Below are 129,577 nucleotides of genomic sequence, written 5' to 3' on the forward strand. Positions count from 1 at the left end.
ATGTATTATTCTACTTTGTGGTTTTATATACAGTACAGTGATCCCTCAACTTACAATGGCCTCAGGTTACAATACGGTTTTCTGAACCATTGTAACTTAAATCCATAATCAACATACAATACTACAGACAGTCCAGATCTGCGAAACAAATCAATGTCTGGAAGAACTGAACAATCGAAATGGCCATGCTACTTCTAAAACCCCTGAACTACTGAAGTGTATGCACTGACTGACTGTCTGGTAGCGCCCCCTACAGTACAGGGAGATATTACATGTTCTGTACTCTTTACCTGTATTACTGAAGTGCATGCACTGACTGCTGTCTGGTAGCGCCCCCTACAGTACAGGGAGATATTACATGTTCTGTACTCTTTACCTGTATTACTGAAGTATATGTACTGACTGGTGTCTGGTAGCGCCCCCTACAGTACAGGGAGGTATTACATGTTCTGTACACTTTACCTGTACCAGGGTTACCTGCTCCTTTAGACACCAGGTGAGGGCGGCTCCATGTTACTTTTTTAGGACACTGTGTACTGTACTGGACCCTGAAGAAGCTCCTGTCCTCTACATAGACAGTGATTACAGCTCCCAGCAGATCTTTCTTACTTTTATATGGAAGGATTTGCTTTATCTGGATTAGTTATCATTTTATTTTTCTTGAATCCTCACTTTTCCAACTTTTGGGTGACATTTTGGGGCTTCAGAATTTAAACAAACAATGGTTTCAACTTACAATGGTCATCATTTTAGACAGGTTTAGGCTATAGACTGCTACTAAAATAGAAGTGTCAATAGTTTTTTTTTTAGCAAGTAACACATTGCAAAGTGAATGGACATTGGTGGGTGGAGAAGGAACCTGTGGGGGGTTAAGAGCAGTGGATAAGGAGATCCTTGTGATCCCAACCAGCAGTGAAATCAACTGTACCCGTGATAATTGAATAAATTATATTACTGATAATAAATATGTAAAACTAGATGTCAACTTAAAGTGTATGTTAACAAGTTAAGCAAGTAAAATGGGGGAAGTTGTGGCCTTGATACTGGAGGAACTCATTGTAATTGGTGTCACTAAGACATGGCCGACTCCTCACATGACTGGACTATCAATCTGCAGGAATTTTCGAAAAGGACAGGGTGAGCTGAAAAGGAGGAGTATGTCTGCATTTTAGAAGTGGTGTGAAAGTGAATGTAAAATATGCAGTAGTGGACGATGATTGTTAGGATATGGAATCCTAGTGGGCAGAATTACAAATGTAGGTAAATACTGAACAAAATATTATTGGAGATGTTCAGCTGCATACACAAATAAAGAGGGCTAACCGGGCGGGTACATTGATACTTATAGGAGAAATAACTATCCAGATATGAATTGGGATCATGATTAATGGGCCATTTTTCCTCCAAACATGGCATGTATTATGACATCCAAACAGTTCCATTTGGCTCTCATGCAACCACAGTATATTGTCCCTGTATGTCACTGGCTTTATCAAATGTTATCCAACGAACTTTTCACCATGCTTTTTATTTAGCAATGGAGTCTTACGTAGTGAGTGTGCGTACAGGTCTTGGCGGCTGAGTGCAAGTGTCCTTGGCTCTTGGACAACTCTTGTGATCATTCTTCTCATTCCTTTGTCAGAAATCTTGTGAGGAGCACCTGGTCGAGGCAAATTTATGGTGAAATGATTGTCTTTCCACTTCCGTATTATGGCACCAACAGTGCTTACTGGAATATTTAGAGGCTTAAAATGTGCCTGTAACCAATGCCATTGTTATGTTTTGTAACAATTAGGCTGTGAAGGTCTTGAGACAGCTCTTTGCTTTTACCCATCCTGAAATGTGTCTTGTTTGACATCTTGGCATAGAGGCCTTTTCATCAGTTGGGACTGAATCGATTGATATTAATTTGCACTGACAAGAGGCTGCATTTATTTTTAATTACTGATAGATTTCAGCAGTTGTCTTGTCTTTCCATGACTTTTTGCACCTCCCTTTCTTCATGTGTTTAAAGGAGATATCCAACCAAAAGGGGTAAAAAAAAACTACTTAAATAAGTTATATATATATATATATATATATATATATATATATATATATATATAAGCTCACCATGACTCTCCAGGGCATCCCAGCTTAGCCCCCATAAACAGCCTTTGAAAATCCTGCTGAGCCAACAAAAAACTACACACACTGGGCTTGTTTTCTGTGTGTGCTGCAGGGAGGGGGGGATGTTGCCCTCCAGCCAATCAGGGACTCTCAAACACGGCAAACTGAAGCTTTCAGTTCTCTGAGCTTAGGAGAAGGGAGTGTGAAGTGTCGTCTACCATAGACGCTAGTCATCAGTGTGGTAAGATATGCTGGACTTCCTGCCTGGAGAGACACAGGGTATGTGCTCAGCAAAGATTACACTTCACATTGCAAAGTTATATAACTTTCTCATGTGCAGCTATATAAAGGTAATTTCCTTTGTCTGGAGTTCTCCTTTAATACTTTTTCCTTGTGCCATTAAACATTATAACATATAACTTAATTTCTGAGCTTATTTGTTTTGGTTTCTTTGTATGTATGGATTCCTTTGGTTGTCACCAACACCTGGTGAAAATTTCATGTCAATAACACCTTCAGAAATATATTTAGTGAGGAAAACTGTGACGTGTTCAATACTTATTTCACCCACTTTAACAAGAACTTTAACCTTTGAATAATTGATATTTTCATCTTGACTACAACCACAATTAAGAAGTTGTAAAACGAAAAAAAATTTTATATGTTATATATATATATATATTTTTTCTTTTCTTTAACATTCAATAAAACATATCTGTGAATGTAACTGTGTGTGATAATCTCTGTAACAGTTCAGCTTAAAATGTACAAAACAAAGACACGTTGGGAGGACAAAAACATTTCATTGTGAAAATGCCAATTTCCTTGGGATAAGGGCTGCACTCCAGGACATAGACTGGGAGGATTCGTTCTATTATTTGAAGTACAATAGTGTTTCTCCCTTTCATTAAATATTTATTTCCTTTATTGATTTTTGTGCATGTGGGACTGGCAGCTTTCTAAGGGGGGGGGGGGGGGGATTGTAAAATCCATAATGTCTTATCTTACCTTATTTGAGACTGTACACCTTTACAAGGGACCTACACTTATAGGTGTTTGGATAGTATTGCAACTTTACTTTCCATAATAGACTGTGTTATATCTACTATATCTATCATTTTTGTATCCTGTTTTATTCTAGTTAGATAGTACACATCTAGTGAGATAGTTATCACCTGCCTTAGTGCTACATGGCCATACAGGAGTGTTAGGGGTTACAGTGCAGGACCACCCTTTTTAGGGTAACCACCCCACCTAGGTTTACGGTAGGCTTAAGGTATAATAACAGGGTTACCTAAGGCTCCATAGGCCCACACTATACTCCTTGTCATTTACCCTCGTAGGATATCTCCCATTTCCATACTCTCCTCTGTCATCCTTTTATGAATATTTGATATGTGGTTGTGGTGGTATTACCCATTTTCTTAAAGGGTACCTCTCATCAAAAAAACTTTTGATATATTATAGATTAATGTATGTAGAATAACTTTACAATTGCATGTTATTAAAAAATATGCTTCTTTCTATTTAATTTTCCACTTTGAAGAAATGACCACTAGGGGTCTCTCTACCAGCCCTGGCAGCAAGCATTTCAGACTCATGCTGGAGTCCTAAACACTGCGAGCTGCCAGTCTGCTTTGTTCACAAAGGAGAACACTCAGAGCTGCCAGCCTGCTTTGTTCACAGCCTGTTTGGCTGTGAACAAAGCAGGCTGGCAGCTCTGAGTGTTTAGGACTCCAGCATGAGTCAGAAATGCTTGCTGACAGGACTGATCGGGAAAAATACAATAGAAAGAAGCATATTTTTCATTAACATGCTATTGGAAAGTTATTCAACATTCATTAATCTAAAATATATCAAAAGTTTATTTGATGAGAGGTACCCTTTAATCATTTGGGTACTTTGGCTTGAGTGCATGCTCTTGGTGCAAGGTGGACTATCTTTGTACAGAGCATATTGTGCCTCAGGGACATTCAGTATTGCCTTGGTGGTTAATTTAGGTGTTGTTACTGTCATGAGAAACAACTTTTGACATGTTGCTCAAACCTGTCAGAAAGGTCTCACTCCTGAGCCGGGGAAGAGGGGGGTATTGTGCTCCACTCTCCAGCCGGCCACTTGGTCAGATTTTTTTCTCTGAATATACAGTACTTCTGTGCAGAAAAAAGGTCGGATCCTTCAGTCAGCTGGCAAATAGACTACAATACCACCCTATTCCCCGGCTCAGTGGTGAGACCCTTCTGACAGGTTTGAGCAACATGTCAAAAGTTGTTTATTATAACAGTTATGCTGTAAAGATATTTTATAAACAATTTTAAGCATCGTTTTTGAAAAAAAGTTTAGAACATTTTAAACTAGTAAATTGTAGAAAAACAATCTAAATTTGGTGTTATATTAATCATACTGACCTCAAGAATCAAGATAATTTGTCAATTTCACCGCTTAGTTAACACAGAAAAGTAGTCATTGGTTTCTTGTAAAAATTCACATACAGCAATAAGTCCCACTTGCAGCACGCGGTATAACAGAAACGTCAGAGATTCTTTACATAAAGATGAACTTCTGAGCTTCTCACCAGGAAGACTGGTAAGGGTTGAGGGAAAGCTGAATGAAGCATAGTACAGAGATATTCTTAATGAAAACCTAATCCAGAGTGCTTTGGACCTCAAATTGGGCTGAAGGTTCACCTTCCAACAAGACAATGACCTTAAAAGGGGTACTCCGGCCCTAAGATATCTTATCCCCCTATCCAAAGGATGTCTGATCATGGGGGTCCTGACCGTCACGCCACGTGTGGGTGGCACATGGTGTTTTTTGCACACCTTTCCTTTTCCTAGAACTTAAAAAAAAATTGGGGTCCATATATTTTATCCTAAGAAAAGTTTAGTTTTAGCTAATGCATATCCTTAATACTAACTTGTGGTCTGATGCGGAGGAATTTCTGTAACGGGGGAGCAGCACCTTAAATATGTTTAGCACTATCCATATTTGTGAAGTGTTGGTGTGGCACCATGGCCAATCTACTCTGATGCATCAGGCATTGGTGCATGGAAATCCTGGCTGATCCATGCCTGATTCATCTTCACAAAGGTCAGTCTCTCCACATTTTTCATGGACAGACGAGTTCTCCTTGGGGATACTATGGCCCCCGTCGCACTAAACACCCGCTCTGATGGCACACTACTGGCCGGGAAGGACAGCTTTTCCAGGTCAAACTCTGCTAGTTGCGGCCATAAATCAAGTTTGGTTGTCCCGAAGTCCAGCGGATCTTCAATGTTTGTTGGCATGGTCATGTCAAGGTATGCCACCACCTGCTGGTTCAGGTCCTGCTCCAGGTCTACCTGCTGCTGATGAGTTGCTTCCCTATGCGGGTAAAGAAAGCTACTCATCAGCGACTGTAGACTCAGGCTGCTGCTGATGGAGCTGATACTGCTCCTGCCACCCCACCCTTCCCCAGCAGCCACGGCAGTGGAAGGTAAGCGCAGAGGGCCCCCCTGAGTCAGACCTGTGAGAGGATGAACGATGGCACCGATAGGCATCGGCCAACCGACTATGTAGGATTTCTCTGTAGTAGGTCAGTTTGTCCTCCGTCTCCATGGGTGTAAAAAAGGCCCCCATTTTGTGTCGGTAGCGAAGGTCATATAAGGTGGAGAGACAGGAGTCATCCTGCTACCGAATGGTGACAATTCGGCGGTCACTAAGCAAGCAAGTGAGCATGCATTGTGCATTTTGTGCAAGTGACTTGGAGGACTCCATGCCTCCATCTCCACTGCATACTGCCACGGTGTTTTTGGGTCCTCTGTCTCTTCTTCCTCATCACCCTCTGGCTGCTCCACCTCTCCTGTCAGATGACTATAAAAACCACCCATTTCGTGAAACCTAAACTGTGCTCCACTGTCTCCCTCATCTTTCAATTCTTCCCCAAGAGGGCTAATGTGGCTGTGAGGTGTAGACGCCACGTCTCCAATGCCCTGACCAGCCATCGTTTTCAACACGTGTCGTAGGAAATGAAGCAGTGGAATGGCGTTGTTCATCACGTAATCCTGGCAACTGACTAATAAGGTGGCTTCCTCAAAGGGCCTGAGCAAATGGCAGGTGTCAGGTATGAGCTGCCACTGGTTAAAGGGGTATTCCAGGCCAAACCTTTTTTTTTATATATCAACTGGCTCCGGAAAGTTAAACAGATTTGTAAATTACTTCTATTAAAAAATCTTAATCCTTCCAATAGTTATTAGCTTCTGAAGTTGAGTTGTTGTTTTCTCTCTAACTGCTCTCTGATGACTCACGTCCTGGGAGCTGTGCAGTTCCTATGGGGATATTCTCCCATCATGCACAGCTCCCGGGACGTGACATCATCATTGAGCAGTTAGACAGAAAACTTCAGAAGCTAATAACTATTGGAAGGATTAAGATTTTTTAATAGAAGTAATTTACAAATCTGTTTAACTTTCCGGAGCCAGTTGATATATATATAAAAATAGGTTTTGCCTGGAATACTCCTTTAACATTGAAGTTACACAGGGGAGTCCCCCTATCTTTTTGGATCATCAAGAAATCGGTGATGGCTTATCTCTGTTCGTATAGTCGGTCTAACATATGGAGGGGGGAATTCCAACGTGGGGAAACTTCACAAATCAGACTATGGTGGGGGATGCTGTTCTGACGCTGCAGCTCAAGGAGGGTGTTCTTTGCGGTATACGAGTGGCTGAAGTGCATGCAAAGATTCCTTCCCATTGCTAGGATGTCTTGCAGATGGGGGTAACACTTCGGGAACCACTTGACAAACAGATTGAACGTGTGCCAATGCCGGGCGCATGGCTCAGCTTTCCTTGTCGCAGCGCAGACAAGATGTTCTTCCCATTGTCTGTCACCATGGTTCTCCTCTTTAGTTTTCATGGAGTAAGCCATGATTCGATTTCTTAATGAATGACTTTTAGCAGTTCCTCCCCTGTGTGACTCCGTTCGCCAAGGCAAACCATGTGAAGAACAGCATTACACCGCCATGCCCTGCACACATGGTATGCTGGAGGGGCACTGAGACTTGTCCGTGCAGTGGAGGCTGAGGACATAGTGGAGGATGAGGAGGCGGAGTCGCACACTGTCACAGGACCAACGGCCTGACAGTGTGGAGGCGGAAGCAGCGTGACCTGTCCAAGTTGCTGTTGTGGCTGTGCAGGAACCACATTTTCCCAGTGGGCCATGAATACCTGTATTGTCCCTGACTGTAGTTACAGCTCCACACGTCGGCGCTGCCGTGCATTTTGGTACACACCGACAGGCTCAAGGACTGGCCCACCTTCTGTTCCCCAAAATTGTGCAGGGCTGGTGCTGCCTTTTTCACAAAGGCAGTACCAGCCCTGCACCTAGGGTCAGCACAAGCCATCAGTTCTCTGAAAGGTGCAGAGTCCACCACTTGAAAAGGGAGGGAGTGCAGCACCAGCAACTTGGACAGGAGCACATTTAGCTTCTGCGCCGTTGGATGAGTGGGTGCATACTGTTGTCTCTTGGACATAGCTTTCCCGATGTATCTGGAGCAACAGAAGGAGGGTATGACACACAGCTCCCTTCGGCTGAGTTGGTGGAGCCTTGGCTGGCTGAAACAGGGAGCGTCGTGCCACTGAATGATGCAGCTGGCTGGACCACTACATCGGAGCCACGGTTCTCCCAGGCCGCTTTATGGTGACACTGCATATCTTGATGCAGGGCCGTGGTGCCTACATTGCATCTTGCATGTGGCAAGGTTAACATCCTACGGATGCTTTATGATAAACTGCCACACCCTCGAGTAGCTGATTTTCCCACCAACAGTCCGCACTGATTGACTGCTACTGCTGCCGACTCCAGGAACCCCTGTTCCACTACCTCCCGGGAAGGTACGCTGCCGCAAAGCAGATGGTCTACCCCGGACACGTTTGGCTCCAGACTTTCCACTTCTGCCACCATGCTGACTGCCAACCATGCTACCATCTTGCTGGCTCAGCTGCTGCCTCATGGGCAACCTGCAACCCTCTTCTCCTGATGATGATGAAGCACCTTCTGCACCCCAAGTGCGATATGCTTCATCATCATCATCATCATCATCATCATCATCAAGTTGTATCTGCACATCACTGATGTCCTCCTCAGGTTCCTCAACAGTGTCTGCTTCAGGAGCCTGAACGCTCGCAACACCACCTCCCACGACACTCTTCTCATCACTACTTGACCGCCTAAAAAGCATAGGATGCTCATATATATGGAAGAAAAAAAGAGAGACAATGCGACCAACCTTGTGCCGTTACCCAGGTTAAAAAGTGGTATGCAAAAAAAGGCTCTTATTTTTGCACTCACCTGGGGGCGTTATGCTAAGGGCACAACACCTGCGAGGACATATGGGCCCAACTGATGTGGGTCAGGCGTGGAAGTGCTGCCAGGATCTGCCCGAACGGGATGGAATCGCCGCCGGTCTTGTGCAGTGAAGAGGAGTAGAGGAAAGGATCCTTTATGGCGCTCTTCATAGAAGAATGAAATTACGGCCGTATTAGCAGCATTAAGTAATAAAACTGGTTTATTGGAGTGCTCGTGGACAACGCGTTTCAAAGGGTAGCCCCCTTCTTCAACAGGTCCAGAGATGACTGGACCTGATGAAGAAGGGGGCTACCCTTTGAATTGCATTGTCCACGAGTGCTCCATTAAACCAGTTTTATTACTTAATGCTGCTAATACGGCCATAATTTCATTCTTCTATGAACAGCACCATAAAGGATCCTTTCCTCTACTCCTCTTCACTAAACAGCATAGGACAGATGCAATGGGGGGGGGGGACAGGGACTGCTCTAAGGCCATGCCAACTGAGGGTTGTGTCTGACAAACCCACCAACTGTTGACTGGGTTGTCGGATGTTACTTGTGATGAAGTGGATGACCGAGTTAACCAATCGATGATGGCAGATGGGTTGCTGGTCAAGACACGACCGCTAGCTGATACCAGGAGCTCAGGCCTCTCGCTGCGACTCCTGCTGCCACTTCACCCCTAGTCTGCTGTGACTTCTGCCTGATGAATTTAGACCTCTGCCACTTCTCTAGGCACGTCCTGGCACTTCTCTGCCTGACATAGTTATACACCAGCTAAGTAACTATATGTTACACTTATGAGAGGAGGATAATACGCTCCACTACCCTTAAAACTATATTGGACTACAGAAACAAGTGTGTAGCTTTGGTTGGCCTTTTACAGTAACTAGGCCCAAATTAGTTTAAAAGGAAAATATATAAAGGACACCATGTAGGTGTACGCACAGTTTAAACTTTTGAGAGGAGAACTATGCGCTCCACTACAAACTGTATAAGGCTACAGAAACAAGTGGGTAGCTTTGGCTGGCCTTTCACAGTAACTGGGCAGAGTCTAAGGTGCCGCTGGTCTTCACCAGAGCCCGCCCCAAGGCAGGCGACACCCAGGTAGCTACCCCCAACATGGCTCGACCACACAGGTAGCTGGGCAAGGCGAGGTACTGAAGGACAAGGCAGTAGCGTAGTCAAATGTAGCAGAAGGTCAAGGCAGGTGGCAAAGGTGTAGAGCCTAATAACGTAGCGGAAGGTCTGGATACACGGGAAAGGCTAACAGGCTATAAGGGTCGCTTAAGCTCAGGCTTGGGGACTGAAGATCCGGCAGGGAAGTGTGAGAGGTGCAGGGACTTTATAAGATAGTGTCAGGTGCAAACAGTAATTATGGGCGTACTGGCCCTTTAAATTTCAGAGCTTCGGTGCACGTGCATCCTAGGAGACGGGGACACACGTGCCCGAGCTGAGACGCAGAAGAGAAGGCGACAGCGGAACATGGTAAGTGAAAGGCTGGGATTCTTGCGGCCGGAGCGCATAGTGTAACAAGCACGTAGGTGTACGTACAGTTTACAACTATGAGATCTGGACAATACTCTCAGGAGGATAATACGCTCCACTCAAAACTGTATAAGGCTTCAGAAACAAGGGTGTAGCTTTGGCTGGCCTTTCACAGTAACTAGGCCAAAATTAGTTTTTCGGGGAAAAAAAAACGTACACCACCTATGTACGCACAGTTTACACTTATGAGAGGACAATAAGCTCTGCTACGCAACCTGCATTGGGCCCTGTAATCAGGTGACTATGGCTTTTTGTGCTCACCCTAACTGGCCCCTGTTAGCTTTACAGTTGTTGTACACCCAACTGCAGCAGTACAGAATCGCTGTGTAGTAGAGCCCAGTACAGTATTATTAGGCACTAATAGCAGGTGACAATGGCTTTTACTGCTCTGCCTAACTGGCCCCTATAAGCTTTAGAGTTGCTGTACATTGCTGCAGCAGTGGAGTCCCTGTGTATTACACCCAAAAGTGTACTTTCAGTCTCTCTGTCAGTGCTTTTATGCAGTGATTTGGGTTTGTGGTGAATCGCTGCCGTGAAGCTGTGCATGTGATTCAGGGTCATCCCGCCTACCCACCTTGCCGCCTTCCCAGAGTCCTCACATATGGACCCGCCATTTTAGATGCCCTGGAGCCTGGACCGCACTAAATGGAGTTCATTGAATCGATTTGTGTGATCGAATTGTGGCGATATTCGTATTCGTTGCGAAGCAAATTTGGCCTGATTTGTCAGAATTGATTCGCTCATCCCTAGTTACAGCGCATTTGTTTGTAGAGAAACATAAGCTAATGTAATTCTGTCCTGCTGAATCCTATCCAAGCAAAAGTAGTGATTTGTTGGCAGAACATTCTGTTATTTATGGGAGAGCTTCTTATGTCAAGTAGTCTGAAAAATGAAGAGCTTGCATTGATGACATCAGAACAGTGCACTGGTCTTCTAGATCAGTGGTCTCCAACATGCGGACCTCCAGATGTTGCAAAACTACAACTCCCAGTATGCCCGGACAGCCAACGGCTGTCCGGGCATACTGGGAGTTGTAGTTTTGCAACATCTGGAGGTCCGCAGGTTGAAGACCATTGTCCTCTCAAAGAACAGGATGAAACTGAAAATCTCTCACAGAAAATGTGGTTTAAATAAAGACCGTGCATGCTGGGAGTTGTAGTTTTGACACAGCTGGAGGCACACTGGTGGGGAAACAATGAGTCAGGTAACATACTCAGTGTTTCCCAACCAGTGTGCCTTTAGCTGTTGCAAAACTACAACTCCCAGCATGCACTGACATACCATGTATGCTGGGTGCTGTAGTTTAGCAACAGCTGGCTGGAGGCACACTGGAGGGAAAACAACTTATCCCCTAGCTGATCGTTTGCCCCCCCTCCCCCCCCTCCCTGCAATCACCAGGACGGGACCCAGCGCTCAGTGAGGAGCGCATGCTTCAGCTGGAGCGCGCTCCATTAATTCCTATGGGGGCACCGAAGAGACCCCAGTACAGGTAGATGACATGCGCTCCTCAATGAGAGAGCCCGTCCTGGAGATCGTGGGGCGGGGGGGGGGGGGGGTTTGGCAGCAGTTGAACCCCTCGATCAGCTACTTATCCCCTATCCTGGGGATAAGTTATTTTTCACCAAAATGCTCCTTTATGGCCAAAATGGGCTGAGTCCTTAAGGGGTTAAAAAAAAGTTTTTCTAAAAAAAAAAGTTTTTTTTTTGCTGTCTACACTTCCTTTATTTAAAGAATGGGGATGATATAAATTTTTATCAGGGGGAAATTTTTTTATATTTAAAAAAAAAAAAAAAAAAAAAAAGGGTTGGGGTTAGGTTATGGGTTAGGGTTGGGGCTAGGAATTGAGTTAGGGTTCGATTTAGGAGGGTCAATGGTTAGGGTTAGGTTTAGGGAAGGAATAGGGGTTAGGATTAGACGGTAATGGTTAGTGTTATGGTGTTAGAGTAAGGTTATGTTCACACTCCAGAATTTTTGCATGGAATTCTGCATTGAATTCCCCAATAATGCATAATTCCTGGCGAATGCTGGGTGCAGGCATAATGCGAATGCTGGGCGCAGGCTGCAGGAGGTTGTGACGTTACGGCCATGCCACCTCAATGCAAGTCTATAGGATTTGCAGCGAGGGGACATTGCATAATGTCACAAGGTCGTGGCCGTGACATCACGACCCCCACAGCCTGCACCCAGCATTCGGAACAAAACATTCCGAACGCTGGGACAGTGGAGTACCCCTTTAATATTTGCAAGTAACCTAGAAGGGATCATTAATTCTTATTTCTTCTTTTTGTCTTATCTTTTCTCCTTTTTTATTAAGATCTTTGCTCTATTTCTTATATGTGATAACATGAATAAAAAACTTTGATGAACCCTGTGTGACGTCAGATAAGAACTCTGATCACCTCTATCCCCATTGTTGGCTCTTGTACAATGTACATGCACTCTGAGGTAATGGTAGGTTTAGGATGGTTAGCTGATGATCAGAAGAGTGAATCCAAAAACAAGATGTTCCCCTAATGTGAACTGGTCTTTTCATTCTACTTTTATGGCTTGAGGTCAAATTGAACATTAAAGGGGTACTCCTAACAAAGTTAAACATATTTGAAAATTACGTCTATTTAAAAATCTTATCAGCTGCTGTATACTAGAGCGGAAGTTCTTTTCTTTTTGAATTTCCTTTCTGCCTGACCACAGTGCTCTCTGCTGACACCTCTGTCCATGTCAGGAACTGTCCAGAGCAGGAGAAAATCCCCATGTTCTGGACAGTTCCTGATATGGACAGAGGTGTCAGCAGAGAGCACTGATGGTCAGACAGAAAGGAAATTTAAAAAGAAAAGAACTTCCTCTCTAGTATACAGCAGCTGATAAGTACCGGAAGGATTAAGATTTTTAAATAGAAGTAATTTACAAATCTGTTTTTTTTTTTTAACATTCTGGCATCAGTACCCCTTTAACTTTAATTTCTAGACACATTATAATGTTGTATATAACACTAAGATGATCAAGAAGTATAAACAAAGCAAATATATCAGACGACAGGGAAAGAAGAAATAGGAGAGATGCGGTAGATAGATGATAGAAGATTTTAACATTTACAGCATACACAGAAAACCATATGAGAAAGACAAATAGATATATAGATAGTCTCCTAAAAACTATACAACACAATTAAATAGAAATATGTGTTACGATCTGCGTTCCGGCCGCAAGCACGGGCCGTGAGCGCAGAGTCTCCGTGTCCTTGTCGTCCTTGTGAATCCCGGCCCGTCACTTACCATGTACCACTGCAGCCTCCTCTCCTGTGTCTCAGCTCGGCTCAGCTCTGAAATTTAAAGGGCCCGTACGCCCATAATTACTGTTTGCACCTGACACTACCTTATAAAGTCCCTGCACCTCCCACACTTCCCTACTGGATCTTCAGTGCCCCTAGCCTGAGATTAAGCATTCCTTATTGACTTTTTGCTTTTCCCGTGTATCCAGACCTTCCGCTATGTTATTAGACTCTGCACATAGCCACCTGCCTTGACCTACTGCTACGTTTGACTATGGTACTGCCTTGTCCTTCGGTACCTCGCCTTGCTTAGCTACCTGTGTGGTCGAGCCGTGTTGGGGGTAGCAACCTGGGTGTCACCTGCCGCAGCAAATCCATCCTGCCTTGCGGCGGGCTCTGGTAAAACCAGCGGCACCTTAGACGCCGCTCCCCGATACGGTCCTAGTCATAAGCCACACAGGTTAGAGGATCCACATCCAGCTCCGTTATCGCAAGATCCGGCCATGGATCCCTCTTTGGTTCCTCTGCCTGATAGTCCGGATCTCGCTTCCATCATGGCGCTCCAGTCCCAGCAGTTGGTTCAGCAGGCACAGCAGTTGAGCCAGTTATCTGCCATGATGCAGCAGTTGCTAACCGCTCAGCAACCACCGCCACAACCACAGCCTCCTCCTGCTCCTGTGGTACCTCCCGCTCCTGCAGTCGTCTTCGGATCAAGACTCTGCCTGTCTCTTCCCAAGAAATATGAAGGGGATTCCAAGTCCTGTCGTGGTTTCGTGACTCAATGCTCCATGCACATTGAACTCATGGTGGATCAGTTCCCTACGGAATGAGCAAAGGTGGCCTTCATCCTCAGTCTTTTAACTGGAAGGGCTTTGGCCTTGGCAACTCCGCTTTGGGATTGTGGTGATGCTCGCTCTACCAATTTCTTGGCATTCCTGATGGAATTTCGCACAGTCTTCGAAGAACCTGCTCAAGCTTCCTCCGCTGAAACGGCATTGCTGAGTCTTACTCAGGGCAATTCCTTTGTGGGCGAGTATGCCATTCAATTTTGTATCCTGACATTGGAGTTAGCTTGGAATGATGAAGCTCTTTGTGCCATCTTCAAGAGAGGACTGTCAAGTCAAATCAAGGATGTCCTCACAGCCCGGGAATTGCCATCTAATCTGAATGACCTTATACAGCTGACCTCCTGGATTGACATCCGTTTCTCAGAGCGACATGAGGAACTACGCCAAGAAAGGGAGTCTGCTCGACCTCGGCTCTTTCCTCGTCTGGCACCCATCTTCAAGCAACCAACGCAACCTTCTCCCTTGCCTCCCAAAGTGGAGGCTATGCAGGTGGATCGGTCTCGCCTGACCCCGCAGGAAAGGACTCGCCAACGAACTGAGAATCTATGTCTATACTGCGCCAGTGCGGATCACTTCCTAAAATACTGTCCTCTGCGTCCTCAGTCACAGGGAAACGCTCCCACCTAGGGTTTGTGGGAGAGGCCTCCCTAGATGTGAATATCACCTCTCCACGCTTAAATATGATGGTCCAGCTTTTCCTGCCCTCCAAAGAAATCATCTCCTTTCTTGCCTTTTTGGACTCTGGCTCCGCAGGAAATTTTATTGATGCTTCCTTTGTACATAGGCATTGTCTGCCGGTGTCCCGACTGGTAAAGCCTCTGTACATCTCTACGCTCAATGATGAAAGACTGTACTGTACTGTGCTAGATCGCACAGAACCATTGTCTATGCAGGTTGGAGTCTTGCATAGGGAGAACTTGTCATTCTATTTTTTACCACATTATACTTCTCGTCTCTTGCTTGGCCTACCATGGTTACAACTCCATGCTCCGCAGCTGGATTGGAAGACTGAAGTTCTTCGCTGGGGTCCGCATTGCAACAACCATTGTATCCACATGCGAGTATCAAAATTGGAACCATCATCTCGTCCACTGCCCATTTTACCTTCCTTTCTTCAGGACTATGCGGATATCTTCAGTGAAAAGCAAGCCGAAGTGTTACCACCGCATCATCCACACGATTGTCCAATTGACTTGCTACCCGTCACCATAGACCCCAGGGACAGAATCTACCCTTTGTCGGTTCCTGAAACTTTGGCCATGTCTAATTACATCAAGGAGAACCTTCAGAAGGGATTTATCAGGAAGTCCTTTTCCCCTGCCGGAACCGGCTTCTTCTTCGTGGAAAAAAAAGACGGGTCATTGCGACCATGCATAGACTACCGAGGTTTGAATAAAATTACTGTAAAGAACCGCTACCCACATCCTTTAATCTGGGAGTTATTTGAATGTCTGCGAGGAGTCAAGATTTTCTCTAAACTAGATCTTCGTGGGGCCTATAATCTGATTCGTATACATGAAATGGAAGGCTGCGTTTAATACTTGTGACGGACATTTCAAATATTTAGTGATGCCATTCGGACTCTGCAATGCTCCAGCAGTCTTCCAGGCATTTGTTAATGATATTTTCCACGACCTCCTGTACTCCTGTGTCATTGTCTATTTGGATGACATACTCATTTACTCGCCTTATGTCCACTCTCATCGCTCTCATCTCCATCAAGTGTTACAGGGTCTCCGCAAAAATCATCTCAACGCTAAACTGGAGAAGTGTACTTTTGAAAAGACTTGCCTCCCTTTTCTGGGCTACATTGTTACCAGTCAAGGTCTTCAAATGGATCCCAACAAGTCATCCGCAATTCTGGACTGGCCACAGCCTATATCCACTCCAGTCCAGTGGAAAAGAATTTATGAACGGACACCCTTTCCAGGTCTTCAGATGTGCATGACCATGAAACTCTTCCGCAGCACATTATTTCACCTGAACATCTCATCTCTGTAGCTCCTGCAAGTCTTCAGCATCAGCCTCCCGGAAAGACTTACGTTTCTCCCCGTATGAAGCTTCGAGTCTTCAAATAGGGACATTCTTCTCTCCTGGCTGGCTATCCCGGAATTCGTAAATCCTTACAGTTCATCTCCAGACAATACTGGTGGCCTACCTTAGAACGGGATGTTGTTGACTTTGTCCTGTCCTGTTCAGTTTGTGCTCGGGACAAGACCCCTCGTTCCAAGCCAGCGGGACTTCTTTAGCCCTTGCCAGTTCCAGAGCTTCCCTGGACCAATATTTCCATGGACTTTCATTACCGACCTTCCATCTTCCCATGGTAATACAGTAATATGGGTGGTAGTGGATCAATTTTCTAAAATGGCTCATTTTGTACCGTTACCCAGACTTCCTTCAGCACCACAGCTTGCTAAGCTTTTTGTTCAAAATATCTTCGCTTACACGGACTTCCTACCAATATAGTATCTGACCGTGGTGTCCAATTTGTTTCTAAGTTCTAGCGGGCCCCCTCTGAAGCCTCCAAGTTAAGCTGGATTTTTCCTTGGCCTACCACCCTAAATCTAATGGACAGGTTGAGAGGGTGAATCAGATCTTGGGTGTCTATCTGCGCCATTACATTTCTGCACATCAAGATGACTGGGTTGATCTGCTTCCCTGGGCTGAGTTCTCCTACAATCATAGGGATTCTGATTCCACTGGTGCTTCACCCTTCTATGTGGTCTATGGACTTCACTCTCGTCCTCCTCAACCCTTATCTTCTTCCTCTGGAGTTCCTGCTGTTGATGAACAACTGCAGAATTTTTCTTCCATCTGGCAGAAGACACATCGCTCTCTTCTACATGCTACTTCTAGCATGAAATTCCAAACAGACACATCGTCCTCCTCCTGAATTTTCTCTGGGTGACAAAGTCTGGTTATCTTTTAAATATATCCGGTTCAAGATAGCCAGTTATAAACTAGGTCTTCGCTATTTGGGTCCCTTTAAAGTCAAGAAGAGACTTAACCCTGTGGCCTATTCTCTATATCTGCCCTCCTCCCTCTGGATCCCGAATTCCTTCCATGTTTCCCTCTTGAAACCAGTCATCTACAGCCATTTTTCTCAAAAGGACATCTCACCTTCTCCTATCCCTGGCACCTCTGATGTTTTTGTTGTGAAGGAGAGCTTGGACTCCAAATTTGTCAGAGGAAAGAGTTTTTTTTCAGGTTGTATGGGAAGGATTTGGTCCGGAGGAGAGGTCTTGGGAGCCGCAGGACCCCAACCAGGACCTTTTCAGGAAATTCCTGAACCGCAAAATGAGAGGGAGACCAAAGGGGGGGTTACTGTTATGCTCTGCGCTCTGGCCGCAAGCACCGGCCATGAGCACAGAGTCTCCGTGCCCCCTTCTGTTGGCGGGGCTGGGATTCGCATCACAGGACGTGCCTGCATGAGAATCCCGGCCCGTCACTTACCTTCTCCTTGGGGGCACGTGACGAAGCTCTGAAATTTAAAGGGCCAGTATGCCCATAATTACTGTTTGCACCTGACACTACCTTATAAAGTCCCTGCACCTCCCACACTTCCCTGCCGGATCTTCAGTGTCCCTAGCCTGGGATTAAGCATTCCTTATTGCCTGTTTGCCTTTTCCATGTATCCAGACCTTCCGCTATGTTATTAAACTCTGCACCTTAGCCACCTGCCTTGACCTTCTGCAATGTTTGACTACGCTACTGCCTTGCCCAGCTACCTGTGTGGTCGAGCCGTGTCTGGGGTAGCAACCTGGGTGTCACCTACTGCAGCAAGCCCATCCTGCCTTGCGACGAGCTCTGGTGAAGACCAGCGGCACCTTAGACTCCGCTCCCCGATACGGTCCGAGTAATCAGCCACACAGGTTAGAGGATCCACATCCAGCTTCGTTACAATATGAATGAAAATAGTTGATATCAAAAAGATAAATAATGAAATCAAAACTTTTTAAAATTTATACATCTTGGCAAAACATTAACCTTTCTATTATATTTCATAAAAAATTGTATCTTCTTTTTAGAGAAATCACCACGAGGGGTCCTCATACCATCCAGAACATAATCCAGTCTGATTGCAGTATCATCTTTGTCCCAGCTGAAGCACAGGCTGAGTCAAAGCTCAAGAAGTGAGGGTGGGACTAGCACTTCTCTGTGCTCCCTCCTGTTCTGTCAGACTGCAGCATGAAAACAGAGAGGAAAGGGTTACAGAGCAGCCTGCAATGATTGGATGAAGAGACCCAGCACAGCAGACTCAGGAAGGAAGAAAATGCATGGTGAGTGAGGGCGGCCTCAGTACTTGTCTATAGAGATGTCGCAAATTGTTCGCCGGCGAACTGTTCCCTGCGAATTTAGCATGTTCGCGAACATATGTGAAGTTCGATCAGCCCCCTATACTTTAACATTGCAGTAAACTTTGACCCTGTGAGTCAGAGTCAGCAGACACATTACAGCCAATCAGCAGCAGTCCCTCCCTTCCAGACCCTCCTACCTCTTGCACGGACGCCATTTTAGCCTCATTCAGCATGCTGCAGGCTTAGGAAGTGGTGGGACAGAGAAGCTGCTCCTGCTGTATAGGGAAAGCGATAGCTAGGTTGCTGCTAGGTGGTGTATTCAGGGTCCAGTTTACTTCTAAAGCACTAGTGTAATATCTGCTTTAAGGACAGCACTCAAAAAAGCCTTTTTTAGGGCTGAAAGATATCGGTCCTGGTTGGGAGGGAACCGCTGGTTAAAAGGGGTACTCCAGAATCAAACTTAAGTTCCTTCAAGCAAATAACTTCTACAGTATTCAAAGGGCTGAAAGATATCAGTCCGTGTGTCTTGCAACAGCTGGAGGCTGAAGTTTTTTTTTCTATATAATGTGCCGCTGCAATCTTTGTGTTTGTATACTTTGCATTTGCCACAGCAGCATGCACCCGTGTATTAGGAAGTTGTGCTGGCTATTTGTGTTTTTTGTTTTATGCAACTTTGAGGGAATGGCACCCTCTCTATCTATGCACCCCTCCCCCTTTTCCCAGGAGGGATTTTAAATTGATAATGGATCTAGCATATCACCCAGACAAGAGGCTTTATGCACAGCAGAGGTGAGAGTTGTGAGTATTAGACTCATAATGTATGTTAGGGACCCATCCGAAAATGGCCACCTCCATGTGGTGGATGGGGGGACACGTTTTGATCAAAAAGTGCACTGAGAGCCTTAAAAAAAATTCTGATAAAAAGAATTCTGACATAAAAAAATTCTGCGAAAATTTTTATTTATTTTTTTTTTTTTATATAATGTCCCGCTGTAATCTTTGTGTTTGTAACAGCTGGAGGCACCCTGGTTAGGTGGGAACCGCTGGTTAAAAGGGGTACTCCAGAATCAAACTTAAGTTCCTTCAAGCAACTAACTACTACAGTATTCAAAGGGCTGAAATATATCAGTCCGTGTGTTTTGCAACAGCTGGAGGCAAACACTTACATTGATGTGATCTAAGGTGATACAAGGTGCTCAACTCCAAGTGCAGTTGTGCACCTACGTTGGAGTGGAGGACCTGCACCTATGGATCACAATGTGGTTTCACAACTGTGGTTAATGTAAACAATGACATTAGCTAACCCTCAAAACTGATGTAAAATTGAGACATTAGCCAGTATATCCTTATATGAGGGACACACTTGAGCCCGCACACCAACGCCAAGGTTTCTCAAATGGTGCGGGTCCTATCAACTTACCTACCTGGCCAGATGAATAAAACCAGGAACCAAATTACGGCAGCCATAGGCCCTCAGTCACCTCCAGTGTGAACATACAATGGGAGGGGGAGACAAGCTACAAGCCCCACCCTGGTTGGTTCATTTATAGCAGGCCTCACAGGTGAAACCCTAATGCTACCCAGCAAGATAAAAGGGTGCATTAGTATAAGGTCTAAGCAAAGACATAACGGCTTATATTTGCATGAACATGGTTATAGCAGGAAAACCCAACCCCAAGTGCAGTTGTGCACCTTTGCTGGGGCAGAGGTCCTGCACTTGTAAACCGTTGCTGGAGACACCCTGGTTGGGGACCACTGCATAAAAGGGGAACTCTGCTGGCAAGCTTTTTTTCTTTAAAGCAACTAACTACTACAGTATTCAAAGGGCTGAAATATATCAGTCCGTGTGTTTTGCAACAGCTGGAGGCACCCTGGTTGGGGACCACTGCTTAAAAGGGGAACTCCGCTGGCAAGCTTTTTTGCTCATTGTCACACTTGTGCAAATCACATTTGGTGTGACAGTTGTGCAAATAAAAAAAAAAAAAAACTTTTTTGGCTGTTAAATAAAATCAGTTGTCACTGTCAGTTCACGTCACAGTTGCCTGTTTTTTTTTTTTGCCTGCAGGGCAAATTGTGTCACCCTAGTGCAAATCACATTAGGTGTGACAGTTGTGCAAATTTAAAAAAAAAAAACTTTTTTGGCTATTAAATAAAACCAGTCGTCACTGTCAGTTCACGTCACAGTTGCCAGTTTTCTTGCCTGCAGGGCAAATTGTGTCACCCTAGTGCAAATCACATTTGGTGTGACACTTGTGCAAATTTAACCAAAAAAAATGACAGGCAGAGGAAGGCCACCCCGCAGGGGCCGTCGTGGTGCTGGGATTCCCTTTAGCTCTATAATGGCCAGTGTTCAGAGGCCACGTACCCTGAACCCCCAAAGTTCTGAGGACACCCAATCTACTACAGCTTCCGCTCGGAACCTTGACACACTGTCCTTCTCCTCCTCTAGCTTAGCTTCGGGCACCTCTCATGCTACCTCTTGCCCGCCTGCCGCCACCACCAACACTAGCATCATAGCAGCTTTACTCGATCCGTCAGAGGAGTTATTTACACATCAGTTTGAAGACATGAGTGATGCACAACCATTATTGCCAGAGGATGTAGTTAACAGGGATATGTCTCAGTCAGGCAGCATTACACACATGGACGTACGGTGTGATGATGATGTTGTACCCGCTGCTGCTTCCTTTCTTGAGGTGTCAGATAGCGGTGAAGGTGTTGATGATGACGATGTGTCCGTGGATGCCACGTGGGTGCCCGCTAGAAGAGAAGAAGAGGGGGAAAGTTCAGATGGGGAGACAGAGAGGAGGAGGAGACGAGTTGGAAGCAGGGGGAGGTCATCGCAAGGAGCTAGTGGCACAGTCAGACAGCATGCATCGGCACCCGGGGTCAGCCAGACGGGATGCCAATCAACGCATGCTGTTGCCACCACCAGATTGCCGTCATCGCAGAGCTCACCAGTGTGGCATTTTTTTTGTGTGTCTGCCTCTGACAACAGCGAGGCCATTTGCAACCTGTGCCAGAAGAAACTGATTCGTGTGAAGTCCAACACCCACCTAGGCACAACTGCTTTGCGAAGGCACATGACAAACGCCTATGGGATCAACACGTCAGTACAAGCAGCACACAAAGTCAAAGCTGCCATCCTCCTCCTGGTCCAGCATCTTCAGCCAGGTCAACCACTTCTGCCCTCCTTGCCCCCTCTCAACCATCCGCCTCTCCGTCTCTCGCCTTGAGCAGTTCCTGCTCATCTGCCCACAGTCAGGTGTCTGTCAAGGAGATGTTTGAGCGCAAGAAGACAATGTCTCAAAGTCACCCTCTAGCCCGGTGTCTGACAGCTGGCTTGTCGGAACTGCTAGCCCGCCAACTTTTACCATACAAGCTGGTGGAGTCTGAGGCCTTTAAAAAAATTTTAGCCATTGGGACAACGCAGTGGAAGGTACCCGGCCGAAATTTTTTTGCACAAAAGGCAATCCCCAACCTTTACTTCATTGTGCAAAAGGAAATTATGGCATGTCTGGCACACATTGTAGGGGCAAGGGTCCATCTGACCACTGATACCTGGTCTGCAAAGCATGGTCAGGGCAGGTATATCACCTACACTGCGCATTGGTTAAACCTGGTAACGGCTGCCAAGCATGGAATGCGTGGCTCTGCAGAGGAGTTGGTGACACCGCCACGACTTGCAGGCAGGCCTGCTGCCACCTCCTCTACTCCTCCTACTCCATCCTCTTCCATAACATCCTCGGCCGAGTCCTCTTCCACTGCTGCGTCTTTCTCCACATTACCGGCACCCCCCCCCCCCAGCTCCCCAGGTGATATTCCACATCCCGGATACGGCAGTGTCACGCAATCTTGGGGTTGACTTGCCTCAAAGGGGAGAGTCACACAGCGCCAGCGCTCCTGTCGGCCCTGAACGCACAGGTGGACCAGTGGCTAACTCCGCACCAACTGGAGATCGACAAGGTGGTTTGTGACAAGGGAACAAATTTGTTGCCGGCATTAAGGTTGGGCAAGTTGACACATGTGCCGTGCATGGCACATGTGTATAATCTGATTGTACAACGCTTTGTGCTCAAGTACCCAGGCTTACAGGATGTCCTGAAGCAGTCCAGGAAGGTGTGTGGCTTGTCAGATATCCAGCGGCGAAACGGCATGCCAGTGAGGCGCTTGATTTGCGATAGTCCGACATGTTGGAATTCAACACTCTTAATGTTCGACCGCCTGCTACAACAAGAAAAAGCCGTCAAGGAATATTTGTAAGACCGTGGTGCTAGGACATCATCTGCGGAGCTGGGAATTTTTTTGCCACGTTACTGGAGGCTCATGCGCAATGCCTGTAGGCTCATGCGTCCTTTTGAGGAGGTGACAAACCTGGTCAGTCGCACCGAAGGCACCATCAGCGACATCATTCCGTTTGTTTTCTTTAGGCAGTAGATGAGCGTGAAGAGGAAGAGTTGTGGACACCATCACCACCAGAAACAGCCTTATCAGCATCGCTTGCTGGACTTGCGGCAACGCTGGAAGAGGATTGTGAGGAAAAGGAGTCAAAGGAGGAATGGGGCTTTGAAGAGGAGGAGGAAGACCAACCACAGCAGGCATCCCAGGATGCTCCTTGTCACCTATCTGGTTCCCGTGGTGTTGTACGTGGCTGGGGGGGGAAGAAGATTATACCTTCCCTGACATCACTGAGAACGAGGAACGGAACATGAGTAGCTCGGCATCCGTCCTTGTGCAAATGGGGTCTTGTATAAAAAGGATGAAGGAGAACGATCTGTACTGGGTGTCCACGCTACTAGACCCCCGGTATAAACATAAAATGCCTGACATGTTACCACATTACAGCAAGGCGGAAAGGATTCAGCAGGTCCAAAATAAATTAAGAAGTATGCTGTACACAGCATATAAGGGTCATGTCACAGCACAACAGGGATGTAACAGGGGAAGAGGTGAAAGTAATCCTCCTCCTCCTCCTCCCACGAACACGCCACAAGGACAGGAAGCTGTACAGACATGCTGTTGATGGAGGACATGCGGAGCTTTTTAAGTCGTAGGCATTGCCACAACCCTTCGGGGTCCACCATCAGAGAATGACTTGACCGACAGGTAGCAGACTACCTGGCCTTAACCACAGATATCGACAATCTGAGGAGCGATGAACCCCTTCACTACTGGGTGTGCCGGCTTGACCTGTGGCCTGAGCTATCCCAATTTGCGCTCGAACTTCTGGCCTGTCCCGCTTCAAGTGTCCTGTCAGAAAGGACCTTCAGTGCAGCAGGAGGTATTGTCACTGAGAAGAGGAGTGGCCTTGGTCAAAAAAGTCTGGATTATCTCACCTTTCTTAAAATGAATGAGGGATGGATCCCGAAGGGACTGACAGTGGGCGATACATTTGACTGAACAGGCCTGATCAGATGAGCTGCCTTGGCCTAAAAATGGTCCACACGCTGCTGTATTTGATCTCTGAATGCCGGATGACTTGCGTGACTTACGCCACCAACTAGGGTTCAAGCCGCAATGTTTTAGGGCACTTTCTGCCTGGCAAAACAAACAGAAATGTTTCAGGCCGCTGCGACAATACCAAATTTTCCAGCCAGGTGTACATGCCTAATTTTTCTGGGCTCTGCTGCTGCACTTGTTATGGTGCTGCAATTTTTCTGGCCGCTGCTACAGAAGCGGCTGCAACAATATCAAATTTTTCAGGCATGCGTACATGCCTAATTTTTCTGGTACTCTCTGCTGACATCTCTGTCCATTTTTGCAACCGTGGATATTAGATGTATGCTAAGGGTAGCATGGTGGCTCAGAGGTTAGCACTGTTACCTTGCAACGCTGGGGCCTTGGGTTCAAGTCCCACTATGTGCTGCCTCAAGGGGTGCTCTAACCATGTGCTGCCTAATATGCGGGAATCTTACGCGCTGCCCAAAGGGGAGCTCTAATTATATGCTGCCTAACATGGGGGAATCTATGTGCTGCCTAAAGGCAAGCTCTAACTATGTGCTGCCTAACATGGGGGAATCTATGTGCTGTCTAAAGGGGGGACTCTAACTATGTGATGCCTAAAGGGGGGCTCTATGTGCTGCCCAAAGGGGGCTAAAGCACATTATTCCACACCGTTTAGGAATAAAAGGGGATTTATGCCCTTTATGGATTAAAACCAGAGTTTTGCCATGGATCCCATTCCGGCACGCCACAGTCCAGGTGTTAGTCCCCTTGAAACAACTTTTAAATCACTATTGTGGCCAGAAAGAGTCCCTGTCCGTTTTAAAATTCGCCTGCCCATTGAAGTCAATGGCGGTTCGCCCGGTTCGCCGATTCGCAAACTTTTGCGGAAGTGTTTATGTTCGCGACATCACTACTTGTCTATGACATGTCCCTTCCTGTGCAGTGGATGTCAGAGTGAGTGAACAGCAGAACAGAGGAATTTATGAGCCAAATACAGAAGCTAGACATATAAAAAAGATATGAAAAGAATCTGCATGACATAGTAACATATAAGCATTCTTTTATATGTGATAAGAAAGGTATGCTTTAAAGGGGTACTCCACTGGCCAGCCTTCTGGCTGCCTTTGGAACTAATGTTACGAATGCTGTGCACATGCTGTGGGGGTTGGTCACACCCTCTTGTGACGTCAGGCCACGCACCCTCAATACAAGTCTATGGTAGAGGGTGTGGCGGCCGTTACGCCCCTTCCCATAGACTTGTATGGAGGGGGCGTGGCCTGATGTCACGAGGGGCCGTGACCGACTTCCGCAGCGCGCGCACAGCCTGCGGAACTAAATGTTCCGAATTAAGCCGGAAGGCTGGCCAGTGGAGCACCCCTTTCAATAAACTAATATTTTGACACTGGTTAATTGCACTCTTTATATTTTTGATATCAGCTATTTTCATATCTACGATCTTTTTCATATTTATAATCAATTGTGTTGTATACCCTTCCGGAGTGGCCACTTTGTTTATTATTAATAATAAAAGACAATAAAAAGACACGTCCATTGAGTTTAACTAAGGAGTCCAAGGGAAGGGATACGGGTGGATGAAGGGGTGGGGGATGTGAATCTATATTTCTGCGTATGCATTAGTGTTATTTTTGTTCTAAGAATGTAGATAACCCTGTTTTGAAGCCTTAAACTGCTCCTGGTCTGACCAATTACTGAGGCAGACCCTTCCATAAATTCACAGTTCTTTTGGTACAGAAGAATTGTCCCCTCTGGAGACTAAATCTTTTTTTCTCCAGATGGAGGGTGTGCCCCCGTGTCTTTTACGGGGGTTTTAGTTGAAACAGTTTTACCCCATATTTTTGTATGGACCTATTAAATACTTAAATACATTGATCATGGAGATAGATCGATACAGAGATAGATAGGTACATATGAGATAGATAGGTAGATAGATAGATATGAGATAGATATAGATAGTAGACATGTGCAATTCGGTTCGGCACGAATGTCTAAATTAACTAATTTTACCGTTTTCGTGCATTCGGACCGAACCGAATGCACGAAAACATATTTTGAACATTCCCGAATAGCCACGATAATACGAATAGCAAAGTAACGAATACATTCGTTATTTCCCAACCATAATGCTGTAAATAACGAATGCATTCGTTATCTGTAAACGAACGTGAAGAATTCATTCTGATAACAAATATAATAAAAAGGATATAGATAGTTTGATTTTTCGGATACATTCGGTATTCGGGTACATTCGGTAAATCTTTTTATTCTTTTTTTTGGACTTTAGCGATCCTAAAAGATTATGGAGATACCTTTTTTATAAAAATTTCGTAGGGTATCATAAAAAAATCATAATAAAAAAGATACAGTGGTGATGGAAAAAATTGTATCTAATGAAATGTATCATTTTTATTGTGAAATGTTTATTCATTTTTAAACAGGGATCAATTTATGTGAGCGGGTAAAGCACTAAAAATGTAGCCGACAATAATGAAAATGTAGTGTGTGCGTGTTTTTCACTTTTTTAAAAAACATTTTTTAGGTAGTACTACTACTCCCAGCATGGAACACACTCTTCCATGATGGGAGTGGTAGTTACCTGTACTAATTGACAGTTCACAGGGGTCCCTTGCGATCCTCTTGTATAATGTATAGATGCGGCGGCTGCTCTTCTATGGTCCCCTGCACTCACGTATATGTACACATATTCATATTTCCCGCAGAGCTGTGATTGGCCAGATGGTTCCAGCCAATCACAGCTCTCTGTGAGAAATAGGAATATGTGTATATATACGGCTGTGCAGGGGTCCATAGGAGAGCGGCCGCCGCATTCATACATTATACTGGAGGATCGCAGCGGCTGTCAGGAGTGATACCCGCAGTGATCTTTCCTTTACTACAAGTACTACCACTCCCAACATGGAGCACACTCTGCTCCATGCTGGGAACTGTAGTACCTGTATTAATAGACAGATCGCAGCGGTTACACTCGCTGCCATATGTCTATTAATGCAGGTACTACAGCTCCCAGCATGGAGCAGAGTGTGCTCCATGTTGGGAGTATTAGTACCTGCAGTAAGGGACAGATCCCAGGGATGTCACTCCCCCTGACACCCGCTGCGATCCTCCTGATGTGAATGTTGGGATCAGCTGTTCTCAGGGCTTCAGAGCCAGGAGAACAGCTGACGCTGAGCCGTAGGTATACATCGTATATCTACTGCCCAGCAAGAACTTACAGTGAGCTTGCAATGTGTATACAGTATACACATTGCTGGCTCACTTAACCCCTTGCTGAGCTGTGCGCTATGCGCAAGCCCAGCAAGGGAAGGGTTAACTTACACTGCTGGACAGTGTAGGTTAACCCTTTGGGCGGTACACACTATAGACAGCTATCTATAGATAGCTGTATACAGTGTATACAGAAGACGAAGTCCAGCTTACTTCCCTCGAGTCCCGGGCGGGGTTCGTGTAGATCCGCCCCCTAGTGATGACGTCATTAGGGGGCGGAGCTACAGAAGGGAACAAGGCTAATTAATCTGAAGTTCTGTTCACATTGTACGTTTTGTATAATGTGAACAGACCCTTCTGGCAGTGTCCACCCAGACAGGGAGACTCCAGCTGTTGCTAAACTACAACTCCCAGCATGCCCAGACAGCCAAAGGCTGTCTGGGCATGCTGGAAGTTATAGTTTTGCACCAATTGGTGGCTCCCTGTTTGGGTAGACATTGCATCATGGGTGCTCTCCCCAGCGGACAGCGCCAAAAATGTCATAACCAATTTTTTGTGTTTTTCTTTTCTCGTTTCAGATCCGTGTATGCAGAGGATTACTGCGGATTCGATGGATTACGGCGGATTATTTATTTTTTCCTTTAATAAAATGGTTAACGAGGGCTGTGGGGGAGTGTTTTTTTAAATAAAATAATTTTTCCAATGTGTTGTGTTTTTTTTTTTTTATTGAATTTTCAAGGTTAGTAGTGGACGCTGTCTTATTGACGGAATCCATTACTAGGCTAGGGCTTAGTGCTAGCCCCAAAAACAGCTAGCGCTAACCCCCAATTATTACCCCGGTACCCACCGCCACAGGGGTGCCGGGAAGAGCCGGTACAAACAGGCCCGGAGCGTCAAAATGGCGCTCCTGGGCCTAGGTGGTAACAGGCTGGCGTTATTTAGGCTGGGGAGGGCCAGTAACAATGGTCCTCGCCCACCCTGGTAACGTCAGGCTGTTGCTGTTTGGTTGGTATCTGGCTGAGAATGAAAATACGGGGAACCCTATGCGTTTTTTTTATTAATTTTTTTATTTAAATTTAAAAAAAAAAACGCATAGGGTTCCCCGTATTTTCATTCTCAGCACAATACCAACCAAACAGCAACAGCCTGACGTTACCAGGGTGGGTGAGGACCATTGTTACTGGCCCTCCCCAGCCTAAATAACGCCAGCCTGTTACCGCCTAGGTCCAGGAGCGCCATTTTTGACGCTCCGGGCCTGTTGGTACCGGCTCTTCCCGGCACCCCTGTGGCGGTGGGTACCGGGGTAATAATTGGGGGTTAGCGCTAGCTGTTTTTGGGGCTAGCACTAAGCCCTGGCCTAGTAATGGATTCCGTCAATAAGACAGCTTCCGCTACTAACCCTGAAAATTCAATAAAAATAAAAAAAAAACACAACACATTGGAAAAAAATTTTTATTTAAAAAAACACTCCCCCACAGCCCTCGTTAACCATTTTATTAAAGGGAAAAAAAATAATCCGCCGTAATCCATCGAATCCGCAGTAATCCTCTGCATACACGGATCTGAAACGAGAAGAAAAAAAAACACAAAAAATTGGTTATGACATTTTTGGCGCTGTCCGCTGGGGAGAGCACCCATGATGCAATGTCTACCAAAACAGGGAGCCACCAATTGGTGCAAAACTACAACTCCCAGCATGCCCAGACAGCCTTTGGCTGTCTGGGCATGCTGGGAGTTGTAGTTTAGCAACAGCTGGAGTCTCCCTGTCTGGGTAGACACTGCCAGAAGGGTCTGTTCACATTATACAAAACGTACAATGTGAACAGAGCTTCAGATAAACTAGCCTTGTTCCCTTCTGTAGCTACGCCCCCTAATGACGTCATCACTAGGGGCGGAGCTACACGAACCCGGCCCGGGACTCGAGGGAAGTAAGCTGGACTTCGTCTTCTTTATACACTGTATACAGCTATCTATAGATAGCTGTATATAGTGTGTACCGCCCAAAGGGTTAACCTACACTGTCCAGCAGTGTAAGTTAACTCTTCCCTTGCTGGGCTTGCGCATAGCGCACAGCTCAGCAAGGGGTTAAGTGAGCCAGCAATGTGTATACTGTATACACATTGCAGGCTCACTGTAAGTTCTTGCTGGGCAGTAGATATACGATGTATACCTAAGGCTCAGCGTCAGCTGTTCTCCTGGCTCTGTAGCCCTGAGAACAGCTGATCCCGACATTCACATAAGGACGATCGCAGCGGTGTCAGGAGGAGTGACATCCCTGGGATCTGTCCCTTACTGCAGGTACTAATACCCCCAACATGGAGCACACTCTGCTCCATGCTGGGAGCTGTAGTACCTGCATTAATAGACATATGGCAGCGAGTGTAACTTCTGACACCCGCTGCGATCTGTCTATTAATACAGGTACTACAGCTCCCAGCATGGAGCAGAGTGTACTCCATGTTGGGAGTGGTAGTACTTGTAGTAAAGGGAAGATCACTGCGGGTATCACTCCTGACACCCGCTGCGATCCTCCAGTATAATGTATGAATGCGGCGGCCGCTCTCCTATGGTCCCCTGCACGGCCGTATATATACACATATTTCTATTTCTCACAGAGAGCTGTGATTGGCTGGAACCATCTGGCCAATCACAGCTCTGCGGGAAATATGAATATGTGTACATATACGTGAGTGCAGGGGACCATAGAAGAGCAGCCGGCGCATCTATACATTATACAAGATGATCGCAAGGGACCCCTGCGATCTGTCAATTAGTACAGGTAACTACCACTCCCATCATGGAAGAGTGTGTTCCATGCTGGGAGTAGTAGTACTACCTAAAAAATGTTTTTAAAAAAAGTGAAAAACATGCACACACTACATTTTCATTATTGTCTGCTACATTTTTAGTGTTTTACCCGCTCACATAAATTGATCCCTGTTTAAAAATGAATAAACATTTCATAATAAAAAAGATACATTTCGTTAGATACAATTTTTTTCATCACCACTGTATCTTTTTTATTATGATTTTTTTATGATACCCTGCGACATTTTAATAAAAAAGGTATCTCCATTATTTATTAGGATCGCTAAAGTCCAAAAAAAGACTAAAAAGATTTACCGAATGTACCCGAATACCGAATGTATCCGAAAAAAACAACACGAATACCCGAATACCGAATGTATCCGAAAAATCTAAACCGAAAATATTGCCGAAGCGAAATTTTTTTCCAAAACGAAAAAACGAAACGAAATTAAACGAAAATTTTTCTAGTGCACAAGTCTAATAGATAGATACATAGAGACAGTTAGATAGATAATTATGAGATAGATGGATAGATAGATAGATATGAGATAGATATAGATAGATACATAGAGACAGTTAGATAGATAATTATGAGATAGATGGATAGATAGATATGAGATAGAAATGAGATAGATGATAGATATGAGATAGATACATAGAGATAGATATGAGATAGATAAATAGATAGATAGTCAGAGATGGATGGATAATATGTATGTATTAGGTATAATGAATTGTCTGGATTTCAATTTGTATTTCATAACCAGAAGGTCAGCATTGTGCCTGTGAATTAAGTTCATTATGGAGTCAAAATCAAGATTTAGCAGACAGGTTGTCCCTTAGCATGGACTCAGTAGTGTTGAGCGGCATAGGCCATATTCGAATTTGCGATATTTCACGAATATATGGAGAAATATTCCTCATATATTCGCTAAATTCACATATTCGTAATATGCGCATTTTATGTTCGCATATGCGAAAATTCATATATATACGAAAATTCGCATATGCGAAAATTAACATATTCAAAAAATTTGCATATGCGAAAATTGGCTCGCACGCCAGTCTCATACAGTAGTATTAGAGCCTTCTTTACACCACACAAGCTGGAAGCAGAGAGGGGTGATCACTGTGATGTGTACTGTAAAAAAACTAAAATGATTATTCGTATAGTACATACAGTGCTATATTCGCGAATTCGCAAATATTGCATATTTGCGAATAAAATTTGCATTGCAAATATTCGCAAGCAACACTAGGACTCAGTTTCCCTACTCAACTTTTATAATTTCTTAGTAGCCAGCCAGTACCCTTCCCTGTACTGAAGAAGGGAAAGAACCATGGAGCAGCTGTTTATATAGGGGGACTCATCCTTCTGGGAGAGATTTTGGCTTTGCCATTTATCCCCAGTTGGGTGAAAAGGGCTCTTATAGTAGTGGGGCATCAACCTGCAGGGATGCTCCCTCTAATAAGTGGCACCAGAGACCAAGTTCTCTTGCTTCTGAATATTTTTTCACAGTGGAACATGCACAGTCTATTAGACTCCACATGCCTTTTGGGCGTATCCTCAAAGAGAAAACTTTCCCCCTGCAGTCCCTTAAAGAAGTACTTTGCCCCCAGACATCTTATCCCCTATCCAAAGGGAACCCCCGTGATCTTGGCTTACGGACCCCAGACATCCGGTGCACAAAGCGAACTTCACTCTGTGTGATGAGCGGTGATGCAGGGCGGAGGCTCGTGACATCATGGCTATGCCCTGCTGGTGACGCCTCGCTCATGCCCCCTCAATGTCTATGGGAGGGGGTGTGATGGCCGTCATGCCCCCTCCCATAGACTTGCATTGAGGGGGTGTAGCCGTGATGTCATGAGCCTCTGGCACTGCACCCGACTCTCTAAACGAATGCTGGGTGCAGAAGGGAGATCGCGGGGTCCCCAGCGGTGGGACCCCCGCAATCAGACATCTTATTCCCTATCCTTTGGATAAGATGTCTAGGGGCTGAGTACCCATTTCAACTCAACACTGTCGTAGAGTTAATTTCCCCGCTCTGCCCACCGATCGAAGTCGGGGCAGAACGGGGGGGGGGGGGGGGGCTTACCCGGACCTTCCGAGGTGGCGGAGGCGGCATCCCGGAGCAGCGGCTGCAGCAGGAGGAGCGGCGGACGGAAAGTGCGTCAGAGAAGGCTGCAGTGAAGATCGCAATAAGTGATCTTCACTGTGGCCTTCTAAAAGCTGCAAAACTGCAACTTCCAGCATGCCCACACAGCCAAAGGCTGTCTGGGCATACTGGGAGTTGTAGTTTTGCAACATCTGGAGGGTCACAGTTTGGAGACCACTGTGTAGTGGTCTCTAAACTGTGGTCCACCAGATGTTGCAAAACTACAACTTTCAGCATGCACTATTGCAGAACTACTACAGATATTGCAGAACTACGTACCCAGCATCCCTGACTGTCTGGGCATGCTGGGAGTTGTAGTTTTGCAACATCTGAAGTGGCACAGTTTGGAGACCACTATATGGTGGTCTCCAAACTGCAGTCCTCCAAATGTTGCAAAACTACAATTCCCAGCACGGCCAGACAGTCAGGGATGCTGGGCACGTAGTTCTGCAATATCTGGCCCTTCAGATGTTGAAGAACTACAACTCCCAGCATGCCTGGACAGTCTGGGCATGCTTGGAGTTGTAGTTTTGCAACATCTGGAGGGCTACAGTTTGGAGGCCACTACTTAGCGGTCTCCAAACTGTTCTTCCCCAGTTGTTGCATAACTACAACTCCTAGCATGCCCAGACTGTCCAGGCATGCTGGGAGTTGTAGTCCTGCAACATCTGAAGGGCCAGATATTGCAGAACTACACGCCCAGCATCCCTGCCTGTCTGGCCATGCTTGGAATTGTAGTTTTGCAACAGCTGTAGGCACACTGGTTGGGAAACACTGAGCTAGAGCCTGTTTCCTAACTCAGTGATTCCAACCTGTGTGCCTCCAGCTGTTGCAAAACTACAACTGCCAGAGTGCACTGACAGACCGTACATGCTGGGAGTTGTAGTCTTGCAACAGCTGGAGGCACATGGGTTGGAATCAATGAGCTAGAGTCTGTTTTCTAACTCAGTGGTTCCCCACCAGTGTGCCTACAGCTGTTGTAAAACTACAACTCCCAGCATGTACGGTCTGTCAGTGCATTCTGGGAGTTGTCATTTTGCCACAGCTGAAGGATTGGGGCGCCCCCCCCCCATGTGAATGCACAGAGTACATTGACATGGGCGGGTTTACAGTGGGTTCCCTTCAAGGAAACTTACTGTGAACCCCTGTATGTGTGAATGTACCCTAGAAACACTACACTACACTAACAAATAATAAAAAGTAAAACACTACACATACACCCCCTTACACGTCGCCTCCCCCCCCCCCCAACAAACAGGAAAAACGTCTCATACGGCAGTGTTTCCTAAACGGCTCCTCCAGCTGTTGCAAAACCACAACTCCCAGTGTTGCCGGACAGCCATAGACTGTCCTGGCAGGCTGTGAGTCTTGCAACAGCTGGAGGCACCCTGTTTGGGAAACACTGCTGTAGGGTGGAGACAAGTGGAGACAAGCCCCATCCTTGTAACCGGGTCCACCCCTATTGCAAATTCCTTATTTAAGCCTCAAATGCGCATGGCGCTCTCTCACTTCAGAGCCCTGTCGTATTTCAAGGCAACAGTTTAGGGCCACATATGGGGTATCTCCGTACTCGGGAGAAATTGCGTTACAAATTTTGTGGGGATTTTTCTCCCATTACCCTTTGTAGAAATGGTAAATTTGGGAAAAAAAACAGCACTTTAGTGAAAACTTTTTTTTTTTCATTTACACATCCGAATTTAACGAAAAGTCGTCAAACACCTGTGAGGTGTTAAGGCTCACCAGACCCCTTGTTACGTGCCTTGAGGGGTGTAGTTTCCAAATTAGTATGCCATGTGTTTTTTTCTGCTGTTCTGGCACCATAGGGGCTTCCTAAATGCAACATGCCCCCAAAAACCATTTCAGCAAAATTCCCTCTCCAAAATCCCATTGTTGCTCCTTCCCTTCTGAGCCCTCTACTGCGCCCGCCGAACACTTGACATACACATATGAGGTATTTCCTTACTTGAGAGAAATTGGGTTACAAATTTTGGTGGGCTTTTTCTCCAATTACCCCTTGTAAAATTTCAAAAACTGGGTCTACAAGAACATGCGAGTGTAAAAAATAAAGATTTTGAATTTTCTCCTTCACTTTGCTGCTATTCCTGTGAAACACCTAAAGAGTTAACAAACTTACTGAATGTCATTTTGAATACTTTGAGGGGAGCAGTTTTTATGATGGGGTCATTTGTGGGGTATTTCTAATATGAAGGCCCTTCAAATCCACTTCAAAACTGAACTGGTCCCTGAAAAATTCTGATTCTGAAAATTTTGTGAAAAATTGCAAAATTGCTTCGGAACTTTTAAGCTCCCTGATGTCTTCCAAAAGTAAAAACATCTCAACTTTATGATGCAAACATAAAGTACACATATTGTATTTGTGAATCAGTATATAATTTATTTGGAATGTCTGTTTTCCTTACGAGCAGAGAGTTTCAAAGTTAGAATAATGCTAAATTTTCTATTTTTACACCAGGTACACCAGTCTTTAGGTTGTTATGAGCATTGATTGCCGTCATATAAGAGAAAAACATTACAAGATATCAAATTATTATATTAGTGCACTTATTCATTACAGATAATATCATAGGGAATATTTCAAGGGGTTCTCCGTCAATTATAAGCTTCCCCCCTCTCCTCAGGATAGGTAATAACTGTCTAATCCAATCAGTGAAACCCCAACAAGCTCAAGAACAGGAACCCAAGTCTCTATGGAAGCCACTTCTAACATAAAGAAGTGACACACATGCGAATCCCGCTGCTCCATTCTCATGGGAGACTTGAGTCCCCTTTCTTGAGATTGTGGAGGTCCCAATGGTTGACCCCCCCTGCAATAAGAGAGGAAAATTACTATCATTTGGATAGGTAGGGAATAACTTGTTATTTTGGGAAAACCCTTTCAAGGCAATTATAATGGAATAAAAAAGCTACTTTTTATTGTCGAGGCATGAAGATAACTTTGTGAGATGGTGGTATGCTTTCTAAGCCACTTTCAGTTGGAGAGATGTCCAGATCCTGAGGGTCTACTTCTGATTTCAGGTCGAACTTTTGAAGGATAGTGGTGAAAAAGATAAAAATTTCCATGCGGACCAAACTTTCACCGATACACACTCTCTTTCCTGAAGAAAATATAATTTCACAATATAACCACTATGATGAAATAATGTAATAATTAAAAAAAATAATATAGATAAAGTTCTTTGCAAAAAATATTCACACAACTAAAAAAAACAGTTATGACTGAATAGCAAATGACACACACACTCCAGTCTTTTAAAGGGAAACTGACAGGCTGTTCACCTGCACTAAACCCATTGCACACCATGGTCCTTATATTAATCCTTGGTGTAGTATCAGAGTTATGCCCATTTATCCATCTATTGCTATTGCACTGCTGTGTGCAATGGAAGGGGGGAGCCGGCTAGCTGGGCTCCCCTGCCTCCTCAATATTCACCACTCTGCCTGCCCTGTGGTGAATATTCAAATTTGCCACGCCTGCTGGCGCGTGAGCGCTCTGCTCTCTGAAATGAGCGCAGGTGCCGGTGCCTCTCTTGCCTCTTAGAGACATGAAAGAAATATGAATATTCATTATGGGGGTGGGCAGGGTGGTGAAAAGTGAGGCGGCATAGGAAACTTGGCAAGCCGGCTCCCCGCATCCATTGCACACAGCAACGCAATAGCAATGGATGGATAAATGGACATACTGATTCTAAACCAAGGATTAAAGTAAGTGACGGCTATGCCATCAAATTCTAACAATACTATTACAATGCTTTTTTTTTACCTGCTGCAAATGGCATGAATCCATTATTTTTCTTAAACTTCCCGTTGTCATCCAAAAAGTGCTTAATGTTAAATTTTTCAGGTGTTTCAAATTGGACTGGATCATGTAAGACGGTGGTCAACACTGGCAAGACATCCATACCCTGAAAACATAAAATAGGGTCATGCTTTGTTCATTCTCAGGTATGCTAAAGTGAACTGAACTGCTGGGGCTCATGCGCATATTAAGTCACAAAATAAAATATGACTCATTCAATTAGATATCATATAATGGAGATCTTTGCCCATAGATGTATTGATTTTGTAATATAGTGCCATTTGGAGGAACTTGGAGTGAACTCATAGGGACTACATTTACACCCCTACAGGGACCTGTATGGGGCCTTATGAGGGAGTAATGACATTTAATGGGGTACTCAGCCCCCAGACATCTCATCCCCTATCCAAAGGATAGGGGATTAAATGTCTGATTGCAGGGGGTCCCGCCTCTGGGGAGCCCCGCGATCTTAGCTGCGGCACCCCAGACATCCAGTGCTCGGACTGGCAATGCGGGGTGGAGGCTCATGACGTCACGCCCCGCTTATTACATCACGGCCATGCCCCCTCAATGCAAGTCCCGCTCCCTCACATAGAATTGCATTGAGGGGGCGTGGCAGTGACGTCACGAGCCTCCGGCACTGCAACCGTCGCTCTAAACGAATGCCGGGTGCAGCAGGGAGATTCCGGGGGTCCACAGTGGGGGGACCCCCACGATCAGACATTTCATTCCCTATCCTTTGGATAGGGGATAAGATGTCTAGGGGCCGAGTAGCCCTTTATGGCTGGCCTTAATTTTGTTAAGGCTCTGTGTAGGGTTTATTTGGGTGCCCCCAAGCCTTCCACAACTACCAAAGGAGGGATAAAATGTAATGCTATGTCTCCCTGTGCAACCATATTACCAATGCAGTTAAAATAAAAACTAAGCAATTTTGCAAATAGCTTTTCCTATGTTCTATAGGTTTTCTGTACAGCTCATATACACGGTAGCATACTATAGAATGTAAAGTCTAATACTATAATTAGAGATGAGCGAAGTTACAGTGATTCGATTCGTCACGAACTTCCCGGCTTGACGGTTGCTGACTTTAGCCGGCATAAATGAGTTAAGCTTTCAGGTGCTCCGGAGGCTGGAGACTCTCTCCTAGGACTGTATCCACCTTTTCTAACCCACCAAAGCACCTGAAAGCTGAACTCATTTATGCAGGATAAAGTCAGCAAACGCCGAGCCAGGAAGTTGGTCACGAATCGAATTACTGGAAGTTCGCTCATCTCTAACTATAATATAAAGTCTATATTTTTCTCACTTTACTGTCCCCTTCTTCTTGCTAACCTACTAAATAAGAATGTTTGCTTAAAATTTTTAAGGTTTTGCTGTATCGGACCCTGCTTATCTGTAAATTGACTTTTTGTATCTGATCCTATTTTTCTGTAAATTAACTTTTTATAAATTGTCCACCGTCTGGTTTCCATCTGTGCTTGATATCTTCTATGCAACACTGTTCCCAACCCAGATTAGGGTGCATTCACACCACGTTTTAATCCTACGGCTGCCGGATCCGGTGGGGATATTTGAAAACCGGATGCCCACATATCCCTGACCCGCGCAGCTCCTTATTCATTTGAATGAGACAACCGGAGGTTGTCTCATTTAAATGAATGAGGAGCTGCGCGGGTCAGGGATATGTGAGCATACGGTCTTCAAATATCCCCACCGGATCCGGCAGCCGTAGGATTAAAACGTGGTGTGAATGCACCCTTAGTGACCCAGAACCTGTACCGCCTTCCTTGACCTCCTTGCCTGTTGCCAACTCTACCTCTGCCCCTACCTGCGTACACTTCCATTATCTATGTAGGCTATCTATGCCTACTTGCCTAAACCCCCCTCCCTTGCAAATACAGTGAAGGATTTTAGATAATCATGGGATAGGCATAAGGCTATCATAGTATTCAGAATATTGGGAAGACTAGATGGGCAAAGTGGTTCTTATCTGCCGACACATTCTATGTTTCAGGTGGAGCGCACCCTCACAGCAGGCAAATTGCTTACCTTGGGAATTTTGTATCCCTGGAGGGTCACATCTTTGGTAGCACAGCGGATACAACCCAAAGGAAGGACATCACTTATTCTCTGGATTTCATGGATTACAGCATTCATGTATGGCATCTGGGTTCTGTCCTCTAATCTTGGCTCCCGAGTCCTTCCAATCACCTGATCAATTTCCTCATGTAGTTTATCTGAAATAAAAATTGACATATATAGGAATAAGTCACTCACTGTACCTTATATATTTGAACTTTACATTGTGAGATAAGAGTTTTTTTTACATCGATTGTTATGAGTAAATGGAGGATTTTATGATAGGTTTCACTTAAAGGGGTCTAGCCCTAGACATGTTATCCTCTATCCAAAGGATAGGCGATGACATGTCTGATCACGGGAGTTTCAGCTGCTGGAGATCGCAGGGGTCACGGACCCCTGTGATCAGACATGTCACCCCCCATCCTTTGGATAGAGGATAACATGTCTAGGGGTGGAGTACCCCTCTAAGTATTGAATAATTTGGTTTTACAATGGCCCCTTTCAGTGTTCTTACCTTGAATCTCTGGATACTTGATGAAATGCAAAATACCAAAATTGAGTGTAACTGAGGTAGTCTCTGCTCCACCAAGGAACATGTCAAATACTGTTGCTATCAAGTTTGCTTTATCGAAACAGGTTTTGGAGTCTAAATTTTCCTGTGAAGACAAAACTTAACTCATGATCGCTTAGAATATTTTGCAATACTAACTTTTCACAGTATTTCTGCCCTGACTGAGACCATTCAGAAATACAAAGTTGCCTCATTGATGTTTGATGCAGTGATTTTGTAGTGTAAAGCTACACATCCCATAATGTCATGGTCAATAAAGCTCCAAGACCTATTGTTGTCCACTGAGATTCTACAGGAAGTGAATGTGAAAAGAGAGTACTAATATAGGTAGAAAGAAAGTATAGGCAGAATAGTATAAGTGCCCTAATGTTCTACTATTCTTTTCCAGGAAATAAGATGGTTGTGGACAGTTGTAGCCACTTATTCAACAGGGATTAAAGAAACAAACTTATTCATTGTTAAAGGGGTACTCCGGCGCTAAGACATCTTATGCCCTATCCATAGGATAGGGGATAAGATGCCTGATCACAGGAGTCCCGCCACTTGGGACCCCCGTGATCTTGCACGCAGCACCCCGTTACAATCAGTCCCCGCTGCACGTTCGCTCTGGGTCTGATTACTGGCGATCACTGGGGCCGGAGCATTGTGACGTCACAGTCCCGCCCCCGTGTGACGTCACGGCCCTGCCCTCTCAATGCAAGCCTATGGGAGGGGGCATGACAGCTGTCATGCCCCCTCCCATAGGCTTGCATTGAGGGGCAGAGCGTGACGTAACACGGGCGCGGGGACGTGACATCTCAATGCTCCGGTACCTTATTATACCAGTATTTATGGTACCTTATTACACCAGTAATGGTTATTATGTATCTAAGAAGGACTATAGGGGGAAATTTATCAAAACCTGTTCAGAGGAAAAGTTGCTGAGTTGCCCATAGCAACCAATCAGATCGCTTCTTTCATTTCTGAAAAGGCCTCTGAATAATGAAAGAAGGGATCCCCCATAGTGTACACCTTTACCTGTTTCATCCTGATAAGGAAGCAATCAATGTAATCTCGGGGACTTGAAGGATCCAAGGTGTCCTCATGATTTTTTATCTCTTTCTTCACAATTTCCTTTAGCTCTTTAAGAAGCTCAAACATTTTTTTGTGTGGTCCAGGTAAATACTGCATGACATTTGGAAACATGTCATACATCTACAAAACATACAAACATACATTAATGGTAGATCTATCTGAGCAGGCAGCCACGACACTGATGGAAGACAACTTTCTCTTTGCAGCCAGGTTAAACCTATCGGACTCTGTTTTGTAGGTGTTGCACTGGCTTGAGAAGCATAGGCAATAGCGCCTTTACACAGACTTGATGTACCCTTCACCAACCAAAGTCAATGGGCCTCATTTCCTAAGGCTTTTACGAGTAGATTTTGTAGGGATGTTTGTGTTGCATGTGTCGCGTCTCCCAAAACCCCTACACAGGGGCGGACTGACCGGCCGGTCCGATCGGACGCTGTCCGAGGGCTGGCTGGTTAAGGGCCCACCGCTGCTACTGAGGGTCCAGGACACTTGTCCCGGATCCCTAGCAGACAGCACTGCCTTTACCTGTATGTGCGATAAACGCACATACAGGAGAAGGCGTCCCCTCTGCGCCTACACAGAGAAGACGTGACCTTCGCCCCCACTGTGCAGTACAGGCGCCAATGACGTCACTCATCAGCGCCTGCACTGAGGAGGAAGGAAGACGCGGGCCATTGCCGAGCTCCGGAGGAGAATATCTTTGCGTGGGACATCAGTTGAGCATAATTTTTTTTTCAACCTTGGATTCAACTATGATCCTGCCTAGCTAATATGGGAACAAACTACCAAACTAATAGGAGGGCTACCTACTACCTACATAGGGGGTTTTCATACAGGGGCAGCTATCTGGGGGATTTACCCACAGGGGGCATAACTACCTACCTGGGGGACATTAACTACTTGGGGGCATGATCTACTAGGGGCCACTACCTCCTGGGGACATTACCTACCTGTAACTTCCGTAGGCAACACCTTATTTTCTGTCCGCTAACACAAAATACTCTGATAGTGCTCCTCCCAAGACTAGACTCTGGATCCGCCACTGAGAGGAGGGGGGTGCTGACTACATACTTGACTAACTACCTGGCTACCTAACTTTATACCTGGATGCCTAATTACTTACCTACATACCTGGCTATCTAACTACCTACATACCTAAAACATAAAAACAGGGCGCTCCATGGCGTAGTAAATTCATTCAAGATGATAATTAGCAGGGAGGCAAGCAACAACAATTGCGCTTACCCCACAAGGTTGTTTACCCCATACACAACCATGGACAGAGCTTAAATAAATAGGTGTCCTGCAGCCTTTCTACCAGAATAACCAACGACGTATAGAGAAAGCTTGCTTCAAAAAACGAGATGGATCAACACGGCGCTGGACACAATCTCCTACCTCCTGATTGTGTCCAGCGCTGTGTTGATCCATCTCGTTTTTGTAGCAAGCTTTTTCCATACCTACATACCTGGCTGCCTAACTACCTAACTACATATCTTGCTACCTACCTATATACCTGACTACCTAGCTATGTACATACCTGGCCTTTATACATGGCTGCCTAAGTACCTACCTACATATCTGGCTTTCTGATCTACCTACCTAATTACCTATTTACCTGGCTTCCTACCTACCTTCCCTTTTACTGTGCAGTACACCAAGGAGGGCATTATTATAGTTTGTGGGCCTATAGATGGGAAAATTGTGTAGAGGAGGGGAGGGCACTGAAAAAATGCAGAGTCTGACATGTTTGTCCTGCAGATGAGATCGACATGGCGGTCTGACCTAGATGGAGAAGAAAAAGAAAGAGGATGCTGCTGATCAGAAAATACATAATTGTGAGTCCCTTTCTGTAACTGTTATCACTTCTATGGTATACACATCCTGTGGACAGCTGATATCGACCGCCATATGGTCCTGTATATAATCACTTATATAGTATACAGACCCTGTAAAGTATACTGGTCTGTGTATAGTGGTTTTATTCAGTATAGTATGGCGGTATTATCCAGTTATTGTGTGGTGGTATATATTTACTCATTGTATACTGGTATTATTGGTCATGGAAAATTATTTTACCTACGTTAAAGTGTTTCTTATATATAACATTTAGTTTATTTTGTGTGATAGGGTGGTGGAGGGATTTGGGGGAATAGTGGCAGAAGTGTGACCAGCGGCGGAGCATTGCAGAGGGCCCTTGCTTTTTTTGGTCCGGGGGCCCTGAGTGTTGTCAGTCCGCATTTTATGAAAGAAATCTACAAATTAACTAACATATCCACATAAAATGTGATGGATGTGAGCTCTGTGAACCCTGTAAGAGAGCAAAACGTAGCGAAAATCGCCAAATACAAGATACAATAGTAAATAACATGGTAAAATACCTGTCAGTAACAAAAACCCACAAAAAAAATAAAATAAACTCCACTCTTAGTAAATGAGGCCCAATATGTCTTAGGGTCTATTCCCATGGCAGAATTTCCGCCTCAAATTAAAGCCCATAGATTTCTATGGGATTCCACAAGGGGAAATTCAGAAGTGTGAATGGGAGTGCAGAATCCCATAGAAGTCTATGGGCTTTAATTTGAGGCGGAATGCCACAAGCGGAATTCCGCTTGTGGAAATTTGCCCATGTGAATAGACCCTTTGGGGAAGATTTATCAAAACCTGCGCAAAGGAAAAGTTGCCCAGTTGCCCATCGCAACCAATCAGAGTGCTTCTTTCATTTTGCAGAGGCCTTGTTAAAAATGAAAGAAGCGAGCTGATTGGTTGCTATGGGCAACTGGGCAACTTTTTCTCCAAACAGGTTTTGACAAATCTCCCCCATTGTGTCTGTGTTTAGCACTCAGCGGGTGGATTGATGATCCATATAACAGAGACATAACTACTTGTCAACCCAAGGACCAGCCAATCTGCTCCTCGGCTTGGTTCATGTCAGGAGTTATGCAAAGTAAAAATGGAAACTTTAGAGAATGAGGAAATGAGTTATAAATGACTATAATATATAATTACCTGGCCCCATGGATTAGAAATGATTTCAAATGAATCCCGCATGTCTTGGAGGATTTTCATCCACTTTTCATCGGTGTATTCATAACGTACTCCCATCAGTATAGTAGCAATGATATTGGAAGCAGCGCAGCTTAGGGTTGTGCTGGGGTTTATAGGTTTTCCTGAGGGGAAATAATCAAATGATCAGCTCAAAGGCAACATGTCATACCACCTCTACAATGCCATGGGTGTCTCCATAGTAAAAAAAAAGACTCCTACATACATATGTGTAAGAGCTACAGTACTATTGCTACTTATATACTACACTAAACTGTGTAGTTGACTGAAATACTTACTGTTGGAATGTCTAAAGTAATCCACAAGATGTTGGGCTTCTTCCTGTATTGGTTCTTCCAAACTTTTTTTACCCATTCCAAAGTCTTTGAGGGTCAGGAGAGAAAACTGCCTCATTTGCCTCCAGTAGTCTCCATTAAGAAGTGTCAACCCTTACAATACAAATATTGGTAGAAGTAGAAGTAGAATTTTTCTTTTTTATGATTTAAGGAGGACAAGGTTTGTATTTACACTTTACATAATTAAAAAACATAATGGAAAAAGTGGGCTGTACAAATAATAAAAATTCACAGAAATCTTTATGGCCAGAGCTACATGGTCATTTTGGGCACCTCAGTGAGCGGTCGCATAATGAAACATCACTCTATAGATTGTGCTGCATCACACCTTTAAACAAGTAAATGGGGTCAAACTATGACCAACAGGTGTCCGCAGACTCCATCTGTCATGTGCAAAAAAATCTAGATCTTGCAATTGGTTGTGGTAGTAGCTATTGAGTTTTCAGCCATTTTGATTCCTATTTTCTCACTGATATAGATTCCTAATGTTGCCTACATTTTCCAAGGCATTGCAGAGAGAGGGGGTGGAGTTTCATCACTGCAGTTTATGTAATGATACCAACTATAGGCTGCTGGCTGCTAGAATCCAGCCAGGTGAACTGTTGAGATTCCTAAAGGGAATCTGATGCATTTTATAGAAAAATATTACCATGAGGAGAAAAAAGATTTGACTTTTAATTACAACTGATGCATTTTATAAAGATTTAAAATCTACATGCTGTGTTTCTACAACATTTCGGATGTGCTTTTTGCTGAGGTTTATCTCAAGTTACGACAAGTTCTGCAATTGCAGTATAATAACATGATTTTTGTTGTGAAAATCATGGCAAAAACAAGAAGATATATATATATATATATATCTTAATTTATATATTTTGTACTGTACATGCCAAAGGGAGGCCTCAGATGGCACCGTGCCCATGACTTGGTAATAAGGAGAACTTTTCACCTGTTGACGCTTCATGGCCCTCATCCAATAACAGATTGAAGATCAGTACATTATATATGGTAATGCAAAGCTTGGGTGAAGGATAAAGATAGTGATGTCTACTTACCACTCTTGTTATAAAACCGCTCAAATACAGGAATGGCTCCTCTTCCTTGGAAAATGTCTCCAAGGTCTATTAGCACTTCCTTTACCGCCTGACATCCAACAACAATGACTGTGGGCCGGGAGCCGAAGTGTATTGTATAAATTGGGCCATATTGTTCTGCCATCTATGAAAATATAAGACACAGGAGCTTTTATGTACACTTTACTCAATAATAAATAACAGTGCATAGTAATGTACGTGGAATATTTTATTTGTTTTAAGGTTGGTAGAGAAGCTTTTGCTAACTAATCACCATTCACCACCATTATTTGTGCATTGCTATTTTCCAGCTCAGCTGTTTCCATGCATTTTATGTGACCACTATTCAGACAACCAGAAAAGGACATGCTCTAATGTGTAGGCATGATGTCAGTCTCTCCAGTGTGACGGACTTACTGTGAACGTCACCTACCAGATCCCTCTTGGAAGCTCTCAAACCCATCCTTTTCCCAACAAACTATGTCTGTATCCCCCCCCCATGCCCCAAATGCTGCTAAATATAATATTTCTTCCCTGCCTAAGGGACCGGTACTGCAGTGATACAGTAGGTGAATCCACATACTGATTAACTGCAGAGTTATACAACTTCCTTCACTCACACAGATTTTTTCTTCTGTCAGCAGATTCTTTAGTATGTCCTGTGAGATGTAGCTTGACACTGCTCTTCTGCATGTAAGAGGTGACAGGGCGAAACATATCACTTAGATAGGACTCAGAGCAAATGCAGTGAAGAGACTCCACAGCTCTTCCTCTGCAAAGCTAGATTCATCATGGGAAATGTAGGCTGCATTAGGACAGCTGTATCATAGGTTAAATAGACATCATCATGACAGATAAGTTATACAATCCACGTTACCTAAAAGAAAGATTGCAGCTATGTAGAGACCATTGGCATTATTACAAGGGTAGCAGACATAGGCACTACTTGTACCTCTATTACTAAAGGGGTACTCCACTGCCCCGGCATCTGCAACATTTTGTTATGAACGCTGGGTGTGGGCTGTGGGGTTGTGATGTCACGGCCACGCCCCCTCAATGCAAGTCTATGGGAGGGGGCATGGCAGCCGCCACGCCACCTCCCATAGACTTGAATTGAGGGGGTGAGGTGTGAGGTCACGAGGGAAGTGACCGTGGCGTCACAACCCTGCAGCCCACACCCAGCATTTGGAACAAAATGTTCTGGATGCTGGGGCAGTGGTGTACCCCTTTAAGGGTTATCAGAGGTGATGGCATGAGAAATAAATAGATTGGAAATGCTAGATATGAAAAGAGACAACAGAAGAAAAAGCAAGATGATTTTCCATAGTCATGGAGGTCCTTTAGGGTCCTCTTCCCAGTTAGACTCTGTTCACATTTGTGTTGGAAGAAACAATTCCATAATATTTTAAGAAAAGAATGGCACAGCATGCAGCACTATTCTGCCAGTCAAACTATCATTATGTAGGGACCATGATGGACCACATTAAAAAGTATAAAGGTTCATCAGGCGCTATTCATGTTTGTCACATGACATCAAGAGATTGAGTTCTGTTATTCTGCACCCATGACAGAACAGAGAAACAGATTTGACAACCATGGGGGAGATTTATCAAAACCTGTGCAGAGGAAAACTTGCCCATTTGCCCATAGCAACCAATCAGATCGCTTCTTTCATTTTTCACAGGCCTTCATAAAAATGAAAGCAGGAAGCTGATTGGTTGCTATGGGCAACTGGGCAAGTTTTCCTCTGCACAGGTTTTGATAAATCTCCCCCCATGTTGTTAAAGGGTAGCTCCCACCATCCTATTTATTTTTTTTTGCTAGCCCGTTATCCCCCCCTCCCCACCCGGTACGGCACTAGCCGGTTCCCTCCTCCTCCCCCCCCCCCCCGCATACCCCGTTCCCTCATTACACTTGCGGTTACTGCAGAGTCCGGCAGCGGGCGTGCAGGGACAGCGGCAGCAACGAGGCGGCGGCGGCGATGTGCGGGAGGAGTGGCCTCCCAGCCAGTGGCCGGGGAGCCAATGCGCTCGCTCCCGCCTGTCTGATTGACAGACAGGGAGCGAGTGCAGCCTAACTGAAAAAGGACTGATTACCACTCCAAAATAAGTCCTCTTTCAGTGGCCGTTTAATGAAAAAAAAATATATATATAAAAGTATATTAGAGATATGTTGTAGTACATAAGTTCTACAACATATCAAAAAAAAAAATTTGGTGACAGTGCCCATTTAACTCAGCCTTACTTGATACACTATTATGAAGGGGACAACCATTGATACCACAAAGTGCTACATATCTGCGAGTAGTCACCAATACAGCAAATCAATGAGTTGTATGTATTTAGCCAAGTTCGTAGCTGTAACAAAAACAATTGACTATAACCACAGCCATAAGATTTCGAGCCCAGAAATATATTCAAAAGAGATTCCATCACTTACCTTTTTCAAACCTGGTAATACTCCTTTAGATATAAGATGCACAGCGTTCCCTAAAATGGGCATTGGGAATGGTCCAGGGGGTAACTTCTTCCGTCTCCATATTAATCTGGCATAAGAAAAGGCTATGATAATGGTGACAAAGCCCACCAGGCCCACAGTTAGAGAGTTCAGCTCAGTCATGTCTCTATCATCTCCTGGTACTGAAATGCATTTGTGTAGGAAACTTTCTATACATTAAATCAGAAAGTAGAGGGGGAGGGGATGAACTCTGGAGAGGAAACTTGGCACAGGACTTAGGATTCTGTTTACATAGAATTCTTTCTGCTCTCCACAGGGTTTTCATCGATCAATTTTTTCATGTGCAAAGTCTACAATCCTATGTTCTATTCCTAGATAAAAGCTATAAAAAAAAAGCATAGCAAGTGGCATATTAGTATCTCTATATGACACTCCTTAGTACATGTTCCTAAATGTATAAAGGCTTTACATGCTGAATATATACTGCATTATATTCAAAGTACATCTGTCACGTGATCTTCAGTCATCAAACAGGCCAAACAGTGTAGTAGGGGTTAACTAACTAATGCCAGGCATACTTTTTTTTGTTTCTTTGTTGCTTTTCTTCATAAAAAATCAAATCGCTTTATATCCCATCCCGAAATTTCAGAGAGGTAGAGAAACACTAGTAGACTCACCGCGCGTCCATAAGACACACTGAAAGCACATGCGCGGGCACACTACAAAGGACCACTGCCGAAAGTTAAAGGGTAGCTCCCACCATCCTCTTTTTTTCTTTTTTCTGTCCCTGCCTATTGCCCATCTATCCCTAACCCCCTCCCTGCCTTTATTTTATTTTTTTATTATCTTAAAAATGGCATTTTGTCTGCCTGGTAGTGTGCTCACTACCAGGCAGACTTCCCCAGCAGGCACCACGTCACTGATGCCTGCTAGGGGCCTACTTCCGCCCTTAGTTCTCCTGACAGGGTGCCTCCAGCTGTTTCACCCCTACAACTCCCAGCATGCCCTGACATCTATTTGCTGTCAGGGCATGCTGGGAGTTGTAGTGGTGAAACAACTGGAGGCACCCTGTGTTGGAAGACACCCAGCCCCGACCAATATCGCCCCCCCCTCACCTGTGCCGGACCATGAGCGGGGGTCCGTAGCAAGCAACAAGCGTGTGCCCGGCTTCCTGTCATGCCCGTACACTCTGGAAACTTTCTGTATGTTTCTGGAGGATTGAAAGTCCTCCAGAACCATAGAGAGAGTTACCAGAGTGTAGGACCATGACAGGAAGACGGGCACACGCTTGTTGCTCAGTGTGTGATGGGCCCTCCTGTAAATGGCACCCCCCTCTCCGTACAACGTGCCCCCCCCGGTAATGACAGGACACAGCTGTGAGGAGGCGGCGTATCCCCACTGGGGCCGCGGCTGTAAGGAGAGGTAAGAGCCATGTTCCTCCCTGCTGCAGGGAGAATATGCAGCAGGGAGGCGGCCAGTATGTGAGTCCAGGGAGCCAATGCGCAGCCCTGGATTTCACTGTGCTCGCTCTCGCCTGTCTTATTGAGCACCGCAGTGACTAGAATTTCGACTTATTTGCCAGGCTCAAATGAGACGAAATTCTGTAGTGACGTCACTGCCGAATGCATTCGGCCACTAGGACCGCGACCCCTAGTGGCCGAATTTAAAAGTGATTTTAAACTGGTTTAAAATAACTTTTTTAAATTAAACTATATTAGAGATATGTTGTAGTACTTAAGTACTACAACATATCAATTTTTTTATTTCATGACAGTGCCCATTTAAGCCTTATATGTCAATTACCAGGTAGAACAGGCGTAATGTAAGTGGAGGGAGCAGTAACGGCTATAGCAGAGCCCGGGCCCCACCTCTCTGACACTCGCGGATGGGTTAAAAGCATTTTTTTTTTTTTAAATAAAACAACCTAATAAAAAGAGATAATAAAAACCTAATAAAAAGACGGGCGTCCCGTCCCCTCCCATAGACTTGCATAGCAGGGGTGGGGAGGGATGTCACACGGAGGCAGAGTTGTGACGTCATGATACTTTGGCCTTGTGGTCGCCACCTGGCTGTTTGTGAGCTGGCACCGCGGTGTGCAGCTCAAACAGGTGGGTGGCGAATATAAGATTGTGGGGGTCCCCAGCGGCGGGACCCCCGCGGTGAGACATCTTATCCCCTATCCTTTGGATAGCTCTTTAAGTGACTGTAAACATGGCATGGTTGTTGATGCCAGACAGGCTGGTCTGAGTATTTTAGAAACTGATGATCTACTGGGATTTTCAAGCACAAACATCTCACTGGGGTTTACAGCTAACGGTCTCAAAAGAGAAAATATCCAGTGAGTTACAGTTTTGTGGACAAAAAGGCCTCATTGATGTTAGAGGAGAATAGGCAGACTGGTTTGAGATGACAGAAAGGCAAGAGTAACTCAAGTAACCACTTGGTACAACTAAAGTATGCAGAATACCATCTCTGAACACACAACATGTCCAATCTTGAAGTAGATGGGCTACAGGAGCAGAAGGCCACACGGGGTGCAACTCCTGTCAGCTGGGAACAGGAAACTGAGGCTACAATTCACACAGGCACCAAAGACTGGAAGAACTTTATTTGGCCCAATGAGTCTCATCATTATTAAGATTGCAGGCTCAGAATTTGGCGCAAACATCTTTGCCTTTACAATAAGACTTTCCTTCTTTAGATCTTTCAGAGGTAGCTTAACTTTCTTCCTGACGTTACATGACCTAAGTTTACATTCTACTCTATCCATTTGATTTGAACCACGTTTTAGGCTTCCATATAATAAGAATTGATCAATACCGAGTCTGAGTACAGTATGTCTGTACTCACCATAAATGCCTCCATACATCCTTGTTTTCAATGTAACAAAACATATATATTACTCATAGTGTTAATAAACTGAACAACTATATAAATACATATATATAGGAGGTGGGGTGTCAGGCAGGTATCATGGCAGGAACACCGGGGACCTCAGCATGGTGGTAACAGCTGTGTTGTACTTCTGCACTTCTTCAGACCATATATATATACAGTGATCCCTCAACATACAATGGCCTCAACATACAATAGTTTCAACATTCAATGGTCTTTTCTGGACCATCGTAAGTTGAAACCAGACTCAACATACAATGTACGGACAGTCCAGATCTGTGAAACATGTCAATGGCTGGAAGAACTGACCAATCAGAATGGACATTCACTGGTAAAACCCCTGTATTACTGAAGCTTATGCACTGACTGATGTCTGGTAGCACCCCCTACAGTACAGAGAGGTATTACATGTTCTGTACTCTTTACCTGTATTACTGAAGTGTATGCACTGCCTGGTGTCTGGTAGCGCCCCCTACAGTACAGAGAGGTATTACATGTTCTGTACTCTTTACCTGTACCAGGGTTATCTGCTCCTTTGGACACCAGGTGAGGGCGACTCCATTACTTTTTTACTTACAGGACCCTGAAGAAGCACCTGTCCTCTACATAGACCAGTGTTTCCCAAGCAGGGTGGCCCCAGCTGTTGCAAAACTACAAAGGCTGTCCGGGCATGCTGGGAGTTGTAGTTTTGCAACAGCTGGAGGCTCCCTGCTTGGGAAACACTGGCATAGACAGTAATTTACAGCTCCCAGCAGATCTTTCTTACTTTTATATATAAGGATTTGCTTTATCTATATTAGTTATCTACTTATTTTTCTTTAATTATCATTTTTTCCTATTTTTGGATGACATTTTGGTGCCTTTAGAACCAATTACCAGGTTTCCATAGAGTTCTGGTCTCAACATACAATGGTACCATACAATGGCCCAGAACCAATTAATATTGTAACCACTTGTGACCACTGTATATATATATATATATATATATATATATATATATATATATATATATATATATAATGAAAACTTCTTATTTTGCTCAATGTTGAAATCTTTGCCTGGAGCTGTATAATGTGTTAGACCTTTCTTACTTAGGACAGAAATGCCCTTTACGTATGACCAAACCACTATAAAGATTTATGGAATGGAATCAGAATCAGTGTCCCTAGGTCTCTGAATATCCTGTATGTTGTAGATCTCTAATATTCTATATACACCACAGTTTGCACATAACCTATCACACACATTTAATGTTCTTGTTAGAGAATTGCTTAAACTGCAGTTTACTCTGGCAAAGGTCCATTTCGTACTAAGATTCCCTTTGAAATACATTGAAAGGAATGGGGCCTGTAAAGGGGGTGTCTGTCTGCCCGTTCACATACTAAAACTCATTACATTGTGGGGCCCATTAGATTTGCCATTGCTTTGCTGATCACAGAATATTATAAAATTAAGTCCATTGGCCCAGATGAATCAATCTGATTACAATGACTGGAGGGATTTGCCCATAGGAGCCAATCACATCTTATTTTAAAGGCAAAGTTTAGCTTGTAAAATCGTATCCCCTATTCATAGGTGTCTGATTACACCATTCAGACTGCTGGGACCCCCTCGACCTCCAGATGGGTCCTGACTCACCTCCCTGAGTGCTCCGTCCCTCATCTTTCAAGGCTTGGCAATGACCGTTCAGTTACTCATCGGTCACAGTGATGTCCCGCCTCAAATGTGAAAGGTGAACCGGGTCATCAACTCTGAGACTAGTTCATCTCAGAACTTGGGTGTTCAGGGAGGTGACACATTTTGGAGATCACGGGGGGTCCAACTGCTGGGCCTTTACTAGTGTTGAGCGGTATAGGCCATATTCGAATTCGCGAATATTCGCGAATATATGGATGAATATTCATCATATATTCGCTAAATTCGCATATTCGCAATATTCTCGTTTTATTTTTGCATATGCGAAAATTCTTGTATGCGAAAATTAATATATGCGAAAATTAGCATATACAAAAATTAGCATAAGCGAAAATTCGCATATGTAAAAATTTGCATATGCGAAAATTCGCACACCAGTCTCACACAGTAGTATTAGCGCCTTCTTTACACCACACAAGCTGGAAGCAGAGAGAGAGATGATCACTGTGATGTGCACTATGAAAAAAAAAAAAAATAACTAATATTCGTAATTACGAATATATAGCGCTATATTCGCGAATATTCGTGAATTCGCGAATATGCGATATTCGTGAATAAAATTCACATTGCGAATATTCGCGAGCAACACTAACCTTTACATGATTTGACTATAAACAATTGAAACACAATGGCTCAGATATATCTGTTATTATATTCCCATAACAACCAATCACAGCTCAGCTTTTACAGCTTAAGAAGCTCTGGTAGATTTAAAGGGGAACTCCAGCTTGTAAAAATGCATTCTCTATCCTGTGGATAAAGGATAAGTGTCTGATACATTCCTTGTCTTTCTCCTGCTAAAGATACAGCACAAGGCAAAAAAAAACTACAACATTATTCACACCAAAACTTTTCAGCAGTATGGTACCTTTGTCACGCTGCTGAAGTATTGCACTTTTTTTGTGAAAATAACGTGTTCTACCATTTTTGAATAAGACGAAGGGTTGGGTTTTTCTCCGGATGGGTGACTGTGAAGGTCGAGAGCTGGTGCTGAGTGCACATTGGCATAACTAGATGGACACCATCTTGGCGGTGTTCTGCTTCTACCATTCCACCACAGAAAGTCCCAGCAATAGAACCAAGGGCTCTGTTATAAAATAATATCATGTGATAATGCAGTGATATATAGAATTATGTGTATAACAAGAAAAACATGTGAACAGAGATTGGGAAGAATTCTTTATTTACAAACAAAACTTCTTTCAATGGACTTTCCAATCCTTATACATCCTGTCCTACAATAATAACATAAAAGCCACAGATCTAATCTGTTTCCTTGGATTGTCTGTACATTCCTTATCTCTACTGATACGTTCCTATTTGTATAACACAGCGTGATTAAAGGGGGAGATGGGAAGAGGAAACAGCAGTCACTATTGGAGACCAGCATGCCGTCTAATGGGGTGTCCGGCCTCAATGCAAGAATAATATACAGGACCAGTACTCTTGAAAAGCTCCGTAAGGAAAGTAGTTTTTGCTGCAAATTTGGGACACGCTAATGGGGTATATTCAGTCGTCTAGGGCAGCAATGTGTGTGTGTGTGTGTGTGGGGGGGGGGGGGGATGGTTCTTTGTGGAATGATCTGTAGTTTTTATTGGTATATTGGTACCATGTTTTGGGGGTACATATGTTTTAATCATCTTTTATTCCATTTAGTAACCTAAGGCTAAGTAACCAAAACACAGCAGTTCTTATTACATTTTTATATATATATATATATATATATATATTTTTTTTTTATTTTTATTTTTTTTATTTTTTATTTTTATTTTATTATGGCACTAAGTGTGTAATATAAGTAACATGCTATTTTGACAGTGAGGACTCAAATGCAAATTATTATAATAATATTATTATGACTATTATATGAATTATAATAATACTATTATAATGATTTTATATCTATATCTATCTATCTATATACTAAAAACTTAACATTCTTATTTTGCTCAATGTTGAAATCTTTGCCTAGAGCTGTATAATGTGTTAGACCTTTATTACTTAGGACAGAAATGCCCTTTACGTATGATTAAACCACTATAAAGATTTATGGAATGGAATCAGAATCAGTGTCCCTAGGTCTCTGAATATCCTGTATGTTGTAGATCTCTAATATTCTATATACACCACAGTTTGCACATAACCTATCACACACATTTAATGTTCTTGTGAGAGAATTGCTTAATCTGCAGTTTACTCTGGCAAAGGTCCATGTCGTACTAAGATTCCCTTTGAAATACATTGAAAGGAATGGGGCCTGTAAAGGGGGTGTCTGTCTGCCCGTTCACATACTAAAACTCATTACATTGTGGGGCCCATTAGATTTATGTATGTTTATATGTGTGTGTAACAAATAGGGAAAGTTTAAGTTTTCAGGGGGTACTCCGGGGGAAACATTTTTTTTTTTTAATTAGCGGATGCCAGAAAGTTAAACAAATTTGTACATTTCTTCTATTGAAAAATCTTAATCCTTCCAGTACTTATCAGCTGCTGTATGCTCCACAGGAAGTTGTGTGATTCTTTCCAGTCTGACCACAGTGCTCTCTGCTGACACCTCTGTTTGTGTCAGGAACGGTCCAGAGCAGAAGCAAATGCCCATAGCAAACCGCTCCTGCTCACGAGATACACACTTTAAAATTTTACTTTTATTAAAGACACTAAAAAGATAACCAAAGCCCCACTCTTGAAAATCAAAACAAATAAGTCAGGACAACCATCGGATGCCCCCCTAATGAGAACAGGGCTTCTCAATCATTGGTTGGATAAGATGCAATGAAAAATAGGGAAAATGTCTATTGCACTTCCACACAATGGCCTGGAAATATCCCAATATGGAGGAGCGTGGTTGTTCGTTGTATATACCCCTAGGGTGTGCAAAAAACACTGGAATACCCTAACAGGGAGATGTAGTGTTACTATCCCTACTCCCAAAGGGACCGTCGGACCCTTATTGCAGGCATAATAACACAACCAGTACCCTCGGCGTATGGAGTGACCTTAGCTTCTGGGCCCATATATATAGATATATCCCATTCCAACATTATAACATTTATGTATATCGATGCGGTTATGTTCATGTAAACATTCACGTTTGCCTATTATTCCTATGCACGAGAAATGAATTGAATTTTATGGGCTGGAGGAACGTTTTCCACACCACTTTCCGTAGGAGAGATATCAAATTCCTTGGGATCCACTGTAGGCTTTAAAGTGAATTTTTGCAGGATGACGGTGAAGAAAATGAAAAGTTGTAGGCGCACCAGACTTTCTGCGACACATGACCTTTTTCCTGCAACGATGAGAGTGTACAGTGTATTAAAATAGTTATGATGATGTATAAAACTAGTATTCAAACTTATGGAAACCAGGCCCTTATACACAGTAGTGTCATTAAAGGGGTACTCCGCTGGAAAACATAAATGGGTGTATATATATATATACATATTTTTTTTTTTTTTTTTTTATGAAACCACCTCCTTTAGAAGCCAGTGTATTCCAATAACAGCATATAGGTCTATGAAGAACTCAAAATCCCCAGTCATACCCTTGAGAGTCGATCTCCAGACTGAAGGCTAGTATTGACACAGCCTATGCCAAAGAACGGTCTATAGGTTGTCATCATGTATGTAATTTGCTGGCGCATGCGCTCTAGCTACAGAACTTCTGCAGCCCATATCACAGGAACAACCAGACCGAATTTAGTGACCCCTCTTTGGACTCCTGGTTACCCATGCTATCACCCAGTGTATTGGTTATTGGGTTTAGTGTGGGTGATCAGGGTGACAGTTTTCCTTTAAAGGGATACTCCAGTAAAAAAAAAAAAATTGTTTAACTCAACTGGTGCCAGAAAGTTAAACAGATTTGTACATTACTTCTATTTAAAAATCTTCCAGTACTTATCAGCTGCTGTATGCTCCAGAGGAAGTTTTTTTCTTTTAAAATTTCTTTCCAGTCTGACCATGCTATGGGTATTTGCTCCTGCTCTGGACAGTGCCTGATATGGACAGAAGTGTCAGAAGAGATCACTGTGGTCAGACAGAAAATAAATTTAAAAAGAAAAGAACTTACTGTGGAGCATACAGCAGCTGATAAGTACTGGAATGGAAGATTTTTTTAATAGAAGTAATTTACAAATCTGTTGAACGTTCTGGCACCAGTTGATTTAAAAAAAAAATAGTTTTTCACCGGAGTACCCTTTAAGTCAGTGTTTCACTCGGGAGTCTTACAGACTGACTGGTTATGTATATCAAGCCAATCCGTGTGGGTTCAAGAGATAAGGTTTCTCTTCGAGGAGAGCATCATAATGGTGTGTTAAGAGTGATAGGCCATTATCACTCCACTGGGAATTAAGGGAATTACCCAAATTGAAAGGCCTTTAACCAGCAAAGCCAGCACACCCTGCTCTGTACTGAGAAGAACCAATCACCTCAAAACAGTTGTCTGCACATGGATATTCTTTCCTTCTGATGAAATTTCTGGCTTGGTATACATTCCCAGTCAGTTTCTAAGACTCCCAAGTGAAACACTGTCTCCCTGATCACCCACACTAAACCCAGTAACCAATACACTGGGTTATAGCGTGGGTGACCAGGAGTCAAAAGAGGGGTCACTAACTTAATTCGGCCCAGATGTTCCTGTCACATGGGCTACAGAAGTTCTGTAGCTCAAGCGATTACATACAGCTCTCCTCAGTACAGAGCAGGGTGTGTTGGCTTTGCTGGTGAAAGGCCTTTCAATGTGGATCATTCCCATAATTCCCAGTGGAGTTCAAATGGCCTATAAATCCCAACACACCATTATGATGCTCTCCTCAAACCCACACGGACAGACCTCTCTCCAGCCATGCTAGCCCACCCTGCTTTGTACTGATAAGTGGAAATCACCCTGAAACAGATGTTTTTTTTAAATATGTTTCCTTCTGGAGAAATGTCTGGCTTGGCACACATTCCCAGTCAGTTTCTAAGACTCCAGAGTTGGAATGAAACACTGACATTAAGGTAAAGCTACCATAAAAGGTTGGCTTATTAAGCTTCTCTGTACATCCCTTTTCTATATAGATAACAGAGTTTTATTTAGTGTGGGCTGGCTGGTAGGCATTAGCATTGGCATGGTGTTTCAGTGTTCTGAATTGTTGCCAAAACCTGCAGGGTATTTATATGCTGTACCCATGTATGTGTGGGTTTACTTTGAGTTGGCTGGTCCACATGCATACTCCAAGAACATATTGATAGGTACATTAGCTTCCTATAAAAATAGACCTGTCGGAAATCGCTTATGGAAATCTACTACACCCCCTACATACTCGGCCTGGCTCAAAGAGGTTTCTCAGGTGTGTCGTATGGAGGAACTACTGGCAGACTCCCAGTGTCAACTCCTCAAATTTCAGTCAATATGGTCTCCATGGCTACAGTACCTGTCCTCTCCTGACTGGACTCACAACTTGACGGGGTGATGTGCCACCGGGGTTGGTGGCGATGACCGGATCTGAGAGGTTGGTGCACCGCTCTGCTTAATCAGTCTTGCTCCCCTACCTGTTTCCCTTTCTCCTCTTCTCTTTTTCTATCCCTTCTATTTCTCTCCCCTTGCCATTCCTCTTGCCTCTACCACCCTCCCTTGTTTCACCTCCCCTTCTTTTTCTCTACTTACCATCCTTGGGGGTTGTTCTTCCTTTCCTCCCTCTACCTCTCCCTTTCCCTCAGGTATGAACTGCATACTCCTACTTTACCCTTCACCCTCTGACTATGTAGAATATACTATTTCATTCCCCTATTGCCTATAGTGGTAGGAATGTAATCAGTGATGCGGCCCATACCTGCTCATACATACCCCTGTTAACTCAATGTTATATTAGCTGTCATTTGATAACATGCAAACCTGCCTATGTAACCTTTGATGCGAGGGGTTCGCCCTCTACATTGTTGCTTCTAGACATTTCCTTGGATGTATTTCTAATTATTTTATTTCATTTATCCTGTTATGCACATGCCTGTATGTTGGAAACTTAAATAAAAAAAACTTACTCCTAAAAAAAAAAAGAAAAAAAAATAGACCTGTGTGTGTACCTGAAATAAGGATATTAGATTGTGATCCCCATTGGGGGCAGGGATTGATATGAGTAGCGACAATGTCTATACAGTGATGTGGAATGTCAGTGCTATATAAATACATGCGGTAATAGCATTGATATATAGACACATACTGTATACAGTGGTTAAACAGAAGTGTAGTAATATTCCATTCCTACCTGCAGCAAATGGCATAAATCCATTATTTTTCTTAAATTTGTTGTTCTCATCCAAAAAATGATTGATGTTAAACTCATTAGGTTTCTCAAATAGCGAGGGGTCCCGCAGCACTGTTGTCAACAAAGGCAAAACATCTGTCCCCTGCCGAGGAAAAAAATGTGGATTAACCTTAGTTGTCACCTACTGATTAACCCCTTAAGGACTCAGCCCATTTTGGCCTTAAGGACTCAGACAATTTAATTTTTACGTTTTCATTTTTTCCTCCTCGCCTTCTAAAAATCATAACTCTTTTATATTTCCATCCACAGACTAGTATGAGGGCTTGTTTTTTGCGCGACCAGTTGTCCTTTGTAATGACATAACTCATTATATCATAAAATGTATGGCGCAACCAAAAAACACTATTTTTGTGGGGAAATTAAAACGAAAAACGCAATTTTGCTAATTTTGGAAGGTTTCGTTTTCACGCCGTACAATTTATGGTAAAAATTATGTGTGTTCTTTATTCTGAGGGTCAATACGATTAAAATGATACCGATTATTTCATACTTTTATATTATTGTTGCGCTTAAAAAAAATCACAAACTTTTTAACCAAATTAGTACGTTTATAATCCCTTTATTTTGATGACCTATAACTTTTTTATTTTTCCGTATAAGCGGCGGTATGGGGGCTCATTTTTTGCGCCATGATCTGTACTTTTTTTTGATACCACATTTGCATATAAAAAACTTTTAATACATTTTTTATAATTTTTTTTTAATAAAATGTATTAAAAAAGTAGGAATTTTGGACTTTTTTTTTTTTTCGTTCACGCCGTTCACCGTACGGGATCATTAACATTTTATTTTAATAGTTCGGACATTTACGCACGCGGCGATACCAAATATGTCTATAAAAAAAGTTTTTTACGCTTTTTGGGGGTAAAATAGGAAAAAACGGACAGTTTCCTTTTTTATTGGGGGAGGGGATTTTTCACTTTTTTTTTACTTTTACTTTTACATTTTTTTACATTTTTTTTTTTACACTTGAATAGTCCCCATAGGGGACTATTCATAGCAATACCATGATTGCTAATACTGATCTGTTCTATGTATAGGACATAGAACAGATCAGTATTATCGGCCATCTCCTGCTCTGGTCTGCTCGATCACAGACCAGAGCAGGAGACGCCGGGAGCCGGACGGAGGAAGGAGAGGGGACCTCCGTCCGGCGTTCTGAATGATCGGATCCCCGCAGCGGCGCTGCGGGCGATCCGATCGTTCATTTAAATCGCGAACTGCCGCAGATGCCGGGATCTGTATTGATCCCGGGACTTGAGGGGTTAATGGCAGACGCCCGCGAGATCGCGGGCGTCGGCCATTGCCGGCGGGTCCCTGGCTGCGATCAGCAGCCGGGATCAGCCGCGCATGACACGGGCATCGCTCCGATGCCCGCGGTTATGCTTAGGACGTAAATGTACGTCCTGGTGCGTTAAGTACCACCTCACCAGGACGTACATTTACGTCCTGCGTCCTTAAGGGGTTAAGTGTTATGACGGCAAGACACAAATTTGTTGGCACATTTGCAATATTTAATCTGCCCCAATTTATACAACAGAGGTGGTATAATCTGTTAAACCACTTTAGACCACAAGGAGTAAGGAAGCCCTGGAGGGGGGAATCTCAGACCGGAGAGGAACATGACAGGGGGGATAATGAGCTGGGAAGGAAGGGGTTAACGTGGGTTAAGTCACATAGAGAGGAGGGGGCGGGGGGGGAGGGTACTTATAGAGCTAGGAGTAGGGGGGAGGAATCAGTCGGCACATTAGCCAAGGAAGAAGATTCGCAGAAGCACTCCTACCTGTGAGATGGCGTCCATGGATGGGGTGCTGAGGCGGCTGAGGGAGGAAGCCCTACAGAGGGGTCCTCGGTGCCTGGAGGAACAGTTCACATTCTTGTCCCAAGATGTGTTGCAGCCAGCCGTGGTGTCGGGGCCCCGTCTAGTGGCCGGCGCTCCCGCCCACTGGACCGGCTTTCTCCAGAGCATTCACCACGCACCAGGTGTCGCTGTGTAAGTCCTTCTGCGGGCCCCTCTACCTTCTGCTTCAGTGGGTCTGGTGGGGGGCAGTGTCAGGAGGAGCTGCTGCATGCGGCCCGCTCCCAGTCCCTGGCTCCTGTGGGGGGCAGACATGGCAGAGAGCGTTGCAGGGTGTTCTGGCTGCACCCGCTCCCCAGGAGGGGAGGCAGTCCCCTGCTGGCCTGGTGGCTCCCCAGGCTACTATTCAGATGGACCTTGCTGTCTCCATGAAGAGGAGGATGGGCAGGATGTGGAGCTGAAGGTTGAGGATCGGGCCCTGTGCAAGGGGTGCTGCTGACCCCGCCCCCAGTGACGTCAGCCAAGATGAGCTCCTGCTGGACCAGGGAGAGGCTTCTCCTTCATCATCTGTGGTCTGTGACTCACCTGTGCGGGAGGATCGGAGGGGTGGGCAGGTGCCCCAGTCTGGTGGTCATTCTACTATTGTTGCTGCTTCTGTGGGCAAGGTGGCCCCTGCATCTACCAGAAAGAAGAGGAGTTCTGACGTGGCAAGCAGAGTCCAAGCTGTGACGGGAGATACGGCCGCTGGGCCTTCCCCAGTGGGCAGTGGGGTCTGGTGAGTGATCCACTTTTCTTGCAACCTTGGGGGGGGGGGGATCGGGGGGGGGGGGTGGGTTTGCAGTTTGGGGTTGTCAGGGGGCGGCGGGTCCTCAGGTGCCGGTTCTGAAGGGGGATTACTGGGTGCACCGGTTGGGTCACCGGCAGGATCGGCAGCTGCTGGTGTACCGGTGGGCTGCAGGGTTTTCGGATGGGGTGATAGCTGGGCCTTCGGCGGTCTTGGCGGCTTCGGGTGTTGGGGGGGATGTTAGACTGGTGGATTCCGTGCGGGGGGAAGTGTATGTTTGCTTCGAGGGTTCCCTGGGGTCGCATCTGAAGGCTGAGGTGCGGGAAAAAATGTGGAAGGGCGAAAACGTGGATATATTCTCTCTACTGCCTTTGGAGAAGTTTAACCTGGACCGGGTCAAGCCGGATGAGGGGAAGAAGAGGGTGAAATAGGAGGAGGTAGAACGTCGGTGGTGTCGCTTGATTCCGTGGACGTTTGCTAATTGGCTACAGGCCTTTGCCATCTTGACTAGTGTGGTGGGTGAAAAGTTGCCGGAACATTGTTCCAAGCTTTTTTGTTATATGGATCCTATAGGTGAGGGGGATGGTATTGCGTTTGTGGGGGGATGGTGTGGTTGCGCTTCGGAAAACAATTTAGACAGCGCATGGCAATACGGCCTTCCTTGAGGTGGGACCACAAGGATATAGGCTTGTAGATGCGGCTTATGGATGCTCTGCGGGGAGGGTTGCAGTCCTTTCGGGATGGTGTTGGCAGCTCAAGAGCCACCCGGATGGCAGGTATGGGATTGGGTGTGTGTTGGCAGTTCAACTTCGGTAACTGCAAATTTGGAGCAGAGTGCCGCTTTAAGCACAAATGCTCCGGGTGCGGGGGCAATCACAGTCTGTCCTGGTGGCGGCTACTTCTGCGGTGGTGCGCACGCATCATTTTGTTCGGCTGTCAGCTGATTTGCGGACTGAATTGGGGGCCTGGTGGAACGTTTTAAGCCTCTACAATGACCGGTCCTTGGTCATGGGGCGTCCTGTGTCTAGTGAGGATTTTAATCTGTTTATTGATGCGGCTGGTAGCTGTGGCTTTGGGGCTTATCTACAAGGCCAGTCGTGCTCGGGGCGGTGGCCTGATGCTTGGCGGAAGGCAGGGCTCACCAGGAACCTGACATTTTTGGAGTTATTCCATATCATTGTTGATGTTGAGATCTGGGGGGAGTGGTTTCGTAATTGGAAGGTTTGCTTCCATTGTTATAACCTGGGGGTTGTCCAGGCCATTAATAGGCAGATGGCGCATTCCCCGCCGGTGGTCAGTCTGCTGCGCAGATTGGTTCTGCGGGGTTTGGAGCTAAATTCTCAATTTGTTGCTTTGCATGTTTGCATGCTTTGTGTTGTCAATGATGTTGCTGACACCATCTCTCGTTTTCAGTGGGAGCGCTTTCAGGAGTTGCTGCCAGAGGCAGCGGAGAGTGTGATCCCTTGTACCACCTGGCTGTGGAATCTGGTGTAGCTGTGGCAATGGGTCTGGTCAGCCGGTCTGTGAGTGGGGCAACTTGGGCTGTGTACAGTAGGTGGTGGTCTGATTGGGAGGTCCTGGTGGGGCGTTTGTCGCTGGGGGAAACGGTTTCTGAGTGGGAGACAGCTCTTCTATTTTATGTTGGCAGGGCTTTTTGTGAGTGTGTTTCATACTCGGGGTTGGGCCATCGTTTGCCGGCCCTTGCTTTTTTGTTTAAGGCTAGGGGTTGCCGGATGTTACAACATTTTTTCTGGTGTGGCAGGGCTTGTGGGATTTCCAGAAAGGGGTGGTTACGCGGGATACACAGAAGCCGATGTCCTTTTAGCTGCTGACGCAGCTGGGGGCATTGCTGCCGGGGATTTGTTTTTTGGCTTTCTGGATATCAGAGCTGGTGGCTCCTAGTAGACGATGGGTGGGGGGTTTACATTTGACTTATGTACGGGTAACGGACGGGGGCTTGGAGTGTTTGCTTCGCCGCTCCAAGACGGACCAGTTGGGCATGGGTACGGTCGTTCGGTTGGCGCCTTTGGAGGGGTTTGAGATGTGTCCGGTGGCTTGCTAACGGGATTTTATGGCGGCACGTCCTCCTGGCTTGGGACCCCTCTTATTGCATGCGGATGTTTTTTTTTTTGTCACCCTTTCAGTTTATGGCAGTGTTCCACAAGTGCTTGCGGGCGGCTGGCTGTCCAGCAGAGGAGTTTAGTTCACAATCCTTTCGCATCAGCGCTGCGATGGAGGCATCGCGTTGGGGGGCAGGGACCTGATTTGATTAAGCGCATTGGCACGTGGGAGTCTGATCGTTTTAAGATATACGTTAGGCCTCATTTTTTGTAATGTTGTTTTTTCTTACTGTGTTGGCTGGCATGTTTTCTTTTTCGTTTTAGGTTCAAACAAGTGGCCAGAGAGGGGGGGGAGGGGGTTGAGAACGGAGGTGCGACCGTCTGGTCGGTAATTGGGATTTCCTAGTCCAGAGGTGGAAGTACGTTGGTTGGGTAAAGGGGGCATGCGTTGGCCAGACATGTTGCCGTGGGTACAGTTTTATGTTCACATGGCTAGGTCCCCTGATGTTTTGGTTTTGCACCTGGGGTTCGGTAAGTCTATGGACTTGATGAAGGACATCAAATTGGACTTATTAGCCATGGTTATGGCTTCTGATCTGGTTTGACGTAGTAACTAGGAAGAAGTGGCGTCAGGTCAGGTCGGTGGAAGGTTTAAACAGGGCATGAGCCAAGGTCAGTAAAGTGGTGGGGCGGTTTGTGGCTTGCAATGGGGTTTTTGTACTGTGCTATAAAGAACTGGAGGTTGGGGATCCTGCTTTTATGGCATTCATTTGATTGACCTGGTTATGGATCTTTGGCTTTTGGAGATTAGGGAGGCTGTTGAGCGAGCAGTGCTGGTTTGGCGGAACGGAGTAAGGTGTCACTCACTGTTGTTGTGGCGGGGGCAGGAGAGGGATCTGGAGGCATCAGTGGACTTTATGGAGTTTGGAGTGTAAAAGTTGGCGTGGATGGTACACAGCCCGGTGGCAAAGTCTCTGCGGCCATGGGCCCCAGGGAGGGATTTGGTGCTCTGAATTTGGTGCTCCTCAACCAGGTGAGGAGTAAAGTAGGAGGCCCTATACTTACAGGTTTATGGAGAGTAAAGGTGGACAGTGCTTCTGGGTTCTTATCTTGCTAAGTACATTATTGTTCCAGAAAAGGAGTAGGATTGTTTATATTAAGGTAAGATGTTCATACAAAAGTTTGTGGTTACAATGTTCTAATTGTTCTGTTAAATAAAATTGGGCTGCTGTGGCCTTTGCACCAACATATTGTGTTTATCGTTAATGGGATGGGTTTTGGTGGGTAGTGTTGGTGAGAACACAAGCAGCTAGAATCTACCCTAGTCTTGACACTGTATACTGTACGGTATAACCAACGCTAAACCACCAAGTGTAAAAAGTGTGAAAGTTTGGAATAGAGATGAGCGAATTTTTGAAAAATTCAATTCGGCCAATTCGACAAATTTTCCCCAAAAAATTGTTTAGTTTGTGGTGAATGACTATTAAAAAACAGCTATTTCTGGCCTACAGAGAACCTCAATTGGAATGTAGAACAGTTTTCCTTGTCCTAACACACATAGGGAGTGTGCTGTGTTAGTGAAATAATACTGTTATTCAGTATGACATTCAGATTACAGGCATCGCTAATAGAATCACTGCCGAAGAGCATCTGGATGTGGCAGCATCTGGATGTGACCGCCCCCCCCCCCCCCACTGTCTTACTCTTGTTTCATTTAATCAGTTATGGTTCATTGTTATCGCTCCAACCTGTTTCATTGGATTCTTGTGGTAATTCCACAGCTAATATATGGGGTTGATGACCATAGGGCCTCAATCTTGAAAAGATGACATCAATTTTTTCTAATTTTGAAATTTAAATTTAATATTATACTCTCAATTTTTATGTCCAGGCCCCGGCATTTACTTTGAATACTTTTAATAAATAGTGTGGTTACAAAAGACCAAATCTAACAAGGAGTCACATGTCACATGGCGGCACAATGACAGAGCTTGGATGTGGCATCAGTATGAGGAGACCATATAGTGGCTGAATGACACAGCCTGGAGGTGGCAGCAGCATGATGAGAACATATAGGGGCTGAATGAAACAGCGTGGAGGTGGCGGCAGCATGAAGAGAACATATAGTGGCTGAATGACACAGCGTGGAGGTGGCGGCAGCATGAGGAGACCATAAAGTGGCTGAATGACACAGCCTGGAGTTGGCAGAAGCATGAGGAGACCACATAGTGGCTAAATGACACAGCCTGGAGTTTTCGGCAGCATGAGGAGAAAATATAGTGGCTGAATGACACAGCCTGGAGTTTGCGGCAGCATGAGGAGAACATATAGTGGCTGAATGACACAGCCTGGAGGTGGCAGCAGCATGAGGAGAACATATGGTGACAGTATGAGACAGCTTGGAGCTGGCATCAGCATGAGGAGAACATATGGTGGCAGAATGAGACAGTCTGGAGGTAGAAGCAGCAGCATCAGTATTCCTGAAAGTGACCCAGTGACAGAGTGGTGCGGTGGGTGGCAATCCCAGTACCCGATGGCGAAGGTGGGTGAAAAAAGGAGAACTTGGCATCAGATGTGTGGTATCAGACAGGTGGCAGGATCAGACTAGTAGCTGAGGCAGGTAGGCAGAAGAAAATGGTCTCTTTTGTAAAAGTGTTAGTGTGCACAAGTAAGTATTGAGGATATGCATTACATAAAACTTAACTTTTAATAATATGCTTAGGATACTATATATAGTCCCAATTTTTTTTTTATCAAGCCAAAAGAAAGGTGTGCAAAAAACACCATGTGCCACCTACTCCACCAAGTATTGATGTGATGCAAAGACCTCTAAAATGTGGAAGGGAACAACGCTTGGTCCATTGTAACCGGTGGGGGTAAACACTTCACCTGTAAGGCCCTACTCTTTCATTATTAATTCCCTACTTGGCAAGTGTTACTCGCCCTAAAAAGGGCGGCCCCACACAGGAAACTCTCCCTATTTCCACCTGCAAACACTGTAATTTCCCAGGGTTTTTAGGTGGGAATAGGGATTGGTTCCTGTGTGGGGCCGCTCTTTTTAAGACGAGTTACACTTTCCTCAAAAATATGGAAGGGAACAACATATTGTCCATTGTAGCAGGTGGGGGTAAAAACTTCCCCTGTAAGGCACTACTCTCGCCCTATTAATTCCCTTCTTGGCAAGTGTTACTCACCCTAAAAAGGGCGGCCCCACACAGGAAACTCTCTATTTCCACCCAATAACCCTGGGAAATGAGAGTGTATGTAGGGGGAAATAGGTTCCTGTGTGGGGTTGCGCTTTTTAGGGCAAGTAACACTTGCAAAGAAGGGAAGTAATTATGCGAGCGTAGGGCCTTACAGGGGAAGTTTTTTACACCCCCCGGTTACAATGGACCATACGTTGTTCCCTTTCACCTTTTAGAGGTCTTTGTATCACATCAATAATTGGTGATGTAGGTGGCACATGGTGTTTTTTTGCACACCTTTCCTTTTGTTTGATTAAAAAAAAAACTATTTGAGTTTGTATATTTTATCCTAAGAAAAGTTGAGTTTTAGCTAATGCATATCCTCAATACTTACTTGTGGTCTGATGTCGAGGAATGCCTGTAACTGCTGAGCAGCACCTTAAACATGTTTTGCACTATCCATATTTGGGAAGTGTTGGTGTGTCACCATGGTCAATCTACTCTGATACATCAGGCATTGGTGGGTGGAAATCCTGGCTGATCCATGCCTGATTCATCTTCACAAAGGTCAGCCTCTCCATTTTTTTCGTGGATAGACGAGTTCTCCTTGGGGTTACTATGGCCCTTGCCGCACTAAATACCCGCTCTGATGGCATACTACTGGCCAGGCAGGACAGCTTTTCCAGGGCAAACTCTGCTAGTTGCAGCCACAAATCAAGTTTGGCGGATCTTCAAGGTGTGTTGGCATGGTCATGTCAAGGTATGCCATTATCTGCTGGTGGAATTTCAACGTGTGGAAACAACGCAAATCAGACTATGTTGGGGGATGCCGTTCTGACGCTGCAGCTCAAGAAGGGTGTGCTTTGCGGTGTACAAGTGGCTGAAGTGCATGCAAAGTTTCCTTCCCATGGTTAGGACATCTTGCTGGTGGGAGGAACACTTCAGGAATCTTTTTACAACCAGATTGAACATGTGTGCCATGCAGGGCAGGCTTCCTTGTTGCAGCTCAGACAAGATGTTCTTCCCGTTGTCGGTTCCCATTTCCAGTTTTCCTGGAGTAAGCCATGATTCGATTTCTTGATGAATAACTTTTATCAGTTCCTCCCCTGTGTGACTCTGTTTGCCAAAGCAAACCATGTGAAGAACAGCGTGACACCGCCGTGCCCTGCAAACATGGTATGCTGGAGAGGCACTGAGACTTGCCCGTACAGTGGAGGCTGAGGCTACACTTCTCCTTCTGCTAACACATCTTGCATGTGGCCAGGTTAACCTCCTCCGGATGCTTGATGAAAAACTGTCACACCTCTGAATAGCTGATTTTCCCGCCTACAGTCCGCACTGATTGACTACTATTGCCGCCAATCCCAGGAACCCCTGTTTCACTACCTCCCAGGATGGTAGGTTGCTGCGAAGCAGGTGGTCTACCCAGGGCACATTTGGCTCCAGACTTTCCAATTCTGCCACCATGCTGACTTCCAACCATGCAACCTGCAACTATCTTCTCCTGATGATGATGAAGGCCCTTCTGCACCCGGCTCCCAAGAGCTATCGACTTCATAATCATCATCATCATCATCGAGTTGTGTCTGCACATCACTGATGTCCTCGCAACACCACCTCCCACGCCACTCTTCTCATCACTACTTGTCTGCCTAGCATAGGAAGCGGCAGATGTCTCCTCCAATTCTTGGATGGGCAGTAGATGATTACTGTCCTCTAGATTGTCCTCACTAAATAGTGGAGCTGAACCCACAGCATAAGATACTTCTGTGGGGGAGGGAACAGCATAGGACAGAGGCAATGGGAGGACAGGGACTGATCCTGGGCCATGCCAACTGAGTGTTATGTTTGAGGAACCCACCGACTGTTGACTGGGGGTGTCAGATGTCACTTGTGATGAAGTGAATAACCTTGTTAACCAATCGTTGACGACAGATGGGTTGCTGGTCGAGACACGATCACTAGCTGATAGAGGGAGCTCAGGCCTCTCGCTGCCACTCCTGCTGCCATTCGCCCCTACTCTGCTTCAACATCTGCCTGATGAATTTAGGCCTCTGCCACTCCTCTGTGAACGTCCCAGCACTTCTCTGCCTGACATACTTAGTTCATATATGAGGGGAGTACAATACACTCCACTACGCTTAAAAAAGTATTTGTGTACAACACCAGCCGGTGAGTACTTTTGCCTGGCCATTCACAGTATATAGGCCCTTGAGACTTTAACAGGAACAAAAAAGTACACCACTTAAATGTACGTATGTGGTATGCACTTATGAGGGATGAAAAATGCGCTACAGTATGCTTAAAAAGTATTTGTGTACAACACCAGCCTGTGAGTACTTTTGCCTGGCGTTTTTTACAGTATCTAGGCCCTTGAGACTTTAGCAGGTACAAAATAGTACACCACTCAGATGTATGTATGTGGTATGCACTTATGAGGGGAGAAAAATGTGCTACAGTATGCTTAAAAAAGTATTTGTGTACAACACCAGCCGGTGAGTACTTTTGCCTGGCCTTTCACAGTATCTAGGCCCTTGAGACTTCACTGCCCCATATCCTCACATGTGAATCCGCCATTTTAGATGTCCTGGAGCCTGGACCGTACTAATTGGAGTTTAATGAAGGGATTCACGCAATAGAATCATGATTTTTTTCTGAAAATCGTAATGAATTCGGATTCTTCAGATTCGATTCGCTCATCCCGAGTTTGGAATGCCTGTATAAGTGGCAGAAGTTTGCTGCTTCCATTGGGAAATCTATACACTTGGGAGTCACTCTTTAAAGAGGTACTCTACTGGCCAGCATTTGGAAGTAAATATTCTGAACGCTGTTTATTATGCTGTGGGGGTCGTACCTTCCCCTTGTGACATCGTGGACATGGCCTCCTCAATGCAAGTCTATGGGAGGGGGCGTGATGGCCATCACGCCTCCTCCCATTAACTTGCATTGAGGGGGCGTGACCATGACATCATGAGGGGCATGGCCGCCCCCACAGCACAAATATAGCATTCTGAACATTTATTTCCAAACACTGGCCAATGGAGTATCCCTTTAAAAATCCTACATTTGATATCACGATGTTGCAGAGGTTTACCTTGGGAAGGTGGTAACCATGAAAGGTCACGTCTCTGGTGGTGGATCGTGTAAAGCCCATTGGGAAGACATCGCTATATCGCTGTATCTCATGTAAGAAAGCATTTGTGTAGGGCATATGGTTCCTGTCTTCTGCCCTAGGTTCTCTCTCTCTTCCAATCACTTGGTCAATCTCCTTTTGAACTTTAGCTATATATTATAAAAAAAAATATTAAAAAAGACATAAGGAGTTAAGAAATCAAATATAGTAACCTGGTGAATGATGGTGGTGGTAGTCATAAAAGATTAAAGGAGCATTTACAAAGAGGAGGTCATTTACAAATTTTCTGAGGTTTTAGAGCCCAAATGTTGCAGTAAAAGTTACAGACGTGCGCCAAATTTTTATCAAACGACGCACAAGCTTTGATGAATCCCCAAAGAACTGCTCTTATTCTGGTTAAATGTTGCAGAGGAGTGGCGGCCGTGCGACAAATGTATCAAATGTTGCACGGCCCTTAATACAATTGTCGCATAGAATTCTGTAGGGCAGGGTGGACTTGTCCTTTAGAACAAAAAGTTGCACGTGATAAATCAGTGACCATTGCACAAAGTGCTCTAAATAAGAACACTTCATGGTAATGAAATTAAAAGTTCTAAAAAACTGATAAAAGCCACAAAAATAGAGACAGAAAGACTTATTGCCAAAGAGAGTAAAACTAACCACAAAATGTTTTTAACTATATAAATAGCAAAAAGGTTAAAAATGAAAGTGTAGGCCCTTTAAAAAATGACGAGGAAGAAATTATAAACGGGAATCAGGAAAAAACAGATATATTAAGCAAATTCTTCTCCACTGTATTCACTGAGGAAATTGAATTGCCAGGTGAAATTCAGCGAGATAAGGTAAACTTCCCAGTACAGATCATCTGTCTAAACCAGGAAGAAGAACAGTGCCACCTGCAAAAAATCGAAATAGACAAATTGCCAGGTCCAGATGCCATTCACCCCTGTGTTCTAAAGGAATTAAGTAATGTAATAGACAGACCCCTATTTTTAATATTCAGGGACTCTATAGTGACAGGGACTGTTCTCCAGGACTGGCGCATGGCAAATGTGGTGTCAAAATGTAAAAGGGGTCAAAAGGTTACCCCTGGAATTATAGGCCTGTTAGTTTGACCTCCGTTGTATGTAAATTGTTTGAGGGTTTTCTAAGAGATGCTATTTTGAAATATCTTGATACAAATAAAGGTATGACTCCATATCAGCATATGAGGGGATCGGTCCTGTCAAACTAACCTCATCAGCTTTTCCAGACTGGACCAGGGGCACTGGATGTCATATATCAGGATTTTTCCAAAGCATTTGATACGGTGCCACACAAAAGGTTGGTGAGAAGGATTGGGCTGGGGGGGGGGGGGGGGGAATGTGTGCAAGTGGGTAAGTAACTGGCTCAGTGATAGGAAACAGAGGGTGGTTATCAATGGTACTTATTCTGATTGGGTGACTGTTACTAGTGGGGTACCACAGGGGCCAGTCTTGGGTCCTGTTCTATTTAATATATTAATGAATGACCTTGTAGAGGGGTTGAATATTAAAGTAGCCATCTTTGCAGATGATACTAAACTCTGTAAAGCGGTAAACCTTTTGATAGGTGATAAGATGTTTTTGCCCGGAATACCAGTGACCAATGTCGGGCAGCTGCTGCCAAGGCAAATAAAATCATGGGGTGCATCAATAGGGGCATAGATGCCCACGACAAGGAAATAATTCTACCACTGTACAAATCACTAGTCAGACCACACATAGAATACTGTGTACAGTACTGGGCACCAGTGTACAAAAAAGATATAGTGGAGCTGGAGAAGGTTCAAAGACGGGCAACCAGTGTTACGGAGCTGGATGTGGATCCTCTAACCTGTGTGGCTGATGACTCGGACCGTATCGGGGAGCAGAGTCTAAGGTGCTGCTGGTCTTCACCAGAGCCTGCGCAAGGCAGGATGTGTTTGCAGGCGACACCCAGGTCGCTACCCCTGACACGGCTCGACCACACAGGTAGCTGGGCAAGGCGAGGTATCGAAGGATAAGGCAGTAGCGTAGTCAAACGTAGCAGAAGGTCAAGGCAGGTGGCAAAGGTGCAAAGTCAAATAATGTAGCGGGAAGGTCTGGATACACGGTAAGGCAAACAGGCAATATGAAACGCTTAATCTCAGGCTAGGGGCGCTGAAGATCCAGCAGGGAAGTGTGGGAGGTGCAGGAGCTTTATAATGTGGTGTCAGGTGCAATTATGAACGCACTGGCCTTTTGAATTTCAGAACTCCGGCTTACACGTGCCCTAGGAGACGGGGACACTGGACTCCTGTCTTTTTTTGACCCTATGAACTATGTTACTAAAAGGAAATGGCGCAGAAAATGTTGCATGGAGACAGCCTGAGAAATTTTCATGCAACAAATTTAGACAAAAAAAAAGCAGTCTAAATGGTTTCATTAATTCCCCTCATAATGGAGATTTATCAAATCCTGTTCAGTGGAAAAGTTGCCAGATCGCTTCTTTCATTTTTATCAAGGCCTCTGCAAAATGAAAGAAACAATCTGATTGGCTGCTATGGGCAACTGGGCAACTTTTCCTCTGGACAGGTTTTGATAAGTCTCCCCCCAAGGCATATTCTTCTTTGCAAGAACTGTATCATTTTTAGAAATAACTGCTTGCCATTTTAAAGTGTTCCAGTCATTTAAACATGTACACGTCTATGGAGCAACTGGATAAAAATTGCAGCAAGCAGGGGAGTGAACCCCACAGCTGCACACTTCTCCCTGCTTGTTCTAATGATTGGTGGGGGTCTCATCACTGAGACCCTGAATAATCAAAACTTTTGACAGGTTTCTTTAGACTTAAAGTATATGTAAATATATATACTGTGTATATTTTACATACACTGTACGTTAAGTTTATCTTACTGCTTGACATCAGGTTTAAATACTTGGTGTCGCCATGTTGGATTGATGTTGCTGGCAACAGCAACATTGGTCTTCAGGGCTATCAGCTATAGGGGAAGTACAGGTACATGCATCAGCTCTAGAAGTACCTAGAGCTGGAAGAAAATGTGAGTAGAGATGTTGATGTGCTAAGACCCTATGCCGAGTTGGAGGCGCTTTAGGAGAAAAACTGTGTTAAAGGGAAACTCCGCCACCCCAGCTTTCGGAACGTTTTGTTCCCAACACTGGTTGCCGGCGGTGGGGTCGTGATGTCACTGCCACACCCCTCGTGACCTCATGCCATGCCCCCTACCATAGACTTGCATCGAGGGAACGTGGTGTGATGTCACAAGGGGCGTAGCAGTGATGTCATGACCCCCTCTGCCCGCACCAGCTTTTTAAATGAATGCCTGGTGTTGCGCAGAGATCATGGAGGGCGTTGTAGTCAGACATGTAAAAAACGTTTTACATGTGGAAGAAACAGTAAAGTTTTGATTTTTTTTGTGGTCTGGGGTTTGGATTCCCAACAATCATTTGAATGAGCCAAGAAGAAACACAGAGCTAAGCACTTCACTCCCCAGCTCACTGCAATCTCTATCTGGCTGAATGAAGCAAGCTTTAATAACAAGTCTATGGGGTAAGTCTCTTGCAATGAGAAGGAAAAGGCCGCAAGCCAGAGGAGAATAGCTTGTTCTAGTGTTCGTTAGAGGTCTAAACACCCAGATCCCAATTGATCTTTGCAACATGTCAAATACTTTTTCTAATATACATGGACACTTTACGTTATAGCAACAGGAATAGCTGTACATATGGGGTCATGGGTGAATTAGGGGCTGGGATGGACCATTTGGAGTATGGTCTACCAAGCATCAGTAAGAGAAGGCTCTATTTTAATTTTACATTTTGTCTCCTATTTTGTTAAAGGGGTTATCCAGCATAAGTTGATTTTATTACGTACCTGGCAGACAATAATGGACATGTTTAGGAAGGATCTGCACTTGTCTTGGGGCTAAATGGCTATGTTGTGAGATTACCATAACGCTGTGGCTATCTTTTTGTGAACTGGCTATTTCCTGCTGGAGTTCGTTCTCTCAGACTACACATCCCATAGTTCCTTGTTTGTAAATGTAATGTCACTTTTCTCCCTCCTACACATCAGCCACCCCACCCATTAAAATACACCTGTGATGGCTTCCATGCAATAGACCAGTGTTTTCTAATCAGGGTGCCTACAGCTGTTGCAAAATTATCTCTCCCATCCAGCAGTTGCTCCACCCATTGAAGCAGGACAGGCTCCCTTTGCACACCTGACTAGTGATGTCATGTCTCGGCCACACTGCATCCTGGGAAAACCCTAAACCTGAGTAAGTTTGTATGCTGTTAAAAATAAATATTGAGGCAAAAATCACAGAAGAATTGTGAGAAAACCGTCACACACAGGTTACAGACATTATATTATGAACTACACTAACTGTACAGCCCCTGTAGCACAGTCAAATAAAACAAAATCCTGGAATACCCCTTTAAATTCAGGTCTAGTAATGTCTTTGAAGAAACATCTTATGAGCTGAATCACACACCAGAATGTAATACACTTAATAAATTGCTATTTACCTTGTATCTCTGGATACTTTGCAAGTATGAAGAAACCGTAGGTTACTGTAGACGAAGTACTCTCTGAGCCCCCAAGGAACATGTCAAATACAGTTGCTATGAGATTTGGTATGTTAAAAGTTGTCTTGACATTCTTCTCTTCCTTTGAAGAAAAACTTAGCAAAGGTTAGCAATGACTTTTCATGAGTATGGCTTGACCAAGAAGTAAATTAAGGGGCATGAGAAGTTCTTAAAGGGTACCTCTCATCAAATAAACTTTTGATATATTTTAGATTAATGAATGTTGAGTAACTTTCCAATAGCATGTTAATGAAAAATATGCTTCTTTCTATTGTATTTTTCCCGGTCAGTCCTGTCAGCAAGCATTTCTGACTAATGCTGGAGTCCTAAACACTCAGAGCTGCCAGCCTGCTTTGTTCACAGCCAAACAGGCTGTGAACAAAGCAGGCTGGCAGCTCTGAGTGTTCTCCTTTGTGAACAAAGCAGACTGGCAGCTAGCAGTGTTTAGGACTCCAGCATGAGTCTGAAATGCTTGCTGCCAGGACTGGTAGGGAGACCCCTAGTGGTCATTTCTTCAAAGTGGAAAATTAAATAGAAAGAAGCATATTTTTTAATAACATGCAATTGTAAAGTTATTCTGCATACATTAATCTATAATATATTTAAAGTTTTTTTGATGAGAGGTACCCTTTAAAAGTAAGGCTAAAATAAAAAAGAAGCACTGGTACCTGAGGGGACCTGGACATCCCTCTGTCAATTACACAAACACCCAATTCCCTCCTCCTCTATGCACTGTATACACATTACCACGTAGGTATGAATCAATAGAAGTGGTAATATGGAACACTTGGCATGATGTTCCCTCTTGAGCTGCTGCTGGAATTATTGTGTAGACAATATAGACAGTCTAGATTCAGCATAAAAATGAGAAATTCTAATCCCTGTGGGCATTCAAGGCACATCTTCTCAGCTACTAATAGTAGTAATTAATAGTTTACTACTATAAAGAAAATGAATAGCGGAGGCAATATCAAACCAAAGACATTGCAAGTGGTTGAAAGTAGGTAACAGAACCCCAACATCTAGGAGCACATAGAATATATAGGGCCACATAGTAATACTAGGGAGCGAAGTTTAGAAATGCATCAAATCAATGGTTGATAATGTACCGTATATACACGAGTATATGCCGACCCGAATATAAGCCGAGGCCCCTAATTTCACCCCAAAAACCCAAGAAAAGTTATTGACTCGACTAAAAGCCTAGGGTGGGAAATACATCATCCCCCCATGTCATCATCCCCCCATGTCATCATCCAGACCCCCCGTCATTAACACCCCCGTCATCATCACCCTGTCATCATTACCCCTGTCATTATCACCCCGTCATCATCCCCCTCGTCATTATCACCCCCCTTCATCATCACCGCCTGTCAATCCCCTCAGTGGTCTTCAACCTACGGACCTCCAGATGTTGCAAAACTACAACTCCCAGCATGCCCGGACAGCCATCGGCTATCCGGGCATGCTGGGAGTTGTAGTTTTGAAACATCTGGGGGTCCGTAGGTTGAAGACCATTGTGGCCTTTGTCATCATCCAGAACCCCCTTTAGTTTTCTACTCACCTCCCCTCGGTGGGAAGGAAGGGGGAGCTGGTCCGGGCCATCTATGCTGCAGGGACCGTCCGGTGGGGAGGGTTAGTCGTTCCGGGCTGTCCATTTTCATCGGGAGGCCCTCTTCTCCGCTCCGGGCCGGCCCCGGACTAGTGATGTTGCCTTGACGATGATGCACAGGGACTTTTATGCGCAGGGACGTCTGCTGCACATGGATGTCCCTGTGCATCGTCGTCAAGGCAATGTCACTAGGCCAGGGCCGGCCCGGAGCGGAGAAGAGGGCCTCCCGATGAAAATGGACAGCCCGGAACGATGAACCCTCCCCACCGGACGGTCCCTGCAGCGCCCGCACCAGCTCACCCTTCCTTCCACCAAGGGGAGTTGAGTAGAAAACTAAAGGGGGGTCCGGATGATGACGAAGGCTGTAGTGGTCTTCAACTTGCAGACCTCCAGATGTTTCAAAACTACAACTCCCAGCATGCCCGGACAGCCGATGCATGCTGTCAGGCCTCCTATCAACACGGGCCTCATAGCAGTCACTTTGTCTCTGTTAGATACATTACTGCTACAATGTGCGCACCATGTGCCACCCTGTTATACCTCTGACTTGCGTAGAATGGGGCCCTTCCACCAAGCAAACAAAGCCAAACAGGCAGGTATCACAGTTCAGTAGTCCTTGGTTTATTGTAATAATCCACATACAGCCATAAGACCAGGGCTCAAGTCCTGCAGGAACTCTGTTCCCACTTTTTCCACAGCAGGAACGCAGTTCTCATTAGCAGGACTCTTGCAGGACCAGCCCTTAAAGGGGTACTCCACCCCTAGACATCTCATCCCGGGGGTCCCGCAACTGGGGACCCCAGCGATCTTGGCTGTGGCACCCCAGACATCCGGTGCACGGAGTGAACTTCGCTTCGTGACGAATGACTTGCGAAGACGGGCAGAAGCTTGTGACGTCACGGCCATGCCCCCTCAATGCAAGTCTATGGGAGTGGGCGTGACTGTTGTCATGACCCCTCCGATAGACTAGCATCGAGAGGCTGTGGATGTGACATCCTGAGCCTCCGGCTCTGCACCCAACGCTCTAATCGAATGCCAGGTGCAGCACAGCAGGGAGAACACGGGGGTCCCCAGTGGTGGGACCACCGCAATCAGACATCTTATCCCCTATCCTTTGCATAGGGGATAAGATGTCTAGGGGCGGGGTACCCCTTTAAGCGAAAATCTTGGGTGAGTACCCACACTTTTTTTTCCCAGCACTTGACCCCTACATAAGACCCACTTGCAGCATGCAGTATAACAGGAACTCAAACATCCTTCACATTAGATTCTTTACATAACATAAACTTTTAAGCTTCTCACCAAAAATTTGGCACGTTTAGTCCTAAAGTCAGTCTTTTTGGTGCAGTGAATCAGTATTCACCATACCACAGAAAAGCTGATCTGCTTCAGAACAACTCCTCTCTGCGGCTCGCTGGCAGTGCTCACACATCTGTAAGATCAGCTTCAGGACTCCCGCACACGAGAACTGGAATATGGGAGTGACTTTATCTCCAGGACCTTCAGTCACTTCCAAAATCCAGACCCAATGCTGAGTCTGTTGTCATTGAGGCAAGAAGCCTCAGTGTTACACATCTCCCATCCACCATCTTACCAGCTGCTTGCTTACATTTGCTACCATATGTATTCTTTTGCTAACCTTCTATAGTTTCTTCACCACAGGGTTTCCTAACATGTAAAATATAGATATAAGGCGGTTCACTTACTTGTTTCACACGGAGGAGAAAACAGTCAATATAATCTCGAGGACAGGCTGGGTCCAGTGTCTTCTGGTGGCTTCTAACCGATTCCTCCACAGCCTCTTCAAGTGGCTTCAATAGAGTAAATATTTTTTTGTGGGGTCCAGGTAAATAGTACATGATCCCCGGAAATATATCATACAACTGCAAGGAAACAAAAAAAAAAGAGTTGATAGCAGAAAGCAAGATCCTGACTTTCCTGTAGTTTACAATAGGTAGAAAATGAGTAGAAATGGAAAGACAAATCATTGGGTGTTTTGAAAACAGTGCAAGACAAAACCAATGGGTCAGTGTACACACCGCTTCTGTTTGTTTTTTGTTTTTGTCCAGCATAAAAAACAAACTCTACAAAATCTGATCCCTCATTTTTACTCCCAAGAGGCAGATTTTGTGAATTTTCTTTTCCAAAAATAGTGTGTATTAGTACAGTGATCCCTCAACTTACAATGGCCTCAACATACAATAGTTTCAACATACAATGGTCTTTTCTGGACCATTGTAACTTGAAACCAGACTCAACATGCAGTGCTATGGAATCTGCCAAATGTGTCAATGGCTGGAAGAACCGACCAATCAGAATGGATATTTCACTGGTAAAACCCCTGTATTCCTAAAGTGCATGCACTGACTGGTGTCTGGTAGCGCCCCCTACAGTACAGGGAGGTATTACATGTTCTGTATTCTTTACCTGTATTACTGAAGTGTATGCACTGACTGGTGTCTGGTAGCGCCCCCTACAGTACAGGGAGGTATTACATGTTCTGTATTCTTTACCTGTATTACTGAAGTGTATGCACTGACTGGTGTCTGGTAGCACCTCCTACAGTACAGGGAGGTATTACATGTTCCGTACTCTTTACCTGTATTACTGAAGTGTATGCACTGACTGATGTCTGGTAGTGCCTCCTACAGTACAGGGAGGTATTACATGTCCTGTACTCTTTACCTGTATTACTGAAGTGTATGCACTGACTGGTGTCTGGTAGCGCCCCCTACAGTACAGGAAGGTATTACATGTTCTGTACTCTTTACCTGTGCCAGGGTTAGCTTCTTCTTTGGGCATCCGGTGAAGGCGGCTCCATTTTACTTTTTTTAGGACATTGCGATGTCCAGTCCAGGACCCTAAGGAAGCCCCTGTCCTCTACATAGACCAGGGTTTCCCAAATAGGTTGCCTTCAGCTGTTGCAAAACTACAACTCCCAGCATGCCCGGACAGCCTTTGGCTGTCCGGGCATGCTGGGAGTTGTAGTTTTGCAACAGCTGGAGGCACCCTGGTTGGGAAACACTGAAATAGACAGTGATTACAGCTCCCAGCAGATCTTTATTTTTTTTTTATATATAAGGCTTTGTTTTATCTATATTAGTCATCTACTTATTTTTCTTTAATCCTCACTTTTTCCTATTTTTGGATGACATTTTGGTGGCTTCAGAACCAATTACCAGGTTTCCATAGAGTTCTGGTGTCAACATACAATGGTTTCAACATACAATGGTCGTCCCAGAACCAATTCATATTGTAACTTGAGGGACCACTGTATAGGACTTTTTACGTTAGTGTTTTATCCCTTCCATTCTTTTCATTGCAAGTTCTGTGATTCTTTTATCATGCGACTCGAGGATTTCTATTGAAAAACTAGGAGGGAAAAGATGTCAGAATAAAAGATGCTAAGATTGGATGTACATTGCATTTTTTTCTGATGTCATTTTCCTCCTTTAGAAGTCTAACAGAGGAAAAATGTGCAAAAAGGGTGCAAAAGCCAAAACATATGCCATGTGGATCTAGAGTTTGATATTTCTCTATTTCTCTATTCTCTCGCAGGTAACATCTAGCTGCAGCTTTTTTGATCCCAAAAATTCGTGCTGAGAGTATAGATGTTTTGGGGCATTTTTTTTTATTTTTTTTTAACAAAAACGCCAAGTGTAATACCAGCCTCACTGATACATAGTGATAACTGTCTTATGAGAAGACGGTACAGAACAATGTTCTCATTGACAAGTCATGTAATGCATGGACATGCCAGGTCCTCCAGAATGTGTGATCCCCTTTGATGGATTTAGAGGTAACAAATCCTTACCTGACCCCAGGTTGATGAGACAATGAGAAAAGCCTCACGTGAGTCCAGAAGGATTCTCATCCACTTCTTGTCATCGTAGCTGTGGCGAGTTCCCATTAGTAATTTTGTAGTAACATTAGAAGTTGCACACATCAGAGTTGTGGTGGGGTCATAAGGCTCTCCTAAAAGGACATGTGACATTAGCGTTACATTTTATCTTTTAGTTACAAAACGATTTTGCATGGTGAGTAGTGTTGCTCGCGAATATTCGCAATACGAATTTTATTCGCGAATATCGCATATAATTTTTGCTTTTGCTTATGCTAATTGTGTATATGCTAATTTTCGCATATATTATTTTCGCATGCGCGAATTAGCATATGCGAAAATAAAACGAGAATATTGCGAACATGCGAATATTCGCGAATATATGACGAATATTCATCCATATATTCGCGAATATTCGCGAATTCGAATATGGCCTATGCCGCTCAACACTAATGGTGAGCAGCAATATATATATATATATATATATATATATATATATATATATATATATATATATAGATATATATATATCTATGTATATATATATATATATTTTTTTTTTTATATATATATACTATTTTGAGTTTTTCATAAATTACAAACCATATTCTTCATTCCATACAAAATCTTCAATGGAGAAAACAACAACGAAGAACATAAACATAAAGAACATAAATTAAACATAAACGAAGAACATAAACATAAAGAACATAAAATTACTTTCCCTCCCCCAAGAGACCCGTCCCCTTCTCCTGAGCCAACTAGGTTACTTGATCCCCTTATATTCCACTCTCCTATAACCCTCAGAAAAACTTACTTATCTATTGTATTTGCCACAGCAGCGGGCACCTGTGTATTAGGTTGTTGTGCTGGCTATTTTTCCTTTTTGTTTTTACTTTGTAAATTGGGGGGTGTGGCACCCTCTTTAGCCGTGCACCCCACCCCTCTCAGACTGGAGGTGGTTTAGTCAATGGCTGATCCAACATGTCACACAGTCAGAGGCTATATGCACAGCAGAGGTGAGTTATCATGTTAGGGTCCCATCCGATATGAGGCCACCTCCGCGTGGTGGATGGGGGCACACATTTTGATCAAAAAGTGCGCTGAGAGCCTCCATTTTTTGACCTAGAGTGCTGTTGCAACTTTCTTGTTTGTACATTTTGTATTTACCACAGCAGCGGGCACCTGTGTATTAGGTTGTTGTGCTGGCTATTTTTCCTTTTTGTTTTTACTTTGTAAATTGGGGGGTGTGGCACCCTCTTTAGCCGTGCACCCCACCCCTCTCAGACTGGAGGTGGTTTAGTCAATGGCTGATCCAACTTGTCACACAGTCAGAGGCTATATGCACAGCAGAGGTGAGTTATCATGTTAGGGTCCCATCCGATATGAGGCCACCTCCGCGTGGTGGATGGGGGGACACATTTTGATCAAAAAGTGCGCTGAGAGCCTCCATTTTTTGACCTAGAGTGCTGTTGCAACTTTCTTGTTTGTACATTTTATATATATATATATATATATATATATATATATATATATATATATGTATATATATATATATATATATATTTTTTTTTTATATATATATACTATTTTGAGTTTTTCATAAATTACAAACCATATTCTTCATTCCATACAAAATCTTCAATGGAGAAAACAACAACGAAGAACATAAACATAAAGAACATAAATTAAACATAAACGAAGAACATAAACATAAAGAACATAAAATTACTTTCCCTCCCCCAAGAGACCCGTCCCCTTCTCCTGAGCCAACTAGGTTACTTGATCCCCTTATATTCCACTCTCCTATAACCCTCAGAAAAACGTACTTATCCTTGTAATAGATAAGCTCATATCTTTTTATTTGTTCTATCTCTCTTAACCATTCCTTTTTCTCTGGGCTTTCTGTGGCAAATCATTTTCTCACCATCATGATCTTAGCTATCCCAAAAATCTTTAAGCCAACCAAATTCCTTATCTCCCTCCTCAATCTATACCAAGGATTGCCGTTCTTAAAGGGGTACTCCACTGATCAGCGTTTGGAACACAATGTTACGAACACTTAGAGCCGGCTCCGGGAGCTCGTGACGTCATAGCCCCACCCCTTCATGATGTCACACCCCACCCCCTCAATGAAGGTCTATGGGAGGGGGCGTGACAGCCGTCACGCCCCCTCCCATAGACTCGCATTGAGGGGGTGGGACATGATGTCATGAAGGGGCGGGGTAATGACGCCACGAGCTCCCGGAGCCGACTATAAGAGTTCGGAACATTTTGTTACAAAAGCTGAGTAGCGGATAGATTTCTGTCCAGAACATATTCATCTTAGGGCAACCCCACATCATATGTAACAGGTCCGCCTCCATCGCCTGACACCTAGGACAGTTAGACTCCTCCCTCTTACCAATATTATGTAGTAACTTAGGTGTGTATGGCAGTCTATGTATTAACTTAATCTGAGACATTTTATGATTTCTATTTACAGAGGAGCAGTTAATATTGCTAAAAATGTCCCTCCACTCTCTCATTTATATTAACGACCTCCTCAGACCATTTTTTCCTAATTTTGGGACCCCTCCTGTCTATTGAAGCCTTCACCCATTATTTTTGTTTGTTGTTGGAGGTATACCAAACACAAAGTCCATCAACTCACGTTTACCAATTCCCCACTTGGGGTTCATCTTATCCTTTTCAAAAGCCTTTTTCATTGATATGTACAAAAAGAAGTGATTCTGGTTTAAATAAAATTCCACTCCATTCTATTAAATTGTTCTGTACTATCAAATTATTCACTCTCTGAATCCCCTTTGTCTCCCAATTAACATATTCTCTTAATTTATCAAATTCTGTCAAATACCCATTTTCCCATAACAAAGTGTAATTTAAACTCTCTTTAATCCCCATAATACGTCTTGTGTATTTCCAAACTGTATTCAACATTATACACACCGGAATCCGTGTCACCTCTTTGTGCAAACATCTGCCGCTCTCAATTATTTCCAAGGTGGAGTTACCCTTACTTCCCCACATATGAAGAAACATTTTAAGTGATTCATCCTCTTTAATCATAAATTCATTTGTGCCGCTATATAATATAATTGCAATATTTAATATAGAATACACATTTACTCCACCACCAACATACAGTCCCATGTCAATAACATCACTACCCCTACCTTCAGCCTCTTCCAACATACAGTCCCATGTCAATAACATCACTACCCCTACCTTCCGCCTCTTCCAACATACAGTCCCATGTGGAACACATCAATAGTCCCCTCCCACCAACATACAGTCCCATCAAAATAATATCACTTTCCCAGCCTTCAAGTCCAAGCACTCACCACAACTTTAAGCAAAAAAGTAAGTTTTATTCCATATCCTCAGGATAGAACCTTTTTTTTTTTATATATCAACTGGTTTCAGAAAGTTAAACAGATTTGTAAATTATTTCTATTAAAACATCTTAATCGTTTCAGTACTTATGAGCTTCTGAAGTTAAGGTTGTTCTTTTCTGTCTAAGTGCTCTCTGATGACACGTGTCTTGGGAATCGCCCAATTGAGAAGCAAATCCCCATAGCAAACCTCTTCTAAACTGGGCGGTTCCCAAGACACGTGTTATCAGAGAGCACTTAGACAGAAAAGAACAACCTTAACTTCAGAAGCTCATAAGTACTGAAAGGATTAAGATTTTTTAATAGAAGTAATTTACAAATCTGTTTAACATTCTGGAGCCAGTTGATATATATATATATATATATATATATATATATATATATACACATATATAAAATATATTTTTTCCTGGAAAACCCCTTTAAGCCTTCCTCTGCTGTTAACATGACCACACGCAGGCATCAGTTAAATGCACGAGGAGGCACCCACTAGCGACATCATGGTCCGTTTAAATTACACTAATGCTTTAACCCTATAGAACATATCTAATATGCATTACATTAAAGGGGTATTGCGGTGGAAATTTTTTTTTTTAAATCAACTGGTGCCAGAAAGTTAAACAGATTTGTAAAATACTTCCATATAAAAGTCTTAATCCTTCCAGTACTTATCAGTTGCTGTATGCAGCTGATAAGAGGAAGTTGATTTGTTCTTCTTTTCTGTCTGACCACAGTGCTCTCTGCTGACACCTCTGTCCATGTTAGGAACTGTCCAGAGCAGGAACAAATCCCCATAGCAAACCTCTCCTGCTCTGGACAGTTCCTGAAATGGACTGAGGTGTCAGTAGAGAGCACTGTGGTCAGACAGAAAGAAAATTCAAAATGAAAAGAACTTCCTGTGGAGCATACAGCAGGTATTGGAAGGATTAAGAATTTTAAATAGAAGTAATTTAACTTCCTGGCACCAGTTGATAAAAATAAAAAAACGTTTTCCACCAGACCACCCCTTTAATCCATATAAGCAATCAAAGGAATGCTTGTAAAATGCCTTTATGAAGGCTTAAAACAGTTTAAAAAAAGACCCCCCCCCCCTAATAAATTCAAATAACCTATTTAACTATTTCCAAATAAAAAATATAAACAAAGAAAAAATTATATATATTTGGTATCTCCATGTGCAACACTGTCCAGTCTATTAAATTATTACATTACACAGTCAGCATTGCAAAAAGAAGTAAAAATGTATCAAAATTGCTGGTTTTGGTCACTTCACATCCCTGAAAAAAAATAGAATAAAAAGTACCAAACAGTGACATCTACGCAATACTTGTACCAATAAAAAGTACACATTACAATGCAAAAAAATAGCGCACACAGCTGCCTAAGTGGAAAAAGAAAAAAGTCACAGGGGTGAGAGCATGCAAAAAAAAATTTTTTATAGTAAAATGAAACAAGTTATGCAAATGGTTTGATGAACGCAGATAAAAATATTGCCCCTCAAATTAATGCAATAGATTTTTTTTTTTTTTTGCCTTACAATTTTTTTTCTTGATTTATAATACACTATATAGTAAAATAAAGGGAGCCATCAAAATAAAAACTTATCACACAAAAAATAAGCCCTCATACAACTCTGGCAGTGGGAAAATAAAAATGTTATGGGTTTGAGAATGTGAAGATGAGGAAAGCAAAGAATGTAAATGCTGGAGGTTGGGAAAGGGTTAAAATTGAGAAATTTACTCTTGATTTCAATATTTTTATACAAACTTCTGTATTGAAGTTCTGGTCTGCATGCAGGATACCCACCATTAAAATGTTTAAAGTGGTTGACAAGGTGTTGGGCTTCCTCCAATACAGGTTCTTCTAAACTCTTCCTTCCCATTCCAAAATCTTTGAGGGTTGTGAGAGAAAATTGTCTCATTTGAGTCCATTCTTCATTGTTACTAAAAGATAATCCTTCAAAGAAAATGAAAACTATGACAAGTATGGCTACCTAATGGTACAACAGAATTCTTTGTTAAGAGCTCAGTATGATAAGGTTCCCTAGCGTCCTGCCAGCAGCAAAGTAATGGGTTAAAATTTCCCCCTGTGTGCCTGCAGGACCTTGGAATGGAGGGAAGGAGGGCACTTTGGTTGCGCCCTTGGTCAGATGACAATCCATCTAAATTTCATCTTTGTAATCTGCTCTTCTCTCCAGGTAGACTTTTTCGGCCCAGAATTAGATACTCTTATGCTTGATTTATCTGATAAGAAAGGAAAATCTTTACCCCAGACTTCCAGACCTCCTCATAGATTCCCTTATAATTGTGATAAGTCTCCTGTTAGAGCTAGGTTCTATTGGGGTTCCTTTAGAGGAAGAGGCAGTGATCCTTCCAGAAGAGGTGGGGATTCAAGGGGCTCAAAGCCCAAGAAACAATTTTGACAATCACAGTGTTCCAGTAGTCGGTCGCCTTTCTTTATTTTTTCCTCTTTGGGCACTAAAAATAAAGGACCCTTTGGTCAAAGGGCTACGTGCTTTCTTTTCTGTCTTACCCTCCAAATAGGTTTTTAATTTCTCAGACTCTTCAAGAACCAAAGAAGACTTTGCTAGAAGATTCAATTCTAGAACTTGTTTCTTTAGCCGCCCTGGAACCTGTGCCAACCTCGCAAATAGACATAGGAGTTTACTCCCCAGTAATTTTGGTCCCCAAGCCATCAGGCAAGTCACACCTAATAATCGACTGGAGATACTTTAAATCGATTTCTAGTCAAGAAATCTTTTTGTATGGAGACGATCAAGTCAGTCAGACCACTTCTATCCCAAGGGGATTATATGGCATCACTAGACCTCAAGGATGCCTATTTTCACATCCCAATTTTTTCCAGCGCACAGACGGTTCCTACACAATGCAGTGCACATTCAGGGGACTCTTTGTCACTTCCAGTTCAAAGTTCAACCTTCGGAATAACTACTGCCCCGTTTGTATTCACCAAAGTCATATCCACAGTAGTAGCCGTCTTACGGCTACAAGGGATTAAAAGTATCCCATATTTTGATGACTGGCTAATCATAGCCAATTCTTACCAGTTGCTCCAGTGCCACGTAGAGATCACTCTCTACTAAACGAGTTGGGGTGGATTGCCAACTTAGAAAACTCATGTTTTACGCCAGCCACAGAAAAACAGTTCCTACGTTTCATAATAGACTCTATGAGAGTGAAGATATTCCTATCCGGACCAGGAAGGAGCGTATTCTAAATGGTTATCTTTATCTCAGAGTTCCCCGCCTAGTGACACTGAGGACTCTTATGAGTTTTCTGGGTCTCCTCGTATCCTCAGCAGACATGGTGCTTTGGGCTCTGTGGCACCTCAGACCACTAGGGACCAAAGTTCTACAGATCTGGAACAGAACAGCATCAGGGCTAGACACGCTTCACTCCCTCTCCGCTTCAACCAGACACTCTCTCCTGTGGTGGAAGAATCTCAAGGATGGTATGTCTATGATAGAGCCAGATTGGCAAGTTCTAACCACAGATGCCTCCGGGTCAGGTTAAGGCGCTCATTTTGCCAGTCGCAAGGTTGCTGGAGCATGGACCTCAATAGAAAGGCAATTCTCCTCCAATGTCAGAGAGTTAAGAGCTATTTACGAGCTATTTACATCAACAAACTGGGTGGTACGAGATCGACAATCCTAATCAGAAGTAGGCAAGATCTTTTTATGGGCGGAGTCCAAGATAACCAGGTTATCGGCTGTCCATGTCAGAGGTACTCTGAATATAATAGCGGATCGCTTAAGTCAACAGATGACAATTCCAGGGGAATGGTCCTTGTCCCAAGACATTTTTCGAAAGATTACAGCCCAGGAGACCTAATGGCCACCAGGCTAAACGTCAAGGTCCAAAAATGTTGCTCCCTTTATGCGGAGGACCAACCGTTCGCCATGGATGCCATGTCAATACCCTCGCAGTTCAATCTGGCATATATTTTTCCACCAACATCCATGATTCCGAGAGTTCTGACGAAAATCAGACAAGAACAAATGTCTGTAATCTTGATAATCCCATTCTGGCGGAAGAGAGCTTGGTTTTCTCTCCTGATGACCATGAGTCAGGGAGTTTATTGGGAGCTCCCTCTACATCAGGATCTAATATCCCAGGGATCTAACTGCCTGGAGGTTAGTAGGGCCATTTTAAAATCTAAGGGATTTTCAGATTGGGTTCTAGATACGCTTGCACACTCTAGGAGAGTTTCTACAAATAAAACTTATGCAAGAAAAAAAAATTTTTTTTGTACTTGGTGTACAAAAATAATTTACATCGATCCCAACTAGACCCCAAATCCTTGAGTTCTTACAGGATGGGTTTGCTAAAAGTCTGTCTCCTAGTACTATTCGAGTAAAAGTGGCTGCACTTTCAGCTTTTATTCAAATAACGTTGTTGCAATACCGGAAAGTCAAGGACTTTGTTAAAGCCCTATGTAGACTCAGACCAAAAAGAGTCCAACCTATAGCCTCTTGGGATCTTTCGCTTACTAAAACAATTATGTCAACAACCCTTTGAGCCTCTAGAAGAGGCTTCCTTAAAATACTTTGCTTTTAAAACAATTTTTCTTTTAGCCTTAACATCTGAGTAGGGGAGTTACAGGCTTTAGCTGCTAAAGAGCCTTTCCTATCTTTCCGCTCTGATAGAGTACTCCTAAAATTCCTTCCTTCTTTTCTCCCTAAATGTCCATAATTTGCCAATACTATCCAAATAATATGTTTGCCACGTTATTTTCCATCCTCTCAAGAATCTTCTCAGTTTGATTATGCTTCTCTTGATGTGTATAGATGTTTACAGATATATGTCGACAAGACCAAGGTTTTTCATAAAGACAATAATTTTTTGTAGTGTTTCAAGGAAATAAAAAAGGGAAGATTGCCTCCAAAGCAACTATTTCTAGATGGATTTCTGACTGCAATAGGATTTCTTATTCCATCCAGGATCAAGATCCACCGGACTTTACCGGCTGAAAGAAGTGCAGTTCTTCTGGAACACATTTGCAAAAGTGCATCATGGACTACTCCAAACACTTTCTTTAAGCACTATAAGATTTACTTATTGTTGTCGGGTAGAATGCAGTCTGTTAAATCTGTATTAGATTCTGTTAATTAAACAAGCCCATCCAGGGATACTGCTTCTTGAATCCCATTATTGTGCAGCTGACAAGACGCTAGGGAAGATTAAAGTAGTTAATCTGTTTTCTTGTCAGCAGCACAACTTCCAATCCTTGTATGATATTTTGTTTCTTTATAATTTACTCACTGTCTAGAGGGAGGAGGATCCCTTATATACATCAGTGTTTTATTATTTCTCATTAAAAATTCCAAGGTCCTGAAAGCACACAGGGGAAATGTTAACCCATTATTGTGCTGCTGACAAGACTAAGGGAAAACAGATTAACTACTTAAATCTAATCTTACTATGTCTAGATCCATCATGGGCTGTGAGCTTACCTTTATTCTGAAACAGTTCATCAAAAAGCGGGAGAGTGCCCCGATTTAAAAATACGTCTCCCAAATCAACGAATGCCTCCTTTATGGTCGGGTATCCAGCCAGAACCACTGTAGGTCTTGTGCCAAAGTATAAAGTGTAAATGGGTCCAAACTTCTGTGACAACTGTAAAAGTACCAGAGAGACCTTCTTAGAGGATAACACAAGTCTTACTTTAGCATCATTAGAAATTGTGTTTCTACATTTGGCAACCCCGAAAACATATCAAACTTTTCTGTAATTCTGAATTTAGCAGATACTAGATATTTCAGACCACAATGACTACTATTATTACATATATATCATGTCATACAAATCTCCAGGTAATGTTCTCTTACGTATGGCTACCTCTACACATCGAGCCGGGCAGCCTTGGACATGTATATGTGAAGCTAGGTGCGGAAAAAAGAGACAGCAGAGCTACTCATTGCATAATATGTCTGGATATCACCATATGAAAGAAACAGATTGAAATCCGCTCACTTAGCACTGTTGTGCAGCAAAGACACAACAGCTTATAGCGCTTTCAGCAATCATTATGAACGATGCAGCCACCGGGTGCCGGTCAGGATCATTAGGTCCACCAGAGAAGCCAAGAATCAGCAGGAAAGAACAGGAAAACGTCCCGGGTTTTTTGGCGCAAATCCATCTGTGAAAGAAGATTGGTGCTCACCAGTTTAACACACCAACACATGTTTATTTGTATAGTAAAACTCAGTAGCCAAACACCATTACTCATTTTTGGGCATGCAACAAATGTCATTTGTTTATCTGAAGAAGGGGCGTTGCATGCCCTGAAACGTATACATGAGGGAAATACTAATGGTTTGAGAATTTATGCATTGGAGATGGTCTCTCTGTCTGCCAGGGTCAGCAATTGCAAGCGGTTCCTGATGGACAGGAAGCCTGGGGCTTCCATGTTCATGACATCATGCCACGCCCCCTTCATTCCATAGACATGAATGAAGAGGGCGTGATGTCACAAACATGGCTGCCCCAAGCATCTGAGTTTGAAACACTGCAGTGCTGGCCCCGGGATCGCAGGGGTTCCCAGCGGCCGGACCCCCCATGATCAGACATGTTATCCTCATACCTTTGATAGGAGATAACATGTCTAGGGGCAGAGTACCCCTTTAAGGGGTTAAACTTGTTTATTGACTCAGACATCACAACAGAGAGTTCCATAGTCTCACTGCTCTTACAGTAAAGAATCTCTGTCTGTGATGATGGTGAAACCTTCTTTCCTCTAGACGTAGATGATTCCCCCCTTGTGATGGTTACCTGTCTAGGTATAAAAAAAATCACTAGAAAGATCTCCGTACTGTTCATTCATATATTTGTACATTGTGACAGATCGCCCCTAAGACGTCTTGTCTCCAAACTAAATAACCCCAAACTTGATAACCTGTAATCCTCCCATACCATTAAAGGGGTATTCCAGGCAAAAACTTTTTTTTATATATCAATTGGCTCCAGAAAGTTAAACAGATTTGTAAATTTCTTCTATTAAAAAATCTTGATCCTTTCAGTACTTATGAGCTTCTGAAGTTAAGATTGTTCTTTTCTGTCTAAGTGCTCTCTGATGACACGTGTCTCGGGAAATGCCCAGTTTAGAAGAGGTTTGCTATGGGGATTTGCTTCTAAACTGGGCGTTTCCCGAGACAGGTGTCATCAGAGAGGACTTAGACAGAAAAGAACAACCTTAACTTCAGAAGCTCATAAGTACTGAAAGGATTAAGATTTTTTAATAGAAGAAATTTACAAATCTGTTTAACTTTCTGGAGCCAGTTGATATATAAAAAAAAGTTTTTGCCTGGAATACCCCTTTAATTATCTTTGTCGCCCTCCTCTGAACCCTCTCCAGTTCAGCATTGTCCTTATTATATACAGGGCACAATACTCCATGTGCGGTCTGACTAATGATTTATACAGAGGCAAAACTATTGTTGTTTCTTCTCTTATCTGTGGGTTGGATATATTTACTTAAATAGATTTTTATCATTTATTCACTCAAAGTTATCATTTCCTTTGCTGGAGCATTTTCACTTTAAAGGGGTACTCCACCCCTAGATATCTTATCCCCTATCCAATGGATAGGGGATAAGATTGCTGATCGCAGGGGTCTCCCTGCTGCACCCGACGTTCGTTTAGAGCCCCCTCCCATAGACATGCATTGAGGGGGCGTGGCTGTGATATTGCGAGTCTCCTCCCCACATCGCCAGTCATCTGGCACAGAGCAAAGTTCGCACCGTGCACCGGATGTCTGGGGTTCCGCAGCTAAGATGGTGGGGGTCCCAGCGGCGGGACCCCCACGATCAGACATCTTATCCCCTATCCTTTGGATAGGTAATAAGATGTCTAGGGGCAGAGTATGCCTTTAAAGAATTCATGCCCCAGGAGGAAGTTCACACCCAAATCCTTGGAGCATACAACTCCTGTTATACCTGTCCACATGAAATGTGTTGGTTTTAGTGAGGTAAACAATGTTTGTCAGCCGAAACATGATCTTTTAACAAACCTTCAATTACCACTAGGGCTGCACCATATATCGTAAAAGCAATCGAATCGCGATTTTTGCTTTTTGCGATATAGTGATACGGCCCCTGGGAAAACTTGCGATTATCTGCTCGGGCCAGCTCATGTGTGCTGCTGCAGGCTGGGGCCGGCCAGAGCAGGTAAAACAAATTTAACTACTAAAAGTCAGTGTTTCCCAACTAGGGTGCCTCCAGTTGTTGCAAAACTACAACTCCCAGCATGCCCGGGCCGGCAAAGGCTGTCCGGGCATTCTGGTAGATGTAGTTTCACAACAGCTGGAGGCACCCTGGTAGAAAAAGACTGAGCTAAGTAGAAGGGCGCAGGTTGAAAAAAAACAAAAACTCCCGATCCCTGCAGATGCCATTTCCCTCCGTGTGGTCCGGAGTCTCCTCTTTACCATACAACTAGTAGGGCCTTTCCCTTTTTCAGCCAATCACTGGCCGCAGCTGTGTCACGTGTCAAGCCAGTGATTTGCTGATGGGGAAAGGTTTTGTGACAGGGGGGAATGTGAGGGGGGGTGAGAATGTGACAGGGGGGAATGTGAGGGGGGGTGAGAATGTGACATGGGGGAGAATGTGACAGGGGGAGAATGTGACATGGGGAGAATGTGACATGGGGGGATGTGACAGGGGGGAAATGTGACATGGGGGGAATGTGACATGGGGAGAATGTGACATGGGGGAATGTGACATGGGGGAAATGTGACATGGGGGGAATGTGACATGGGGGGAATGTGACATGGGGAGAATGTGACATGGGGGGATGTGACAGGGGGGAAATGTGACATGGGGGGAATGTGACATGGGGGAAATGTGACATGGGGGAAATGTGACATGGGGAGAATGTGACATGGGGGGATGTGACAGGGGGGAATGTGACAGGGGGGAATGTGACATGGGGGGAATGGGATATGGGGGGAATGTGACATGGGGGGAATGTGACATGGGGGGAATGTGACAGGGGGAATGTGACAGGGGGAATGTGACATGGGGGGGAATATGACATGGGGGAGAATATGACATGGGGGGAATGTGACATGGGGGGGGGAATGTGACATGGGGGAGAATGTGACATGGGGGAGAATATGACATGGGGGGAATGTGACATGGGGGGGGGGAATGTGACATGGGGGAGAATGTGACATGGGGGGGAATGTGACATGGGGGGAATGTGACAGGGGGGAGAATGTGACATGGGGGGGAATGTGACAGGGGGGAGAATGTGACATGGGGGAGAATATGACATCGGGGAGAATGTGACATGGGGGGAATGTGACATGGGGGAGAATATGACATGGGGGGGAATGTGACATGGGGGGGGGAATGTGACATGGGGGAGAATGTGACATGGGGGAGAATATGACATGGGGGGAATGTGACATGGGGGGGGGGAATGTGACATGGGGGAAAATGTGACATGGGGGGGAATGTGACATGGGGGGAATGTGACAGGGGGGAGAATGTGACATGGGGGGGAATGTGACAGGGGGGAGAATGTGACATGGGGGAGAATATGACATCGGGGAGAATGTGACATGGGGGGAATGTGACATGGGGGAGATTATGACATGGGGGGGAATGTGACATGGGGGGGGAATGTGACAGGGGGGAGAATATGACATGGGGGGAATGTGTCATGGGGGAGAATGTGACATGGGGAGAATGTGACATGGGGAGAATGTGACATGGGGGAGAATATGACAAGGGGGAGAATGTGACATGGGGGAGAATATGACATGGGGAGAATGTGACATGGGGGGAATGCGACATGGGGGAGAATATGACATGGGGGAGAATGTGACATGGGGGAGAATATGACATGGGGAGAATGTGACATGGGGGGAATGCGACATGGGGGGGAATGTGACATGGGGGAGAATGTGACATGGGGGAGAATATGACATGGGGGAATGTGACATGGGGGGGGGAATGTGACAGGGGGGAGAATATGACATGGGGGAGAATGTGACATGGGGGAGAATATGACATGGGGGAATGTGACATGGGGGGGGGAATGTGACAGGGGGGAGAATATGACATGGGGGAATGTGACATGGGGGAGAATGTGACATGGGGGAGAATATGACAAGGGGGAGAATGTGACATGGGGGAGAATATGACATGGGGAGAATGTGACATGGGGGGAATGCGACATGGGGGGGAATGTGACATGGGGGAGAATGTGACATGGGGGAGAATATGACATGGGGGAATGTGACATGGGGGGGGGAATGTGACAGGGGGGAGAATATGACATGGGGGAGAATGTGACATGGGGGAGAATATGACATGGGGGAATGTGACATGGGGGGGGGAATGTGACAGGGGGGAGAATATGACATGGGGGAATGTGACATGGGGGAGAATGTGACATGGGGGAGAATATGACAAGGGGGAGAATGTGACATGGGGGAGAATATGACATGGGGAGAATGTGACATGGGGGGAATGCGACATGGGGGGGAATGTGACATGGGGGAGAATGTGACATGGGGGGAATGGGATATGGGGGGAATGTGACATGGGGGGGAATGTGACATGGGGGGAATGTGACAGGGGGAAAGTGACAGGGGGGAATGTGACATGGGGGGGAATATGACATGGGGGGAATGTGACATGGGGGAGAATGTGACGTGGGGGGGAATGTGACATGGGGGGAATGTGACAGGGGGGAGAATGTGACATGGGGGGGAATGTGACAGGGGGGAGAATGTGACATGGGGGAGAATATGACATGGGGGAGAATGTGACATGGGGGGAATGTGACATGGGGGAGAATATGACATGGGGGAGAATATGACAGGGGGGAGAATGTGACATGGGGGGAATGCGACATGGGGGAGAATATGACATGGGGGAGAATGTGACATGGGGGAGAATATGACATGGGGAGAATGTGACATGGGGAGAATGCGACATGGGGGGGAATGTGACATGGGGGAGAATGTGACATGGGGGAGAATATGACATGGGGGAATGTGACATGGGGGGGGGAATGTGACAGGGGGGAGAATATGACATGGGGGAGAATGTGACATGGGGGAGAATATGACATGGGGGAATGTGACATGGGGGGGGGAATGTGACAGGGGGGAGAATATGACATGGGGGAATGTGACATGGGGGAGAATGTGACATGGGGGAGAATATGACAAGGGGGAGAATGTGACATGGGGGAGAATATGACATGGGGAGAATGTGACATGGGGGGAATGCGACATGGGGGGGAATGTGACATGGGGGAGAATGTGACATGGGGGAGAATATGACATGGGGGAATGTGACATGGGGGGGGGGAATGTGACAGGGGGGAGAATATGACATGGGGGAGAATGTGACATGGGGGAGAATATGACATGGGGGAATGTGACATGGGGGGGGGAATGTGACAGGGGGGAGAATATGACATGGGGGAATGTGACATGGGGGAGAATGTGACATGGGGGAGAATATGACAAGGGGGAGAATGTGACATGGGGGAGAATATGACATGGGGAGAATGTGACATGGGGGGAATGCGACATGGGGGGGAATGTGACATGGGGGAGAATGTGACATGGGGGGAATGGGATATGGGGGGAATGTGACATGGGGGGGAATGTGACATGGGGGGAATGTGACAGGGGGAAAGTGACAGGGGGGAATGTGACATGGGGGGGAATATGACATGGGGGGAATGTGACATGGGGGAGAATGTGACGTGGGGGGGAATGTGACATGGGGGGAATGTGACAGGGGGGAGAATGTGACATGGGGGGGAATGTGACAGGGGGGAGAATGTGACATGGGGGAGAATATGACATGGGGGAGAATGTGACATGGGGGGAATGTGACATGGGGGAGAATATGACATGGGGGAGAATATGACATGGGGAGAATGTGACATGGGGGAGAATATGACATGGGGGGAATGTGACATGGGGGAGAATATGACATGGGGGGAATGTGACATGGGGGGGGAATGTGACAGGGGGGAGAATGTGACATGGGGGGAATGTGACATGGGGGAGAATGTGACATGGGGGAGAATGTGACAAGGGGGAGAATGTGACATGGGGGAGAATATGACAAGGGGGAGAATGTGACATGGGGGGAATGTGACATGGGGAGAATGTGACATGGGGGGAATGCGACATGGGGGGGAATGTGACATGGGGGAGAATGTGACATGGGGGGAATGTGACATGGGGGAGAATATGACATGGGGGGAATGTGACATGGGGGAGAATGTGACATGGGGGAGAATGTGACAGGGGGGAGAATGTGACATGGGGGAGAATGTGACATGGGGGAGATTGTGACATAAAATTATAATAAAACCATAGAAACATGAGAATCAGGTTTAAAATAGAATGTTTTAAATGTGGAATCTGAAGACCAATTCGCGGCTTTGATTATATCTGAGAGAGAAGCACCCGATTGAAACATTTTTGTGGATGTTGCACCTCTAGTGGAATGGGCAGTGAACGTGGAAGTATCTATGCCTGCCATGGACATGGTATGTTTAACCCAACGAGCTAGGGTAGTGGAAGAAACAGCTTTGTGAGGTTTACAGTAAGATATCAATAACTGTGAGGAAGAAACCGAACGTAAAGATTCCGTCTTAGACTCGTAGGAACGTAAACAACGAACTACACAGAGTTTAGGATGATGAGGAAAAAACGGATAAAATATTGAATGTAAATTGGTTTTGGTACGACGATAAACCGTTAAAATAACTCCGCTTGGAGAATATTGTCTTCTAGAGACGTCAAGTGCTCTAACATCGGAAATGCGTTTAATAGAAATAAGACACAAAAGAACTGTAAGTTTAAAGGAGAGTAGTTTAATGGATAAGAGATCATTGTCGTCCCAAGAAGTAAAGAGATTTAATAAAATATTAACATCCCAAGTAGAATCATGTCTTGGTAAGGGTGGGCGACGGAAACGGATGCCTTTTAAAAGTTTGCAAACGAGAGGATGCTTACCAACAGGGATAGAGTCAATGAGAGAATGTCGAGCAGAAATGGCGGATCTATACACATTTATGGTTCTGTAGGCTTTACCAGAGTCAAAGGAAGCAGAAAGGAAATTTAAGATGTTGGAAATAGATGTTTGTAAGTGATCCAAGTCCCATTGAGAGCACCAATAAATCCAAATTTTTCAGGCTGATCTGTAAGCAGACCTGGTGCCTGGAGCCCAGGTGTCCGATAAGAGTTCTCTAGTTGTGAGAGAAAGTGGAGAGATCGGTCTGGAATGCCTGAGATTAGACACGCAATTAGAACTGGTTGTTCTGAGAGAATTAGAGGATGAGAGTTGCCAAGAGGATCCAATAAGAGATCTGGAAAGGATGGAAGAATTCGAGGGTAATCTATTAATAGTGGAAGAAGTTGAGGGAACCAAGATTGGGTTGGCCACCAAGGTAGAATCGTGACCATAGTAGATTTCCGAATCGAGACTTGTAGTAGGAGTCTTGGTATTAGATTGAACGGAGGAAATGCATAGAGAATTTCTGGAGGCCAAAATTGTAGGAATGCGTCCGAACCAAGGGCATCCGGATCTGGCCTCCAACTGAAAAATTGAGGAATTTGACGGTTCAGTCGAGAAGCGAACATGTCTAATTGTAGGGGGCCCCATAATTGATTGATTGTTCGGAATATGGAAAGATGAAGTTTCCAGTCGCTGAAATCCGTGAGGAAGCGAGAGTTCCAATCCGCTATGGAGTTGGAAACTCCCGGAAGGTACTCCGCTTTCAAGATGATATGTCTGTCTAGACAAAAATGACAAAAATCTTTGGCAATATCGGCAAGGCACTTGGAATTCGTACCGCCCAGATGATTGATATATTGGACAGCGGAAATATTGTCCATGCGAAGTAATACACTGCAGTGAGATGAATTCTTGACAAAACTCTTTAGAGCGAAGGACCCAGCTAAAAGCTCTAAGCAGTTGATATGTAATTGGGATTCGGAAGGAGACCATTTCCCTCCAGTAGAGAGGGAGCCGCAGCGCGCTCCCCAACCAGAAAGACTTGCGTCTGATTCTATTATGATATCCGGGCTTGGATGGAAGATGGTTTTTCCATTCCAAATTTGGATATGGGAGAGCCACCAAAGAAGTTCTTCTTTGGCATCTGGAGATAATCGGATCTCGTCCGAATATCCCAGACCTCCCCTCAGGTGTTGGATCTTCAAACGCTGAAGAGCTCGATAGTGAAGAGGGGCTGGAAAGATAGCTTGAATGGAAGCTGATAGAAGACCCACAATCCGAGCAATGGATCTCAGAGAGATAAGATCTGTCTGAAGAACTTGACGAATCTCTTTCCGGATCGTTTTCAATTTCTTGGGTGGTAAACTCAGAGTAGTTGACTGAGTGTTTATCAGGAAACCTAGAAACTCCAATTCTTAAGACGAAGTTAAAATGGATTTTTTGAAATTTATCAGAAAGCCCAAGTTCGATAGGAGAGATAATGTCCAATCCCCTTGTGTGAGAAGGAGAGAAGGGGATTGTGCCATGATAAGGATATCGTCGAGGTAAATGATGAGGCGTACTCCTCGACTTCTTAATAGTGCTACAACTGGTTTCAGAAGTTTTGTGAAGCACCAGGGGGCCGAAGATAGGCCGAATGGAAGGCAAGTGAATTGCCATATTTGATCGTTCCAAGGGAATTGAAGACATTTTTGGGATGAAGGATGAATTGGGACAGTTAGATAAGCATCCTTCAGATCGATTTTTATCAACCAATCGTCCTTTAGTAATAGGTCTCTTAGGAAGTGTATACCTTCCATTTTGAAATGTCTGTACACAACAAAGTTGTTGAGTAGTCGTAAGTTGATTACAGGTCTGTGACCTCCGTCCTTTTTGTTCACTAGAAATAGGTTGTTGAGAAAACCTGAATGAGGATGTTGGATGGGTATAATAGCTGCCTTTGTAATACGGTCTTTTACTTCTGTATCTATCAGCATTTGGTCTGATTTTGAGAATTGGATTGGATGAGGAGGATTGTATTGTATGGAAGGTGATACAAAATCTATTTGGAAGCCTGAAACGGTATTCAGTATCCAGGAGTCTGATGTAATCATACTCCAGTTGTTCAAAAAATACATGATCCTTCCGCCCAATGGAATGTTGTGGAAAGAAAATGGGAGGCTTACCTGAAGAAGAGTTTGCTCTAGCAATCCCGCGTTGACCTCTAGGGCGCCAGGACCGTGCTCTGTAGGGGAAGAACGGGGAGGGATTCGGAGGTTGGACTGGGTAGGACTGTTGGGAGGGTTGTTGTTGTTGATAGGAGCCTCTCTGTTGTCTAGATGGTATGTATCGGCCGGAAAATGGGCTCCTGCCTTTTCCGGCCCTTGCAAAAACATGGTTGTTAAAAACTTTTTTAAGGGAAGATTGTGCCTTTGTTATGGAGGAAAACATGCCTACATATTTTCCCATTTGTTGAATAAAATCCTCCCCAAATAACTTTCCCTCAGTGGGATTAGTGAGTTCATTAGATGCCATATTAGTTAATTGGGGGTCAATTTTTAAGAGGATCGCTCTTTTGCGTTCCGTAGTAATAGCTGCATTGGCGTTACCTAAAAAACAAACAGCACGTTGTGCCCAGCCCCGAAGGACTTCTGTGTCTATAGGTTTTGAAAAGGAAGCTGATTCCTCAACTAGATCCAGGATTTTTGAAAGAGGCCCTAGCAGATCTAGTAATTTATCTTGGCAGGATTTAAGGCTTTTGTCTAAACCCTTTCTTGGGTTTTTACCCATTTTCATCAAGAATTTGTTTAAAACTGGATCCAGCTCTGGAGTCATAGCAGAGCAGTGGGGAAGGGTAGGGCGTGGACATTCCGCCCTCATTTTATTGCGGGTAGACCTATCAAGGGCTTTATTGATCCTGATAGATAAAAACTGGGCTATAATGGAATTAGGAAGCCATTCACTTGATCGAGGATGACGGATCAGGGAAGGGTCAAAGTATGCGGAGTCTTGCTACGATATGGGATGTTCTTCCTGCATACCAGGGTCTTCAATTAACTCTCCACTTTCTTGTGAGAGATGTTCCATTTCATCATCAGAGGCATCATTATGAGAATCAGAAGATTCAGTAGAATCTGGTTCTACAAAGGAATTCGGTTTTTGTCGTTTGGCCGATTTCTGTGCCCTAATTATCTGATCTTCCTCACGGGCAGAGGGTACATTCTGTGTCTGAGGAACACAAGTCATATGACCTGAACTAGGTCTATCAATAATAATAGTATCTTGGCAAACTTTTTTATGATGTTTTTTAGAAGAAATGCCGCCGTCTGAAATGTGATGTCTCTTGGCTTTAGCTTTTTTATGTACATTAAAACCAGTAGCCATGTTAGAGACGGAAGTCTCAGGAGACCAATAAATATCTAAGGGGGTCTTAGGATTGGAAGTAGAGGGATGTGCCAGTGCCATAGAAATGGACTTGGAAATACTGTCTTGTAATAAAATGACAGCAGATTGAACAGCTGAGTGAACAGAGCGAGCTACAGAACTGTCCACTAAAGATTGAATATTGTCATGACTGGAATTATCAATAGCTTGAGGGCAATTATCTCTGGGGAGAGCCCTGGATTCGTCTAATAATTCCATAATTATTAATAAATTATTAGCAAAGAATTTGTAAATAATATTTAAGAATATAATAGGAGTGAATGGGGTATCTGAGAATTTTTTTTTTGGTGTAACAGTACCCAAAACTGGCCACCAGATGGGGGCAGGGGTATTGGTAATAAAATATATTGACTTAAAAACAACAAATTAGGTAATTTGTTAATAAATGGCTAATCCGGGACGTGAAGGGAGGCTGTGACAGGAGGATGTTTACAGGCTGACAGGAACCGTCGACTGACAGATTCCCGCCCCCGGCAGGTGATGACCACTCTGCCGAGGTCACGCAAGAGCCGAGAACCAGGAAGTAAGATGGCGGCGGTGACACAGTTAGAAGGAGAAGAAAGAAGATGTAGGGAGCGGAGTTCCGTAGAAGCGCACCGAGAACCGAGGTAACGGAGGGGATCGGAGGTGAAGGTAAGTATATACCATGCGGTAGTTCAGTTTAGCAATGAAATAAAGGATATAACAGAGGATGGGCCGAAACTGTATAACAACCCAGCGCTATAGTGTATATGGAAGCAAAATATGTATATCTAATAATAAGAAATAAACAATAAAACGGGATAAAGGATGATTTAGATATAGGAAAATTGGAAAATTATGGAAAATATATATCAATGGAATATTAGGAAAATAAAATTGGAAAATAAAATATGAAAATAAAATTGGAAAATAAGAAGAATAATAAATGTAAAGAAATATACAATAAAGGAGTGAATAATATAGGTATTTACATATAAATATACTATATTAATACAATAATATCAGGAGACAAAAAATCACTCATCTATTATCTCTGCTGAGCAGCAAAAGAACTCCTTCTGATGATATACTAACTGTCACCTTTATGATGTGTCCTACATTACTATTGGTTAATGTGAAAGGTAGCATGTTTGTATGCACTATACCTTATGTTTTTTCTCATACATATCATCTTGTATATGTATTTTTCTTTTGCTGCTGAGTAAGTAAAAGAGGTTTGAAAAGCATAATAGGAGCGTTTTGTCTTGTTATAAAATTGCACATTTTCCCCCTATTGTGCAGCCCTAATTACCATTTACTCTTTTACGGCACATCTCTTTGCTGGATCGCTTTTCCTTTTAACTGTCAGATGGAGGTGCGCTCTGTGGGGATAGGACACAGGCAGCACTTGGAGCAGGTGATCTGATTCTTCCCTTGCGGGATATATGGTATATCTCCTACCAGCCAGGAAGGAATTAATTGGTGATAATTAACTTAATAATTTTGGTGCTGAATACTAAGACTTGATCTATATAGATGCTTACTGCTCCCCCTACCCTCTGGGCTGAGCGCTCTGCACCTGGCCCGGGGAGGAAGGAGATGTGCAGCACGTGGGAGCACAGTTATACAGCACATTTTGGGTGCACTTCCCTTATGCACTAGCAGTCGCAGCTAAAGTATTCAGTTGCAATCTGCAGGAGGGACCTAGACCACTGCTTTAATCGGCAAGTCCAAGTCCTGCCTGCAGTTCAGTCCTAAACAACCTTTAAGGGGTTGCCCCCTCGCGGGGATAAACCCTTACTAGATTACCTCCCCATAAAAACTCTTTATTATTATTTATATTACTAAAATAACCCCTTCAAACTTTTTAAAATTATCAGCGGTTCAGTGACTGAATTCACAGTGAGGGTATTATAATAACCCCCTACTTATACAGGTATCACCGGAGCTATGGTATCTATTATTGTAACTGGTGTGCAGGATATGCCTGTATCACCTAACCATAGATTCCCAGTCCTGTTATTTATGTTATTCTGTCTGCCGCTGGTTAAAACTTAGACAAACAGCCTCTCCGATGTTTCGCGGATGAACTCGCTTTGTCAAGGGTTGTGAGGCTACTGAGCTCCAGAACGCCCATCACTTCCTTATATAGCTTTGCATTCCCTCACTTCCGTATGGTCCCCCACCAATAGAGATGCTCCGCGTCATGATCTCGTTTATCGCGTGGTTAGTGAACCAATCATCTCTTTCACATGGCCTTTGTTATGATCATGTGACCCAATTACATGCGAGATCCCGTATCTCGCGCGATCTCGCTCCTTATGATCTCTTACCCAGTGGCGTAATCTCGCGCATGTCAGCTCTCGCTCCGGTCCTAGGTATGTACACTTGCCCGCATGTCACTGAACTTAGAAGCTTTTCCGCCCCACTCGGATGTCTATAGGATTGCGCACATGTCTAAATACTTTGTAATTTTGATTATTTATTTATCGGTTCATATGGGCTAAGTCCTTCTTGTTACTTAATATATATATAATGCAAATTCAACATTAGTTCACAATACTGTTATTATATAAGGGGGCATTTCTAATATGCTTCTTCACTGTCTCTTGTACCAATACCTTTATCTAGCTATAGAATTTTTAAATATTTTATTTTTGCTTTTATTACCATTTCTACTTAGATCTGTCAATATAACTCTTTATATATTGAACATGCTACCTCCTCTTCATATTATCTATCCCTAATGTGTTTAGACCTATTATAATTATTGGTATTTTGTATTTAATGAATATGATACCATCTATACTTTCTATATATATATTGTGTCAGGCAAAACTGATTGTTCCTATTGTTTAGGGAGATGATACCTAACCAGCATGCTCAACTACTCCCTTTATAACAGTATTTTTAGCAATTGTTGTTATCGTTAATATTATAGGTATTATTAATGTTGTTGTTGTTAGTGTAAATTTAATACCATATTCCTTCTTGTCTTTTATAGAACCCATACGTGTACAGGACAATCCTTTCCTTTTTCGGGACAGCCCTGGACCAAGGGTGAGTATGTATCTTATGCTATCTAATTCATTTCTATATTGGTATAAGGGTGTCCGAAGTGGTCTATACTGGGGTTTACAATATTGTTATGTTTTTAATTATTTACTTATTCCAGGAACGCTACATATGTAAAGTCCTCATTTAACCCATATGGACTTTTACGGTGGTATATCCACTTTGCCTCTTCTTGTAATAGTAGCTTATCAATGTTCCCTTTTCTCGGGCCTAGTTTCATTTGACATAGGCCCCAGAATTTAACATTGTCGGCTTTGTTCTCATGTCTAGTCCGTACGTGTCTCGCTAGGGGAGTATCTACCCCTGTCCTTATTGTGCTAATATGTTTTCCAATCCGTTTTCTCAGTTCTTGTGTAGTTTTGCCCACATATATCATAGGGCATGTATAAGTTGCAATATAAATTGCATTTTGGCTGCTGCAATTGATAAACTGTCTTATCTCATATTCCTTTCCATCTGTTGGATTTCTGAATTTCTTTATTATTGCCATATGTTTACACATGGAGCAGTGCCCGCATGGGTAGGAGCCCATTGGTGGTTTCGGGATCCATGTCTCTCCACCTTCTTCCTCCTTCTTCTTATGATGGCTATGTACCAAAATATCTTTAATGTTGGCTCCTTTTCGGTAGGTAATGCTAGGTCTTTGACCAGTGACTTCTCCCAGATCCGGGTCCAGTTTTAGAACATGCCAATGGCGATTTAAGATGTGTGTAATCTGTGATGCATAACCATCAAAATTACCTATACATCTAATTGTTTTTGGTTTAGGATCTTTTTCTCTTTGTGGTCCCAACAGATCATTTCTTTCCAGGGACCTGACCCGATTATATGCTCTTCTCATATTTTTCTTGGGGTAACCTCTCTCTATAAAGCGTTGCATCAGGTTCTGACTCTCTAGTTGGAAGTTCTCTTCCTCCGAGCAGTTTCTCTTTGCCCGGAGGTATTGTCCATACGGTATACTCTTCTTCAGTGGGCCAGGATGCCAACTGTCCCACTGGAGTAAACTGTTAGTCGCAGTTGGTTTCCTGTAAATATTTGTTTGTATCTTCTGGTCATCATCTATATATATGGTTATATCCAGGAAATGAATGCTTCTACCTCCTTCTTCCAGTGTTAATCGCATACCTATCTCATTGTTATTGAGGTAGGAAACAAAGTCTCTAAATAGTGTTAAATCCCCATCCCAAAAAATCTAAATGTCATGTGTTGAGTGTTCTCACCAAAAACAAAAGTGCTCTCCCACCACCCCAAAAATAAATTAGCAAAAGAAGGTGCACATGTGATTCCCATAGCGGTACCCCTAATCTGCCTGTAGAGGGTAGCGCCAAAAAGAAAAAAATTGTGAGTGAGAATAAAATCCAAAAGTGTAGTGACAAAATTATTATGCCTCTGAAAGTGCGTGCTCCGTGTAGCTAAAAAGGTGCTTACTGCTGTGATGCCCAATGTGTGTTCAATATTACTGTAAAGACTTACTACGTCGAGGCTCATTAATCTTGTGTTAGGTGTCACTACCAAATCATTAATTTTCATCACCGTGTCCTTGGTGTCCTTTAAATAGGATGGGAGGGAGGTAACAAATGGGGATAATATACGATCTACATAGACACTAGCACCCTGTGTTAGGTGTTAGGTTGTTATTTCCCGATACTATCGGGCGTCCTTTAATTGGATTAATAGTCTTGTGGGTTTTGGGGAGCGCATAAAAGGTTGATATTACTGAATGTGGGTTGTATATATATATATATATATATATATATATATCTTTTTCTGTTATCAAATTTTCTTCCCTGGCTTTATCCAATATGACCTTTAATTCCAGAAGATACTGCCTAGTGGGGTCACTCGGTAATATGTTGTATGTTTCTCGGTTGTTTAGAAGCCTATATACCATGTCCTCATATGCTGATTTGTCTAACTTTTATTATCAATTCTTTGTTCTTTTGCAGATGTTTCAATGTGGTTTGTTCCTCCAAGGTAAGATTTGAATGAAATAAAATGGCTTTGTGGTCTTATTTTTTGGATGTCTTTTGTCACTAGATCGACAAATGTTGCAATATTCTGAAACTGTGATAGTGAGGGTGTCATTATTGACCTCGGCTTCAAGTCCGTGAAGTGTGCATTAAGAGTAATGTCGCCACCCTCACTCTCAGTTAGTAAATCAAATAGCGTCTCCACTGTCATGGAGTCCCTATAATTAGATTCACTTCTAGCATTCTCACTGTGCAGATGCCACTTGTGTAACGCCACCTTCCTGGCGAACAGGTTAATGTCCTTCACCCACCCAAATTCATCGAACCTGGGTGTGGGGGTGAAGGACAGACCTCTAAGTAGAAGTTTCCTTTCTGCATTCAATAGTACATGCGATGATAAATTGAATATTTGCATATTGTCATTCTGTTGTGGGCAACTCTCCAGTGTCTCAAGACTCTTGGAACAATTCTCCATTACCACTACATCATTTGTGGTTGTGTTGGAGGCAGGGTTGTTATTTGAGGCTGTATGGGTTGAGTGTTGCTCTGTACATGTACTTGGGTTCCTAACAAAGGAGTCCCTCCTGTATTTCCCATTGCCTGGCCTAAAAAATGAGGGTGCTGAGGGAGTGGAAGTTGGGGGGTAGACATGGGTGCCTGCAGTTCAGTCACATAAACTTGCTGTGGTGGCTAGTGCAGTGGGTAAGAGGACCTTTCATTTACTATCATATTTTTCTTTTTTTTAATAAATAAATAAAATGGGCAATAAAGTGTGAGGGGGGATTTCAATATTTTCATCTTCACTAGTGTCTTGTGTTTTTTTTTATTATTCTCTTTACAGGCTCAGTAGTATAGCCTTCTGATAGATGTGTATTACTAAACTGAGGCTTAGGCTTCTTTCACACTACACTAGAGGCTCTGTTACAGACGGATGTTAATGGCTCATTTTTTTTCTTTCTACTTTATCTGCCATTAATGTCCGTTTATTGTAACAGCTAGTCAATGGTTTGCAATCCTCTGCAGATTTTACACAGCTAAATCCGTTGCTTAAAGTGCACCATGTACATGCTTGTTATATATCTTATGTTTCTAGCTCCCTGCAGTGTCCTATAACCTCCTGAAATCTGCCTCCAATATACTACATGTGTAATGTCATGAGAAATCCATCCCGGGTCACTGTGCTCAGTGGGGATGGCAGCTTCCTATGTGGTAATATCTTCCCTACATCCTGCACACTCCAGTGTAAAGTACCAAGTGCTGAAGAGAGACAGAAATACCTGATATACAGTGATCCTTAGCATATACACCAATACACAGAGAGCTGCCTTCCCTGCTTATATCTAGTGGGAGTAAAAGCAACTGGACACCAGAAGCACTGCAGTCTGTACTCTGAAGGATGGGACATTCTGAAACTGCTGCAGAAACAACAGAAAAGATAGCATCCAGGTAAGAAGATACTGGCCCTGATTTACTAAGAGTGTTGTGTAGGTTTCTTTATGGGTTTTAATTCCCTACAATTTATTTCCCCACGGTATTTACTAAGGTTTCCCTACATTTTCCACTTTCCCTACATTTTGCTTTTTTCTACACATGCTCTGATCAGTCGGGTTTTCCTCAGTTTAAATCCACCACATTTTCTGTTGAAAGTTTAGTAAATATGTAGTTTTTTTGTGAAAATGTCGGGAACACGCCCCTTTTCTGTGATCACGTCCCCTTTTCCCGATGACCACACCCTTTTTCGTATTTTCTTAGCAAAATGGAGTTAGTCTGGTTTTTTTCTGGCGCACATCCCAATAAAACATGTTGGGTTTGCAATAGTAAATGAGGGCCATTGTATCAGGATATCCGGATGGTCACTTTAATTTCTCAGTTCATGGAACATCTTTTACAAAGTTGACTTTGGAAGCAAATTCTAAGTATCCTCTTTAACTTTTACCCCTCTACAGGATTCAGAAGCTTAATGTGGTGTCCCAGCACCAAAGGCTGTCCTGTGGGCTAAAGATTGCCTTGGGCATCCCTGCTGTCCTCATGTTGTACCCATTGCTCCGTTGTCTAACCTGTTATAATGTGATATATTTCTATGTTATGTATTAATTTATGCACTGTACCTTTAATGGATTGTGACAGAGGGACCAGGTGACCCTAATGCCCCAATGGGGGACCCCCAAACCTAGCCCTTATGTAGTGTAGGGAAGGAGGAGCTGTCTAATCTAGTCTGGACCTGTCAGAGTGTAATAGGAGAGTGTAGAAGGGTTGTTGTTCTTTTCTCTTGGTGGCCATATTGTTGTTGTCCTTGCTTTCTTCCTCAGGTTCGTTTGCAAATCACAGCTGGCAGTGGAGATTGAGAAATGGAGGATATGAGGATGAGGGTAGACATGCCCGTCTGACGAAATGACAGTTGGCATACAGCACCTACCAACCATATCACAACGAGCAAGAGTTATACAGGTTTTGTGGTTCAAACAGTTAACAGTGCTGTAACAACCCCTACAGTCCAGCAAAGAAACTTGGTTGTACATGCCTTTATTGGTAGCATACTGGGAGGGTCCCCCTACTCCTCTTAACAGGTTAGGTGGGTCCGTGCAGTCTACCCTGTCCAGCAATGTTACATAATGTTCCCTGTGCTTCCACAGATCTCATAACCATAAGGCCAGTCAGAATTCAATCACTGTTTTAGTAGTATGCAGTCAAGGAATGGCTGTATGTTATCAGTAAGTGGTAGTAATATTTAGTCGTGATGTGGTAGTATTACTTGGTCCTGGTACAGTAGTATTATTAGGTCTACGATGGGTACAGATTCCAACATGCCGTGCAATATATTCACCAATGCAGCTCACACTACTGAACACCAGGTATTGTTCTCTGACAATCTTCTAATAGGAAAAGTAAAGGAGGAGGTTTAGTAAGTCTGGCTGTAAAAAATCCCCATTTTCTTGGCAAAAATGAAAAACTTTTCCAGCAAAAGTGGGAAATGATCTTCATACATAATGTCATCCTGGAGAAGTTTTTTCAGTGCAGTTATTTCAGATATTATATGCAACATATGGATGAATAACTAAATGGCGTCATTGCGTCATCGACTAAATATATTCAGCCTCAGTGCCTAGGGCAGCATTAACTGTAAATAGGACTCCGTAAGTTGTTATTTGCATGATATTTTAAGGCTTTTTGACATTCTATAATCCTATTAGTTGCATAACTGCAATATTTAATAGAAAATTCAAAAAAAGTTCTGATTTTCACATCCAAAAACAATACAACTAACAAATAAGAAAAAACATAGACAAGAATCTTATTACAAACTTACCTTTGTTAAGTATGACAACAATCCCTCTGAATAGATCTGAAGAAAGTTGCCCAAAATTGGCAATGGGAATGGTCCAGGAGGTAACCTTCTTCGCTCCCACACATGTTTCCAGTAAAATAAAGCCAACATAAAGGTGACAACACCAACCAAGACGACCATGACATTATGCTGGTCCGTCATGGCTCTAGTATTCCCTACAACAAATCGTTGCTTTCTGTGTTTATTTAGGCTTAGTATGTTGGATAATGGGAGGCGTCATTTAATCATCCCCATAGGCTGGGAAAAGTATTCCTGGAGCTGCGCCCTGCTGTTGGCTGGAACTAAACGTGTTATGTCACGTGGTATAAGATTATATAACACAGCATAAAAAAGTAAAGCAACATGATAGCTCAGAATCCTATAACGCTTTAATCCCAGATGATTCAGAAGTTTATGGGGCCCCCCGTGTACCCACCTTTGATAGACACCCTGCCAACATACAATAGAATCAATTTCTACTCCTCTTCTGCTGGGGGTGATAATACTGTGGTTCCTGTATCCACACTCCTGCCCCCCCCCCCCCCCCCCAGTAAGTGTAGGCAGCACAGTAGTGAGTACAGGCTGTACATGTACATCAGTGTGACTCCCCTATGTGGTACAGTTAGACTCACACTTACAGCCTAGGCTATGAGTTACAAAGTTGTGCATTGTTAAATGGCATCCCCCCCCCCCCCCCAAGCAGGTGGCACCTGGGACAGACAGCCCCCATCCCCTGTCTGAGAGTGATAGGAGTGTGAATACAGCAGTCACACTACTATTACCCCCTAGACAGCCGTTGCAGTTATGGAGGTGACTGCAGTTTAAGACAGCAGAATAGTAAGTGTAGCTCTAGAGGTGACAGGAGGACAAAACATGATGTAACAGTAGAGTAGTGACTATAGCTCTGGAGGTGACTAGAGTATTATATATGATGCAAAAGCAGAATAGTGAGTGCAGCTCTGGAGAATAAGATATGATGTAACAGCAGAATAGTGAGTGCAGCGCTGGAAGTGTCATGATGTAACAGCAGAATAGTGACTATGGCTCTGGCGGTGACTAGAGCATAAGATATGATGTAAAAGCAGAATAGTGAGTGCAGCTCTGGAGAATAAGATATGATGTAACAGCAGAATAGTGACTATGGCTCTGGCAGTGACTAGAGCATAAGATATGATGTAAAAGCAGAATAGTGACTATGGCTCTGGCAGTGACTAGAGCAAAATATATGATGCAAAAGCAGAATAGTAAGTGCAGCTCTGGAGGTGACTGGATGATAAGACATGATGTAACAATAGAATAGTTACTGCAGCTCTAGAGGTGACTGGAGGATAAAACAGGATGTAACAATACAATACAGGAATGTGGGTGCACTACTGTGGTAGATGTATACAATGACATTGGCTATCCCTCAACACTGATGTTAAAATTGAGACATTCGCCAGTGTATCCTTATATGAAGGACATACCAGAGCCCGCACATCAACGCCAAGGTTTCTCAAGATGGTGCGAGACCTACGCTAATCCTACCTGTGCTTGATAAGCAAAACAGGGGCCAATGGGCAATTACGGCAGCATTCGGTCGACTCACAACTTCCTCCCAGATACCCTCCAGCGTGACTGAGCACACATGCAATGGGAGGAGGGAGGCAAGCTGCAAGTCCCACCTGAGTTGGCTAATATGGGTGCCTGGCCTCACAGGTGCTACCTTAATGCTGCCTTGTAGATATTCAAGGCGCATATTGGGGCTTGCAGCTTGCCTCCCTCCTCCCATTGCATGTGTGCTCAGTCACGCTGGAGGGTATCTGGGAGGAAGTTGTGAGTCGACCGAATGCTGCCGTAATTGCCCATTGGCCCCTGTTTTGCTTATCAAGCACAGGTAGGATTAGCGTAGGTCTCGCACCATCTTGAGAAACCTTGGCGTTGATGTGCGGGCTCTGGTGTGTCCTTCATATAAGGATACACTGGCGAATGTCTCAATTTTAACATCAGTGTTGAGGGATAGCCAATGTCATTGTATACATCTACCACAGTAGTGCACCCATATTCCTGTATTGTATTCTAATTGTTACACATCCACACCGTTTATCTGGTGTAGGATTCTATTGTGGCACTTGTGGTCCGCTGCAGGCATCCTCCATTGTATGCATTTTTATGCTGGGGATCGCCCTTAGCAACGGACTACAAGGGCAGGATCTGCTCCCCCAGTATAAATGCACAACCGCATTTGGGGTTGAGCACCTCCAGCCATTTGAGACCACGTTTCTTGTTGTAGGATGTAACAATAGAATAGTGATGTCACGCCGAGCACTCTGGGTCCCGGTCCTCCACCGGAGCGCTCGCGGCGTTCGGCTCCTGTTTGCAGTGCTCCGGTCAGACTAACTGACCGGGAGCGCTGCTCTGTGTCCCCCGGCGGGGATGCGATCCGCGCGGCGGGAGACGTGCCTGCCCGCGGGTCGCATCCGATTCCGTTCACCTGCCCCGTCCTCCTGCTCAGTCCCGCTCTCTAGGGTGTGTGCGCGCCTGGTCTCTCAGATTTAAAGGGCCAGTGCACCATTAATTGGTGCCTGGCCAATAAGTTCCCAATCACTCCTTAAACTTATAAACCCACTTCCCCTTCCTGTCCTTGCCGGATCTTGTTGCCTTGGTGCCAGTGAAAGCGTTCCCGTGTGCCTATTGCCTATGTATTCAGACCCTTGCCGTTGCCCCTGACTATGAACCGTTGCCGCCTGCCCTGACCTTCTGCTACGTCCGACCTTGCCTTTTCCTTGTGTCCCGCGCCTGTCTCAGCTGTCAGTGAGGTTGAGTCGCTATCGGGTGGAATGACCTGGGAGTTACCTGCCACAGCAAGTCCATCCCGCTTTGCGGTGGGCTCTGGTGAAAACCAGTAACCCCTTAGATTCCATTCCCCTGGTAAAGCCCACGCCATCGCCTCACTGACACAGAGGATACACTACGCGTGTCCTCCCCGCATACCAGTTCGGATCCTGACAGTAGATCTGGCCATGGATCCCGCTGAGGTGCCGCTGCCCAGTATCGCTGACCTAACCTCGGTGGTCGCCCAGAAATCTCAGCAGGTCACCCAACAAGCACAACAGCTGACTCAGTTGACTGCCATGCTACAGCAGCTTCTGCCTCCAAAGCAGCAACCATCTCCTCCGCCAGCTTCTGCTTCTCCTCCGCAGCGAGTGGCCGCTTCTAGACTCCGCCTGTCCCTACCTGATAAGCTTGATGGGGACTCTAAGCTGTGCCGTGGGTTTCTGTCCCAGAGTTCCCTACACTTAGAGATGATGTCGGACCAGTTTCCTACAGAACGGTCTAAGGTGGCGTTCGTGGTCAGCCTGCTGTCTGGAAAGGCCTTGTCCTGGGCCACACCACTTTGGGACTGCAACGGTCCTGCCACTGCTACTGTTCAGTCCTTCTTCTCCGAAGTACGCAGTGTCTTTGAGGAGCCAGCCCGGGCTTCCTCAGCCTAGACGGCTCTATTGAATCTTGTCCAAAGGAGCTCTTCAGTGGGCGAATATGCCATACAGTTCCGCACCCTCGCCTCTGAGCTAGCCTGGAACAATGAGGCCCTCTGCGCGACCTTCAAGAAAGGTTTATCTAGTGTGACGATCCGTCTTGGGGATTAGCTCTGGGATCGTCCTGGACCACGCCACAGGATGCGTTTCTTCTCAATAAACCAGCAAACAAATGTTTATAATGCAAATCTGGCATCTTGCCAGTTTTATTAGACAGGTTGCAGGGAAATAAATAAACAAAAAGCAGGAACAAAACAAAATCCTAGACCGTCTGGTCACTGACTGAACAGATCAGCTTGTCCTGACTAACAACCGCTGAGCTTCCCTCAGTCGGTTAAACATATGTCCCCTGCAACCTTCTACTCACACTTCATGTCACTCTTTGAGTCACTCATAACTCGGGCTGTGTACTCCTCAGCAGACTCTGTCTCTTCCCTACAGCCCACATGCTGTCTCCTAGGAAGAGCCCCAACTATTCTGTCTCTTTTCCTTTTAAAACACACACTTTCCCTTCCTGATACCTCATTAATCAGGCCACAGGTGGAGCATTCTGCAGAGATAGCAAGGGAAATACACCCTTTCCTTGCCACACTGCCACATATCCCCCCCCCCCCCCTCTGCTCAGACCACCGGGAAGGAGCACTTGTATTCAAAAGGCAGAGTCCAACTGCCTTTCCTTTTCCTTGAACAGCTACGTCCAACAGGTTTTGAGGCAATTGGCTTCCTTCATCAGTAGATTTTATCTGCACCACTTCAATGGTGCACCCTTCTTTCATTCGCACTTTCATCAGCCACCGAGCACAAGACTTTTGGTCACCTTTGACAAATTCCTTGTAAAAAGCTCCATTCATGTCACACCTTTCCAACACCAGGTTCTTCATCTTGGTCTGTGCAGTGCTCTGGACACTAGGTGCGGACAAGGCAGATGCTCTAAGCCATTGTCTTCTTCTGTCACTGGTATGACCATTGCACGAACTTTGCTGGTGGCCAACCGAGCCTGTATCACCCATTTGCAGGTCTTCTAAGTCATCCTCCACAATTTCAGGAGGCTTCCCTTTAATGCACCTGTCCATCTTCTCCTTGAGACGGACTCTTCTCCAAATTCTACTTCTGCGGACTTTCTTCCAGTGTTTTCTAATCCAGTGCCTCTCAGGGTTTCCACCACGACCCAGTCTTCTATTACAGTGACCTCTTTTTAAGGACTCTGCTTTCTTATTAGCCCTTTCTTTAGGGTCACCGACTTTCACAGGCTCATTTTTAGGCTGAGAACTCTTGGCTCCTTTAGCCAGTTTTTCACCTGCACCTTCAGATGTGTCACTGACTTTACTTGCAGCTTCTGTAGTTATCTCTGGTTTAACTTCTACCTCAGAGAACTTCTCTGCCTCAGAATTTTCACCATGCAATGTCAATAGCTCTGCAGTTTCGGAGGACTTCCCATATGGTTTCACCTCAGTCTCAGCTTCAGAGGACCTTTCATATGGCTTCTTCTCATGGTCTTCAGACTCTACTGTTTCTTGCGTCCATTGTTCAGACTCCACCTTTTTTAGAGAAAGCATCCCTGTCTCCAGTAGCTTTTGCCCCACAAGCAGTTTTTCTTCTTTTACACGGACGGCTGTGGCTTTGGCCTCAGTTTCCATCTGAGACACTTTTAACCTCTCGTTAGCCAGTTCTACTATAGCTTGGTCACGACTTTCTTTTAGGACCTTCATGTCCCCTTCCAGCTTTAAACATTTCTGCTGCTCACTCTTGAGCTTAGCAGAGTTCTTCTTCTCACTTTCCAGCAATTCTGTCAAGTTTTTGACAGTATCCTCCAGGGACAGCAGTTGTTCTCTCATCTGCTTATTGTCTTTATTCAGTTGCACCATCTTGGACACTTTCTGCTCATAGACTTTTAGCTGAGCCTCTTGTTCAGAGAGCTGAGTACCCAGTGAATCCAAGGCAGCTGCGCGAGACTTAATATGCGTTTCGTTCTGAGCCTCCAGGCTCTGCACCTTATGAGCCATTACCACTTTCTCCTTCTCCAACTCTTCCATGGCTACCAACCTAGCCTTGTGATCACTTTGTAGAGCCAGATATGCCCCACACAGGACATTCACTTCTTCATCCTTGAATGAGATCTGCTTGGCCAGAATCTCCAATTCTCTCTCCCTGCTGGTCATAAGACCCTGGGAGCGGGACAGTTCATCCTGCAGAGCCGCCAACTCACTTTTGTGGCGCTCCATATCTTTCTGCAGCTGAAGCGTCGCTTCCTGCTCTTTATTCAAGTCTGCAAGCGTTTTTTCTTTCTCCTCTGTCAGGTGATGAACTACTTCTTCCTTTTGAGACAATTTAGCAGAAACCATCTGTAAGGTTTCTTCAAGGTTCTGGATCTGCTCCCTTTTTTTACCAAGACCAGCGCGTTTTTTCCGAGATCTCTTACTTACAGTGGTCTCATTACTCTCACTGCTGGACCTTGTGACATTCTCTTGTCCTCTGACAGTCACCTGTGCTTGGCCTGTCTCTTCCTTCAAGCCAACTCGTTCAGACTCTTTTCCACCTTTAGGAGTAGTCTCCCCCTTTTCAAGGGTCTTGGTCACTTGGGCTTCAGGGTAGTTCCTGGACAGTCTCTCTGGACTGTCTCTCTGCTCACTGGCAGACTTCTCTTTCACTTCAACACTGTCTCTCTGCTGCCCAGCAGAAAGGTCTAGGGCTCCTGGGTCTGCAACAACATCTGGTCCAGTGGTTCGACCTTCCTGGTCACGATCCATCTCTGGTCCAGACATCACATCTCCTTCACTCAGGACTCTGTCTGTGACAGTAAGCGCAGCACCCAGCTCCACATGTACTCTCTTCAGTACTTCTGCATTATCCACAGACATCTCTGTAGCTTCTTTTCCAGTCACCTCTTCCAGATGACCGCGCAACTCTAGCCCCAACTTGGGCTCATCTTCAGATGGCAGATGGAACCCATGTTCCTGTACCTGATCCGTTTCTGGTTTCACTGAAGATTTTGTTTCAGTCAGAGGCACACTTGTCACTTGAGTCGCTGGATCCTCTTGGACTTGACTCATGGTCTGGTCTTCAGCTCCCCCAGCAGTCTGGCAGACCCCTATCTGACCTACATCTAGTGACTGCTGACACTCCCCGTCCTCAGCCTCTGCTGAGTAACTCTCCACTAGTGTGTGGTGCAAGTCAAGTGTTGTGGGCCTATCAGGTGTACCTGCTCTAGTTACCCGACAGTCTTCCCATAATTGCTGAAAAAATTGAAAATCCGTCCCCAGTACTACATCATACTCCAAGGAGGGCTCTATTGCAACCTTGTGATCTATAGTACCATAGGGAGTAGAAATACAGACATTAACCATTTTATAACCCCAAATACCAGCCTGCATAGACACTATAGCGGGGTCTGGCTTTCTCCTGCTGGACTTTACCAGACTTATTACACATCTAGGGTCTAACAAAACCGTCATCTTTTTACCTTCTATTTCCAGCTCACACAGGTTTTCTTTTGTCCTGTCAGAGGTGGCAGCAGTTCTCTTTATATCTGAACACATCAACATAAGTTTTTCAACAAAAACATTATCAGATTGCACATGTTCAAAATTTACAGGACAGTTCATAGCACTAGGACCTAACTCAGGCAAAGTGTGTTTTGTTACATTTTCTCCCAGTCCTGCATTTAACATTTTCTGTTCACCAGATTTTTTCAATCCGATCTGCACAGTGTGAACAGTCTCATCAGTCTCCATGAGGGGTTCTCCACCCTCACATGATTTTGCAACTGGACATAGGTTGGTACCACCTTGAACACTGTTCACACAGTCAACTAGGGAAACACCACCCTCCGACTCAGCCTTTTTATGCACAGTCCCATCATTTTTATGCACAGTCTCATAGTCACTAAACATGGCCCCCATAACCCCTGGAACAGTCTTACCAGAATCTCTTGCCGTCCAGTCAGTTAAGGGCTGGTGCTGGACACCTCTCACCAGCTTCTCTGCTGCAGAACATCGCTCCACTTGCTCTTTAAGTAGCTCTGCAACCTTAAACCCAGCATCACTGTTAGGCTGCAGTGCACACTGTAGTCTTGCAGCTTGGCTTACTCCCACTTTAGTCAGGATCTCTGTCTTGACTTTCTCATAGTCCCGTAATATCTTTGGATCCAGTTCACAATGAACTTTTTGGGCATCTCCTCCAATGAATCCAAACACCAAGTTTCCCCAGTGTGTCTTGGGCCATGCCTCATGCGTAGCAATCCTTTCAAACTCTGCAAAGCTTGCTTCCTCTTGCGCTGCAGCAGTCTGCCACAAAGCACTTATCAGGACATCCATCTTGCAACACTTCAAACCTTGCAAACACAGTACAGTCCTCTGCCGAAATGTTAGCCGCTTGCCAACAAAATTTTTCCGTTGCCCCTAGCAACGCCTTTATACACAGTCTCAAAACGTAATCTGCACTCTGCAGGTGGCCCGTCCACCTGTCTCCTTACTTGAGAAAGAGTGCCCACTCGCTTGATGCGATCTGTTGCCCCTAGCAACAACTTTACCAAAGGCGCAGTCCTGCTCTTGTACTCCACAGCTGGGCTCGTCCCACTGTCTCCTCTCTGAGAAAGAGTACACCCTTGCACCATGCACGGTAGTTTTCTCTTGGCAACAACTTCACTGCAACTCGACCACTGGTTGCTCCTAGCAACGTGTATGCCCGCATCCTCCACCAAAATGTGACGATCCGTCTTGGGGATTAGCTCTGGGATCGTCCTGGACCACGCCACAGGATGCGTTTCTTCTCAATAAACCAGCAAACAAATGCTTATAATGCAAATCTGGCACCTTGCCAGTTTTATTAGACAGGTTGCAGGGAAATAAATAAACAAAAAGCAGGAACAAAACAAAATCCTAGACCATCTGGTCACTGACTAAACAGATCAGCTTGTCCTGACTAACAACCGCTGAGCTTCCCTCAGTCGGTTAAACATATGTCCCCTGCAACCTTCTACTCACACTTCATGTCACTCTTTGAGTCACTCATAACTCGGGCTGTGTACTCCTCAGCAGACTCTGTCTCTTCCCTACAGCCCACATGCTGTCTCCTAGGAAGAGCCCCAACTATTCTGTCTCTTTTCCTTTTAAAACACACACTTTCCCTTCCTGATACCTCATTAATCAGGCCACAGGTGGAGCATTCTGCAGAGATAGCAAGGGAAATACACCCTTTCCTTGCCACACTGCCACACTAGCCACATGAAAGATGTTCTGGCCGCACAAGAAATTCCTGCTACCCTGTCTGAACTCATCCATTTGGCCACCCGCATTGACATGCGTTTCTCTGAAAGACGCCAGGAGCTTCGCCAGGAAAAGGATCTTGTTCGCACCAGACGGTTTCCTCGCTTGGCACCTCTCTTCCAGTGTCCTTTGCAACCTGTTCCTGTGCCTTCTGCCGACAAGGCTATACAAGTTGATCGGTCTCGCCTGACCCAACAAGAGAGGACTCGCTGCAGGAATGAAAACTTGTGCCTGTACTGTGCTAGTAGCGAACATTTCCTCAAGGACTGTCCTATTCGTCCTCCACGTCAGGGAAACGCACGCACCTAGATAACGTGGGAGAGGCGTTGCTATGTGTGAATTCTTCCTCTCCATGACTGACTATACCTATGCGGATTGCTGTACCCGCTAATACTAATACTTCCTTCTCCACCATTGTTGCTCCAATTGTGGCACTGACTAAGAAAAACGTGAATCCAAGATCTTGGCCTCCTCAAGCGGATGAAGCTTTTAACCGACTCAAGACCGCCTTCGCCTTGGCTCCGGTCCTGTCCAGGCCTGATCCTACGAAGCCTTTTTTCCTTGAGGTATACGCCTCCTCGGTTGGAGCTGGAGCCATTCTTCTTCAAAAAAACGCTTCTGGAAAAAACATCACTTGTGGTTTGTTCTCCAAAACCTTCTCTCCTGCAGATAAGAACTATTCCATTGGAGACCGTGAACTTTTGGCCATTAAGTTGTCACTTTAGGAGTGGAGACATCTCTTGGAAGGATCCATTCGCCCCATCATCATCTACACGGACCATAAAAATTTATCGTACCTCCAGTCCGCCCAGCGGTTAAATCCTCGCCGGGCTAGATGGTCATTGTTTTTTGCCGGCTTCAATTTAGAAATACACTTCCGTCCTGCTGACAAGAATGTCCGGGCAGATGCTCTATCACGTTCCACCGATGCCTCCGTCTCTGAAGCTCCCTTACAGCACATTATACCACCTGAGTGCCTGATCTCCTCTGCCCCAGCCTCTCTGGTGCAAATTGCTCCTGGAAAGACTTTTGTCCCTCCACATCTTCGCCTCAAGATCCTCAAATGGGGTCACTCCTCACTTTTTGCGGGCCACGCTGGAATCAAAAAATCCATTCAGTTAATTTCCCAACTATATTGGTGGTCTTCCCTGAAGAAGGATGTGACTGATTTCGTTCGGGCTTGTACTGTTTGTGCCCGTGATAAAACTCCTCGCCAGAAGCCTGCAGGTCTTCTTCTTCCTCTGCCAGTGCCCGAACAGCCATGGTCCCATATTGCTATGGATTTCATCACTGACCTTCCATCTTCTCACAGCAACACTGTCATTTGGGTGGTTGTTGATCGTTTTTCTAAAATGGCCCATTTTGTCCCTCTGCCAGGTCTTCCTTCTGCGCCACATTTGGCGAAACAATTTTTTCTTGAAACTTTTCGTCTCCACGGGCTTCCCACGCACATCGTCTCTGACAGAGGCATTCAATTTGTTTCAAAATTCTGGAGGGCACTCTGCAGTCAATTAAAAATCAAATTAAATTTCTCTTCTGCTTACCACCCACAATCCAACGGTCAAGTGGAAAGAGTGAACCAGATACTTGGTGACTACCTGCAACATTTTGTTTAATCCCGTCAAGATGATTGGGTCGACCTTCTACCTTGGGACGAATTTTCCTACAATTTTAAAAACTCTGAATCCTCTTCCAAGTCTCCATTTTTTGTGGTGTATGGCCGTCACCCTCTTCCCCCCTCCCCATACCCACTCCTTCTGGAGTTCCTGCCGTGGATGAACTGACTCAAAAGTTTTCCTCTATTTGGCGTGACACTCGAAAGTCTCTTCTAATGGCGTCTTCCCTTATGAAGAGACGCCGAAAAGAAGAAAATGGTTCCTCCTGTTTTTTCCCCCGGTGACAAGGTATGGCTTTCTGCGAAGTACATACGTTTCCGGGTACCCAGTTACAAGTTGGGCCCTCGATTTCTAGGCCCATTCAAAGTCAAAATAGGAATTAACCCAGTCTCTTATCAACTTCATCTTCCTTCCTCTCTCCGTATCCCTAATTCTTTCCATGTTTCTTTGCTCAAGCCTGTTGTTTTTAACCGTTTTTCTCCCAAGGTCACTGTTCCTACTCCTGTCTCTGACTCCTCCGATGTATTCTCTGTGAAGGAGATCCTCGCTTCTAAAATTGTCCGAGGTAAAATATTTTTTTTAATTGACTGGGAGAATTGTGGTCCTGAAGAGAGGTCCTCGGAGCCTGAGGCCAATATATTGAACAAGGTGCTCATCCACAAATTCCTTGGTTCCAAAAAGAGGGGTAGACCCAAGGGGGGGGGGGTGGTACTGTCACGCCGAGCGCTCCGGGTCCCGTTCCTCCCCCGGAGTGCTCGCGGCATTCGGCTACTGTTTGCAGCGCCCTGGTCAGACTCGCTGACCGGGAGCGCTGCTCTGTGTCCCCCGGCGGGGATGCGATCCACGCGGCGGGACGTGCCTGCCTGCGGGACGCATCCCGTTCCGTTCACCTGCCCCGTCCTCCTGCTCAGTCCCGGCGTGCACGGTCCCGCTCTCTAGGGTCTCTCAGATTTAAAGGGCCAGTACACCATTAATTGGTGCCTGGTGCAATCAGTTCCCAATCAATCCCTACACTTATAAACCTAGTTCCCCTTCCTGTCCTTGCCGGAGCTTGTTGCCTTTGTGCCAGTGAAAGTGTTTCCGTGTGCCTATTGCCTGTGTATCCAGACCCTTGCCGTTGCCCCTGACTGCGAACCGTTGCCGCCTGCCCTGACCTTCTGCTACGTCCGACCTTGCCTTTGCCTTGTCCTTGTGTCCCGCGCCTGTCTCAGCTGTCAGTGAGGTTGAGTCGCTATCGGGTGGAACGACCTGGGGGTTACCTGCAGCAGCAAGTCCATCCCACTTTGCGGCGGGCTCTGGTGAAAACCAGTAACCCCTTAGATTCCGTTCCCCTGGTACGGCCCAAGCCATCGCCTCACTGACACAGAGGATCCACTACCCGTGTCCTCCCCGCATACCATTCTGGATCCTGACAAGTGACTGCAGCTCTGGAGGTGACTGGAGGATAAGACATGATGTAACAATAGAATAGTGACTGCAGCTCTGGAGGTGACTGGAGGATAAGGTATGGTGTAAATCCCTCTGCTCTGCAGATCATATATATTGACATCCCCCGAAAGGGGCATGTCCGAGCCTAGCACTGAGCTCACTCTCATTCCCCTGGCATTCACTTCCTCCTTGAGTCTGCTGTGCTGTTACCCCCTACTCTCTGTTTTCAGACAGGAGTTTGATAGACAGGACAGGAGTGTTACGCCGAGCGCTCCGGGTCCCCGCTCCTCCCCGGAGCGATCGCTACACTCTCTCCGCTGCAGCGCTCCGGTCAGATCCACTGACCCGGGGCGCTGCGATTCTGCTTCCAGCCGGGATGCGATTCGCGATGCGGGTAGCGCCCGCTCGCGATGCGCACCCCGGCTCCCGTACCTGACTCGCTCTCCCTCGGTCCTGTCCCGGCGCGCGCGGCCCCGCTCCCTAGGGCGCGCGCGCGCCGGGTCTTTGCGATTTAAAGGGCCACTGCGCCGCTGATTGGCGCAGTGATTCCAATTAGTGTCTTCACCTGTGCACTTCCCTATATCACCTCACTTCCCCTGCACTTCCCTGCCGGATCTTGTTGCCATTGTGCCAGTGAAAGCGTTCCTTGTATGTTCCTAGCCTGTGTTCCAGACCTCCTGCCGTTGCCCCTGACTACGATCCTTGCTGCCTGCCCCGACCTTCTGCTACGTCCGACCTTGCTTCTGTCTACTCCCTTGTACCGCGCCTATCTTCAGCAGCCAGAGAGGTTGAGCCGTTGCTAGTGGATACGACCTGGTCACTACCGCCGCAGCAAGACCATCCCGCTTTGCGGCGGGCTCTGGTGAAAACCAGTAGTGACTTAGAACCGATCCACTAGCACGGTCCACGCCAATCCCTCTCTGGCACAGAGGATCCACTACCCGCCAGCCGGCATCGTGACAGTAGATCCGGCCATGGATCCCGCTGAAGTTCCTCTGCCAGTTGTCGCTGATCTCACCACGGTGGTCGCCCAGCAGTCACAACAGATAGCGCAACAAGGCCAACAGCTGTCTCAACTGACCGTTATGCTACAACAGTTACTACCACAGCTTCAGCAGTCATCTCCTCCGCCAGCTCCTGCTCCTCCTCCGCAGCGAGTGGCCGCTCCTGGGCTACGCCTATCCTTGCCGGATAAATTTGATGGGGACTCTAAGTTTTGCCGTGGCTTTCTTTCCCAATGTTCCCTGCATCTGGAGATGATGTCGGACCTGTTTCCCACTGAAAGGTCTAAGGTGGCTTTCGTAGTCAGCCTTCTGTCCGGAAAAGCCCTGTCATGGGCCACACCGCTCTGGGACCGCAATGACCCCGTCACTGCCTCTGTACACTCCTTCTTCTCGGAAATCCGAAGTGTCTTTGAGGAACCTGCCCGAGCCTCTTCTGCTGAGACTGCCCTGTTGAACCTGGTCCAGGGTAATTCTTCCGTTGGCGAGTATGCCGTACAATTCCGTACTCTTGCTTCAGAATTGTCCTGGAATAATGAGGCCCTCTGCGCGACCTTTAAAAAAGGCCTATCCAGCAACATTAAAGATGTTCTGGCCGCACGAGAAATTCCTGCTAATCTACATGAACTTATTCACCTAGCCACTCGCATTGACATGCGTTTTTCCGAAAGGCGTCAGGAGCTCCGCCAAGATATGGACTCTGTTCGCACGAGGCGTTTCTTCTCCTCGGCTCCTCTCTCCTCTGGTCCCCTGCAATCTGTTCCTGTGCCTCCCGCCGTGGAGGCTATGCAGGTCGACCGGTCTCGCCTGACACCTCAAGAGAGGACACGACGCCGCATGGAGAACCTCTGCCTGTACTGTGCTAGTACCGAACACTTCCTGAGGGATTGTCCTATCCGTCCTCCCCGCCTGGAAAGACGTACGCTGACTCCGCACAAAGGTGAGACAGTCCTTGATGTCTACTCTGCTTCTCCACGTCTTACTGTGCCTGTGCGGATGTCTGCCTCTGCCTTCTCCTTCTCTACCGTGGCCTTCTTGGACTCTGGATCTGCAGGAAATTTTATTTTGGCCTCTCTCGTCAACAGGTTCAACATCCCAGTGACCAGTCTCGCCAGACCCCTTTACATCAATTGTGTAAACAATGAAAGATTGGACTGTACCATACGCTTCCGCACGGAGCCCCTTCTAATGAGCATCGGATCTCATCACGAGAGGATTGAACTTTTGGTCCTCCCCAATTGCACCTCGGAAATTCTCCTTGGACTTCCCTGGCTTCAACTTCATTCCCCAACCCTGGATTGGTCCACTGGGGAGATCAAGAGTTGGGGGCCCTCTTGTTCCAAGGACTGTCTAAGACCGGTTCCCAGTAACCCTTGCCGTGACTCTGTGGTTCCCTCAGTAACCGGTCTCCCTAAGGCCTATATGGACTTCGCGGATGTTTTCTGCAAAAAACAAGCTGAGACTCTACCTCCTCACAGGCCTTATGATTGCCCTATCGACCTCCTCCCGGGTACTACTCCACCCCGGGGCAGAATTTATCCTCTCTCTGCCCCAGAGACTCTTGCCATGTCTGAGTATGTCCAGGAAAATTTAAAAAAGGGCTTTATCCGTAAATCCTCCTCTCCTGCCGGAGCTGGATTTTTCTTTGTCTCCAAAAAAGATGGCTCCCTACGTCCTTGCATTGACTACCGCGGTCTTAATAAAATCCCGGTTAAGAACCGCTACCCCCTACCCCTCATCTCTGAACTCTTTGATCGCCTCCAAGGTGCCCACATCTTTACTAAATTGGACTTAAGAGGCGCCTATAACCTCATCCGCATCAGAGAGGGGGATGAGTGGAAAACGGCGTTTAACACCAGAGATGGACACTTTGAGTATCTGGTCATGCCCTTTGGCCTGTGCAACGCCCCTGCTGTCTTCCAAGACTTTGTCAATGAAATTTTTCGTAATCTGCTATATTCCTGTGTTGTTGTATATCTGGACGATATCCTAATTTTCTCTGCCAATCTAGAAGAACACCGCCAGCATGTCCGTATGGTTCTTCAGAGACTTCGTGACAATCAACTCTATGCCAAAATTGAGAAATGTCTGTTTGAATGCCAATCTCTTCCTTTTCTAGGATATTTGGTCTCTGGCCAGGGACTACAAATGGATCCAGACAAACTCTCTGCCGTCTTAGATTGGCCACGCCCCTCCGGACTCCGTGCTATCCAACGCTTTTTGGGGTTCGCCAATTATTACAGGCAATTTATTCCACATTTTTCTACCGTTGTGGCTCCTATCGTGGCTTTAACCAAAAAAAATGCCGATCCCAAGTCGTGGCCTCCTCAAGCGGAAGACGCCTTTAAACGACTCAAGTCTGCCTTTTCTTCGGCTCCCGTGCTCTCCAGACCTGACCCTTCCAAACCCTTCCTATTGGAGGTTGATGCCTCCTCAGTGGGAGCTGGAGCTGTTCTTTTACAAAAAAATTCTTCCGGGCATGCTGTCACTTGTGGGTTTTTTTCTAGGACCTTCTCTCCGGCGGAGAGGAACTACTCCATCGGGGATCGAGAGCTTCTAGCCATTAAATTAGCACTTGAGGAATGGAGGCATCTGCTGGAGGGATCAAGATTTCCAGTTATTATTTACACCGACCACAAGAACCTCTCCTACCTCCAGTCTGCCCAACGGCTGAATCCTCGCCAGGCCCGGTGGTCTCTGTTCTTTGCCCGATTTAATTTTGAGATTCACTTTCGTCCTGCCGATAAGAACATTAGGGCCGATGCTCTCTCTCGTTCCTCGGATGCCTCAGAAGTTGAACTCTCTCCGCAACACATCATTCCACCTGACTGCCTGATCTCCACTTCTCCAGCCTCCATCAGGCAAACTCCTCCAGGAAAGACCTTTGTTTCTCCACGCCAACGCCTCGGAATCCTCAAATGGGGTCACTCCTCCCATCTCGCTGGTCATGTGGGCATCAAGAAATCTGTGCAACTCATCTCCCGCTTCTATTGGTGGCCGACTCTGGAGACGGATGTTGTGGACTTTGTGCGAGCCTGCACTATCTGTGCCCGGGATAAGACTCCTCGCCAGAAGCCCGCTGGTTTTCTTCATCCCCTGCCTGTCCCCGAACAGCCTTGGTCTCTGATTGGTATGGATTTTATTACTGATTTACCCCCTTCCCGTGGCAACACTGTTATTTGGGTGGTCGTTGATCGATTCTCCAAAATGGCACATTTCATCCCTCTTCCTGGTCTTCCTTCAGCGCCTCAGTTGGCTAAACAATTTTTTGTACACATTTTTCGTCTTCACGGATTGCCTACGCAGATCGTCTCGGATAGAGGCGTCCAATTCGTGTCTAAATTCTGGAGGGCTCTCTGTAAACAACTCAAGATTAAATTAAATTTTTCTTCTGCATATCATCCCCAGTCCAATGGACAAGTAGAAAGAATTAACCAAGTCTTGGGTGATTATTTGCGACATTTTGTTTCCTCCCGCCAGGATGACTGGGCAGATCTCCTTCCATGGGCCGAATTCTCGTATAACTTCAGAGTCTCTGAATCTTCCTCCAAATCCCCATTTTTCGTGGTGTACGGCCGTCACCCTCTTCCCCCCCTCCCTACCCCCTTGCCCTCTGGTCTGCCCGCTGTGGATGAAATTTCTCGTGACCTTTCCATTATATGGAGAGAGACCCAAAATTCTCTCCTACAGGCTTCATCACGCATGAAGAGGTTCGCGGATAAGAAAAGAAGAGCTCCTCCCGTTTTTTCCCCTGGAGACAAGGTATGGCTCTCCGCTAAATATGTCCGCTTCCGTGTCCCTAGCTACAAGTTGGGACCACGCTATCTTGGTCCTTTCAAAATTTTGTGTCAAATTAATCCTGTCTCTTACAAACTTCTTCTTCCTCCTTCTCTTCGTATCCCTAATGCCTTTCACGTCTCTCTTCTTAAACCACTCATCCTCAACCGTTTTTCTCCCAAATCTGTTCCTCCCACTCCTGTTTCCGGCTCCTCGGACATCTTCTCTGTCAAAGAGATCTTAGCCTCTAAAAAGGTCAGAGGGAAAACTTTTTTTCTAGTGGACTGGGAGGGTTGTGGTCCTGAAGAGAGATCCTGGGAACCTGAGGACAACATCCTAGATAAAAGTCTGCTCCTCAGGTTCTCAGGCCCTAAAAAGAGGGGGAGACCCAAGGGGGGGGGTACTGTTACGCCGAGCGCTCCGGGTCCCCGCTCCTCCCCGGAGCGCTCGCTACACTCTCTCCGCTGCAGCGCTCCGGTCAGATCCACTGACCCGGGGCGCTGCGATTCTGCTTCCAGCCGGGATGCGATTCGCGATGCGGGTAGCGCCCGCTCGCGATGCGCACCCCGGCTCCCGTACCTGACTCGCTCTCCCTCGGTCCTGTCCCGGCGCGCGCGGCCCCGCTCCCTAGGGCGCGCGCGCGCCGGGTCTTTGCGATTTAAAGGGCCACTGCGCCGCTGATTGGCGCAGTGATTCCAATTAGTGTCTTCACCTGTGCACTTCCCTATATCACCTCACTTCCCCTGCACTTCCCTGCCGGATCTTGTTGCCATTGTGCCAGTGAAAGCGTTCCTTGTATGTTCCTAGCCTGTGTTCCAGACCTCCTGCCGTTGCCCCTGACTACGATCCTTGCTGCCTGCCCCGACCTTCTGCTACGTCCGACCTTGCTTCTGTCTACTCCCTTGTACCGCGCCTATCTTCAGCAGCCAGAGAGGTTGAGCCGTTGCTAGTGGATACGACCTGGTCACTACCGCCGCAGCAAGACCATCCCGCTTTGCGGCGGGCTCTGGTGAAAACCAGTAGTGACTTAGAACCGATCCACTAGCACGGTCCACGCCAATCCCTCTCTGGCACAGAGGATCCACTACCCGCCAGCCGGCATCGTGACAAGGAGTGAGCACAGAGATGTTCTAGTCCCACCCTCACTTCCTGCACTTTGTCCCAGCCTGTAATTCATCTGAGACAAAGGTGATCCTGCAGCTAGACAGAATTGTGTTCTGGATGGTATGGGGACCCCCTAGTGGTCTTTTTTTTTTTAAAGTCATGATTTCTATAAAAAGGAGATAAAACATTTAATCAAGTATATAAAAAAGGTTAATGTCTCTATGCTGAAATGTATAATCCTCTGAATTTCATAACTGACTCTCTCTTTCTAGGTTTCAGGGTAATGTTATGATGATGGTGAAGTCACAGTAAATTTTGTAAACTTTCTTTGTAATTGGGACCCCCTGCGATCTCTGGGCCGGGGCTGCGGCATTATGTATGGTTACGGAAGCTTGGGGCTTCTACCATCATGGCATCACGCCCCACCAACTCTATTCATGTCTACAGGAGGGAATGTGATGGCTAGTACACAGCCACCATGCCTCCTCTCATAGTAAGAAACTTTTTTGTGCAACTTTTGTGGATAAACAAAAAAACAATCAGCCCTACCTAAGCAATTTTCAGTTTTCACTTTGCAGTGGTCGGGAATTTATCATTAAAATATTTATTAAAAAAATGCATAGGGATCCCCCTATATTCATTCGCAGCCAGCTACCAACCAAGCAGCAACAGCCTAATTTTACCATGGTGGGAAAGGACCATTGTTACTGGCCCTCCCCAGCCTAAAAAACGCCAGCCTGTTACCGCCTAGGCCCAGGAGCGGCATTTTGATGCTCTGGTCCGGTTGTTAACGGCTCTTCCCAGGCACCCCCTTGGCGGTTGCTACCAGGGTAATAATTGGGGATTAGGGCTAGCTCTTTTTGGGGCTGATGCTAAGCCCCGACTTAGTAATGAACTCCGTCTATAAGACAGCTTCCACTAATAAGCCTGTAAAGTAAATTTAAAAAAAACACAACACGTTTAAAACACTTTTATTTTAAAAAACACTCCCCAATAAGCCCTCGTTAACCATTTTATTAATATTAAACAAAACAAAAAATTCTGTCATCGTAGCAGTCCACCAAATCTGAAGTAGTCAGATACACGGATCTGAAATGAGAAGAAAAAAAAAAAGGGTAATAAGCACACACACACACACACACATATAAATATATATATATATATATATATATAAAATGGATAAAGGCAGCACACCACGATGGTATAATCCAAAAATCGTGAATTTATTCCATGATGTAAAAAACAGAGTTTCGGCGATCTCTCACCGCCATTTTCAAGTGCATACAAGTGATTCAGAGGGGTTTAAATACACACTTCCCCAATTAATGACATCATCACACATTAGCATAATCAGTGACATCACAATCAAAACAAAATATAAACAAAGTATAAAAACCGTGATATACAGTCATATATAGTATAGTAACTATACATAGTATTCCTAGTGCTCTAAACATGCATTTGGCACGTTATTATATGTGTCGATCTACCAACACACTTCTATGGATCGACATAAAAAAGTGTAGCATAAGTGTCAACAGTGACAGTGTACAGGTGTATAAGGTTAAAAACATTAATTGTCATGGTGCCAACCACGCCACTGACCTCGTGTGCGCCGCCATTGTCCGCAACCCCGGAGCCCCGGCTAACATTGCCGGATGTAGACTTCCGGGTAAGGAGAATATTAACCAATAACAGTGTGGCGTCATGGTTGCTAGGCTCCAACAGGAGGAGTCTAGCTAAAGTGTATTGTAATGTAGAGCCAATCAATGGCACTCTATTGCGCATGTACGTTAGTTATTTGAAGCTGCGGGCGCCATTTTAGAAAAGGTAAATATAGAAGTGCCGGTACTGGCAAACTAATATGTGACCGATTCAGTTGTTCTATCTTATACAGTGAACATAGGAACACTAGGTAACTCCCAGTAAACCCCTACATACATACAATAGTCACTTGCAATAATACAGTCACGGGGCCGGAACACAGCAGTCTCCTCATTAATTTGTGTACCTGGCTGTGTATCAAAGGATACAATTAAGTACCCCCTGTATCACAATACTCCTGATCCACTGGGAGTGAATCCATCCCCCTATGGTCCATAGAGTCTCTTACCAGGACACTATTGTTATATGGGAGACAGTGTCCCCAGGCTCCCTATCATCCACATGCCACTCATTGGGGTATCTGTAGAGTGATGTATGGGAGTACCTCTAATGTAAATGATGTTAAGGAGAAAATAAATTTTTTTTATGAATTTATATGGAACCATGGCACCACACTATACTGACATCAACATCTCCAATAAAAAAAGGAATAAACAATTATATGCTACAGAAAAAAGATTATTTATAAAAATACATATATAGAAGACTGCGGACCCAGGCGCAATATTTGGCTTGCACCCATTTCACTATTCTGGATGTGCTGCTTTTTATGAATTTTCTATATATATATATATATATATATATATATATATATATATATATATATATATATACGTCCAAGGGGGAAGACAGCACTAGTCCCTGCTCTTATGCCCGTGACCATCCGGATAACCAGTCCAGATATAGAACATCCAATTGGTATAGGTCACAGCAAAAAGTATGCAGACTCCCAATTTCAAAGAGGCTGTGGTCTTTATTTAGGTCATCAACAATGCAACGTTTCGGTTATAGTGTAGCCTTTGTCAAGCATAAATACAAAGTGAATAAAGTGCATATATATAGATCTCCAAAACAATCTGATTGGTACAACATCAGGTGCAAATGTTCACAATTAAACATAGTTACCACCCATAGAGCTTTTCATTGGTTAATAAAAACATGTGGCCATGTTGTCATGGTAATCAACAAGTAAACAAATGTGAAAAGTGTTATAAGCATATATAAAGTGCATATTCTCATATTCCCTTAAAAGTGTTGGGCTCAGATGAAACTAACCAAAGTACGGATGCTGACCTATATCCCCGATCCTGCCAAACAGCGCCTTATTATATACCAGCCTCTCGAGCGTGTAAACTCCGTTTGTACACAGACCTATTGCGCCTGCGTGTATCCCTGTACACCACTCCTCCTTTGTTTAATTGGCTACATGCTGCCCTTACCCTTTTCGATCTAGTTTTCACTATTGCGCATGCGCCGGATCGCCGCGCAAGCGCATCGCTATCCAATTCTCCGTCCGTGCGTGTCAATCATAGACCTCCGCTACAGACAACGGAGAAGTGGTGCGCAGGCGTGGGACCCAACAGACGAGGGCTGGAAAAATCCATCACCCGTCCGCGATCCACACGGCCGCGCACCAAATCTAAGATATGAATGCTAATAAAAAATGGGGGAAGGTGGCTGTGCATAAAATATAATTTAATGTCATAACTGTGCTTACATGAGGCTGGTGGACCAATAAGGCACTGTTTGTATACCAATATTTACTACAAGTATAATTTATTGACATAGGAGTTTGTTAATATTAATCCATATATAAAGCAGTAATTTAACATAGGGGTTAGGTCAATGCATCCAGGAATCCATCATCTGAGCCATAAAGTGAAATAGTGACGAGTATCTAAAAACAAATAGAAAAACAGAGTACCATTATAAAATTGTAATAATCCCACTGAGCAGGTGTAGAATAGAAGAGAAAGAAGTAGAAGACTAAGGAAAAGAAGGAAAAAAAGGGAGGGTAAAGAGGGAAAAGAAAAAGGAAAAAGAGGAAAAAAAAGGGGGGGGGGAAACAAAAACAGGGGACAAAGAAAAAAAGGGGGACAAAAAGGAAAGAAAGAAAAAGGGGGGGGGAGAAAGAAGGGGAGGGAAAGGCGGGAGGAAAATGAAAAAAAAGGGGGGGGAGAATTGGAGGGGAGAGAAAAAGGAACGAAAAAAAGAAAAGAAGAGAGAAAAAAAGAGAGAAAAGACATAAAAAAAGGGGGGGGGGGAAAGGGGAGGAAAGGGGAAGGGGAAAAAAAAGGGGGAAAAAGGAAGGTGGGGGGGGGAAGAAGGGGGGAGGGGGGAGGGGGAAAGGGGAGAGGGGAAGAAGGGGAGGGAGGGAAAAGGAAAGGGAAGAAGGCGGGAGTGGAGAGGAAATCTAGAGTGTGGAAAATTAAAACTAAACTCAAAAAACAGAAAGAAAGGAAAAAGTAAACAATAAAAAATGGATACAATAAAGTCCACGAAAAAGAAGGGGATAAGCGGTCCAAAATATATAATTACATGCACGGTTTCAAATTAAAATCTACATTCAATCCTCTTGGATACAATGTTCCCAACCTGTGAATCCCTCTGAGTTCTTTTTGTCTTAATACTTTTTCTCTATCACCTCCCAACCTCATCGGGGGCACATGATCTATTACCCTGAATCTAAGTTGGCTTATGCTGTGCCCAGCTTCAAGAAAGTGTTTGGGTAATGGTAAGTCAGTTTTATGGGTCCTAATGGATGATTTATGTCCATTCAGCCTAATTCTTATTTCATTAGTAGTCTCACCTACATAATAAAGGCCGCAAGGGCACTGTATCATGTAGATGACAAAACTGGAACGGCAAGTATATCTTCCGTTGATCTTAATTGGCTGACCTGTATGTGGGTGGCTAAAAGTATCGCCCTTTAAAAGGCTGTTACAATGACTACACCCCATATATATATATATATATATATATATATATATACTAGCTGAGTACCCGGCGTTGCCCGGTTCTTCCTTCCTAATCCTTGTTGTGAAGGAAAATCAACAGAGGAAACTTCATATCCCATCCTCATATATTGTTGTCATATCCCAACCCCATATCCTGACCTCATATCCCGTTCTCATATATTGTTGTCATATCCCAACCCCATATCCCGACCTCCTATCCTGACATCCTATACCGACCTCCTATCCCATCCTCCTATCCCGTCCCCCTTTCTTGACCTCCTATCTCGACCTCCTATCCCGTCCTCCTTTCCCTTCCTGCTATCTCGACCTCTTATCTCGACCTCCTATCTCGATCTCCTATCCTGACCTCCTATCCCAACCTCCTATCGCGATCTCCTATCCCGACCACCTATCCCGACCTCCTATCTCGACCTCCTATCCTGTCCTCCTATCCCGTCCTCCTATCTCGACCTCCTATCCCGACCTCCTATCCCGTCCTCCTATCCTTATATCCCATCCTCATACCCCGTCCTCATATCCTGTCCTCCTATCCTGTCCTCCTTTTCCATCCTCCTATCTCAACCTCCTATCCTGACCTACTATCCCGACCTCCTATCCCTTCCTCCTGTCCCGACCTCATATCTCGACCTCCTATCCTGACCTCCTATC

At 44.8% G+C, this 129,577-nt stretch overlaps 2 protein-coding genes and 1 long non-coding RNA gene across 8 annotated transcripts; 1 reads left to right on the forward strand and 2 right to left on the reverse strand.

Annotated features, from left to right (window-relative positions):
- The first annotated feature begins 18,142 nt into the window (after nt 1–18,142).
- On the forward strand, nt 18,143–38,018 carry LOC130290423 (uncharacterized). The gene is made up of 3 exons (XR_008847598.1): nt 18,143–18,379; nt 35,912–36,012; nt 37,881–38,018. It is a non-coding gene; the product is annotated as an uncharacterized LOC130290423 (long non-coding RNA).
- On the reverse strand, nt 34,433–47,771 carry LOC130290406 (cytochrome P450 2F2-like). 6 transcript variants are annotated; one of them, XM_056538008.1, is made up of 10 exons: nt 47,640–47,771; nt 46,507–46,612; nt 44,050–44,212; nt 42,938–43,087; nt 42,603–42,763; nt 39,537–39,713; nt 38,463–38,604; nt 37,916–38,103; nt 35,831–35,972; nt 34,433–35,165 (listed from the first exon to the last, which is right to left on the reverse strand). In XM_056538008.1, exons 1-10 carry the CDS (start codon nt 47,651–47,653, stop codon nt 34,981–34,983), a joined length of 1,428 nt encoding a protein of 475 aa, XP_056393983.1. In that variant the 5' UTR covers nt 47,654–47,771; the 3' UTR covers nt 34,433–34,980. The 6 variants fall into 6 exon arrangements, with proteins under 6 accessions (XP_056393983.1, XP_056393984.1, XP_056393982.1 ...); XM_056538009.1 differs by lacking the exon at nt 47,640–47,771 and adding an exon at nt 47,202–47,227; XM_056538007.1 differs by lacking the exon at nt 47,640–47,771 and having other exon boundaries at nt 46,507–46,686.
- Nucleotides 47,772–52,911: 5,140 nt separating this feature from the next.
- Nucleotides 52,912–106,730, reverse strand: LOC130290415 (cytochrome P450 2F2-like). Its single transcript, XM_056538042.1, has 9 exons — nt 106,561–106,730; nt 87,286–87,448; nt 83,619–83,768; nt 78,391–78,551; nt 76,283–76,459; nt 72,905–73,046; nt 68,340–68,527; nt 57,359–57,500; nt 52,912–54,403 (listed from the first exon to the last, which is right to left on the reverse strand). The coding sequence occupies exons 1-9, from the start codon at nt 106,717–106,719 to the stop codon at nt 54,219–54,221; spliced, it is 1,467 nt and encodes a 488-aa protein (XP_056394017.1). The 5' UTR covers nt 106,720–106,730; the 3' UTR covers nt 52,912–54,218.
- Between the last annotated feature and the right edge of the window lie 22,847 nt (nt 106,731–129,577).

The sequence above is a fragment of the Hyla sarda genome, chromosome 9 (genome assembly GCF_029499605.1).
Source record: "Hyla sarda isolate aHylSar1 chromosome 9, aHylSar1.hap1, whole genome shotgun sequence".
NCBI classification, from domain to species: Eukaryota; Metazoa; Chordata; class Amphibia; order Anura; family Hylidae; genus Hyla; species Hyla sarda.

Bases quoted from the DNA above. Each gene is read 5' to 3' on its own strand.
- LOC130290406 (XM_056538007.1), bottom strand. From the start codon at position 46,686: ATGACTGAGCTGAACTCTCTAACTGTGGGCCTGGTGGGCTTTGTCACC. The intron at 42,764-42,937 runs GTAAGTATTTCA...ATTTCCCCTCAG, and splicing joins TTACTTTAGACATTCCAACA to GAAAACCTATAAACCCCAGC. The intron at 35,166-35,830 runs GTAAAAAAAAAG...TATTTTCTTCAG, and splicing joins ATTCATGCCATTTGCAGCAG to GAAAGAGAGTGTGTATCGGT.
- LOC130290415 (XM_056538042.1), bottom strand. From the start codon at position 106,719: ATGGTCGTCTTGGTTGGTGTTGTCACCTTTATGTTGGCTTTATTTTAC. The intron at 76,460-78,390 runs GTAAGGATTTGT...GTTTCCTTGCAG, and splicing joins TCTCATCAACCTGGGGTCAG to TTGTATGATATATTTCCGGG. The intron at 54,404-57,358 runs GTAGGAATGGAA...TCATCGTTGCAG, and splicing joins ATTTATGCCATTTGCTGCAG to GAAAAAGGTCATGTGTCGCA.